Here is a 144,179-nt window from a genome sequence, read left to right on the forward strand (position 1 = left end):
TGCATGTTCTCCAAGGTGCCAGCTCTCCTATCTCGTGAGTGCCAACACGGTGATTGCCCAACAGTGTTTTACAGAAGTGATATTACTGATATTCTGAATGTACACGAATGAGAGAGTTTGTGGTACCAGCTCCCTTACATCTGTTTCTTTCATCCACATGAAATTGTCTACTATACTGTAATATGTATTTAAGTGCTGGTTGCCTCAGCTCCGAGAACTGTACCTGTCATTTTCGATGCTTCAGTGTCAGCTCCTCATAAAATATCATATTGTGTTTGCTCCTTTTCTTTGCGTGAGCCAGGTGATGTTGCACTGAAGTTATTGTCCTGCATTGTGAAGCTGCAGGCACATCTATCTCGGGAACATGTCTTCATGATTTACACAATGAAAAGAAAGGGATTTTGGTTTCTCAAATCTCCTGATTCATGCCCTGCCTAATAAGGTTCTTGTTTGCCTAGAATTGCTCTGGTTTATGTGATGCTGAAATTGCAATGAAACGAGGAGTAAAACAGCTTAAATTTGGGATAAAACATCAACATAGGTATTTACTTCTAGTTTGTTTTCAAGGTACAGAATTAAAGACCTACAAAATAGTATCACCTGATGTGTGGACAGAAACAAAATTGAAAATACATACACCTGACATTCAAGGTATGTAAATCTGGCTCCTAGCTGTCAGGTCTTCAGGTGTGAGAGGGAATAGGTGCTCAGAAGGATAAATATGGACTAAACCAGCAATTTTGAAATGCCTTCTTCTCAAAGTCAGGCAGGAGGCGGGGATCTAAGCTGAGCAAGCAGAAGAGGCAGGTTCTCTGGGGAGAGCATGAAGGAGAGAGCAAAATTCCCACCAGAGCCTCTTTGTTTCTGTTGCCAGTAGTTATCGCTCACCTGAAAAAGGTAAAAGACCAAAGCACCTTTTCTCCTAATCCAAAAGCCTACATGAAAAGACAGTCAAGCTCTACCACCCTGGAAACGAAGCGGTAAGAAGGGCTTGTCCAGGACAGGCATTGCAATGGCCAGGATCACTCTTATTTCTGTTCTCATCCTCTGGGCAGCCACACAACAGGGAAGGGGGAATGAAATTACAGGTGAGTGTTGCAAACCTGGTCAGAGGATCATAGCTGTTATGTGGGATGGCTCAGTTTGGATATGGGATATCTCTTTATTTGAAATAAAACAGCCAAGGTGTCCAGTCTCCGTAGAACTGGCAATGTCTCAGTGGCCTTTAAAGAATCCTCTGCTGGTAATTAAACAAAGAAAATCTGACAAAGCCAAAATACAACCTTTGTCTCCAACTCCTCATCCCCACGCAAAAGCCGTGTCATTTCCTTTGTGCCAGAAATGAATGAGTAGGATTGTTGCTTAGTGTTCAGTAATGTGCAAATTTTAATGAAAATTCTGTTTAAAATTATCTTCTTGAGGAAATTATGTAGTAATGTACCTGGCAAATTCCTAGAGATGCATAAAATGAAACTGTAGAAGGCAGCTTTTGTCTATGGTATGGGCTGCAATTCGGAAAACCCAAACCAAATTGCTAGATTGTAACTGCTAAATTAAAACCTAATTTGTTCTTAATTTCTGGATTTTTTTATTTAGATGTGATTTTTGGCTGCTTTTTGTTGCATTTTTTACTTAAGTGGTTTTGCAAGTCTCAGTTAAAATACAAACCATATTTCTTTAAGCCTTGCAGACTTTTCTGTTGTTCTGTCAAAATCACAGCTGAAAAAGAGGTTTCTATAGGTTGAGGATCAGCAGGACCCCCATTCCAGTGTCATTTAAAATCAGTGATGTTGACATTAAGTAGAACTTGGAATACCCAGAAAAATTGAGCCCTTAATCCATTTTTCTTCATGTCTTGGAGCCTCTACCTTTTAAAACTGAATTATGAACCTGTTCCAAAAGACTGCTTTTAAGGTTAAGCCAAGACAAGAAAGTGGCTTGTCTTTGGCTCTAGCTGTTCTCCAGTGAGATTTTATAGATCCAGCTCACAGTGGCTTTCCTGGCACTCGAGCAGTGAGGTTTCCAGAACTGCAGCTAAGTGTGGCATAAATTCTATCAAGCATTTTTTATTGCTATTTTTTTGACCATGCTCTCAGTTCTGATCCGGGTTTGACCTTCAGTTACAAGCAGCCTGCTCCCATGCAGACTTTTCTTTCAGCCCTTCCTCTCAGTATTTGTTTCTATTAATAAAGTATTTGCTTTAATTGTTTGTGCTGTTGCTTGACATAAAATTTATACTTTTCCTGATAGTGCTGAAAGCTGGTGGTTGCTAATTAAAAAGTCCAGAGATGATAGGTGTAATGTAGCACTACTAGTGTCAGGTGACTGCTTTGCAAATGACTTCAGCTTTGTGTTGCTGGAAACAACAGCCAGTGCATTTTAATTCCATCTGATAGTGCCATAATCCCGTAGATGGGGGTAATGAGAACAGAAAGACAATTTGCTAAAGAGCCCAAATTGATCTAAGCCACATTGCTCAGCAGGGAACTGCTGTCAGCAAATTGAACTCTCTGAGTGTCAAAGCTTGTTTTAAAGTGTATGAAAATGATGGAGGACGGTAAGGTTGATGGTGCTGCACCTTTCCTTGTCACCTTCTGTCTAACCTCTTCTTTTTGGACCACCATAGCCATATCTCAAACATTCTCTTTTGGCTTTGGCAGCCTCATTCTATACCCAGTATCAGTGTTCCAAGTATGAAATGCAATTTCATATCTGCTCTGACAGCTGTAGCTTCTAATTATAAACTGTGTCTAATTCTACGCCATTTTATTCTCAGTTTCATACCTGTATTTATGTTGCACATTGCTATAGAGCTTAAGCCAGCTCAGCTGACACTGGAATTTTTAACTTTCCAGTACTATGTCCTTGCTGCAGCCTCAGCTCTGTATGGATAACATGAATCCTCAGTGCTCTCCTTGCTCGGTTGTTCTCTTCCAATGCCTGCTTTGCTCTAGCCATGCTAATACATGAGCTCTGGGGAAATGGAGGGATCATAGCAATGAAGAACCATGCTGAACTGTTCTACTTTTCCTGCCCTACCCTCCTTTAACAGAATTTTATACTATAACAGTATTATTTCTTAATACAATTGTTTATTTTTCTGATTTTCATAGGACAAAATTTGACCTGCTCCTCCCGCCTTCCCTGATCACTAACAGATGCTTGTGCAGTTCCTCTAGGTAAAGGCTAAATCCAGAATGATTTAGGCATTCTTTCCATTCCACTTCGAGTATTTAGTAATTTTGGTCTCAAACTGATGTAAAAAAAAAAAAAAAACCCAACCAAAAAACACTCGAAACAAGATTTTTTTCTTTTCTTCCCATGCCTACATGCCTAGAAGCATTTGCTGGGATAGGTATTCTTGGAGCACTATTAACATGTGGCAAGGGAATGCTTTACAAAATGCAATGACAGCTACCTGTTTCTTTTAAGGCACTTGTGCCAGATGTGAAGTGGTAATTGATTTAATGCGTTGGATTAAAAGCAGCCCTTGATCTCTGATTCCTGCTCCAGAACCCACTTTTGTTCTCTTTTCCCCTCTCCCAGAGGGATGTGCTAACCAGGGAGGGAGGCCACATTACTTTCGCTGTCTCACTTCACCTTCAGTTCCTTCCTGCACTGTCACTTATGAGCCACGGTTGGATATGGGCTTTCAGACTTCCAACCTGGCCATTGGGGTCCTCTCCTGGGTCGGGCAGGGTGTGGGTTTCCGCCCCTCAGCTTGAGACAGGCTGGGTGCCTTTCTTCCTGCCGGTCATGACCATCTCCTTTCACTCTGTTCTTAAGGACAAAGAACAGCCCTGGTGCTTTTTAGGGACGTGAAGACCTTTCAGCTGCTGTCTCTGGAGTTAGCGTCAGGGACCAGACACAGAGATGCCATGCTTGAGGCTGGGAGGAGGAAGAAGCAGGGAGTGGGATTTCCAAATATGCTCTTATTCTCAGTATTTTCCTGCTGAGCTGCTGTAAGCAGCAGCACAGGGCTCCCTGGAGCCTGCTGGGAGGTCTCTTGCTCTCACACGTGCTCTCTGTAGCACGCCCCGCCATCCAGCTCTGCCTTTTGCTGCCAGAGGAAGGCACAGATGCGTAAGGCAGAGCAGGGCTGGACTCCCAAGGGCACGATGCTCTCTCTGGGTCTGGTCAGATGCGAGTTACTCATGCTGGGGATGGTCTGTGGTTAGTCCCAGCCCACCCTCCTCCCTTTTGCAACTCCAAAGTGCCCTTGTCAACAGGCAAGTGCCTGTGCCTCTATTTGGGAATTGCACCAAGAAGATCCATTATTCTTCATAGCCTTTTGAACATCTAAAGCAGGGGATGTCTTTCAGGCTGTTCTTATTCAAGCTAGGATTAGGGTTAGAGGAAGACCACTTGGATAACTCAGTTCAGCCGGCTTGAGGGATGTATAGATACCTATGGTGTCTATATTAGATACCATATGGCATCTACAATAGATACCTATGGTATCTATTCCATGCTTTCTTTTGGACTGTCCTTGCACTACAAATGGATCATCCTGTTCAAAGCTTTTACCAGTCCTGCTCAAATTGTGCATATATCTTTTGTTTAGCTGGACAGCTAAACATGATAAAAGCATATGATTCCTGAAAACTTGACAATTTTTCTTTTATTTTTTTTTCTCCCTTGTATTGTTTTAACATGTTTCAACTTTTCATGCAGGAGAGAAGTTGTACAAATAAGAGAAGATGTAAATATTTGAATTGTATGCCCATTGTGTATGCTGCGTTAGCTTCAGTCTGTCTATTGACTGGCTCTGGTCCACTCAAAAATAACAGTCCTGATATACTTGAATCTCTGCAGCTAATTAATATTAATCCTTATTAAAGTTTCTTTTGCTTTGTCTAAAGGATGGTAGAGGCATTTTAATTCTATCCCATCTATTTCGCAAATGGGACTCAGCGAGACTCAGTCCCTCTGGCTTCTATAGCATCTCATTAGGAGACAGCCTGATGTTTGTGACATGATCGTAGGTTGCTTACTTCTAATTCTTAAATTCCATCTGGTTTTGTTTCTGTTGTTGTGGTTTGGTTTCTTTGTGTTGTGTTCTCTTTTATTGCTGCTCCTGCTCAAGTATTTCATTTTTAAGTAAAGCATGCCTTGGACGACACAGTCTAGGGTGAGGCATCCCTGCCCATGGCAGGGGGTTGGAACTTGATGATCTTAAGGTCCTTTCCAACCCTAACTATTCTATGATTCTATGTAACAAATTCACTCCTTATCACGACTGGTTTCAGAACTTGAGAAGCTGAGTCCCATTCCGAGACCTGTGTGAAGTTATGTGGTTAATGAACTTAACAATGACTTGATTTATACTGAAGTCAGTGAACCACTGCAGCTCTTAAAGGGCCTGGTCTGATATGGTCTGCTACAAATGCAGATAGGCTGCATGGAAGCTCCAGGAATACCTTTTGTGTCAGGTGCCTGAAAGTCCTTCCCAGTGATGTATGCACCCAGTTTTAGCCTAGCAGGACAATGTCTGAAGGATGTTTTATTCCAGACATCTACCGTGACTCATCCGCCCATGAGTTCCTTGCCCTTTGTTCCCTTCATAGTCAGTGGAGAAAGATGAACACTTCGGCAGCATGAGCCTGGAGTGGACATCTAAAGTACTTGGATGACTCTGCCCTGAAAGTGCCTATTCTGCTCTACCTTTAATTTCTATTAATGTATATTAATTTCCTTTGTACTTGAGTTAAATTGCCCTTTTTCTGCTTTACACCTGAAGACACTGAGAGCTCTTTGAATTTTCTGCTGATCTGCATCCTTTTATGACTGAAGTGATGCCTATGACAAGCAGTCACTACTAATTCTTTCTTCCATCCATTTTCTGAAGTGATGTTCTTCCTAACATCAGCCTTACTGGAAATCATTCATCTGTGTAGACTCTGTCACTGCTTTATCATAACAGTATTTTTAACTAGATACTGCAGGGAACTTACACTCTGGGGTAACAAGTTAGTGCTGACCCCTTTCTTCCTGTCTTTTTTTTTTGCTCCCTAGAAAAAGGCCTTTCTTTGCTAGGATACCATCTGTGTAACTATAGCCTGACCAGAAATGTGGTTAAAATGGTTGCTTACCGAAAGTCCTATGAGAAAAGCACTTCCTGTGGAGGATGGATACCGTGGATGGTGTGTCCCCGGACATACTATAAAACGCAGTATCATACTGTTGAAGTCCCTGAAACCATCGCTCTTACAGATTGCTGTGAAGGATATGAACAAGTTGGACTCTACTGCTCTTTGGGTAAGTTTTAGTCAGATTCAGAGTTGAAATAAATGATGGAAGAGGATTCACCTGAACTGAGAGACTTAAAGACTTAATTCAGTTCTGGACAATAAGTTCCTGTCCACTGAAGTGATTGAGTCTGCAAAAATCTGCAGTAAACTTGGTCCTACATGGTAAAGAGTAGACATGAAAGACTAATGCTCCTAATTCTTGTTCTTTGCCACCCCTAGCCACAAATCCACTGAAGTTCCAGGTAAGCATGAAGAAGAGAGCTACTTGCTACCCCTACAAGAGCTCACTACTTGTCCCGGTTCATGCCAATATCTGTGGCCAAGTGCAGTAACTCATGCAGCCTTACCGGGTGCTGTGCCTGCTCTGGGTGTGCTTGCATTTACAACTGGAGCTTTACTCTCAAAAGTAATTCAGGATGCACTTAGGATAACATCTCCTTTGTTTTTGGGCAGGGTCAGTTCTCAGGATGCAAATCCAATTTTGGTATTAATGTAAAACAACCTGTGGCCTCATGGCAAGCTACTACCAACTGCTTTCTAATTAACACTCCATTAAGGCTCATTTTCTCAGGGCTTCCAAGGGCTATGTTGGAGGTCTGGAAACTGATGAAAGTTTTGGTGGATCTGATTAACTAACTTCTGAGTTTTAACAAGATTCTACTCAGGAAGACTTAATCATCCTTGACTCAACTCAAGATGGAAGCTTTTTCTCCTTCCCACATCAGGGCTACCAGTTGTCAATAAGAAATTACCAGTTTTAGCAGAACTTGAGATGTAGATGGAAGGGATTCCTTGCGGAAAATGACCTTTTTTTTTTTTTTTTCCTTTTCCAAATGGATAAAGCCACATGCTTTTAAGCTGAACAGGAATTTCGGGTTAGCTAGGCCAAGATTGGACTGTTCCAGCATCCCAAAAAGTTCTGCAGGACATAATTTTGTCTCCTATTTTTGGTATGACATTGCATTTTCTCCATTTCCCCTTTTCAAGTTATGGTTCTGGTACTCATAGTCACATCACTGTAACAGGAGATTGAAAATGAAAGGTCCTATTGCAGCCCTGGCCCTTGCTTTGGGTCATAAGACTTTTGTGGCTCAGATCTGTGGGAATGTCCCTGAACCCACTACTGCATCAGATCATATAACGTGACATGAGAGGGTATGAGCCATATGTCTTGTCATGGGATCTGTCCAGAACAATGTGTTCATCCTACTTTTAAGTTGTTTCAGAGCACTGGAAAATGAATCTCCAAAGAACTTTTGCCGGGCATTTTTTCAAGTTACTGTAGAATATTGTGTCCCACAGGAAAATGCTTATAACAGAAAGATGGGAAGACAGAAGCGGTCATTGTACTTTATTTGTTATTAAAATGATTTGCTAGAGAAAAGAAATGAAAGCATAATTAGATACACATCATTGTTAACGTATTGTATCCAGCCAAATAACTGTGTCATCTAAATGCTGAAGAGTCACTAGCTAGTTACGGTTGTCTCTATTTTCACATGAAACTCTATGAGCTATCATGATTTTCGAGGTGTTTCAGAGCCTCTGAAAAACAAGACCATCTTCTTGGGTGGAAAAAAAAAGGCATCCTGGCAACACTTAAAGTATTTTTTCCCAGTATAATTCTATGCCTTTTAAAAGCATCTGCATGGATATTTTAGGCTTGATAGTGGTTGATGAGCTTGTTTCATCTAACATTAACAAATCTGTACGTCTGTAAAGCTTAGCTGCAGCATTTCTGCTCTGCCCTTGCCACATTGTTGTTGGGCATTCTGGGCAGACTTGTCTATGAAATACTGTGGTCACCTTGACTGCTTTTCCTGTCAAAGTTAATTTGGGAATATTTTAAACCATAGAAGCATTTGTATGGATTCTATGTGATTTCTGTGTTTACGTTATTCCGGTATCTTCGCTTTTCAGGGCATTAGTCATAAATTCTATGAATGGTAATGCACTGTCTAGACACAGTCTTAAATAAATGATGAGAAGAAAAACTGGCACTGCTGAAATCACTGCACGGCATGCTGTTGAACTACTGTTATTTTCTCTTGACGTTATCCGTTCTGGCATGCTCTCTATCCTGCTAGGAGTGGAAAGGTTTCCATGACCTCTCACAGCAACCTGCTCCTGGCTGCTCCCCACCTTTTCTTCCTAGAAGGAAACATTTACTCCTGCCTGGTATATGGCAGGCCCCACTTTTCTTATTTCTTTACTGTTGGGAAAAAATATCTAGGTCATTAGTCCAGTTACTCTGGTAGTTCTTGCTATTTGCCTGTCAATCCGTTAGAATAGTATTACACATGCACACAAACAACTTTTTAAAATAAAAATTGAACAGAAGTATATAAAGTTAGGAAGTACTAGAATTAATTTTAAAGGTAGAATTAAATAGGACAACCTTTGTTTCCTCTCCTTGTGCCTATGCATGCAGATTAGTAAACTCTTTTAATTAACTGATCTGGCACTGTGTTGCTTGTTTATCATGTCTTTAGGTGAACCTTGGGGCGATTCACATACAGCAATTTGTCCTCACAAAGGCTGTGGGAAGGGAGAGAGGTTCTCTGTCTTTCACAGCTGGGCAACTACCTGCAGAGAAACTGAGACCAAACAATTTCGTGTGCCCACGTTCAGACACCTATGGTGTGGTTTTAATTTTTTATTAAATTTATTTTGATTTCCATTTTCAGAGTGCTTAGTGCTGCCTTTAACAACTTGTATGGTTGGAGTGCAGACCCTCATGTCCATGGTGACTGTGAGCAGTCGTCCAACTGCTAGGCAGGTCCCAGGGCTGCAGGTCAGTTCCTGGACCTGTGAAGCCCATGGCTCTGACAGGTTGTTATGAGTTTGTTGTACAAAAGTTTCCCAGCATTTTGCAGGATTTTTTATTAGGCAGAGATAGGGTCCAGTTCTCCAGGCTAGTTTCCAGCTGCTTGAATGAATGGTATGGTTACTTCTGGTGACTGATTTGCTGCCCACCTTCCACCTTACTGCAGAAGATGAAAATAGAAAGCTTCCTTATCTGCCGTCCAACCCTGCTTGGTCCCCAGCTAGAGTAAAAGAGTGCATCAGCATGCAATGAAGGCTGGGCTTTAAGCACATATATACAAAATACCTTGAAATAAGAAGGCCCAGACAACTTGTATCCTGGAGTTTCATGACTTCAGAGTACTTGATTTGCAATGTTAAGGCCATGCGTTAAACACAGTATGCTTTGTGTGCATAACTTCCTATGTTTTTCAGGAAAACAACTGTAAAGTAAAAACCCATTTCATTTTAGGTGCCCAAGTAACTTCTCAGAGGGGCTGGGACCTTTTGGAGCCTGCGTGCAGATGTTCTCATGCTGAGTCTCACCAGAGCAATGGGGAGCTGTGGCACAGCTGTCCCCCCTGCTTGGGCAGTGGTGTCACCAGGGACATGAGACCAGCACTGCAGCATCAGCCTGGGGTGGGAAGGTGCCAGAATTCACCCAGCAGCAGATGTCTCTGGCTGCCCTGCAGTTTGGGTCCCTTGTGTCCCGCAGCAGCTGCAGGAGTGGGATTACGGGTGTCTCTGCCTATGGGGTCTGCTTATGGGCGTCCTGCCAAGGAATTGTCTTGTCCTTTTTTGAGCCCACTGAAGCTGTCTGTCTCCACATGCCTTGTGCCAACAAATTGCAGAAGTTCACTCCCATTTGGGTAAAGAAGTGTGTACTTTCACCCATTTTATTACTGTGGGCTATGGTGGATATCAGATTCACTTTCACCTTTCATCCCTGCCTTTGGGATTTTGTAAATCTCAATCACATCCCCTTCAGCCTTCCCCTCTACACAGCAAAAAGTCCCAGCCTTTTTAGTAATCTTTCCTTGCAAGTTATCTGCTTCACTCAGTTACTCACCTCATGCCTCTCATGACTTCATTAACCCCACGGGTTCAGGGGTTAACGCAGTCATCCATTAGCCCCCTGAGTTCTATCCGAGCTGCAGGCTCACCATGGGTTCCTGCCTGCTCTCCACTGATTGCCAATGTGAGCACCAACTGGGGAGAGCACATGGCATGGTTATACTAGCAGGATGAACCCACCGGAGGTGGCAGTGGCTAGATTTCATTAAATTTCCTCTGAGCATGTGCAGACTGTTTTTGTGCTTCTAAGACTGTGTTCCCCCAATGTCCAACAGCTGTGTCCTTGCTGAATTTCAGGCCATGGCTCCTGAATATGTCCTAGTGAATGATATGGCTTTTCATAGGGAAGAGTGTTAAATATTTGTCAGATGCTGGCACAGCACATCCAGGCGCTGCCCTCCATCCCAATTAACCCCTGGACAGGCAATCAGGATGGAAAACATCGAACTGAGCCGGTTAAGTCTAGCAGTGCTCAGAGACCCTGTAAACAGGGTCATATGTTGAAAACTACCAGTCTGCCTTTTTAACAGGCTTTACCAGGAGCCCTTTCTCTAACCTCACGGATTTGTCTCCACCTTCTGATGCCTGAGATGAGTGCAGGGTGTTGGTCCCAGGCTCTGCTGCACCCTCTGGATGAAACCTGTCCCTTCCAGGTGCAAGGAGAAAGAGGAAGGGGGTTACGGCTCAGCTAATGGTGTTCCTCAGCATCTATTTCCTGGGATATCCACCCGTCCTGCGGTCACAGCATACCCGGTGGCTTCCGTGCAGGCAGGCTGGTAACTGACCTTTCATTGCTAAGCACTGGGTGCTACATTTCTGCTTATGTACATTTATGCAGTTAACAGAGGAGAAAAGCTTGTACTTTATCCAACTGACAGAGGAGCTGGCTGGCTTGTTTTCCAGTGCTGGCACTGTTGCTTGGTAGGTGACTGTCCCAAATGTGATTGAAGTGGAGAGCATAAATTGAATTTCAAAGTGCATCTGGCACAATTAGGCAGAAATGTGATGTGAATCTGTTTCCGCTGATGCGAAAATGATGACCTTTTGATTTTAGACAAATGGCTAGTGTGGCACTCAGCCAGGATTCAATAGTGTTTTCTGAGATTGCATGTGACTCATTAAACCTTTTACACTGCAGTTAAACATGCCAAAAAAAAAAAAAAAGACCTAGGTGGAAAAAAGCTGCTTTGAACCTCAAACCTGCTTGAACTGCACCAGAACCTCAGAGCCAGAGGAATTTATATGTTTCGGCCCAGCTTACCAAGATCCACCTGGTTTGAATAGTAAGGAGCACTGGTGATGTACTAATACAGCAAAATGCCTTGGCGTTCATGTCTGTGCAAGCTCCCAGTGTGAGAGGCTGCTTAGCCTCCCTGCTCAGGAGGCTGGGATGCAGCAATCGCATGAGACTGGGAGTGTGTCAGAGACTCATCTAAGGGCAACTGAGGCCATATCACACCTTATTGTGTCTTTAGAAATCAGGAAGAGGCTTTCTAGTAGTAGAACCTGTTTGGGGGAACAATCCATAATGTCAGCAATCCATAATGTCAGCCCCAGAGCCAGAAGCAAAGTTTTCTGGTCCATGCTGGGAGGCAGAATAGGACTGCTGGGGCTTGCTGGACCCAGAAGTAACTTGAGTAAGGTTGCATGGGTTTGATTTTCCCCCATCCTCCTACTGCAAACCCAGGCCTCTGATTCAAAATGATTTTTGGTGGCAGAGTTGGTCATGGGGAAGGTTAAGGAGGGCAATTATTTACATTTTCATTTTTCTCCTGGCTGACTTTATTTGCCCAGTTCAAGAGTTTGTAGGACCAAAAATCTGTAGGCACAAAATAAATGGAAAAGAGAAATCTTTTAGGTGGATTGGAAAGGCCAGAGCTGAGCATTGCTTGGAGCTATGTTTAAGAGTGTGGGTGAAAGTAATGTTTGTAGAGCTTGGAAATATTTTCTCTTTTCCTGTGGAGAAGAGTATGTGCTGCCATTGAACCAGGACCACTGCCTGCCCTTGGCTTGGGAAACAGCAACCTTCTGCCATAGCTGCCCTCTCCACAAGGCTGTCCAGTGTGGGCTATTGACATCCCGGGGTGGCTGGCTGATACAGAGCAAGTGCTGCCAGGCTGCAGACCTCAAGCTCAGTTCTGCTCTCCTGGCCCTCTGTGTAACCCAGTCAAGTGCACCTGAGAACAGCATTGTGTTTCCACTCTCATTTTCGATTACTACAACTAATGGTTAACTTTGCTGCAGGAAAAGATTAAATGAAAACTACTGATTTCTAGCTCAGACATTGCCTGTTTCCTTTGCTCATTATATATTATTTGTATTAGTCATAGCTGACATCGGGTGCATTTTCTGTTTTGCAGTGCTTCTACTGTCATCACATTTAGAAACATTCTCTCTCGCTCTTCCCTGCCCACCCCCCATCTATCCATCATTATCAATGGAAAATTATAAATTCAAAATTTATGGAACAGAAATTTCATGATCAAGAGAGAAACCTGAGAACATTCACACTCTTGAAATGAAATAATGGTATTTTAGGCTGCTATTTTCTCCCCATGAAAACCTCAGAACAGACGCACTTCTAAAATGAGGGGGAGGTGTTTGATATAAATTCAATTGCACAGTTTTATGGAAACATTTTTCTGTATTTTTGTTCTCATAAATGTTTTCGTTACTTAGCACTCAATAGATCCAGTGTATTTGCCTCAAGACCTGGTGCTTGCCCAATGGAGAATATGGAAACATCTGATTATCCTTGCACTTTCGATACTGAATGTCCAGGGCTTAAAAAATGCTGCAACTCTTCCAAAGGAGCAGGCTGTGTGGATCCAGTGCCAGAGGGTATGTTACTGATAAATTCAAGACTGCTCCTAATAGAAATATGTGTAAGTTTTCCTTCTGAGGGTGCGAGTGGGCAGGAAAACTGTTACCATAGCTCTCCATAAAACAAATACAGGAAGCTGCTTCGGATCAATTCCAGGATGTTCAGCTTCAGTACTTGCACCCATGAGCACTGAATGGTGTGTGGGTGCTCAGGGTCCAGAGGACCTTCCCTGGCTTCTTCTCCTTCATTGGCACTGCTGCTTGCAGCATATGGCAGACAAGGCCGTAGATGATGGCTGTGCGTGGGCTCTTCATATTTGCCAAGTTAAAGCTTGCTTTGGTTTCCTAGAGCCCTCCTATAGCTCTGTCGCTTTCTATAGCATCAGACCCCAGATGACTTGGCTGTTTTCATTTGTACGCTTCAGGAAGAACATTCTGGTACAACGTGACAGTGCTTGTGAAAATGGATTTTAATGAATTAATCATAGTGGATTCCCATCTTCTGAATCATTCACGCCTTTTGCACTCCATGGTATGTACAAACATAAACGCTCCCCTGTGTTGCTTGTTTCATCCACATTTCTGTCACTCAGTAACCACCACTTGCTTCATAGTCCTCTGTGCCGGGCAAAACCTTGCCAGCTAGTCGCTCCTGCTTTGTTCTGCCAGATCAGGGGTATTTTGCCCTAATTTATTCCTGATTACTGAATGTCAGCTGCACCCTCAAGCAGCTAAAATAACATTGATTTATCAGCTTATTTAGGAAATTTTTCAGGTCTCTTCCAAGGGCAATTTAGAGACATTCTGAAACACAGGGGTTTTCCCTGCCTACGTGATGCTTGCTCCGGCTCTGGCTCAGTTCGGTTTTCGGTCTATGACCGACTGGCTCTGGATTTCAAGACATGCAAAGCATGATTTGACCAAGGGAGTTTTGAGTTAAACCTTTCAAGAGACAAATCTGATCTATGGCACTGGGACCTACAGGGCGGGTGGTATCAGCAGTGCCAGAAGTTCTGCTGTGAAAACCCAGGATTACAGCAGGGGAGTGTGTCTGGGTCAGTGGTGTTTCATCGTTATTCTTGCCACAGAAGCAAGCCTGAGGGAGATGACAAGGTGCTGCTTTTGACCTACAACCAAGCTCATGTGCATGGATTAGCAGTGGCCATGACAGCAATGCTTGCAGGGCCATGCAACAGCAGCATAGCATGTATTTCCCTACCCTTGACATGACAGATAGGAAGAGTCCGAGGCAATCAAGAAAAAACACAGCCCTTACAGAGGTGTGAGAAAAGAACGAGATACTGAAGGGTTTGTGTCCTTGTTTTCCAGATTACTGGTGCATTAGAGCCCTTGAATGCATCCGTGCACCATATTCAGAGTAACCATGCAGAAGTATATGCTGGGACAGTGGCCTCCCAGGTTCTCATTGGACTGCATCAACCAGCTCCGCTCATGCAGGTTTCTTCTTCCTTGAAGGACATCGTGAAGCGCACGTATGAAGTGATTGATACAGAAGTACAAGGTTATTTATTATAATCCTGTGATGGAGGGGAACTTTTTTAGGGCATTTCATCCCTCTTCACTTGGGGTTTCATCTATATGACTCTCCATTTACTTTCAAATATAGTACAGCAGATGTTGTAAACTTTGTAAATATGGCCCTAACCTTTCCATTGTAGGAAGGAGAAGCTTGTAGTTAATAATTACTTTGGAGAAAATATTTGAAGGGGAATATTCCTGATTCCTCAATTAAATTTATTTTCTCCTAACAGCATCTTCAGAGGAAAAAGCAAAGATGCCCGTATTTGTAGCACAATCATTAGCTGTATTAAACAGGCTCTTAAAAAAAGTGTTTTCTTGGGAAGCAGATATACTCTGTTTTTAGGGATGTTTAGGAAGTTGTATTTATAGTCTGTTAATTACTGTGGCATATTATTACTTACTTTTTAAATGTTAGGTAAATAATTTAAATATATTCAGTTTAAATTATTTTAATCTACTTACTACTATGTAGTTATCTGGACATTTTCACTCCTGAAATACATCAATAAGCACCATTGTCATCACTTCTTATTCTGTGTTTACTTTGGAAAACTCAGCCCAACTTTCAGAGAAATCACTCTTTCAGGGAAGGGCAGCATTCTAATTTCATTGCTCCCATATACATCCAGAATTGCTTCAGCAGAGTTACTGCGGATTTACTCTGAATTTATCATATCCAGACCCTGGTGTACACACGTTGTAGATCAGTCTTGATGCTGCTATCAATATTTGTGCAAGGTGTGTTCCTCTTCTTAGATGTCAATGAATGTTCCTATGCTGAATTCAATGCTTGTCCTGAGAAGAACACCTGCGTAAATCTGGAGGGTTATTACAGCTGTGAACCTCAGCATGGACATGCAGATGTCATTCCTCACCAGCCAAGCGGAAGAAGGGAAGGTAAGAAACATAGGTCTCACCTTGGGAAATACCGAGAATGTTTCTGCAGGACTTTGTGGTCTATCTCAGGCATCACCTGCCAGGCAAAGATTTCTGGAGCATAAAGTGCCCCTTCTCCCCCTGTTGGGAGTAAATGCCACATCAGCCAGCTGTTAGCTATTCCTGATTGAAATGCAGTGTATTTGTTTCACGGTTTCTTGCTGTTTCTCTATCTCACTCTCAGCTGTCCTCACCCACCTGCCAACATCTGATCTCACCCACCTGCCAAAACCTCTAGTTTCAGACCCAGTTGTGAGTACAACTCCTCAGCTTCCTGGGAAAATACAATCAATGACACTATTTGTCCACAAAGTCTCCTTCCGATTTTGACTGTGTGACTGCAGCCAGGACTCAATGGTATAATCCTACCCTGTGCTGCTGCATTGTCACTGAGTCCTCTGTTGGAGGCAGACAGTTTGGCAATGGGTGAAATAATACTTTGCAGTACCAGTTCAGCAAAATATAGAGGCACGTGCTTAGATCCCACAGACATCAATGGGCCTGGTAATAGGCTTTAAGTTAATGAGATAAATAAGTGCTTGCAGATCCAATGCCTTAGTTAGAAAATAATTTTACAATCCTCTAATCTCAAAAATAAGATAATGTATTACTTTATGCTTTCGTGATACGATAATACGTTTATTTTAATTTCTATTTCTATTACATCTATTGCTGCTTTTCAGCTGCAGAAAGCATGAATGGTATTATTTTGTATTTGCTTTGTTAGGAATATTGTAACTCTTTGATAATGCTATTTTCTCCTAGGCATGACAGCATCTACTCCAAATTCAGCGTTAGAACCTGTTAACACCAGCAGTAGCTCTGCTCCTGTAAGCGATTCGAGGCCCTCGTCCATAACTAACCAATCTACAGATACTGGGTGCTGTAAGTAACCTTGAATTTGCATGAATATTGTCTTGCTCTTAATTCAGCCACTATTTGATCCTATGTTCCTGGGACTGGTTGAGTTACAGAGGGGTGTTCACAGAAGCTGGTAATAGTTTTGGAGTGAATCTCTACCTACGGAAATGGAGAGAGGCTTCCCCAATGGGACGTTCAGATCAAGGGCTGTGGTGCTGTGAATTGACTGCTGGAGAAGCCCCACTGTTATTCCCATGGCTACTGAAGGGAACTGGCCTTCTGGAAGTGGAGATGGATGCACTGGGCTTCTTGAGCTATCTATGCCTGGTGAGCCATTCAAATGCAGGTCCCACCACAGCACTTGTACCAGATAATCCTCCAGCACAAGAAGCATGCCAGTGAGGGCTGTGTGGGGCCAGCATCACTCACTCACTCATCCTGGACCCTGTCACTGCATATCCCAGGCTTGTCCTGGAACATGGTCTGGGAGGATCTGCTACCAACCAACCACAGGAGCTCCCACTAGCCACAGCCAGCAGGATGCGGGCCTCTTGCTTTTGAGTCTGTGAAGATGTTGGTGGGGGACATGAGTCAGGGAGGTTGGCTACAGCTGTGCTACACTGGAGTTAGCCTTTGTGAATACTCTTCCTGCTATACATTATACCTGTCTGAAGGACTGATGGGAATAAACCCCTGTAGATTTGTCTTTATATGGGCGACTTCAGCCCTTTCAGGCAAGCGTTATCACAAACCTTTCGTACAACACCCTGTTCTTCTTATGGGTGGAAATAGCTGTAAGTAGTTATTTTCCTAATTCAGAGAGACAGGCTGGATATTCTTGATCTTCATCCACAACTTCTGATCTAAGCTGAAGCTAGAGGAATTAAACTGAAGTCTCTCTAGTACTGGGGCAGTATGGCTTTGGGGGTGGTTGGCAGCCACCTGCCTCAGAGTCATGGAAACAACTGTGTTCTATTGAAACAATTGAAGAAAACAAACTTTTTTCTCAGGTTAATCATTAGCATGAAAGAATTGAGGTTGTGCAGCAGCATGCCATGGTCTCTAGGTTAGTGTGGGGGATGATGTTCATCTCGCCTGACCCCAGCTGTCTACAGGACACGTGTAGAGTCTGGGCTCTCTCTCTGGTTAGTAGAGACGGACTGGATCTGCTGGAGGGCAACTAATCCTACACAATTTAGGCACCACCTCCTCCTTCAAGGGGAGGAATCATCTCTGAAGGGTCGTGTCTTTTCCCATTGACATGACAGTGATTGCGCTGGACTAGAGTAGCATAAATAGGTGAAATGCTGCCTGCTGCTCTGTCCCCAGCCTCTATAAGCTCGGAGCTGTGGGGTTTCTCCAGGCATAAATCAAGGCAGCCTTTGCCTGAAGAGGTGCATTTTTATGATTAAAGTGACAAGAAACAAAGAAGGTGTCAATTTTTGTAGAGTACACAGATTCACTATTCCAAACTTATCCCTGTTGCTTGAACCTGTAGCTCTCTGGCTGATTGTCAGTGTTACTAGAGATCCAATACAAATACTTACAGTAAAAGGAAATAAAAAGAGTAAGCACCAAATTAATCACTCCAGTGGGATGGTTTATGAATGAACGGACCTGATAGTGTGAGAGGAGAAGGTTCTGTCCCAATGTAATGTAAAGAGGAGCTTCCCCTATTGATTATCGAAGAGCTTTTCTGTAATGGATTTACAATAGGACAATACTTTAAAGATTAAATGTTCATTTTTCTTGATGACTCTTCTTGGGACTGCAATAGATCCCTCTACAGTTAGAAACCACCGAGTCTTCAGCGTTAACAGCAGCGGTTTTGAAATGTCCTGGCATATCACTTCTACTCTGAACCATACTTTCCAAGTTCAAGTGTTCAAGGGCAAAGAGATTGTACAGAACCTGAAGACAGAGGAAATGAAAATGGATGTGTCTCAACTGGAAGCAGGTGTGATGTATTCAGTAGAGATCAGCTATGAAACCTGTGGCAAAACCAGCATCTCTCGTCAAAATGTTAAAACAGGTAAAAATAGCCACTTTAAAATACACACACATTCTCTCTTCCCTTCTCCCCCCTCCATTCACTTGCAGCTCAGCAATGATCCATTGGGTCCTCCTTGAACTCCATTTCCCACCTTCCCACCTCCTTCAGCACTTTTTGTGTCCTCTACCTTAGTATTTGTGCAACCTGGACTGCCAGGCAGCAGAGCTCTGGCCTTAGTTGATAAAGCAGTGCTGGAGCTGGTTTAGGCTATTACAGATATCAGACTAAGCCAGAACGCTTTCGTGTGTTTGTGCCTGACACTGCATTCTGTTGCACCCACCTCCCACCAAGCCCTGGTTTTGCCAGTTGATGGCTGTGGCCAGTGAGAAATCCAGTCAACTGGTTTCTCAAGGGCTCAGCTGAGCTAACAAGAGTGCCTAGAGGAAGGCCAGATTCAGCTGAATATTTGTGAGTGACCAGGATTAAAGGGAATAACAAGGGCTGTGTAAGAAAGCTTGCAGAATACCTGGATAATTTTGTTCAATTAGCTCATGCTTCTAGCAACCTGAGATCCTAGTGTGTTGATCAAACATACTTTTGCTTTTCCTTTATCCTTAAATTATTTCCTAAGCCTTCATGGAAATAAAGAAATAAACCTCTCCCCATTGTCTTCCAGAAGCAGGCAGTGAGCTGTTTAATACTGGCCACAGTGAGAATGCTGCTGTTTATATTTATCCATAAAAGCCTTCCCTTTGATCAGATTAAGGGTGACTCCAGCTTGGGTCAGAAGGAAATTACGCCCTTTCTAAAGGGAAAGTAGGAGGTCTAGTGGTTATGGAAACAGGGGAGTGAACTTCAGGGTATGAAGTTGGAGCCCTTGAGAAAAATAGTAGCTATTAAAATAAAAGTTTTGCAAAGATCAGTTCAAAGAGTAACAGCCTGAGATTGTTTTTATAGGTTAAAGTAGCTATAGATTCCTTGGCTCGTGGTTTTGGTTCATGTGCTCTGTATGCTATCTGTCAGGGCTCACCAGACAGAGAGGTGGCATGCACTGTTTTTGTTGTTATTTTCGGTTGAAGAATGTATTCACTATATCCATACTACCGAGATCAGGAAAAAAAAAAAAATATTGTGACTGGTGGTCCAGCGATGAGCTCAGAGGCAATTCAACCCTGGATGTAACTCAAACGCAGGAGTTATGTAGGGTCAGGACCACGAGGGTGTATGTATACCCAGTTCTCACGCAGTTCTAATTGGGCACCTAAATATCTTTATAGACCTAATGTAAGTGCATCTCCTCAATGCACTTCTAAATAAGAAGCTTGTAGTAGAATATTTGCTTTATTTCCTTAGTTTAATACCAAACTCTCTCAATCTTCTCCTCACCTTCTCCCTCCATCATCTGAGATTTTGGTCTGTTTGCTCAGTTTTGACTGAATCCTTTCATCTTCTGCTTTGTCACTATGATTTTTAATATTATGTCCTACAGAGGCCAAGATGTTTGGTGTTACTCTGAGGATTCTCAACTACAACTTCACTGATGATTTCAAGAATTCCAGCAGCTCAGCATACGAAGAATTTACAAGACTGCTGCTTACGGAGGTAATGCTAAAATATCTGTGGGTAATATATATAAATGTTTATATATATATGTATATACTTTAAATTTGGAATTTATTTAATGTAATAGAGAATTTTATGCCTGGCTGAAATACCCCTTGAAACTGTCACTGTTTCCTGTGAACTTTCTTTATAATTAAATCAAAATTCAGCTGACTAGACAGATCAAACCCTTGGCCTTATTAGCAATAGAGCCAATGAGAATTTTCCCCTACTGAGGAGTAAAACAATTAAAAATGCAGGCATGCAACAGGGACCCTTTCCTTGGATCTATAGTTTGGCAATAAACACACACTAAATTGACTTGAGGCTTTTTAATAGATTATTGAAATTACATTGTTGGCATTCATTTCAGCGCTGTCCTCTGAAGTGTCTGACTGCTCTTAAGAGTCTGTCTTTTTTTAGGAAAAGTGACCGAATCAGGTTTTCTTCTCCAGCCCCACTCATTGCATGCACTCATGTAGCCACTGTCTATGCTCAGGTGTAGTCAGCTAACAAAACTTGAGTCATGAGGCCTATTAGCAGCCCTCAGCTTCCAAAATGGGGGGACATTTCAGACGCAGTAGTCTCTAGTTCTGCTGTAAGAACAGGGCCCATAGAGAGGAATTGGGATCTCCGTCCAAAACAAGACTTTCCTAAACCAAAGGGTGACTCATAAACATTTGTGAATATAAATCTGAGGCAAAAAACCTTTCAAAGGCAGCAGAGACATTTGCTCATGAGAAATTGCAAGTTGAACTTCCTTACATGGCTTTTTTTCCCATCCATAGCTGCAGATTGTTCACTTTTGTTGTGCAGGAGGATTTTTGTGAGTTAATCTTCTCTTAGACTAACAAAGACCTAATTGTCATCATGGGGTAGGGAAGGAAAAGGAGCTTTACCCATCTGTGTTGCTTTTTGCCTCCTGTCTCACTTCCTTTCTTCTCTCTTTTTCTTGCTTCCCTACCCTGATGTCAGCTTAGACCGGTTAAACATCTTGATTGGAGTAATTTTTAGAGCAAGCTGTGACTGAATGGGAGCAAAGCTGTGCTGATTAATGACTCTGCACTGTGTGCTCAAAGGCATGCTTTGAGGTGTATATAGGAACAAAAGGCTCAAGCAAAGAGATGCCTTCTAGAGATGGAAGGTAAAACTGCCAGCTCCTGCACAGCTCAAATGTTGACAGCAGTATGCCAGCTTTAATCTTCAAAGTAACCATTTGGTCAACTGATGTGTCTACTTACTGGTTTGGTAATCGACCATGATGTAATTGTGATATTGCCTTGAAGCTGGGCTGTATCAAAGACATTTTCTTGAAGTTATACCCTCCATTTTTCTCATCTATCATCCTGAGATTTCTTTATAATTGGACTCAGCTGCAAGCTGGACTTGGACTGGTGAGTTTCAAACACTCCCTGAGAGCTAAAGCTATGCCCATACTGGTAAATGAAACATTTCTTGAACCATTGCCTGGCACTAACACCATCCGGCACAAACCAGACTCCCAGAGTCTGGTGCAGAGTGCAGAGCTGAATGTATAGGAGGCTTGGGACAAAAAGCTTACATGACATACAGATCTAACATCAAGGGTCTGATGCATGCAGACTTACTAGGCCAATTCAGCTGTGATGCTGGTAAGCAGGGGCAGAAGGTATTCTGCTCCCTTGAGCCAGAATTAGATTTGGTTTGTAAGAAAGACCAGTGGTCAGATGGGTACCATTTCCAAGGGTACCTAGGTGCACCAAGGAGAGCCACACTTCTCTGTGCCTCAGTAATCTCTAAAAAGTAAGATTTCTGGAACTCTTTGACTTTTTCTTTTTACAATATTTTCCATGTTGTGCATATATAAATCTTTGAAATGGTACCACCGTAGTTCAGTTTCAAAAGGAGCTATTCCTTTTGAGTTCCTAATCACTGATGTGTCTCTCCCTTTGCTCAGGTTGAAAATTCATTTCCACCCAACATTTCTGCTTTATACAAATCTGGGAAGCTGAAAATGCAGGTGGAATCTCTGCAAGCTGGAAGCATCATTGTGAGGCTCAGAATCACTGTGCAGGATCCCGAGTTTCCAGTTGATGCCTCCACATTTGCCCCAGTGTTTTCTTACCTGCACAATGGCTCAGTGCTTTTGGTGGATCAGCAAAACACTGCAGTAGAAGGTAATTACTTATTTCTTTTTACAAGAAAACAGGGTCCATATTTTGATGGTGCACAGTATCACCAGCATTCTTCATGAAAAGTACTTTGTAGGGAGATAAAGTACATGGTTTGTTGGAAGGAAAACCATGATGTGAGAACTCCTCTGTGGGCTTTTATCCATAAGCTCAGAAGGGGTTGGAAGAAGCAACATTGGCTGTCTCTAGGTACCTGCAGGCACTGCTGTCCTCCACTGTGTTTAAGGAGGAGTGGAGCTTTTGGTTTCCTTATTATTTTTCCTCCTTTTCCTCTTTGTGAGCAGTTGGAAGTTTGCCATATCTTTCTTGCACTGAACTGCAGATAGGATTACTGTGGAATATTTGTAGCCTTTACACACACATGGCCTCTAGACAGTTTTGTGCTTCAGAGCTGTGGGGCTGTATTTGGGCTGGGGTTTAAGAAATCTAACATCTTCATTATAGAAATCCAGCCAGAGAAATTCCCAGATGTCCTCTCAGTGAATAGGACTAAAGAAACATGCAAGGAATTTATGTCAAATGAGGCCTTTGTTTGATCTTTGGTAATCACCATTTTTATCTTCAAAGAGCTAAGTTCTGGCTTCAGGTTTCCAGCTGTCAGAGCCAGCCAGAGTTCAGAACGTTGCCAAAGCCAACAGAATGGGTTATTCTTCTGCCCCAGTGTATTGAGCCCCTAAAAGCTTGTTTACTGTGCTCAGGGAAAACTCCCTTTGGAGTTGTAGAACATATGGAGGTAAAGGAGAACAGGACAGGAAAAAGCCCAGAAAAGACAAATTGCGCTTGAAGCCTACAAATATCACAGTGGTGGTGGATACTGAATTGCAAGATCTTGATGTGTGCCAAAATGTTATTGATCCTGGGCCCAAAAGAGTGGTGAGGGAGAAGGCAATAGCTCTGGACTGTTACTTTGATTGCAGAAAACCATATGGGTTCCAGTAGCACCACTCTTAGCGAGGAGCTCAGCCAACTCCTCCTTATGGGGGAGAGAAAAGGGGACTATTTCTTGGCTCTACCGAAACAGGCGTTTTTTTGGTAGAAAATAAAGGAAAGGAGTGAGGCACATGAAGAAGAGTTTTGTATAATGGGATGTTTTACTTCCCGATCCCTGAGAGTCCTGGGACGTGCTCTTTGATAGTAAGCCCCCACAGATCTTCTTGCAGCAGTGGAGCAATGCCACCTGGATCCTCGGTGGAGCCTGGCCACCAAAAGGCTATGTGTTTGGTTTAGTGGCAGTGGCAGAGCAGTGAATTCGACTTTGAAACAGCAAGCATGAGAAGTCAGACGGGATAGCATAACTGAAGGGAGTGGAGCAATTGCATCTTTCTTTGAAGACCCATAAATTATGAAGTTTACTGCCATGGCGAATAGAGACACCAAAATGTCTGTCTATTATGTGAGGCATGGTAGGAAAAGAAAAACAGACGTGTGCTGAGTCAGGCCCAAGATCCATCTAGCATAGTATGATGTCCTCAGTAGCACCCAGGAGCCAAATCCTGGAGAAATTGAAATAAGAACAATACAGCAAGTGTAGATGATGCTTCTCACTAATACTCTCTTAACCACCAGCTGTTTTCTGCTCCAGGACTCACTGAATCCAGGGTGATTTCTTTGGGTTTCTCCCTCTTGGGATCTCCATGAAGTCATGCAAATCTTCACTATCTGCAACATCATTAGTCAAGGAATTTCACAGATTTTTACCCATTGTATTTACCTCTTAAAGATATAATGGGTAATCAGAGCAAGTGACAGTAAGCACTGAGAAAAGAACATAACTCTTTTGGCCTGATGCATGACTGAATGTGGCCATCAGAGGTGAAGGAATTTGCTTAAAAAGCCATGCTAAGTGATGAGATAGGAAACCCTCAGAGACAGTGGAGCCAGTGAACACAAATTATCTGGCAATCAGCACAGGAGCATCTCTCCGATGGTGTTTGAGGGGTCACAATTACTTCATAGCATAGTAAGGCATTAATGAGAGCATTTTCATTGCTGGTGCTTTAGACAATCCTGCATACTTCTGTATTCCCTCTAAGTGGCTTAGGCTGTAACATAATAGGCAGATACTGGCCATAGGCACAAGAAATTGTCTAATGGAAATAATCGTGGATGCAACATTTATCTAATGAAGAAGAAAAGAGAAAGAATGGAAATATTAGCTGAAGGAAGTAAAAGGGGAAGGCTGTCAGCAAGCAGAAAGATGAATGCATGTATGTGCATGCGCAAACCTACTCTGTGCTTTCTGTTTCTAGACTGGGACTTTTCTTTGTTTCAGAGAAATAATCAGTCATTAATCTTCACATGTTTGCAGAACAAGCACTTACAATAATGCATTGTTCAAAACAATTTTCTTGCCTCTGATCAAAATTATTTGTTCGAAGACACAGTTTTCAGTCCAGTTTTCTGCTCTCCCTTGCTCACAGCCCTGGGGCTGTCAAGGTGAGTGCACACAGGGAGGGCTCACATGGGATTCACTGAGATTATTCGTTTCCAAAGCATTTTCTTGGCCTTTGCATGTTTGCTGGAACAGGATGTGAATGGTAATAAAAGACACCACATCTAAATCCCTCAAGAGTGAAGAGACTCAGCAATAAAATACATCTCTATGAGAAGAAGCATCTCTAACTGATTCAGAGCAGCTGAAATTAGACAAAAGGGACACCCTTAGAGCATATTCATACATTGATGAACCAGGATCTCTTTTCTAAGACTACCAGAAAGAGGTCACAGTTTTACAGTATTATCTTTGACAAGAAATCTTCTATAAAAAGCATTTTGCCCTTAGCATTTCTTCTGTTGTGAACTGAAGAGTGCTTCTTGTGGGAGTTACTTGTATTTACCTTTATTTGAGGCAGAAGATTATTTGGATTATGTCTGTATTTAATATTCTATCTACTGGTAGCTAGTGGTAGCAGTTCTATTCATTACCTGATGTATCTGGAGGTATTGAATGCAGAACTTGGTATAATACATGGTTTTGATATAGCTATAGTACAAACCTACAATTTTTTTTTCACTTCAAATATGTGTTTACTTAAAAAAAAATAATTTGAAAGTCTTTACCTGGAGAAAATATTTTTCAGAGTACAAAGACAAAGGTTGATTTTTATGTGAGAGAATAACAACACAGACAGTGTTCTGCATCACTCAGAGCTTGGCTGTCAGGTAAGTGACAAAAAAGGAAAAACACATTCATAAATTCTAAAACTGAAGAAAGGACTACCTCAGGATTATTTCTAGCTTAATGCAGCCAGAAGGGGGGCTATCTGACCAGTGTTCTGGTTTTGGTCTTACAGACTGGGATGAATGTGCTTCTAGTGTGGAGAATGACTGCTCTGTGTTTGCAAAGTGTATCAATTTGATGGGCTCATACATGTGCAGATGCAAGACAGCCATGGATACCAATCCATCCCGACCTGGAAGAAACTGTGAGGGTGAGCAAAAGACTGGCATGTAGTTTCCCTTTGCTGTGAAAGGTTAGAATTTTTTTACCTCTACTTTTATTGCAACTGTATATAGCACACAATGTGTATACAGATGCACCTTTGCAGACTCTGGCTGAAGGCCTATATATGACCTGCCTCCGAACCTTATATGTATCTTCAGGTGAAATCTTTCTGAGATCCTCCTTTGATTAGCCTGCTAACTGACTGCTGAGGAACATAAGGCGTACCTTTTCCTCTTTTGGTATGTTTGTGGCTGATTTCCTCCCACTGTAATGATCCATGGCCTGCCAACAAGAAAAGACCCAGGAATCAAATCTGCTTCTTTGTGTAGGCACAAACCAGGTTCAACATCATAAAAATCACATATGCCACAATGTGTTAACTAAATATCCAAGAACCATTCCTGTAATGCTATTATACATGGCTGAGTGGTCTCAGCCCCATTTTCAGGCCAGACCCTAGTGTGTCGTCATCTTGTTTGAGGTCCTATTTCAATGTGTGTTTGCTGTGTTGCAGGTGGGGTTGTGGACCCTCTCACTGAAACAGTGGCTCCTGAAATAAGAAACAACACAGAGTTTGCTCCTGAAGAAGTAAGCTCTGCAGACCCTGTTTCCCCTGCCACCACAGATACGGTGGCTGCTATACGCTCTGAGGCGAGCACTGCAGTACAACTCCCTCCTGCGCTGCCCCTGGGTGATGAGCAAGCACCCCATGGTCATTCTCCCACCAGTGCTCCTCCAACCCCTTGGAAAAAAGGCCTGACACCACAGATGGACTTCAGCAGGGACAACAGCCCCACAGCCACAGGGGCCACAGTCAGCAAGGAACTAGATATAAGCACAGAGCAGCAGGCAGCTGTAAGTCCATCACAGCAAAGCTCTGTGGCAGAGGCTTCCCCTGGTGCATCGCAGCAGGTGGCTGCTCTCACAAATGCACCTATGGGCACAGTTGGGCAAGAGAAAATCAGTTCGTCATTGCTGGTGTTTCCAAATCAAACAGCTACAACCAGAAGTCACACAGCTTTTGATGTGCCTCAAGCCAACTCTCAAGGTGGCCCCAGTGTCGCTCTGCTGGCCATAGGGGATGCCAGTGTTCCCACTGCCAACACTACTATCAGAGCACATGTAGAGATGGGAAGAGAGAACAGCTCTTGGCCCGAAAAATACTCTGAAGCCCTGGGGTCACCAGCTTTGCCAGGCACCTCTCCAGCTCCCAGCCCAGCGCCAGTTCCAGCCATGGACCGCAGTGAGTATGCGTTTGGCAAGGGCTTGCATGCATAATAATCTGGCTGCATGAAAAGCAAAGCCTCACCCAGGGTCATGAAAGATACACAGCTGGAATAGACCAGGATAAAGGTGTCTGAAACTAGTTTTTCTATGCAAAAATTATTTTCTTGTGTGAATCAGCACTTTTTTTCCTAAATCAGCATATCAAAATAATTCCTCTTTCTGGTAATCTAGCAGTCAGTTTTATAAATTTTTACTCTCAAAATAATATTTATTTGGTTTTAATTCTCAAAGCAGATGAAGCAAATAATACAGTGCACTGAATGTAGCTCATTGAAACGTATGCTGCTTGTACTTTTGCCACACATCTTGGTTTCTCCTGCATACTCTGGCACCAGGGTGCTGCAGCAGCGGCTGCCTATAGACTTACCTTTGAGACCCAGGAAGGCAAAGGACCTGCCTTTCCGTTCCTCTTAGTGGAAGATGGATTAGGCAGAGCCCTGCAAATCCCCTGTAGGGCAGGAGTTGCGTGGAAACCTGAGAGACACTTTTTGAAGAGCTATAATTGAGAGTAACTAGGTTGGCGGGAGGGCTTAATCTGTTTGGGTTTGTGCAGATATATTATGGCTAATCAGGGATTTTTCTGTTGATTGGAGCTGAATCGTATTTCAAGATTAGAGTCAGATTTGGTCTTCAAATTACGGTTTAGTTTGGGGTAGGCTTGTTGCTGTCTCTGCCCGTCACTAAATGTGCTTTTTCTTTAATGTGTTAGTGATACCTATTTCTTCAGGTATCTTTAGGTCAAGTGATACCTGCTTATCTTTATTCTGCTTCTCATGCCATCCACATCTCTCCAATCCCAAAATGCACTCCCCTCTGCTCCTTCCTCTTCCCCTTCCCTCCTCCTCCTCCTGGGATCTCCACTCCTCCAGCCCCACTTCTGCTTCTCCCTCATTTCCTTCTTCCTGGGAAACCTCTTTTTCAGCCGTATAAGTCCAGATCTGCTGCTTCTCCAGGCTCTCTTGTACCACCAGTTCTGGGCACCAGTACCAGAGTGTCTACTTCTCCAGTCCTGCTAAGCTCTGGGCAGCCATGCTGATGCTCCTGTTCAGCTTCTGTCTTCTATCTTCTTCATGCAGTATGCTTTGCTCTACCTGGCATGGGTGAGACCTGGGCATAGAGCTGGGAAAATAACTGATTTGGAACCTTAATGGCCAAACGGAGGAAGTGAACAATTTTAAACCAAACAACATATGCACCTGAATTGAAAAGCTCCCTTTACTGCTTTGCTTTGTGCCCCACTGCCCTCTTTCAATGGAGGGAAGAATAAAAAAAATTGTTATTGTGGGTCTTTTTGTGTCTGGAAAAAAAATTAAAGAATTCTACACAAAAAAGTTCAGTTTGTAAAAACTTGTTTTCTTTCCCTGATGAATCAAATATTCAGCCAAGTGCTGGGAGAGAAGCTTGTGGAGGCATTATGCCTGGGGAATGACAGAAAGAGCCACCATAGTGGTATCTCACTAGCCTGGCGCAGGAAATTCAGGGGGAAAAAGATCCATGTTTAGTGAAGTTTAATATATAGCTCCTCCTTGTGGCAACATTTCTGACTTGGAGAGTCAACCTCAGCCAACTCTTCGTAGTCTGTCATCTCTTTTAAAAACTGTTGGGGTTTTTTTGGTTTGAAAATTGTTCAGAATATTTTCCCCTCTCACCATCAGATAAATGAATGTGGTTTATCTCCTAAATACCTATGTTCACATAACAGGACAAGCCATAGCAAAAAGCAAGCCCAAATCCTTTGGTCTGATCCATGGTGGTGATGAAGGCTCCTTTGGGATCAGAAGTATGCTGGGATAAAGGAAGCCTGCTTTGGCACCTTGCTTTAAGCAGGCACAACCTTGTTGGGGTTTATCCTATCTCACAGTAGCTGTCTAAAATGTAGATGTCTAATCTCAGGCAGCTGCCTAGCCTTCCTCTGAGGTTGGAGGGAAGACCTTGGTGCTGCAATAATTTACACTCAGGAGAGACTGGTGTTGCCCTGTTGCATGTAGAGGCAGCTGCGAAGGCTAGCTGAGTCTAGGAGAACAATTCAGGTGCTTGAACATAGACATAGAGCAACATTTCAGATGCCTCAGAGGTTCTAAGATAAAGCTGGCAGATATAAGACCTACGGGATGCCAGTGCCCTTCCTGAGAGCCATATGGGGGTCAGAGAGGGCAGACTAAGGTGCTGAATGACTACGTTTAGGCATTTGGGATTTTGGCTACATTTCAGAGGGATGGCCTTCTGCTGTTATGAATTGATGCATACCCCGTGTGGCCAGGCATGCCAGTGACTGTCACACACTTGTCCATTCACTACAGCCCATAAAACATGTATTTTAATTGTCTTTTTCTTACTTTGCAGCTGTCCAGAAGCTTAGTGGCACAGTACGGATAACAAATGTGAAATACTCTCCGGGCTTTAGCAATAAAAGCAGTGAGGAATACCAAACCTTTGCACAGCTCTTTGTTGATGAGGTAAGTACCTAAGAAGGATGTGTCCTGTTACCCATGTCAGTGAAACCACATGTATCATCTTTTTCCTGTGAAGCCTGTATGCCACATCTGCAAGGTCTGAGTTCCCCTGGCTGCCTGAGCCTGCAGGATGCGCATGCATCTGTGTTTAAGAGTGAGATCAGGATTTGGGGGTTCTCTTGTACCTCCATTTCCTCTGCTTCTCAAACTTGGTTATACTGGCTTATTGATTTCCTCCAGGGGTGTGGTGAAAAGTTAATGGATGCTTGCAAAGTGCTCTGATATCCTTGCCCTGCACAGCAGTATATTAGTGAACGGTATGATTGTTTTGCCATCTTACGTTAAAGCTGACATTTCTTATAATCATCCTTGTTTTTGCAGCCCTGAACCTGGAAAGGGAGTGGTTTCTTGATAAGTCACCTCTGCCCTCGCTTCTAGTTAGAGCACAGGATATCAAAGCACTTAGTGATATCAGCTATGCCTATAATGCTCTCATAATTCCCAGGCATTGCCTTTGACAGTATCACTCTCCTAATTTCTTACCGAATTTATCAGAAGTTTGTTCCTGCTGGTGTTTACTCAAACACACCTGTGCTTGGAGCACTGCAGTTTATGCTGGGCTGCTTTATTGCCTTCCTTATCTCCCCTGTCTGTGTTTTTAGAGGCTTTTGGTAACTGTGATGATAAATCTGTTGCTGACAACCATGTGAATTCTCAAACCCTGCAAAGGCCTCCCAGACTCTCACCATGTGTGGAGTTACAACCCGGCACTGAAATACAGCTGCCTGCAGTGGGGTGCACTGGCAGCAGCATGCATTCGGGCAGAGGTCAGGCCAGCAATGGGTTAGAGACAACTGCAAGGAGGGAAAAGCATGATCTCTTTATCTGTACATGACATTTTCTTGGATATCAAACAAGTTTCCCATGTGTTAGTGGAGCACAGCTTTCTCAGAGTTGTTTAGGCCTCAAGCTGTCACATCAGAAAAACAGTCACAAAATGAGAGTGACATGATTAGCAAAGTGAAAAGGGAGTAATTCTCCACTGACCTCACTCTTCATTCAGCATCACTCTCTGCCCGGGGCTATTTTGGAATAGCATAGTATTAAAACTGACTCAAATGAATTTATTTTCTTCATTCACTAAGATAACTTCACCCAGAAAATCACCAATACAAATATATTTGGGAAATTTGTAAAATCATTGCACAAAGGAACTAAAGTAAGTTTTGTGTCAGTTTTGCTCAGTTCTCTTTAGGCAGAAAATGATCCCTTTTAATTATAAGGAACTAGCTCCTTTTTCCAGCATACTGGTTTTGTTGATCAGCTGGTGAGATATGTTAGTGTTGATTCCGTCTACCTCTGAGCCACTGTATATAGGTTATAGCTGCATGGCCACTGTATATGGCAAAACATGTTGCTAGTGTTTTATTACAAATGTGTTTCTAGATGCCAAAGAAAGGGAAGTTTAGGAAAACAGAAAGATCTGGATTTCTTCTTTTCAAGTTATAAGGACCAGAAATTGGTCCCTTACGGTAAGAGAGGAAAGTTTCATGGGCTTTAAAAGTACTATCAGGTTCCACTTAAACAGACTTTGCCAGAAATATTTTTTTTTTACCTCTGTGGAGTCACAATCTACAAGTCAGGATTTATAAAACCTAATGTGTATAATGTTCTTTAGCATGGAGCTACCCCAGGACTTAAGTGCCATGTGGTTAAATTGGCAGCACAGCAAATGGAAATACCACCCTTCAAATAATACGTAGATGAGAATGAGGTAAAAACTTCATGTGACAACTTGCACTGTCATAATCCAGGCTTGTTTCACCATCCTCTTTGCAATGCATCTGAAAAACAACATAGCTAAGGGCGAGAGAGTATTTTATTCCTCTTGGATTTTACTCAGCCTGTCTTTTGCAATGGCCAAGAAGAATATCATGGCATCTAGGGCTTGTTCTCAAGAAAATGAATGAGGAAAGCAAAAGATTTGAATTGAAAATGCACTCACTGAGGTGCATTAAATACCTGAGTGGAAAAGTTGTTTTGAATGTGGGTGTCTTAAACTTAACTGCTTCATAATATCTCAGCTAATGATATCCTTGGCTGCAGCGATCACAATGTCCTGGAGTTTGGAGTTTGGGATCTAGCTGAGCACGCTGAAGGCTAGTACTAAGACAGAGGTTTCAGACTTTAGAAGCTTGCTCAGAGCTCAGTTCCGAGGGATTCCGTGAGAAGCTTCCATGGGGGCTAAAGGAGCTAGCGAGTGTTGGGAGATTTTCAAGAATGCTCTCCTAGAAGCACAGGAACAATTCACCCTCTTTAAAGGTAAGGGAGGTGGGCAGAGCAGGAGACCCTCTTGGCTTAACTGCAACCTTCTGAGTCTGCTCCAAACCCAAAGAGAAGCATACCAGAGATGGAAAAGTGGATGAATATCCATCGAGAACTACAAGGGCATTACCAGGGTGTTCAGAGATGCAGTTAGAAAAGCAGAAGCTCAGCTCAAAATAAAATCGGCCAGAGATGTCAAAAACTACAAGAAAGCAGAAGCAGAAGGAAAATACTGGGTCACTGTTAAGCAGGAGAGGTGAATTAGTCACCAACAATGCTAGAAAGGTGGAAGTTCTCAACACTTTTGGTGCCTCTATCTTTACCAGCACTGTTGGGCCCCAGGTCTTGGGAACAAAACCCCAGGTTGGTGTAAACGCAGACCCACCATCAGTGAAGGAAGTGTTGGTATGTGAACTGTTACAGGAGCTTGACCCCTACAAATCAATGGGCCCTGACAATATCCACCCAAGGGTGTTAAGAGAGCTGGCGTATGCCATTGAGAGACTGCTCTCCATAATCTTTGAGAAGCCATTGAGATGAGGGGATGACCCAGAAGACTGGAAGACAGCTAACAACACCCCTACCTACAAGAAGAGCCTAAAGGAGGATCCAGGAAATTATTGACCCATCAGTCTTACTTCAGTCCCTGGGAAGGTTATGGAGCGAATCCTCCTGGAGGCTATCAGAAGTCACACGAAGCACATGATTGGGAGAAGCCAGCATGGATTCATCAGGGGCAAATTGTGCTTGGCAAAACTGGTCTCCTTCTGTGATAAAGTAGCCTGCACGGTTGATGTGGGACAAGCAGTGGACATTGTCTGCCTAGATTTCTCCGAGGCTTTTGATGTGGTTTCTCACACCCGACTCCTAGAGAAGCTGACATGTTACGGTCTAGGTCGTGGGTGAGGAAATGGCTGACAGGCTGCACCAGAAGGTGGTGGTGAATAGTTCCTTTTCAAACTGGCAGCCTGTCATTAGTGGGGTCCCCCAGGGATCGATATTGGGCTCAGCACTGTTTAGTATCTTCATAAGTGATCTGGAAGATGGGATCAAGTGTACCCTGACCAACTTTGCAAGTGATACCAAACTGAATGGGAAAGTGGGCACTTTGGAAGGTCACCCTGCAGGATGACCTGGATAGGCCAGAAGAGTGGGCTAATAAGAACCTTATGAAGTTCAACAAATTAAAATGTACGGTCTTGCACTTGGAAAGACATAATCCAAGAGTACAGCACAGGCTGGGATGTGGGGAGGTGGGGAGCAGCTCTGTGGAAAGAGACCTGAGGGTTCTGGTGGACAACAAGCCCAATATGAGTGAACAGTGTGCAGCTGCAGCAAAGAAAGCCAACAGAAGGCTGGGTCAAATCAACAGTAGAGATAAAGATGTCATCATTCCATTCTAATCAGCACTTGTCAGGCCACTCCTGGAATGCTGTGTTCAGTTTTGGTCCCTGCTATACAAGAAAGATGTGGGCAGGCTGGAAAGGATCCAGAGAAGGTCCACAAAGATGATCAGAGGACTGGGAAAACTGTTGCATGAGGAAAGGCTGGGAGAAGTGGGTCTGTTCACCCTTGAGAAGAGAAGGCTCATCACCATGTTCCAGTGTTTAAAAGATGACTAAAACGAAGGAGTCACATGGAAAAGATAAGTGTAATGGACACTCCCTTTCCTCAATGATGGTGTTAATTTTGCTCATGTTCTCTCCCTTTCTTGCGGCGGCTCTGCTGGCATACTGATTTCTCCTGCTCTGGCATTACTCATGTTTCTTTTCTGTGCTCCAGAAATTGTAGATACAATGATGGATCCCGAGGTAATTTGTCTAGTAAGAAAACCTCATACTCAAGGGTATTATACATTGAATATTTCCTTCTAAAAAGTTAATTCTTTCTTTTCGTTTTTTCTAGTCCCACTTCATCTACCGTTATTTTGATAATCGAGGGTGTGGTAACTGTGAAATCATGTAGCCTGCTGGATAAAGGGTTTTGTAGTGTCACCTAGTGGCTAAATACAAATATCGTCAATGTCCCCTGACGCTTCTCAAGCTCTGAGACCCGCTTTGTGAGAAATAATATGAAGAAGGACAGAAACAAAACAAACAAACAAACAAGACAAAAAAAATCCCAATCCCCCAAGCCTTAGGTAAAAAAAAGCACCAATAAAATAAAATCTTCAGGATAGACGAGAAAGGAGTACTGGTCAATTCAGGGATGGGCTAAGAGGGTGTGACAGGTCTGTGTATTTAATGTCCAGATGTTCAGACAAAAACTATGAAAGATGAAAACTTACATACATGTTCCTGCATTGCTGAGTTGGTGCTAGATACAGATGCTAAGAATCTCACAGGTAACCACACTCTTTACAGGTAAACAAAAAATTGGTTTTTTTCTGTTGTGAACATGTTTAATATTTCTAGTACAAACTACTTACAACATTTCATTTTCTGTCAGATTTTAAAGCTTGATGACTCAGCATGCTTTGGCAGGGTGCATTTATTACTACATGATATATGCCATATTCTTTTGTACCACAGATGTATGTAAATTCTCCATGTGTCATTTTAGCTGCCAAAGGCATTTGCAAAGCCATGCACGAGAAACCCATTATTGATAATCCATGTCCTCTAAAGCTGAATTAACATTAGCCTCGTGTTTTGTCTGGGGTTGGTCCTATGAGGTGTTGCTGTCTGACCTGTGTCTGCTCCTCCCATAGCTGGTGGCCGGGCCTGGAGATCATAGAATCATAGAATCATAGAATCATAGAATAATAAGGGTTAGAAAGGACCTTAAGATCATCTAGTTCCAGCCCCCCTGCCATGGGCAGGGACACCTTGCACTAAACCATGTGGTCCAAGGCTCTGTCCAACCTGGAAAGGGAATGGTACTGGAAATGCACATACTGTTGTATGTCCCCCCCAGGGCTCCTGCATAAGTCCAGGTGCCCTACCCTATGGACTGCTCTGCTGTGGGAGGAGGAACAGATGTTCCCATGGGTGGCTGCCCTCCAAAGGTACCCAGCCTTGGAGGGTGGACAGGGAAGAGGTTGAACATACAGCTCCAGTCTTTTATCTCTTTAAGGGGTGTTGGTGCCTCCATCTGAGCTGGATGGTGGAGAGGCTGAGCAGCCCAGCTGATGCAAAGCCTCACACTGGGCTGTGTTTTCCCATCCTACAGAAAGCAGACCATCCTGCTTTCCATTGTGGTAAAGGAGGTGGCTTCTGGGGCTATCAGGACTAAGATACGGTGTCCTTTGAAAAAGGTGGCATTTTCTTTCTTAGGCAAGTAGTGACGTCCAAGATTACTGTGTACCGACTGTGAATGTTTATTTTATCGATTTCTCTAGATCGACCTAAGTTCAGCTGTGATTTGGTGCTGCAATACTTTGAGAGTGACTGTTCCTATTCAGAATAGTGCACAGCCATCTCCTAGCCTCAAGGAGGACTGTGAGTCAGGGCTGTGTGCCCTGACAACAGACAGAATTTGCAGAAATAATATGATACGCCTTAGGGAAGACCTTAATGAAATATTTCTGAAATCAGGTTGAAGACTTGGCTCTGGTGAGAAATCACCTGTGAAGAAAGGCTTGAGGTTGATCTGCTCTAAGCTGTAACATACCTGAGCTGAGGGAGCCCTTTGAGACATATATGCAGTGTGGAGTGTCAGGAGGTATCTATCTCCACTTCCATCAGCACTCCTCCTTGTATTGAGTTGCCCTCTCTTCCTGAAAGCACTTTGAGAGGCAGAACATGGGAGCTTCCCTGCAGTCTCTTCTCTCCCTTTCTGTTACCAGAGGCAGGGAACTGTGTCAAATGACAGACAAGGTATCTTAATCTTAATTAGCTATTTAATCTTAATTAGCTTATTTAGTATTCATAGTAAAACATATACCATACCCTTCAGCTGCTGTGGAGTGGAAATATTATAAAGCAAAAGGTCAATTTACTGCTGCTTCCCTCTAGAGTATGAAGCAAAATTGTAATGCATAGTGCTCTCTTCTAGGCAGTGTACAAAGCCTAAAATGTAATTGCTTCTATCTGTCCATCTCCACCCACACTTTGTTTTTCTTGCAGGTACATAAATCTCTGCCCCCTAAAGTTCTTCAGCAGATGGATGCTGGTCTGATTAAAGTGTTGATAACGGGTATTACTAATGGGAGCACAGTGGTAAGTTTCAATTTACTGATTGCAGAAGATGTGGATATCTACTACATCATCACCACTTTTCGTGATGCCTTTGAACACAGCTCCTATTTCACAGTTGACAGGAGCAGTCTCTCCATAAATGGTAAGGGGCAGCTTGTATCCCAATAGTTCTTCAGAACTAGAAACATGATAAAGCCTGTTATTAATCTGTACTTTTGAGGTGAAAGTATGTGTAAAACAGATGGATGAAAAGCCATTCTCTCTCCTTACATTGCTCCTGCTTATCCATCCAATAAGCTTTTTTTTCAGAGGATGTTGAAAGATGAAATAAGAAGTGAGCTACTCCTAATCCAAAAGGACAAAATCAACTGCTCTTTTTTGTCTACAGCTAGCATTAGTTTTACAGAGAAGAAGATAAGGAGATGTTAGAAACAGTGGTCACAGACTGAGGGGTTTATAAGCTACCAGAGGAAATAGGTCCCTGTACACAGACATAACTAGCTCTGTTTAAAATAATTTGGAAACACATTACCCTCTGCTTTGCATTGATAATTTTGTGTGAGATAAAATCCCCAAGAAACAAATACACAAACATGTGAATTCTTCTGCAGTGGGAGTATGTGTTTTCCTCACACATCAGAACTTCATCTGAAAGTCCACACTTTACCAAAACCAGCACAATGGCTGATTGTACAGCTTCTTTTCCTTTATGTCAGTAACCAGAAACTTTGGTTTCCTGACTAACTGCTGTTGAATCCCATTTCACAAGTTGATGTGGCATCTCTAAAAAAAATACCAAATTCTGTATCTATATACATTTGTCCAAAGGATGTTATTGTAAGGTATTGACTAGAATCTCACACACGATGACTTTAGAAACACGTATATGGTCTGCCCTGTACATTCTCTTTGCCTGTTATCCTCACAGCTTCGAATCTGGAAAGTTACATATCCTGTGAATTATTAAGATCATGACTACATTGTGCTAGTGCTTTGTAGAGGGCCTGTACCCCTCGAACCTGTGCTAAAACAAATGGTTTTTTTCAGGGACAGGTCCACATAAAGCAGCTGGTTAGTGCTGCTTTCTGAGTCCCACCTATGGTGGTACATCCTTATTTGCACAGTTACAATTAAACCTTGGGAAGAGAAAGGAAAGTAAAATGTATTTTTACCGTCAAAAGTGAAAATTTTGGCCAGATAAAAATTAAGAAAGCAACTGGACTGCAACTCGGACCAGTCACACAACCTTCTTCCTTCACTCATGCTGATCATTTACTAACTATCTCCTTCAGAGTCTGAAATGGGGAAGGCAGCTGAGGAAGCCCCTGGGTTTAGAAGCATCCCCTTGGGCTGTTGATCAGTTTAGGAGGATACAAGCTCTTCAACAGGGTACCTGTGTTTCAGTGAGTATCTGCTGAGCGTCACTGGTAGCACAGCTCCTGCAGGATTTTGTCAGTGTCCTGCAATTAGCCCTTTAGGCTGTGCTTCTAGTATTCCACCTTTTCTAAACCCAGCAGCTGCCTGACATGTACAGTAGAGTATCACGGGTGTAATCTCACCATGATATCATGATAGGACTTGGCTCCAGTTTCAGAGCCATCACATTTTCATTTATACACTCTTCACCTTTGCCTTTTGCTTACATATACCCAACAGATTATGATGAGTGTGAGAGTGAAGAAGATGACTGCTCCCCAGATGCCTTGTGCCATAACACAGTTGGGTTTTACCAGTGCAGCTGCAACGAAGGATTTGCTGATGTGCACCCAGAAAAGCCTGGAAGAAGCTGTGAAGGCAAAAAAAATATTTAATTATCTAATGGCTAACTGAACACTGAGCAATCTGATCTTTCCTGGGTCATGGTCATACTTGCCACAGGTCTTGAAATTTTGCCAGGGCTTAATTTGGTTTGTTGTTTTTAGATGGATCCTAATGGGAAAAGTCTTGCAGTGGACTTCTAAGTATTTCTCACTGAAATACGCTGTCATGAGAGTTTACTATATTAATATTTAATGTTGCCTTTATAAGGTTCTTTTAACAGTTCTCTTTTCTCATATTTGCTATTAAAATTAGACAGGATTGTCAAAATTGTTAGTTATTTCCATTAGCAGGAGCAGAGGGGACAGCAGAAATAACAGTGAAGGTAACAGAAAGCACTAGGTACATGGTTTGACCTCTGTGTGGCAGCAGGGATGAAATGTTGGTGTTACAGACTACTTTTTTGTACGTGCCAATTCATCTAGCTTCTTTTTTTCCTTAGATAGCTGACGTATGATGGGTCTTTAAGCACCTAAATGCTTTTTGACTTCTTCAGTAATCTATGTTTGCTTTCATAACCGCAGTGATAATCTTCTCTTTGGCTGAAGTCACAATGATTTGTCAACTGATGCCAACCTTTGCTCAGTTTTGTTTAACCAAGGTATTTAGCATTATGCTAATGAGCTTTTGGGAAATTCAGCTCTGCAAGAGCTCACACTTCTTTTTCTTCCTCATACACTCAAATCAGCAACTTTTTAATTTGGGGTGTTTCCAAAAGCAGGGGAGTTCCAGGAGGATATCTATAGATGTACAGATTTTATATGTTGCTTGGGAAATAGGTGATATTTGTATGTATAACTCGTTAAAATTATTTAAGAGAAAATTTTGTGTGATGAGACACATCCTTTATGCTTCACTGCAAATTGAGTTTATTATCTTGGTGCTTTCTAAGTCAGTGGTGGATGAATACTTAGGTTGTTTCTACCACCGAAGAGCCATAGGGTAACCCCAGAGCCTGTGCTGGATATCAGGTGTTCAACATACTCCTTGATCTCAATCTGTGCTTCCCATTTTGTCTGCTTGCTTTCTTCCTGAAACCATTAAAGATAGCTGCTAACATGTTTTTTCAACTCCCCATTGTGTCTCTCAGGACATGTACGTGCAGTGTGGGCCTGCTGCATGAAGTTTGTCCTGCTTTTCCCCCAGAATGGATTTTCCAAAGCACCCAGAGTCAGATCTTTGGATACCAACTGATTACAAATGGGGCCAGGTTTTTTAACAAACTGCTCCTGTTTGTGCCCCACATCCAAAAGTGTGCAGTCTCCTACAGTACTAGGCAAAAACACATGAACATTTGCTTAGCAGCTTACAGTTGGGGATCTCTTGCAAGCGCTGATCTTCCAAAAGCTGTGTATACATGTTTTACTTGAACACGCTAATTACCACAGCTCTCAGGAAATAAAGCACTTTAGCTTTACTCACAGGCACTTTATGTATCTCTTGGGCTCTTTCTTAAAATAAAAGCCACAGCTCTGGCAGTAAGTAGAGAGGGTTAAAAAACCAAAAGAAGCTAGTTTGCTGCCAGCAACTGAGTTTCCTTCTAAGAGCTTGTTTTTACCTTATGAAATCATTCTGAACCTGTAAATTACAACAGAACCTTTGTTTTTGGCACTCTTCAGCATTTCCTATCAGCCTGAAGGCAACCGCAATGGATGAGAAACCTGTGCACAAGACAGTTTTACCTGTGACATCTTTGCAAACTTCAGCTCATGCTCCTTCCCCTGCTTCATTGGACCTTACTACTGAGCATAAAGGTCTGGAGGACACCACGTTCTCCAGTGTGGTGCTGCCTCTTCTCACCACGGATCCTCTGTCAACTCCTGATGTTTCTCCTCAAGCATCTCCTTTATCCCTTGTTAAACCTGCCCAGGAGGTTTCCATTAAAGATGCAGTGGAAGTGTTTTGTGAAATCGAGAAGATCATCCTTGCCATCCAGAAGAGATTTTTACAGCAGCAATCTATTCCCGAAACCTCCTTGTACCTGGGGGAGCCTCGCTGCAACGTGAGCATCAGCAATGGCACTCACGTTGTGCTGCAGGCAGGCTGGAGCGACTGTGGCACTGAAGTTGAGACTGTAAGTCCCCTGAGTTAGTGAATGTGGAGAAGCCCCAGAGCACTTTTTTCCTCAGTTTGAGGAAGGGTATGCAAGGGCAATGGCAGATCCTTAGCTATGTGCTACAGTCTATTGGTTGCTGAAATGTTGGACTAAGAAATTTCTTTGGAGAAAGAAACCCTCTCCCCATGATGGAAAATTACCTCTTTGGGACTGAGGTCAAGCAAGCAAGAGAAGGGGGAAGAAAAAGACCAGGCAGCAAAACTCAAGGGCCTCTCCAAACTGAGAGTCACTTCCCATGTCTCTCTGGGTTCCCTTTGTAGCTGTCAGAAGCTTCGCTTTTCTTAAAAGTAATTTCATCATTGCATTTACACAATTATTCCAATTGCTACCAGTAGTGGGGACAAAAAGTGATGGCTGTCTCTTTGGATCCCAAATGAAAGGCTGTGCTCAGGTCACACCAAAGTACAGAAATTCCCTTGTGGAGCAATAGTCATTGCAGACTGAGAAAGAGGAGGAAGGCTGGTGGATTTTCATTGTCTCACTGTACAGCAACTAAGATACTGAGGTTTAATCTGTTTGATTTTTGCAGCTAGGAGAATGGATAATGCCTAAGCACTTGAAGCTGGTAAGCCTGTAGCTCTGCTATATCCTTGGAAACACTGATGTTCACAGGTTGCGCTTTCTTCTTTCTGTGTTGCAGAACATGACTAATACCGTAGTGAAAACCATCCTTCGGAATGATGGTTCTGCTCAGGGAGTAATCCACCACTTAAAAGTTGCCAGCCCCATTCATTGTGTGTTTCAAAATGATCTCTTGACTTCCTCTGGATACACTGCAGAAGGGTAAGTAACAACTCTGTCTGCTTTGAAATGCTGTTGTGTGGCCGAGAGCTGCTGCAGTGGAAAAATCCCCAGGGACCTTAGCTGTGTCCAGTGACAGTGCTTGCTATGCTAAGTAGTCTGCCATCCTGTGAGTCCTGTGCTCAGGAGATCCTTTCTATGTGTTTCTCTCCTGCTCCTTCTAATGTGTCAATAAATCCAACTGTCAACAAGCTGAGCTGTTGTCTGGCTAAACCATAGATGAAAATGTACTTTTGGGAGCTACTGGCGCAGGTTCATGAGTCAGAATTCCCAACCTCTCCTTGCCTTCCTGGGCAATCACATGTAGCAATAACAGTATTTTTCTGCTTTTGGAACAAAACAGTGATGTATCTTTTCAACTGATGTAGGCATGCAGACTGCTATGTGGGTTTGAGGATGGCAATTTTTAACTCCTACAAATCCTTATTTGATCAACTTGGAAAAAAGGGAAGACATGTAATGCAAGTACTTTTTTACAGAAGGCCCCATCTTCAAGTGAGATGGAATCAAATCTGCTGTTCACAGAAAGTCAAGCCCATTCTCACAGAAAGGGTGGCAGCACAAGCTTTGCTCTGATGGTGAATGTCTCGCTTCATACAAGTGCACCTCTTCTCTCTTGCCTAGCACCATGCTTATGCTATCATTACCAAATCCACCTTCTGCTTTATAACCCTGTCCAAACATTGTATTTTCCTTTCTATGCCCCCACTAAGTCTTTGTCAGGGCCCTTCTCTCTGAGCTGTATCACTCTCTCATGTCCCTCCCTTACTGTTCAGATTTGTCCCTTCTGATTTTTTTCCCCTTCTGCACTAAGCTTTTTCTGTCCTTATTTTGAACTTTAAGAGAGTTCATAGTCTTGTTTCCCTTCTGCTCCACTTATGTACTTATGTATCTCTCTCTGCTTTATTTGTATTGCCAAGACATTCCACTGTTAGGGTTTTCACACTCGTGTTCCCATGCTCCCTATCTTTCCAATTAAAAACTTGATGCATTTGCACCCTTTCCTCCTGAACAGCATCCTAACATCCTGGACTGCAGATCACTACTCACTACTTAAATGTGCAAGAGGTGGAGAAATGGGCACTGATTCATGACTTATAGAAACAAGCAGTCAAATCTGTGGTCTTTAAAGGAGGTTTGTTGGTGTTTCAGACTTTACACGATCTTTGAGGATCTGCATGGATCTGGACACTTCAGAACAGAAATGCAGTTGTTTATTGGAAACTCCCCGATACCAAAAAACTTCAGCATCTCTGCCAGTGATGATGTACTGATTGAAGTGGGAATCCAGAGAGCAGACAGTAAACTCAAGGTGGTCCTCACTGACTGCTGGGCGACTCCAACTAATAATTCAGTGGATCCCCTCTCATTTGTTTTTATCAGCAACAGGTACAACAATGCCACTCACAAATAGCATGTGCCATACCTCAGATCCAATGGTGCTGTGTAGTAATGTGTTATGTTTTAAATGCCTTTACACGTGTTTTCATCATTCATATACACAGTCCCTTACCATTTGGACTGGTCAGACCTTTGAACAAGAAATGTAGGTATGAAAAGAAAACATTTTCAAAGGGTAATGTGGTTGGTTGAGTTTGATTGTCTTCCCCATAGTTTTCTGAAGGAGCTGTAATTTTGACCTGAAGAAATAGGTGGCTTTGGTAGTCAGTAGTGAAAGAGCATTAAAATGTGTGCTTCATCTGTTCCTCTGTGGTTCAGCTTTACCAAGGACTTAGGTGCCTCTTGTCAATCAACACATAGGTTAGTTGATTCCTATGTGTTGTGACTCACACACGATATTAATGCAGCCTCTGGTAAAAGAGGAGGTTTGTCCTGTCTGGATCCGTGATCTCACTCCAGTGTCGTATTCCTTAGGCTCACCTGCCACCTTGAAAATCCAGGATAGTTCTTTTGCTTAGTAACTAAAGCTATTCCTTTTAATATGTTCTTTCAATTTGTGTTTGGTGAAGCCAAATTCAAATCTTTTTGTCACTCTTTCCCTTCTTTTCCAACTCGCCTATTCTATTTGGTTACTGTGAGAATAAAGCTGCAAATAGCCCCTTATCATTCCTACACTGCTGGAGAGTTGCTTCATGGTAGGCCTGGCTGTGACTTTCTAAAAGAGCCTTGCAACCTGAGTCCTGTGTTGTAACCACAACATGCTTTCTATAGCCCTAGCTGCGATGTATGTTTTTTTCTCTTCCTTCTCAGCTGTCCCATCCCAAATACATACACCACACTGCTAGAGAATGGGAATTCAAGCAAAGCACAGTTTAAGATGAAAATTTTTTCTTTTGTCAACAATTCCGTTGTTTACTTACACTGCAAAATTCGTATTTGTATGGAGAGACCAGGAAGCACCTGCAGGACGGTAAGTGTTTTGCTCAGATACTATTCTTCTCTGACATGCCATATGCAGTCCTTCTATGGAATTGAAGGAGTCGTGTTTTCAAACATAGTTTAAAATAGCTCTTGAAGTTTTCCTTCATTTTCTGCTGAAAGCAGATAGGGGTGGGAAAGAACTACAACCATATGGACACGTCCATCTTTCTGCCTGTTCCTCATCCTTGTAGTTAAAAGCATGGAGCTTGCACAGAAGTGGGCAAACTGAAGTTGGGGGGCCTGAGAACTGAACCTTTCACCTCTGCATATGGGTGGCTAGAAGGCAGTGGAGTCACAAGGAGATAGGCTATTCAGAAATGTCTCAGCTCAGATGGACATGTCACAAAAAACCAAGCACCCATATTGGCAGCGTCAGCAGGCAAGTCTGAGTAAATTTCTTTGGGATGTTTTTCTGTCCTTTTTTTTTTACCTAGACATTTGTTTCTCCAGGTGAGAGTTTAGGTGCCAGGAAAGGAAACTTGGTGGTGTTAAGTTTCTAGGGCTGTGACTCTAACAGTTTATTATGGCTTTTGAAAAGCCTATTGCTTTTTAAAGCACTAAATCAAGCAGTGTTCTGATAGAACTTCAGTTTCTAAATATCTGTACTCCAAAGCATTGAGTTGTTTCTTTTTACTTCTAAGTAAGTGATACACATTGCTTCATCCAAAAATGCGCTGCTACCATAGAAATAAGAAAAAAATAGATTTTGACGATGGCTTTATTTTTTTCTTCATAGTAGACATGCAGGAATTCTCCTCTCCCTCTTTCTGGCTCTTTTTCTATCATTGAGGATGTTTTCATTAGTGCTTTGGTGTTCCTCCATTGTTTAACACTTTCCTCTAGCTCTAAATAACTCAGTTGAAGCCCATTATAAAGCAAATGATCTCTTCCTAAAAGATTAAAAATGGCTAACAGAAGATTCTCATTTCCTTTCTCAAAGTATAAAGCTTCCTCCATATTAAAAAAGCCCCAACAAACTAGAGGGAGGAAACACGACTGACAGATTGAAAGATGGCTCCAGTTTTCACAGCTGAATTTGCACTGTAAAGATCAGTGCTTCAGCAACCCCCTATACCCTCCTTTGAAGGAGGTGGTGCACTCCCCAAGTTCTCTGTGTGTCCTGCACAGCTGAGGAGGGACATGGTGGTGGTGGGTGCAAGGCAGGGAAATAAGAGGGATGGACATGACAGGGACTGTGTGGGCTCGTATGGCTTCTGTAAGGAATCAGTTGCTTTGCTAGGAGTCTCTGGGTTTGCTGTTATAGCAGGCTTTAGCTGTATGGATTAGAGTTTAGGAACATGGTTAACGGAAGAACTGACTTTGATCTGAATTACAGGGGTCTGTGACGGGGTATTTCTGCTAGCCCCAGATGAGGTTTGGTTGAGACTGATGTCTGCAGTAAACAGGGCACAGCAGAGTTAATCAGTGAGGCCCTTTTTTCATATATTTTATATTATTCATATATATATAGATGAGATATATTTTTCTTTTTCCTCTGCAAAATTTACCCCCTATGAAAAGTTAGTGAATTCAGTAACTTAGATTGAGATTGAAAAGTTATGCGGCGAAGACAGGTACTAGGCACATGCACACAGGATGACAATGGCTTTTACAAAGAAGGGAGGGGGAGCTGCAGGAGGAGCAAAGGCCAAGGAAAAGTGGAGCAAGAACAAAGTATATTTGGAAATAATGTGAGATGGCTGGGAAAGTGCCCAGGGTCTGGGATGTGACCCTCTGATCTGTCTGCTACTCTGGAAAATACTGACTTGCTTCAGGGCAGATTTGTATCAGCATTTTGCCCACAAAACTGAGACTTGAATCTTGCATATTATTTCTTCTTACCCAGTCTTTTTATTCCTTGTTTCACTGGCAGGAGAGAGGAAGGTACTCTAGTCTAGAGTAGAAAAAAAAAATGGACAGACCGGGGAGCAATGTGGTAAGAAATGAGTAAGAAACAAGACTTTGAATGGGAAGATGAGTGATGTGCCACTTCCATGCATATGTTTGGTGGAACATGGCTGCTCCATGGCCACATGGAACTAAAAAATCATTGATGTCAAGTAGCTATGTAGTTGTATTCTCTAATAGATCTGCCTAGCTGGAAAAGCTATTTGAGGGTAGGCAAAAGTCATAGCTACATGAGTGTTTTTCTGGGGGCTGATGCAGCTAAGGCACTGTTGCTGGTAGTGGACTGTAGAGGTTTTTCAGTGTAATCAGGCTGGTAATGCTGGTGAGATATTCTTGTGTAGATAAGCTGGTAAAGACAGCCTTGCCCTTCCCTGCTTTATTTTGCTGATTTTAGTATGGTACTTCAGTTTCTCTGTTTTTATGTGCACTTCCAGGAGAGCCACAGTATCTTTTGAATAACCTCAAAAGGCTACAGTTCCCCTCAGAGACATTTAGGTGACAGCTTAAGGCAAAGAGGTAGCAAACAAGCTGAATAGTGCTGCCATGGAAGTGTGGAGAAGATGAGCGTTCTGTGCATTCTACAAATACTGCTCATACAAAGCTAAAGCAGCTAATCCCCAACATTTCACAGGGCAGGGCTTTCAAACTAGTAGTTCCCAGATTAGTAGTTTACACGTCACTGAAGAGTCGTGCATTACTTCAAAATGATAGGTAGGATATAAGGAAGAAGTTCTTTACTATGAGGATGGTGAGGCACTGGAACAGGCTGCCCAAGGAAGCTGTGGCTGCCACATCCCTGGCAGTGTTCAAGGCCAGGTTGGACGGGGCTTTAAGCAATCTGGTCTGGTGGAAGGTGTCCCTGCCCGTGGCAGGGCGATTTGAACTAGGTGATCTTAAAGGTCCCTTCTAACCCAAACCATTCTATGATTCTATGACACACAGCTTGGTAAGGGCTGAAAGTTGCTGCTGCTGTTGCTGGTCCTGGTTGTAGTATCTGCTGTGCCTGCCACAGACAGTAGAAACACCCAAACAAAGATGTTTGCAAAGCCCCACATATAGAAATAGTGAGACGTTTATTCTCCCATAAGATTTCTTTAAACCAAACAGGAAGTTAATTGAAAAGAAAGAGACTCTCTGTGTGAAATGCCTGTTCACAGCAGTGTTTTCCAGTGTGTCTAATTACAGATTTGATACTGATGTTTCCTTATTGCCATTTCTTTTGAACTTCCATTTGGTGCTTATTTCAGTTTAACAAAGTATAACATTAAGAAACAAAAAACCCAATGAGTGAGAATAGCCCTGGGTTTTCACATACTCATCCAAAGGCTTTTTATTTTTAATTAGGAAGCCATATTGTTAGAGTTTGAATTGATTGTTTCAGAGATGCCGTGCAGTTCGATTCATGAAGACTGGTGAAACCATTGCTACGCACAGAACATCCTGGGGACCCCTATGTAAATCAGCTGGTGAGTTATGAATAGATGCTTACAAAAAGTGGACATGAGTAACTATCACTTCAAGATTCTTTTTGACTGGCAGAAGAACCTGAAGACCTGTGATGTAAGGTTTCCATTCCCCCCTCCATGTTTTTCTGTGGAGCAGGCATTCTTACTGAAGCCATGTGGCAGTGTGGAAAAGCATGTGCCCTCCTTGATGAAGTGACTCTCAGATTGCCAATGGAATGTAGGAAAGGATAAAGTGCTTCGTGTAGCTATTTGCACAGGGTAGCAAGTACAACAGGCACAAAATCAAACTTGCAAACTGTGAAAGCAGCTGGAATCTTTTAGATTGCAACCAGTTTTTCAAGTGTTTACACTGTTGTTAGACAGCAATAATATTGAGCTTTGAAGTCCAAAATCAGAGGAGATAAAGAGATTGTATTGTTGTGTTTCCTTGGATTCCCTGGCATTGACTTCATTGCTACCATGAGAGAAAGTGGCAGAGCACAGCTGAATCACAGCACCTTGGTTAATCTGGTGGAGTGGTACAATACGGGTTAAAAGAGAGTGAAAACATTGCTTGTCTGTGTACATAGAGTAGACATACTTATACACATACTCTTGCACTCTTGTGAGACCCCACTGTGAGTACTGTGTGCAATTCTGGTGTCCTCAGTGTAAGAAGGACATGGAGCTGTTGGAGCAAATCCAGAGGAGGGCCACGAGGATGATCAGGGGCTTGAGCACCTCCCATTCGAAGACAGGGTGAGAGAGTTGGGGCTGTTCAGCCTGGAGAAGAGAAGCTGCGTGGTGACCTCTTAGCATCTATGATTATTAAAAACCATTTCATTTGCTTTATGCTCATCTGTAACACTTCTTTAAACACAGTACTCCAAGTGGGATCTCACAAGAGTAGAGTAGACATGTCTACACACATACTCTTGCACACTTCTAATTCATTCTTGTAAATGCTTGATACACCTACAAAAACACATATTTGTCTGCATACATTTTCAGGGCAGCATTTATTTAGCCAAGCACTTGTGCAGTGCCTGAGGTGCACAGAAGACAAATGCTAATGCATAGTTGCCTGTAATTAGAGACAAGATTTTTGGCCAAAGGGTACTGTTGGCAGCCACAAAGGTATGCAATAGTGGTATCCAAGCTACATAACATTCAGGGCATTATTCCAAGACAAGCCAAAGCAGTATTGCATAGAATATTAGTGGTTAATAATAATAATGAATGGGAGCAGGATTAAGATGGGAAAATGCTTCACTTCTAGGGTCATTCTGAAAGAAAGGCAGCATTTTGAAGTCATCAGTGCTGACCCTTTAATTCTTATTTTAACCAAAAATTAGAGAGGTAAAACTGAAAGACACATCACACTCCTGTTTGCAAGGACTCTACACTTGCATGTAAAAAGAGAACTTGGACTGTGGCTCACAGACCTTTCCATGAGAATCACTCTCCCCAAAAGGCTGATTTACTTCTGTATCAACAGCTCTGTGCTTCAACATGCATGTTGGTTAATTTGTGGGCAAGACTTCTTCCTTACCTAGGAAAAGATTTAGGAATTTCAAACCTTTTTCTTTCAACTCTTGATTTTTTTTTTTTAGGATCTGATTTGAAGAGAGAGAAGGAGGCTGGCATGGGAGTTGGATACATCATCCTCATTGCCTTTGCTGTGTTTGGCGTTGTGCTGGGAGTTGTGAGCCTTATCATCTTCGTGTACCAGCGAAAGATGGGAAGATACAACTTCAGAATCAAGTCTGACAACTTCAGCTACCAAGTGTTCTATGATTAGTGATTTCCAGATTACCAGATGTAAGTACTGAATTCTGATCAGTTACTTTTTTTTTGGGTTTTTTTAGCTGTTTATCTCTTCCTGAAATGGTTAAATACTTGCAGATGAGCATCCTCTGTTTACAGGTATTTGAACCTCCTGTCCTGTTTGCTGGGGATGGAGGTCATAGAAATAAGAATGAAATTCCTACTATTTTTGCCTGTTTTCAAATACTGCAGACTCCAGAGGAGGAAGACAGCCTTCTCTTCTTTGTCTTCCTTCATGGCTTCAGTCTCAGAGCACATGGTACACCACTTTAGAAGTACACCAATAACCCTTTCCACAAAAAGCGTATCACTTTTGATTTTGGATCATAGATTAGTATGACAAAGAAGAGAAACTTTACCACGTTCTTTATAAATCTGCTTCAGAAGTTATCCCTTTGTGCAAAAGCTTGGGTTTAATTTTTCTTTTTTTTTTTAAGGGGTGTTTTTCAAGAAAATCATGGGATTTCAGACATAAAGAGCTTGAAATATTGTTAGTTGATGAGCAGTACTTACAAGGCCTGCAGAGAGTCTGGAAAGACAGCTCTGAGGAGTGTTGACCACTATGTTCTGCCTCTGCAACTTAGGAATGTAATGCTTTTCCAGAATACCACAGGTTTCAGCACTTTTTCCTTAAAACAAGTATGTTCTAGCTGCTCACCACCATTTGTATGTTTGCCCCTTTAAAAGGAGGAGAGAGAGGTGAGAAAGCTGGCTTGCTGAAAAAGAACACCTAACATTGCTTCAGAACTCAATGATGGGAACAGGCTTATTTGACATATTTATCAGAGTTTCACAGTAACTCTTTCCTGATGAAGGCTTCATACATGACAATGCAGCTTCCATGACCACAGAAAGTTTACTAAACTCATCATGATGGTATTTATAGATAATCTAGTTCACTTCACAAAGTCCAATGACTCTTAATACATATCACAGAGAAAGGTTAGGGAAGACTGTACTCCAGTTATCAGCTCCTAAAATCTTGCATAATCACTATTAGCTCTATTTTCACTAGTCTTACATTACAAAGACCATCCTCTGTAGTCATCTATGGGCAGCTCTTAGGAAGTCATTATAAGTGAGGGTGATGCTCTGACTGCTTCCCAAAGGCTGGGCAGGGCTGCCTGTCAGGATCCCAAAGGGCAAGTACCCAGGGCTCCTTGGTGCAATGCCATCGGCTGTGCAGTTCCATCAGTGACATAGGTCCCACTAAAGAACCATATCTAGTGGAAAGAGCATATGTAGGTCTATTAAATTAAAACCTATATATGAAGCCTTTGAGTCTCTTGGCTGAGAGAAGAATAGCTTGTCTTCATTCATCCCTTTGAAATATTCGTGAGTGGTCATGGGTGATTGCAATATTTGACAGCAATGGAAATTCTGTAGTTGTGCAATAATGTTGTAGCATAAAGGATATTGTCAGGCTCAGAACGTTATACATTATGTTGGAGTCTCAGCTAAGGGCTCCTTTTAGATGCTGGAACTACTCAGCTCTTCTTTCCTATGTATTTACTTTACATGGAAGGTAGTCCATTACCTTTTTCAATCGTGATTAGTTTGCTTTATATTTTTTCTAGTTGGATCATGTTTCATCACATGAAGAACTGAAGCTTGTCTTGATTCAGCATTTGGCTTTCATCACTCTTCACAATGGTGGTCATGACTATTTGCAACACTGACTCGTCCAAACCAATGTTGCATATAAAAAGCTTCAATCCTTCCTCTTATTTACTTATTTATTTATTAATCTGGCTCTTCGCTGGTGTCCTGAAAACTACTTGTGCCTGCAGCTCCAGGCTGAAGTGAATTTTGGCATTTTTTGTATGGATAAAATTGAAGAGAAAAAGAAAGACTTAACGGTTCTCTATTCAAGTTCCAATATTTGGGTCTCCCACTGTGCAATGTTACCATGTGCCCATCTTAGCATCAAGTGTGCCATTACTATTGGCAAGCTGCATGTTTCTATAAATATTCCAGGAAGAAAATCAGATTTCCTTTACAGTTTGTAATTCACTATTTACTTAAGGTGAGGTTGAAACTTTGAGCAACAGCTTCAAACGCTGAAGACTTAATTGTGCAACACCTTAAGCATACAGAAGCTGGAGAACAAGTATTGGATTTTCCACAAATAAAGAAAAGGCACAACGAATCTGGGGCTTAACCTACTCAGAGTGTTCTTCAGCGTGAGTTTTGAGATTTGAGAGTAAATTCCTTTATTAACAAAGACTCAGTGAAAAAAAAAAGAAAAAAGAAACTATTTTTGTTACTGGCAGCCCCATTTTTCCAGATAAGTCAATTGGTACCTGCATATTCTGTTTACTTAGACCACAATGGCTGTGCAGTCAAACCACAGTGTGCTGCTCACCTAAGTGAGAGCACTCTAATTGCAACAGAATAGTTAAAAATTTGAGCTGAATTTTGCCTAGCTGCAAGACCCTACTATTAGTGCAGCAGCACAGATTCAGTTTATATGCTCCACTGGATACAACAACAGTCTGCTCAGCTGGATAAACTGGAACAAAAATATTTTCCACACAGTAAGCATCTCCTGCAGGGCTCTCTCCTGAAGCACTGCTCTTCACTCTGTTGCCCCAAACCTCCACCTCAGTGAACGTGTTAGAAGACGGAGAGTAAAGCAGTGTGGTAACTTGTCCCCACCACCCCTTGGTTTTGACTGCTGCATGCACTCCTCCTACGCAGTGATAGAGTCTGCTGTGTCTGGGTCACATGTAAACCAGTAGTTTCCAGTGAACAAGCTAATTCCTCTTTAAGTTCAATGGACACCATTATAAATAAATCTAAGTGGAAGCTGGTCATTAACTTGAATTCACAAATACAGTTAGTAGCCATATCTTTTAGATACTGGTTTGTTTTTTGTGGGGTTTTTTGGGTTTTGGGTTTTTTTTTTTTTTACAGAATAGCATTAGAAAGCTGCTTTTTCTACACCCCACTCCAGCCCTCCTCTGGTCCTATTTCTTTAAAGTATTGAGATTACTGGGTAAAGGACTTTTACATTTTGCAAAAGGTTGTCCTGATTTATCTTAGGTTATATAGATACCTATTAAATACTTCAATAAATTTCAGAATAATCATTTGCATTCTGATTTTGATTCAAGTGAATCTACAAGGAGTAAAAATCTTTGAGCTGTCTTTTCCTTGATGAAATACCAGTTACCAGATCCTGATCTAAAAAAAGTTCCATTTGGTTGCAATTCGTTAGTAAAACTGCAAATTATCTTTGCAATCTCAGAGTGTGATGAACATAACCATTAGCTTTTTATTATGTAGGTCTCTTACCTTTTGCTCAAATTGCTTTCAAATATATAATGTGTTTGCCTTCTGAATACAGTGAAAGGAGAAGCTATTTTACTATAAATATTTTTCTAGTTTTTAGTACTTACAGTCCTGAACTGCTTGAAGGTGACAGGTTTAGAGATTTGCCTATTGATTTCAGTGGAGCTATCCCATTTACAAAAGCTGAGCCCTCGTCTTCAGGATGAAATGCAGAACAGTAGCTTGTACTTGATACCCTGCATGCTCAGCAGAAACTGCTGTTGAGACTATCTGAGTCTGTTTAGCAGAGTTTTGGTGTCTTAATAAAAGCATTCTTGTAACATTGTTGACTTTTGTACTCGTATATTTTCCTTTTATGATTTAGTCACAAGTATTATGACATGCATTGTGTGGATGTGGCAGCTTTTGAAGAACTGTTCAAGTAACAGTATAGTGTTCAAACATCACTCAAAACACAATACATGACCTTATCCAAACACCAACAGAGTGCACTTGCCAGTCCCTTCTGAACATTTTATAGCCATCGACTGTGGTGCTCCAGTCATGATGTTCATTCTACCACACTTCAGTGACAGTGACTAGATCGTAGCTTGCTACCTGCACAGTTGTTTCCAGCTCCTCGTGTTTGTTATCCGTGCTGTGTGCATTGCTATAAATGCACATAAGTTGGGCTATTGACCATGTCACCCTTTTTAGAGTTACACACCCTCATTCCTTTGAGGCATTTCAAAGGTGTTTCCTGACAAGGAGGAAACATATGAGGTGCATTAGGATCCCTCTGTCTCTACTGTTTCACCCCATCTGCTGCTCAGACAAGTTTTGATTGCTTTGGAGGTCTTATGGCTTGACTGCTGTGGTCAGCTCCCCATATTGCTGATCAGGCAATTTCGCCAGACCAGTCATTCTGAGATCAAGGAGAAATCTTCTAGAGGAGCACAATGATCAACCCCATTTCCAGTCTGGTGTTGCATTCCTTTTGTTCTGTTAAGGAAGCACTGGATCTAGATAATAATTCAAGACAATGAATAAAAAATGTGGAGAAATGAAGATTTAGTTTTGACCTCGTACACTGTTTCCTAAGAAACACTTTAGATCAGTGGTATGCATGCTTAATGTCCCTATTGTTCACCAAGAACACAACACTGTTGACACCTGATGTAAAAGACATATCATTAGTCCTTTCTCTCATATCATAATGTTGCCAAACTCTGGTCCCAGGAGGACTGGGAAAAAGCTGATATAACTGGAAAATTTCCTTGTCCATTAAAATATATAGGAGCTGACTTTTTAACGCCTGTCTGGAAAGTTTTCTTGTAGGCTGCGGAAGGAAACAGGTTAAAGGAACTGAAAATATTTAGCTGCAATTAATCTAAAAACATGATGTTGGCTACAGTCTGGTAGAAAGCCGAAAGCACAGAGCCACCTAACGGCTTCTTTGACTTGCTCCATAACATCTACACTGCCTGGGGGTCTGTCCTACAGTGCTTGTGGCAAATCTACAAATGAGTATTTTCCTCTCTGTAGAAGAACTACTGTTCTTCAAGACATCTCTCTATTGTTTTTCAGATTTCTCTTCTTTCCTTGCTATCTTCTGATCCTCACAGGCCAACTGTGGACAGTACTTCACTATGGAGTTTTCAGGGAACCTCTGCCTGTTTCTTCAACTGACCTCTCTCTGGTTGTGTGGACACCTGCCACCTTGTGCTAAAGAAGCTTTTGGGTGCATAGTCTGGATGTGACACTGTCTGCCAGGGGGTAACACAGGGGACTTGTCAATGCAATGCCTTTCCACATGCAGCAAATTCCCTTGAAAGTGGGAAAATTCCCACAGCATATTCCTGGGGCAGCATATTTCTCCCAGGCTATCTGTCCTTTCCTCCACCTTCTGTAGGCTTCCTTTTTGTGTTTGAGTTTGTCCAGGAGCTCTTTGTTTATCCACACAGGCCTCCTGGCACTTTTGCCTGACTTACTCTTTGTCAGGATACATCGCTCCTGAGCTTGGAAGAGGTTATCCTTGACTATTAACCGACCTTCTTGGGCCCCTCTTCCTTCCAGGGCTTTATTGCATGGTGCTTGACCAAGCAGACCCCTGATGAGACCAAAGTCCACTCTCTTGAAGTCCAGGGTAGTGAGCTTGCTGCGCACCTTCCTAGGCACCCTAAGAATCTCAAACTCCACCATTGCATGGTCACTGCAGCCAAGGCTGCCCTTGAACTTCACATTCCTCACCATATGAATGGCGCTGGTGCTTTGCTGGGGAATTGAAAGCAGTAAAAGCTAAAATGCACTATACAAAGACATGGTATGAATACCGGTTGTCAATGGGAAGATACAACATTTGTGATTACAACAAAGGAATGCAGTAAGTCAGTAGCATGGGCTATTTCAGGTGTTCCTTTCTCTGATGTGTATGGCTTTACTCCATGAAAATATCAATATTAGTTCAAGAAACAATTTTTGGGGAACGTGTTAGAAATAACAAACCTGGAAGTTACTAAACATATGTCTTCCCAGGGAGGCCATGAAGTCTCCAGTGGTCTGTATTAGGGAGTACCTAATTGTCTCATAAGAGAAGACCAGAATAGAGGACATCCAGGATATAAGGCAAGAACCACAGTCTGGACATCCCTGCATATTGACTTTGGCTTTCATAGAAGTCAGGTGAGAGTTAGATGTCATTTCAGGAGAGAGACTAAACTTTACAAGGTGGTGCTTCTCATACATCTGTAAGACAACAGACATGCCTTCCTCCTGTTTGAGGATGAGATGTCACAGCTGCAGCCAAACAAGTGAAAAGGAGGAGAACAAGTGAAAGGGTAGTCAAATAAATGCTGAGAAACCCAGGAAATTGCCAGCAGTATCTAGTATCTCCTGAGCTGATTTTTAAAAGGACTGCAAAATGTAGCCTCAAGCAACCTATCAGCTGAAAATCTTTCTGGGACATGAACAAAACACATACAGAAGCCAACAGCATCTTGCTCAACTGTTAGTCCTGACTTATGTCTCACTGCCATAGACAAGAGCTGTGGCATTTGGTTTGGTTCTGTGCTCTGCAAAAGCTGTTGTGTAAAAATTAAAGTTGGATTCAGTAAACATCCCATTCAGTAAACATCCCATTCATGTATTTTCCTATTCTTTGCCGAGTAACGCAGTGGACAACATAATATTCTCGCTGAGCAGGTATGATACAGTGCACAATTAGATATGCTAGACGAAGATTAAGAAAGGTGTTCATACATAACACCCAGTAATCAGTCTCTCAAAGTTGGCACTACAACAAACACAACACCCTTCTATCTCCATGTACTAGTAATAGCCACATTTGTTCAAAATATTGCTGATCCAGCCTTTCAAATTGCCAGATGCCAAAGGCAGCTACTAAATAGGAACATTGTTTGTGGCTGGCATTTTATGTCAAAGCTCTAGACAGTACAAGAGGCAAAGCCAGACATTTCCTGAGTGTATCTGAAGAGTTCAATTATTACTGAATATAAGCAATGAATAACCCACACCATCAACAGTGCTATTAGCTGCCAGCACATTTCCAAGGATATAGTGATATTGTTTGCTGAAAAGATTTTACCTAAATGAAAGTTCTACCCAAATGTTTCTGCCAGAAAGGCAGTCTCTTCTTGGAATTCAGAGTCACCTTCACAATTTCTTGGTGATTTTGGATAAAATTGTGTTAGCCTGTTGAGAATATTGTTATCCCATAACCTACTGCACCATGCCTGATCCATTTCCAAATATCAGTGAAAGTAGCTCCATAATGCCAACAAACTTGGAGTTCCATAACATTCCTCAATGCTTATAGCAAGCTTTCCTATTTTCCCCTTGGATTTTCTCAAAGGATCCATCCGGGTGAGGAAAGAGTAAAATCTACCTGGACTTGTGCAAGGCACTTGACACTGTCCCACACGACATCCTTGTCTCTAAACTGGGGAGACATGGATTTGTTGGATGGTCCACTCAGTGGATAAGGAATTGGCTGGATGGTTGCACTCAAAGAGTTATGGTCAATGGCTCAATGTCCAAGTGAAGACCAGTGATGAGTGGCACTCCTCAGGGGTCGGTGTTGGGACTGGTACTGTTTAACATCTTTGTAGTAACATGGACAGTGGGATTGAGTGCACCCTCAGTAAGTTTGCTGATGAGACAAAGCTGTGTGGTGCAGTCAACCTGCTGGAGGGAAGGGATGCCATCCAGAGGGACCTTGACATGCCTGAGAGGTGGGCCGATGCCAACCTTATGAAGTTCAACAAGGCCAAGTACAAGGTCCCACACCTGGATCAGGACAATCATCAGTATCAAATACAGGCTGGGCAGAGACTGGATTGAGAGCAGCCCTTGGAAAAAAGACTTGGGAGTGTGGGTTGATGAGAAGCTCAACATGACCCAGCAGCCAATTGTACTTGTAAAGAGAAGTGTGGCCATCAGGTCAAGCAAGGTGATTCTCATCCTGTACTACACTCTCCTGAGACACCACCTTGAGTTCTGCATTCAGCTCTGGGGCCCACAACATAAGAAGAACATGGACCTGTTGGAGCGAGTCCAGAGGAGGGACATGAAGATGATCAGAGGGCTGGAGCACCTCTCCTACGGAAACAGGCTGAGGGAGTTGGGCTTGTTCAGCCTGGAGAAGAGAAGGCTTTGGAGAGACCTGATTGCAGCCTTGCAGTAACTAAAGGGGACCTACAAGAAAGCTGGAGAAGGACTTTTTACAAGGGCATATAGGGACAAGAGGTAATGACTTTAAACTGGAAGAGGGTAGGTTTAGATTAGATATAAGGAAGAAATTCTTTACTATGAGGGTGGTGAGACACTGGAACAGGCTGCTCAAAGAAGTAGTGTCTGCCCCATCCCTGGCAGTGTTCAAGGCCAGGTTGGATGGGGCTTTGAGCAACCTGGTCAAGTGGAAGGCGTCCCTACCTACGGCAGGGGGTTGGAACTGGATGAGCTTTAAGGTCCCTTCCAACCCAAACCATTCTGTGAGTCTATAATTAGCAAGATAAATCTTTTCAGCTGAAGAAAGGCTGGTGTGGAAAGCATGTAAATTTCCTCTTCAGATCAGCAGAAGTATAAACAAGCCCTAAAGCTCATCTCTTACGTTTAGTTCGTGCCCAATTATGTACCAATGCAAAGTCAGTTGCCTCCTTTTCTTCCTTCTTTTCATAATTACAAAATGAAGGTGTGAAAACTGTACTACACATGCTAAGATAAGCCAGCAATGACTTACGCATGAAGGAAGCTCTTTTATCATGTTATTTTCTTGTTGCGTGATTTTGCACTGACACATTTTCCTTCCCAGCAGAAGGTGGAAGCTGTTTGGTATCTGAAATGAAAGTATTGTTTCATTCTCACTGCAGAATGAAACACTGTAGTGAGAATTTTCAAGTGATTTGGCACATTATTCCTGTTAATTCACTAAGCAGAGGATATATAACTAGCTGTTCAAAGTAATTTAAAACCATGTCCCAAATATATTGATTAATGCGTGTTTTAATTTTATTTCCTGGCTATATGGATGGTGTATAAATGAAGTAAGACAAATATCAGAACATTTAATACTAAGAAAAGCGGACCTTTGTTGGAGAAGTTTAACTTCCCATTTCTAAGTGAGTCACTTTTTGCATTGCACTTAACAATCACCAAGGCTGAGTATGGAAGAATTCTTGTACTTGTGAGAAAGCTGGACACCTACTAAAAGCTCTGTCTGCTAGATACATGTATACATATTAGAAAGGGACTATCTACTCTGTATTTGTATGGCCTGGAAAAATAGGACACACTTTTAATGAGGTGTTCGCTAATTAATCCTAAAACACACTGAGGAAGACAGACTGTCAAAACCAGTGCTAATTGCCAAGACTCTCTCGGTAATTGCTGACAGGGAAAGTGTGAGTGTTCCCACAAGCTGTATGTTAACTCAGATCCCAGGAAATGCTTAGCCCCTACGTACATGTTCCTACATTACTGAGTTGGTGCTAGATATAGACGCTAAGAATCCCACAGGTAACCATGCTCTTTACAGGTAAACAAAAATAGGTTTTTTTCTGTTGTGAACATGTTGAATATTTCTAATACAAACTACTTAAGGTATTATATTTTCTGGCAGTTCTTAAAGCTTAATGACTTAGCGTGTCTTGGCAGGGTACATTTATTACCACATGATATATGCCATATTCTTTTGTACCGCAGATGCATGTAAATTCTCTATGTGTGATTTTAGCTGTCAAAAGCATTTGCAGAGCCACACGCAAAAAACTCATTATTGATAATCCATGTGTGATACAGAGGTCACACACAAAACATGTAAAAAGTTTTTTCCCTAGCTGCCTGATCTGTAAGTACCTCTTCAGTCTGCGCAAATGGTTCTGACATCAGGAAGGAATTTTCTCACTCATTCCTCTCTACCTTTCTCAACCTCTCCTTGAAAATAGCAACAGATATCATAATTTAGTTCTTCAAGTTTGTTGCTGCTTGCTGTGTAGTTTCATCTGATAAATACACAATACCTATTACAGCTTTCTCTTTTTTTGTCTTGTGGTGAATGGCACATTCTATACACTGCTATACAGATCAAAGGACATATCACTACTTTAGAGAACTGGATTCTGAGTAATTTCTACACTTCTTCAAATGGGAATACTTTCCGTAATACAAATCCAGTTCTATAGCTTTAAGTCACTCAAATAACTCTTCTCTTACTGTAGCTAGTTGCACAATTTGAGCATTTATGGTCAAATAGATTGAAATCAAAGAGGAAATGCAGCTCGATGTAGCACGCAGTATGACCCTAGGTACAAGTATGACCTTAGGAAGAAGCCCAAATTTTGGAGGGCAGGGATAGTGTGAGCCTTCCTTCACATAGCTTTGCCTCTGCTGTACGCTTGAATGTATTTACTGCTCATCTGTCCATGACCTCTCTGGAAAGCATCCCATGGCCTAAAGAGGGTTTGAGGCCTGATGCAATGTATGCAGTGTTTTCGCTCTTCTGCATTGACAGATGAGGATGCATGTTCCCATATTTATATGCAATAAAACTTTTATTTGTCACTGTTCTTCAGAGATGACAAAATGACACATTTCTACTTCTCTGTTGATAACCATCTGCAAAGCTGTTAACTGTCTACTTCTACCATCAAAGGGAGTTTCCCCACGTTAGGGGAATGAGCCAAGGAAGGGTATGAGTGAGACAACATCCAGATTAGGTGTGTCAATAGTTCTGTCCCACACCTGTTCATTTTTTTCCAGTTTTGACCAGCTAGAAGGTGAGCAGGAACTTTCTTAATTAAAACTGGAATGCATTTCCAGTTATACCTTTTTGAGGTAACTTGCTGTGTGATTGTATCACTGTTTAAAACTGCTTTTTCATGCCTAATTCAAAGCTCTCCCTTTTTCCCTCTTTCCCCTTCCCTTGGGGTGGACAGATTCCTCTTCACCTCCAGCCAACAATAGTTTGGCTGAAAATACTTTGAAAATCTAGAATACTGAGCTTCTGGCAAGGCTGGAGTGTAGCAGATAAATTCACTACAGCAGACAAATGAACCCATCCATAGTGGCAAGAAACTATAGTTTAGGTGGTAAATCTCACCAGAACTCTCCATCGTCGTGTTCTCTTATCCAGGAACTCTAACTTCCCCCCCTGCTCGTTCCTGAATTGACAGCAGAATTAATAACTATTAATTTCAAGTGACATGGTGAAATAGGGTTTGGGAAAGTTTTGTTTCCCAGTGCAATTACACAGGAAACGAGGAAAATGAGAAGCCTGCCTATAGACACAGACAGATAATTGACCTGTAAAGAATAAATTTGTAATGTAGACAGGAACAAAAATAGGCACAGATTAAGCAGTGCCAGTGTGGATTGCGTTATCTGTTTTAACACACCAAAACAAATAGGCAGTTTCTGAACAAATAAAAAAGAAATATGGACACATATTTATAAGCTTGGTTCGTGCATGTACTGACTGATCCAGAAAAAACAGGCAATTTTTTTCTGAGTCAAACCTAATCTTTGTTCTGTTGACATCTTTTCTTATAGGCTCTTTGTCTGTGTAGGTATGACTTCCATTCCGATGTCAGTCACAGGTAAACATGGGGGTGCAAGAGGGAAGGAAGGGGAAATGGATGTCATAAAATGTGTCCAGCTGGAGAGTAATGGTGTCTGGGAAACAGTAGAGGCCACATAGTTGTTTCTGAATAGCAATCTCCAATTTCCCAGAACTTTTGATGGTCCTAGTGAAGACACCCACTAAGGCTTCTCTGAACACAAAAATGCCCTTTTTCTATGTACTAGTAATGTATTTGTACTGCAGTAATGAAAGCAGAAGACACCTGTCCAGGATGCACTCAAACTAGAATTAGTGAGCTGTATGGGAAAGGGCAGAAGTTATTCCAGTTTAAGGCACATTCACGTTCATTTAACCACACTTGCACTACATTCTCAGGTAGTGTAGTCCTGGTCCCCTCCTTCTTCCCTCGTGTATACCTTGCGCCAATGAAGTGCAGTCAGCCACAACATAACACCATAGTAATAGACGATGGGAAAAGCCCTCAACAATCACGCTGTCAAGCTGTGCCATGAGGCACTTAGACATGTCTTAGCCCCAAGAGCAAGGAGAAAAAATGTACTGAAATAAAACCAAGCACAGATCAGCAATAAGATCAGAACTGGCACCTACATTTTTTTTTTTTTCTCCTTAAATGAATGCAGGTTCTGACATTTGTAAGTTAATTTTATAGACTTGACATTAACTTTCAGGTCGTGTTGCTTATTTGGACAGCCCCTATAGTGAACGTTGGAGGCAGGTTTACAAAAATACTTCCACTCAGCCAAAAAATCCTGCAGTTAACAAAGAAACCTATAAAGAACTATACTTTAAGAGTACTTGTATTTCTTTAAATACCCTGGGCATGTACTTTCTGTCACATTTGTATATAAATCCTTCCCTGTAAATTCTTTTCACATGCTGTTTGAGTCACCAACAGGACAAGCGGAGGTGAGAAGGCAGCTTTCACCTCACTTAGCACTTCACAGTGAGGTGTGCACTCAGGATTATACAATGAAGGAGAGGCTCCTTCCTTGGCTTGTCTACGCACTCCCTTTCACCTAACCCACCAGTGTAAATTTTGACCACCATTGCTACTTAGGAGAGCTGAACAGCTTGCTGCGAGATGAATCCAGAATCATCTGGTTTGTGCAGCCAGTTTTCACTACTTGAAACTGAGCTCACTGTTCCTTTCGTGTCTTCAGCAGTAACTAGAAGAAAAGGTTGACAGAAATGCTAAGCGTTTTTAATATTCTGTGTTACAGTAGAGCAGGGAGGCCAGATTGGCTGTGAAGTCACTGTGTTTGGTGCTGACCTCTGTAGGACATGACTGTCCCTTCTCCAAAGACATTTCAGTGTAAAAAGTAACAGTAGAAGAAATAAACAGTATGAGAAATACCCAGTCGCTGATCTAAACAAGATTTGTGTTTGTTTGTAAGCCACACAGTAATATGTCTCCCATACAATAACATGTGTCACATCATAGACAAGGAAGTTACTTATCAACAGTTAGTGTTCTTTGTGGTTTATATTTCATGTGTGCATATATTTATTTATTTCCTATGTACTCGTATACTGTAAGGATACATATCCCATAAAGACCTTAGCACTGAAGATTTTTCATTTCAGTAATTTCCAGGCCCACCTCCAGAAAAGCTGCTTCATGAAAAAAACCCCACAAAACAAACCCAAAACCCAAGAGTGGCTCTCTGAAAGTTGGGAGCTCTCACTTTAATCCCACCTTACCACTACCCTTTGCTGAGAGTGAACCAACACTTCTTCCTGCACAGGGGCAGAGCTCACATACTGCTGGCTTTGTTATGGTATCATCTGTTGTAATCTGATAATGGGAGTCTAGGGGCTTGTCTCTACCCATATCTGATCAGTTAGAAATTGTGGGGTCTCAAGTGAAATTTGTATGCTAGTCAATGTCCTGCAAAGAATTTTGTGTCCACTCCTTGTGTAGCAGCCAAGGTTCATACCAGGAATAACTGGAATGCCAGCCTCATCTTACATAAAATGCCTGAGAGAGACAGATTCTAGAGCATACTGTAAAATGATTTCTGTATTGTCAGTCACTTTATGAAGTCACAAACTTGCATTCAGTGGAATGGCTGGTTTCACACCGTAACTATAACACATACATCATAAAGAAGTGGTATGGCTTTTTTCTCAAAAAAACAAATGGGATTTTCTTAACACAGCAGTATACAGTATTATTCTTAAAGCTTCCCTATTCCTGTTCACCTACCACACAGTAAGAATTTCTACCTACAGCTCTCCTCAGTTTGCATTCCTATTGTAAATAAACAGGATACGTATCCTCACATTGTTTAATATCACTTCCATTTTTTTAGCTTTTATGTTTTCTTCAAGGAAATAGGAGGTTTTCCAAGTGATTGAAAACCAGTTCTTCACCTCTTGTAGTGACAATTGCTCTGATGCACTCATTCACTTGAAAGCCATCCTTAGCAGAAGTGGACAGATTTCTAGCATCTATAGTAATGGTGTTCATAGTCTTCAGGAACTCTTTTGTGTAAGTACTTTGAGCAAGGTATCTAACACCACTTAGTTTCTTTGTTAATAAAATCAGTGAAATGGCGCTTAGAGAAAACCTTGGGCAAGATGCATTATGAAATGTAGCCAAATTGTATTTGTAAAACGTGCTGAAAAGTTCTAATGGCAGGTGCTGTAGAGATGCAAACTTTAAGGTTGTGGTTCACAATCCTTAGGCATTGAAGTCAAATGACTTTGCCAATGTCAGCACTGGCTTGGAAGACTTTGAGTTTGCTCTGCTAATTGTTAATATTTTTAATGATTTTAATATTGTTTAATTTGCTAGCGATCATAGACAGTCTTGTTATCCTGTGCACTCTACACTTAAAATGTTTTCCTGACATCTCTGTGTTGTCAAACTGTAATCCATTAGTAGTCTGTTGATTGTAAACATGTGCTTGTGGTCTTTCCTCCATACTTACTAACTCAGTGCCTCACTAAGCTGTGATCTTCATTAACAACGTCTTGCTGTGCAGGTTATCTAAATCCCTGAAGTGGCTATGGCATTATCAGTAAACTGGTAGGACTTTTTAAAGTCATAGTAATAACGGTGAGTACAGGGCATTCAGTATTTCTGCTGAACTACCAATGTTTCAAAAAGCAGCAAAATGCTTAAATACTTGAGGGATACAAGAGGAGGTCTGTAGCCATAATTAGATTCAAACACACAATCTGCAGAAAAGTTTCAGGCATTGCGTCTGTTGTTTGGTTTGTACTTTCTCAGTCTTATTTCCTTTTCAGGGCTCCCATAGGAATTTGAAGATTTTTTCTTCTTTTTTTTTTTTTAAGAATTTATGCTTTAGAGAAGGATTAATAGCTTAATTTGCTTAGAATAAGATCCCTTTGTTTCTGGGAATATCCTTGCTAGATAAAGATTCCAGCTTATTATACGTGTGTTTTGAAAGCTGAGGACAGATGGGCTTGTGGAGAATGTCTCCGAAGTCAGAAGGTAGGCTAGAAATGTATTAAATTAATATCCCTTTGGAGAGCAAATCGGGCCAAATTAAAGAAAGTGAGGAAAGAAAAGAGTGTTCTAAAGAACTGAGACAAAGGAATAACAGCAGGGAATGAATCTTAGTCATTGATCTCCCTCTGGAGTCTACAGAGGAAGACAGTAATAAGGAAACAGAGCCTTCCATTATAGTAAATCTTGAAGCAGAACAAACCAAGAATATGATCCCATACGCCATCCATTAATTCTGGCAGTCTGCTGAAGAGTAATTTGCATTCCAGCTAAGCCCTTGCTGGTGCCATATCTGACTTGCAAAACAGGTCCTCACAAATAATATTGAAAAAGGCATGGATAGCTGAAGCCTAGCTGCCGTTGCCTTGCAGATATATTAAACTAGAAAAAGGAGCTTGATGGCTTTGAGTTGCCCCAGAGCGATACCACAGACAAATCAAAAGTCATTCCTTAACTTACATCATCCTTCATGAACTTATGCAGAGCACTAAAAAATTTGCTATCCTGGTTGGGACAGTAGCAAGCCAAAGCTGTTTAAACTATCTGTACCCTATTCACAAACATTGCAGACTTCTTGTTCCCACACCTGTGTTGCATAGGGTTATTTTTTATGTAGCTCTAGAGTACAAAAAGGGATTGTGCTGCCGTGACAGGTACATTGAGCAGTCATTACAGGTAATTATTATTTTTTTTTTCTCAAAATCCACGAAGCTTGGGGCTGTTATTTCATAGAGAGTGAAAAAGCAGCTGGAAGCATTCAATAATCCACATACTCATGGAATTAACTTTCTTACTTACTGTAGTAATTGGCATTGACATTCTATACTGAGGATAGGCAGAAGGGTGGGACAGTCGTATATTAATATACATGTGCACGCCCTCAAGGTAATGCATGTTTGTATAATTATATGAATTATTATCTCATTTTTGTATATGCTCACTCCTTTGAAAATGTTCACTGTGTTGTTGTTTACCTGATCTATGTCTTCATTACTTTATATAAGACGGAAAGAGCAAGACTTTCTCTGGAATGATTCTATATAAGGGCTATCTGTCTAGAAAAGCAGTCTGTAGCTAGTGAGCAAAAGTAATAATTATTCATGAAAGACAAATTAAACCAGTGAAAAAAATTTGAACTAACAACCTGTGGGTTCCTCTACATTCTGGACTAGTGAGAAATACACCATCAGTCACACAACCTGAATGTCCAGCAGGGAGCAGCTCCATTGCCTTGTGTTATTTGTGCAGGGAGTCCCAACCCAGACTGTAAGAACTCAACTGAATTCCAAGGGTGTTCACACAGGGAATATTTATCTGCTACACACAGTTGGTTAAGCCAAAGGAATAGAATGAATTATGTTAAAGGTATAGAATGAATTATTGGAAATAAATTGCTTATTTAACACCGCAACTAATTAATGTTTAGTATTTAGTCCTCAGTCAAAAGACATCTCCACATACCCTTAGCATGAGGATGTTTTATTCATGGTGGTGTCATCTTCTGATTCTGGTCCTGAAATCTTCCAAGTCTTGCACATGTCAGTGAGATAACGGAAAAGGAACGATCAGTGCCTTTCCCTGCAAAAATCATAGAAAAACTTCCACAAATGTTCTCTCTGAACAAAAAGAGATCCCCAATGAGCAATAAGACACAAGCTTAGAAACTATACGTGTTCATACATGGAAGTACTAGTCTGAGCAACGATCTGTTTTTTTAAAGAAAACCAATTTAAATAGCCCATATAAAGAAAGTAGATCTTCTTTTTGCAGATAGAGGGTGGGACAGTATGTCAAGGGTTTCAAAAGATGGTTGTAACAGACCTGGAAAATGAGCTAATTTCACAGATTGCACAGCACAGAATGAAGTCAAGAAAAGTTGTTAATGAAGTCACAGAAGCAGCATAGTCTCATTAGTATAGTGCTACCTTTTTTTTTTCAGGATTAATTATCTGTAGTGAAACATTGAGATTACTAGAGTTTTTCTGATTCTGGTTCTAGAGCCACCTTGGCTGGCCCTATCTCAATGATCTCTCCATGGAGTGCTGCCAGGCGAGATAGACATAGTCTCTGATGATGCTGTGCTTTTGGTTTTGTGCTCTGCCTAAGTGCAGAACACACCTCCCCTCTCCAAGAAGTCATACCTCTTCTTCTGCACAGAAAGCTTCTCTCTATTTTCTGCAATTCTTATTTCCAGAGTAGGCATTTTGACGAATCCATGAGATGCCTGTTTGGAAGCCACAGAGTTTCCAAGTTGGATTGTGAACTCTGGTTATCGGTTTGTTTCAGCTACATCTTTGACTCTTTGGTGTCAAAGATATAGCTCATCTGTGGTATTTGCTATTGTTCTTGCATTTTGCTCTTGATTTCTCTCCTGTTTGCTCTTTCCAGGATAATCCAGTGCAAGTCTGGGAAGGAAAATGTAGTTTTCACTTCATAAGAGCTAGTTAAAGCACTTTCATTAGCCCTGCAGCTCTCTACTCCGCACCTTGCCTCATTAGCCCTCCACAAAAGGAACTCTGCTTTGCCAACTTTAAACAAAATAGTTCCTAGGAAAACATTTTTCTTTCATTGCAAGCCCGGCACTTCTTGTTTGATGACATTTGAAGGGTTTTTAAGCTACAAGCTGTCATAGAAACATAGGTCTTCAGCATTCCTAGTTCTTCTACCCCAAATTTTCAATTACTATAATGCAGCAAAAGCATCTCAACGTGAACTTCAAAGTTCCCCAAATCTAGGAGGCAAACAGAGGCACCTCTTGTCCTTGTTTGCTTCCTTTTTGTTCTTTTGTTACTTTTCTTTTCAAGCCAAGGTAACGATTTTTCTTAAACTGATGGAGCTGAGTTTTGGATAGTTAGGTATGGGGAGGTGGAAATCAAAAGGGTTCAAGACTCTTGAATTATTTCTCTGAGTGAGTGTTTTCTTGTTTGTTTCTTTCTTTGATGGGTTTTTTTTTTTCTTTAATTATTATTTATTTATTTGATTTTGTAGTCAGGGAGCCACAAAGTTGTTTTAGCCACCTGGGAGTGTCCTTCCCCTTCCCTCCCTCCATATTGCATGAAGCCCCAAATGGCCAAGATGCATGCAATATGCTGCTTTTAATGGGTCTCTGTTTTCACAAATCATGCCTTAGAATTCTTTCACCATTTGCATAATATGGACATGGGCTGTGCATAAAGCCCACTATGATTCATTGTCAAGGAGTATTGACCGATCATTTCAGAAAAGGTAACATGGTTTATGCTCTGAGGGGGCATAAATTACTTTGTTTTCTGTAGTTCCTCCACACACAAGCAGGAAGACTCCAGAGACAGCCTTATCTTCGGTGGAGAATAGGCGAGCCTTAGTGAGTAGGAACCTTCTAAAGGCAGCTGGAAGTCCTGTGTAGCACAAGGGAAAATTTCCTTCCTTTTTATCAGCTGGATTGTTCAGGGGCCTTCCAGTTAGAAATTTTTTATCTTAGTCATGCTGTGAGTAAATAAATGCCTCCAGCCCTCAGTTTGTCCATGTAGAAGAGTGGTCTCACAACACATAGCTCACATTGTGTGCTGAAAAGGAAGTAGCTTCTCGAAGTTCTCAGGATATATTTTCATGATATCTATATTGAGGGAATTACATGGTTCCTATATTCCATGAAATTCCCCCTTGTTTACAGATTTCCTGGTAAGGTGAGGAATAGGAATACTCCTGAACCTCCCTCTGATTGCTTTCCCACCAAACGTAAAAAGTCGAGGAGGAAATCCAGATTGTTTCAACCAGGTCTTCAGTATGAGTGATGTGGGAGCAAGTATTCTGTTGGAACATGGTGTGCTGTTCAGATCTCTGGTCAAGACAGTTTATGCTCTTTGAATGCCTAGAGCTAATACCATCTAATTTTCTTATATCTGATTAACTTTCAATGCTTCTCAGCATTTTGGTCATTGCTTCTCATGTTTTTGCTCTGGAACACCTTAAAGCCTCATGGCAAATAAATTTTGAGTGCACATTTAAACCCATGCGCATTGAATGGTTTTGGACTTCTAGGACCAGTAGAAAATACATATCATACCTGTGCTATTTGGAATCACACTGAATTAGAAATGCATGAATCAGTTGCAAATAGGCAAAGTTGTTGAAAAATCCCGCATTCTCTCTGACTCTGAAATGGCAAAATGAGAAGTTAGTTCTGGAAGCTGAGCAAGGAAAAACCTCATTTCCATTCATGATCAACGAGAAAGCAAACATAAAATAGAAACCTTCTTAGGTTGACTGTCCTGAGTTTATATGTAATAGGCTGACATTAGAATAAACCTAGTGATTTACACTGAATAATGTAGCTTTACACAGTTCAGGTAGGATGAACTCTCTGAAATGAGGTTCACACATTAAGTAATTGAAAAAACTCAGTGATAGGGCACTTCTTACACAAGTGAAGTTATAAATGGTACAGAATGTCAGCTGGAAATGTCACCGACCCTTAGCTAGTATTAAAAAAATAATAAACTATCTCTCTAGCAAAAACCTCTAGTGGCTGTAGAACACAGGAGAGTTTGAATTCTTGTGGCTGCACTTTGTGACAGTGCAGGTACATCCTGCTTCTAACAAAAGCTGTTTCATTTACAGCCATTACTGTATGGGAACGGGTTGATTACAGAGCTCCTTTTGTGTTAGTCTACAAAGATGGTGGAACAGATTTTGGTTTTTAGCAATGACAGTTATGTGGCCTCAAAGACATTCTTATCCACGTGGAAAGTACAATTCCTACCTAAACCCCCCTTTTTCTTTCACTCCCAATACCCACAGAGCAATACACATCCTCACTGACAGTACTGATCTGGTTTCGGAGGTACTTGGATATGTTAGTTTGGTGCTACAACATGATAAAAGAAGTTAAAACCAGTATTATCGTCTTCCCCTAAACTGTGACTTCTGCAGGAAATTCCATCTTTGACTAATAAATGGGCAAGTGAGAGTCTGGAAGTGTTTGGTGATGGCTGGCAGAAGGGAGCATTAGAAAATGGAGTACCTCAAAGTAGGTTGTTTGTCTTTCAGCTGTGAAATAACTAGCATTTCTCCCCAATATTTGCTGTTTGTGATTCAAGTTGGCTGAGGGGCTTGGATGCCCACAAGAGTTTTGTTTTTCTCCCCATTTTATTCTTTGACTTAATAAAAGATACTGCATTTGCCAATTAGGCTGCCCTATGTTTTTCTTTTAGCTAAGAAGCTAAAGAAGCTAAAAAGCTAAGGCCTTAGTAAACATAAGCTTTTAACAACATATTCTTAAGCAGATGGACATTAATATCTTAAGGGTGGGGTTTTTTTTTCAATGTGAAGTCCAGAATCTTTGAGCAACCCAAAATGCCAAGGTTTTAACAAGTGAAGTACATGGCATTTCAATCTTGTTATTTCCTTGCATATCTTTATCTCCTGCCTCTAGGCGTAACATGAGTTTCCTCACAAGCTTTGAAAGATACATGTAAGAAGTTGAGTTTTATAGGTTGGTAAGATCAGTCAAAAGGCATTTAAAAATTTTGGAACGGTCATGAGTTTCATACTGGGAACTCTCATATCTTTAAGGCATGTGGTAAAACCTGTTCTGCATTTGCCAGAAAGCAAATTTGATGGGAAAATATGTGGCATAATGGAAAATTTATGCTTTTGAGGCATAAATTGTCACAGGTATAAAAACAGAAAGTGTGGAATCGAGGCTGCCTAACAGAGAAGCTTACCTGAACCTCAGTTGTAGTGACAGGCTGTAATGAAACAACCAGACACCCTGCTGTGTCTATTCCCCTGAAAAAAGAAGTTTGGTTTGGTTGGGGTTTTTTAAAGTTAATATGTCATTTGCTGTATGTTAGTAAAAATGAGCTTACGCTAATAAATCTGAACTTGGTTTGTTCTTTTGATTCATGAGGGACTTATTTCATACAAGTGCCATTGTAGACTGAAAAAACCAGTGGTGCTTCTTCTAAGGTGGTTAAAACCTGACTTAGTAGATTTTGCAGCCAATTTTCTATGGCTGTCATTTCATAGAAGATGATCTTGGTTAAGAAATGTAGGGAGTGGCATATCCTGCCTTTTCCTTGACAGGGACAGAAGGCTACAGTTTGCAAGAGCATTGATGCTCATACAGTGTTCACAGATGAGTAGGACCTGAAGAGGTCATGGGAGGAGATTAGGTCCAAATACTACCCTCATGTGTAGAATGGTACCACCATAAGTGCCCAAGCTGAGTATGAGTTGAAGACTGGTGTTAGGCTGATGGGAATCCAGGAGAGAGAGGATCATGAAGACATTGGCCTCCTCTGTAAAAGAAAGATGGGATTTCCAATTATTTATGCAAGAGGAAATAGCTCATATGTGTTCATTAAGCATTTCAGTTAAATGATTGCTAAGAAAACATCTGACTGTGCCAGGAGTTCCTACGTCAAACGAGGCACAAAACTGAAAGCCACTACCTCTCACCAGAGAACAACAATCCTCTTTCTCCTGTTCATTTCAAGGACTGTTTGCTTTCATCTTACTTCCCTATCGAAGTGAAACCAATTTTAGAAACATAGCTGTTGGAGAAAAATCTAGAGTTTATGCAGTTACAGATGTGCCAGGTCCTGGCATATCTGTAAAAAACTTGAAAAAAGTTCAGATAAATAATGATTTTCCTTCTTCAGGACTTACTCTGCTCCACTCCACCCCACTCCACTCCAGACAGGGAGAGCAGGAAATCTGAATACATCCACTGCTCTTGGTGTGCTAGCACTGGTAGCATCTTCCAGAGAGGCAGGTATTAACTCCCGGTGTGCTGCAGAGTAAGAGGGAACTGTTTCCCTTTGCAAAGCACCACAAGTGCTCTGCCTGTCCAGCAGCATTCCTCCGCACAAAGTGTGGCTGGAAAAAATCTCACTGAAAATGATTTAATGAAGGCTTTCATCAGCATAAACCTCAAGGAGGAAAGGGTACTAAAAATATGACATAATGTAAATGTTTAAGTCATTGATGAGCCCACGGGCACACAAAGGCCTGGGATCTCTGTAATGATTTGTCTTTGAAGAGAAGGAAGGTGGGTGTGGTATCATTGGGGTAAAGTTGCCACCCAAAGCAGGTGGCCAGCAGTGACTGTCCATATCAAATGCCTATAGTTAGGAAAAGCTTACTTGCTAAAGAAAATGTGGGTAAACTCAGCTAAGAATGAGAGGCCTGGTTATCCAGTATTTTCCACATAGTTCAAAAAGGTGAAGTAGTAGAGGTTTACAACCACTCCAGCCTCTTTATAATACTGGAGAACCAAAAGCTGATGTCTGCTTGGTGCACTTCTAGTAATTTGCCATTCTAATACAGTTAAAATACAAGTTATAACTGAATACTTCAACATTTACTCTTAAATAATTAAAAATACAGGAAAATGTAAGGGCAAGACTTTCAGACTCAAGGCTCCTTAGTTCTGTGTCTTAGTCATGCATTGCCCAGGTCCAAGGTTGTTAAAATATTCTGTTTATTGAATATCCTGAACAAAAAGATGTTCAGGTATGATGCACTGCCCACTGAATTTTGTCTTTCCTTTTGACTCAGTAGCCTTTGGATCACACTCAGACTTCGTTCTATCACAGAAAAGAAAGCATATACCAACAGAAAACTTCAAAATTTATTATAGTACAGCTCAGGTGTGAGAATTTCATTACATTGACACTGTTCTCACTTGTGTGAGGATTAGCTGAGGCTGAGACGTAACAATGCAGCCTCACCCCTGTTTAAATTACTGAAGTCTTCAACTCAAAATGTCAGTTTCACAAACGGAGAGAGCACAGCAAGGAGGTGAAAACTCAAGATGGGGAATTGGAATTACCTTTGGCATTTCATTTTCTCTTTTTTTCTCTGTAAGTTAAAATGTATTTGATTATTTACCATTGCTATATATTTAAAGAATGTCCTTGAGATACACTGGAAATGATAATCTGGGGGTGGGGGGCTGGAGGGCTAAAAATCAATATAAAATGCAATAGTATGCAATATTTACTGTTGGGTTCTTTAAAATTTCTCTTGAATGTGTAGAATTTCAGCAGCTATCTTAGTATGCATATAAAGCCATAAGTAGATAAAAGAATGAGAACAAAGTATTTGGAAAACTGTCATCTAAAAGATTAAATATGCAGTGTCTGACCAGATTTTATGACTTTTTTTAGCCTAAAGATTAGCTATGAGGCCAGTAAATTATCTATTTTGCCTATTTTTCTCCCTTGAGAGACTCTTTAGGAAAAGACTCATAAGAAAGCATATATCAATTATGTATTAATTGTTCTGTGTTCTCACTGTACTGCAAAGAGTTTTTTAAATAACACCAAGAAATTCAGAGGATTGCATTATTTCGTTCTTCCTGTCTAGTTTCATGTCATTCGATGTAGATGAGTATAAGTTTCTTGTGTGATGAGTACTTGCTGTTAATAATCCAAAGGATATAAGCACAGGGCCCTAGAATTCAAGCTGTATTGGGATGCAGAAAATATGAAAACATGTCACTCTGTAGGAAGAGTTTTGCAAAATACCTCATGTTACATTACAGGCTTTTATGTACACACTAAATTATATGGAAATACCACTTTGGTTTTACAGGTAAGTAAAACCAAAAGAAGTTAATTAATATGGTTCTTAAGAGCTTGATAGAGATACTCCAGTATACCCTCTCCAAGAATCATTTAAGTTTTCTGCATCCAAAAGCAAAGACACAGGATAATAACTAAGTGTTTTTAAGGAGTAATATTAACATGAGACTGAAGGCTGTGTTTGGTTTTAGTAGGAGCAAAACCACTCCTCAAAACTGAGGTTATATTACTTGACCAAATAACTGAAACGAGCCCAAATTAGCCTGAGTATTCGATCACATGAAAAAAAGGATTTTATTTTCCCTCTAAAGAAATTTCAGGAGTGTCAGAAATGTTGTTGTCTTCATACTTGCAAACTAAAGTAGTTAAGATTTACTCAGAGATACAGGTCAACATAGGAGAGTAATGAATTTTCTCCCAGGATTATTATGATATAAGACACCAACATAAAGGTATGCAAAGTGTCCTGAGTTCAGCTGTAAAAATCTTTATTTCCTGCCTAACAACCAGTACATAAGACAGACAAAATTGCCTTCAAAATAAATAGAAAAAATATACACAAAAAGCTGAGGAGAAAATGATGCCAAAAAAATGCATTCTATTCATTATTAATTTTCCTTCTTTATTCTAAAGACATTTTAGTTTACAGAGATGATAGAATCATATAATCATTTAGGTTGGAAAGGACTTTTAATATAACCAAGTCCAACTATTCATACAGCACTGCCAAGATGACAACTAAACTATGTACCTAACTGTACAAGACATCATATTTAGACAAAAAACAGAACATAAAAAACCAAAGACTAGGTAGAAAGCAATAGGAAAGCATAAAATAGGGTAACTTATAACTGTAAACTGACAGACAAACATTATCACCATAAAATCAGTAAGGTAAAAGATACTTAAATCCATGCAAATGAAAAAGGAAGAAAGCACAGGAATTTCAAGTTGGCTATGGAATATTGAAGAAAGAATGTAGATGTAGATGAAAATGAAGAAAGAAAAGAGAAAGTAAGATGATAAAGAAAAATGAAATCATCACAGAGGAACAAATTAACATTTGGTACAGTATTAAAGTACAATTACATGGCAAATATCCACAACTCACATTTATAAAATTGTACCAGGTACAAAGAATGTAGCGGCATTGAAGGAAACAACAAGCACACAGACTGCAACTCCTGAGAAGCACATAGATGGGTCTATGAGCGCAGTACAAGGCAGCAAAACTGGCATGGATGCACTAAGCTCAACTACCAATAAGACTGATCCCAACACCAAGACAACCAGTTCCCTCCCTGTCACATCATTGGCGATGCCCTCTACACCACTGATGATAGGAGGAGAAGGGAGGATGAAGCCTGCTACTCCCTTCCCAACACCTAGTCCCAGCGTCACTGACACCGGCATGGACACAGCAAGTGGCACTGCTGCCTCCCTGTCCCTCATGCCCACCTCAGCAGCAACGAGCCATTCCTCCTCCTCCTCCTCCCTGATCGCTTCACAGCTGCCACTACCACTCCACAGCAAAGCAGCACCAGCGGCAACACTGAGGAAAGCTCAGATGTCACATCCCACCCATCCACATCACTTGTGTCATCTGCTCCCTCCTCAGCTCCTGGTGTTATGGGCATTGGGTCAGCCACTGTGTCAACAAATGCCCTGACACACAGTCCAGCTCCCAGCGCGCCCAGCTCCATGCCATCAGCTTCCACCTCCAGCATGTCCCCTGCCACAGCGACCACCAAGGCCAGCCTTTCGTTCGCGCTGACTGGCAACGTATTGATGCAGGCAGCACAGCTCACCTCCACACCCCTCACACAGGGGCAGACTGCGACAGAAGGAGAGGCCACTTCATCTTCCCCAGGGAGCCCCTTGGCTGCCCTGGCCACCACCTCTGCTGCTAGCCGGGTCACGGCTCCTTCCGCAAAGGCAAAACTCCCATCATGAATCCTGAGAGCAGCCAACTGCTGATCCCAACACCAAGATGACCCATTCCCTCCCTGCCACATCATTGGTGACCCCCTCCATGACATCAATATCTTCTAATCCTTCCTTTACTGGAACTTGTTGTGAGTGTTTTAGTGCACTATACTGTTAATTATATATGTTATATATAACACATATATAACATATATTATATATGTGGTTTTAAGAATTCAATATAATTTTCATTTATTCTATCTATTTTCCTTTGTAATTTTTGACTTTTTCAGTATGTCATTTGAGTTGGGATTTTGTTCCAGGAATATGAATTGTTGCCTCTACATATATTTTTTATACTCTTCAGCTCCAATCTGGAATTGTATTCAAAATGCAGATCTTGTCATTATGCATTATGTTGTGCTACAGAGGTAAAATGCTCTGTAATTTTGTTGTATAGGTAATCTATGTTGCTGGGAACTTTAATTGATTTTTAATTTCATTTCAAAATTCTCTTTTATGAAAAATTAGAGGCAGTTCCTTCCTTGGTATATTCTGTGAAATTTATTTGGTGCTAACTCACCAAACTGGTGCTAACTCAGTTCTTGTTTATTTCAATCTCTGGATATAATTTCAGAATGGGAAACCTGAGAGAACCACCAAAAATACGTAATTTGTGTTTGGAGCCATCAAATAATGTACATCTATAGAGCAAACAGTTTATTTCTGATTTTGTGGGAGAATCGGGGGAAAGGCTGAAACAAGCCCTTCAAAAACTTACAAAAAATGGTATTAGTTTAATTTGTATTTTGCTTCAATATGAAATGTGTAGAATTGCAGAAGTGAACTGAACCGTTCTCAGCTGTATGAAACTTTTCACTTTGCAGTGCCAGTGTCCATCAAAGTTCAGAATGTGACTGGAGATGCAATACAATTCAGCTGGACTGGTGGCAGGAAAGGCAGCCTCTACACCATCTCCCTCAAGGATGGAAATTGGGAGATAAATAAAATGGCTACACAAGAGACAAAAACTGTGTTTGAACATTTACTTCCTGGTCACAAATACACAGTATCTGTGGCAGTATTATCTTGTGCTGAGGATAGTTGGACTTCAGTTAGTGTCCGAACAGGTATTTCCACAATCATCCTGTCATTTCTTTTTAATGAATATACACTCAGAATATCTTTTTGCAATATGATTTGGATTTAATTTCATGGAATATTATTCCTGTAAATCATCTTTATTTATCTGACTCATCCTGTTACTTGGGTAGGGCTATTTGCATTAAGCAGGAGTTTGTAAGAGTAAGTGCTTATTCTGTAAAATTTATGACCATGCTCTATTTTTGAACCAGATAATTCTGTACAGAATTCAGGATATTTTGGCTGTAAATTTAACAGGAAATATTCTGCTAATAGTTGTGGTAATAATTTTGGTGAAGTTTAGGTTGTACATGCTTTTGTGAATGCAGGCGGTCCTTAACTGTCATTGTCATCTTTCTAATTTCATCCTAGGATATAGACATAAAGACAGGCTGTTTAAATGTTATTTTCTCTTCAATGCTTTTGCTGCCAGGTTAGAGAAGGCATTTTTATTATTAATCCCCAAATGCACAACTTTCAGTGAATGTCATCCCAGTGCTGCATCTCCAGCCTTAGCTTCAACTAATTCTTTCTGGAAGACATCTCAATTCTCACCTGTATTAATGGCACCTTCTAACTTTGTGCCATCAACAATTTTATGAGCAAACACATGCAATTGCTGGCAAGGTCTGTAATGGAAATGTTGATCAAGTTCTACACCAGGACTGATTCTCAAGGAACACCACAAGTAATATCCCACTAACGCAAGGTTTCTTCTTTTAAAGCTGCCATCTCCCCATTAGCCAATTTTTTTAGACAAACCTTTTTCCACTAAAAATTCACCACTTGGCACTGTATAGTATTGTTTTCCAATCTCTTCCTATTGGAAGACATCTGAAAGTCAGCTTGTCAAAGGAAGCTACTAGGTTATTTTGGCATGATCCTCTTTTGGTAAAACTGTATTGCACTGTATCATACTTGGTCAGTGGTCGAGAAAATGTTCATGATTTCTTTTAATATCCTTTGAAAGATCTAACTTGCCTTTTAGCAATTGTGACTTACTTTCAGCATTTCTTGTCCCCTAAAATATAACTGTCTTTTTTTGTAACCCTTTCTTTTAGTTCTTTAGTGAATTGTCTGACCATTCTCAAAATCCTGCTAGGGCAATTATTCCAGCAGTTAAACATAGGGTTCCTTCTTATGGACTTACCCTCTATCTTAGGCTTTAGGACCACAGAAGCAGGGAATTCTCATCATTATTTCTATTAAAATCTTTCAATATCTCAGTCCACTGGTTTTCACTTATTAGTTTCCATATTTAAAAAAAAACAACCCACAAACTTTTGTTTTCTTTTGCAATCTGGAGCCACCTGCCCTACAAGAAAACTGTTTGCAAGCCAATTAAAAAGAGCGATAAAGACCAAGTCACCTGGATTTTATGTGGAGTTAAAGATTATGCTCAACCCTGTGAGGAGAAGTAGTGCTTCATCCAGTGAGCTAATAATGTAAAAACTGCAGTACCACTTTTTACTAATGTTTTGAACCATTATAAATAATTCAGATTAGCCAGTCCAGACAAGCGTACTGAGGTTTTGAGACTCCATGATGCATATTGTTTTCAAATGAAATTTCAGGTGGCTTTTACTTCTGAAAAGTCTACGTAGTTTAGTTGTACAAGCATGTAACAGTAGCACCTGTATCTTTAACTCCCATAAGAAGTTAGAGTTCTCATCGTTATTTGAGTAAAGTTCTCAAATACCACCTACCCACCCATCACCTGCCTCTCTTTTGACACGCTCCATTTTTATAATCTGCAGTTCTAAGTTCTCCGGGGCAAAAAGAACTGCTGCTTAAGTGATTCCTTGGCCATGATTAAATGCTTTCTCCTATTTAATCATTTTCTTACCAGCAACAATCACACATGCACAGAGGCAATTATCTTGATTTTTAAATTTATTTTACAGATCTGGTTTCCTGTTTCAACAGAACTGAGTTTTGCTTACCACAAAATACTGCCTGTCCTGACTTAAAATGTATTCTATGCTCACCTAAGTTTTACAGAATTTTAAAATTCCTTTATTCATAACTATGGGATGTTATTTCACAATATAATATCTTTCATGAGTATTTTGCCATCAGCTTTATTATGTCAATTCACATAGCACCTGAAGTTCACAGTTTTTTGGTAAGGAAGCTGCCTTCATCAAACTTCAGTGTCAGCTTCCAGCTCTATTTTTAGTCTGGACTTTTCTATGTAAAGCATATTTCTTTTGGCTTAGGGCTTATCCACCTAGTCAAGAGGATTTAAACATACTCAGTGCCTTTGAAAATGTAATAAATCCATCTTGTTTCTGCTGAAATCAATGGGAGAGTGGCTGTTGAATTAGGGAGATGCATCCTGAGTGATGTAGGAATGACTAACAGGTTGTGAGGATTGTGATGGCTGACAATTGAAGAAGAGATTCAATTCTGGAGGTTCAGAAACCAGTACATTAGATACACATGATACACTTCCTTATTATCTGATTAGTTTCTGTTTTTATCAAATGGTATTAGAAACACGCAATATAATAAAGTCCAAAAAGCAATTGTGGAGTGACATTGTGAGATGCACCTAATTATTTAACTTTTTATTTTTTCCAGATTACCAAGCATTTGCCTGCAGTGTTTTGTTAAAAAGCCAGACATTTAATCATACACTTTTTGACTCTGATAGTGAAGGTTACAAAAAAATGTCTGAAAGTATCAAAACAGAAGTAAGTTGTTGCAATCTTCTTTGTCATCATGAATGAACTAAGAAAAGTTTTGTGATTAGCAACATAGTCTCCTAGATTCATTGTTAAATCAAGATTGTGACAGGAGAAAAATATAATGCCTCAGGAGAAAAAGATAATCCCTCTTTGATAAAACAGTATAGGAAGCACAACAACTGTCTTGACTGAAGGACAGAAAACCTGTTGTCCAATGAGGGGTATTTTCTCTAACTCATTCTCAAATGTAGGATATTTGGTGAAAGGCGCTTTGAAATCATCTTTTTATAAGCACTAGGAACACCCCATTTTATTTATTTTCTTCCACTTCACTAAAAACATGCCTTTGGAGATGGAAAAAGAATAGTACTCAAAAATAACATTTCAACACATACTTGGAAATATGGGACCTTTACAAGTGTGTCCTGTTAGTCCAGATCACTGTCAATTTGCTTCCTGGTAGCAGTTGCAAGACTGGAGAAAGTTTTGAAGGTTTCATATCGGGGAGGAACTGAGGAGGGGAAGTGGAAGCTTAAAGACCCTGGGTGATCCTAGTAAAGCTGACATGCAGAGGCAGCGGTCTGCCACTTAGCTGTCTATAGCAGGATGCTAAAGAAAAGGACTAATAATTTACACACCTCTCAGGAATCCTGATGTATATAAGCCTGTTGGAAAGGTAAAACTACTGTAAGATTGGGGTAGACTGCTTTTAAATAACTGGCATAGAAAATTATTTTCTAGCCTGTCATACCTTTTAGCTAAGAATCTCCACAGATTTCATAAGCAGTAATTAATTTGTTCTCACAACACAAAGTCAGAGGCAACCTTATCTTTTGACTGCTAGCATCTCCATTTCATGGTGATTTAAATTTATTTTAGTAAATTTAAAAGGCTTCCTCTAACCTGACTAAATGCAACAGGAATCCTTTTATTGTGTTTTAGTAAGATTTCACTCGGGTCTTATGCACCATGTCAGCATGACTTTTATTACACTTTTTATCAAATGGCTAAACGAAATAGAGGCTGTACTAACATCACTGAAAATTATGGTGAATGCTCCATCCCTGGCAGTGTTCAAGGCCAGGTTGGGCAGAGCCTTGGGCGACATGGTCTAGTGTGAGGTGTCACTGGCCATGGCAGGGGGGTTGAAACTAGGTGATCTTTAAGGTCCTTTCCAACTCTAACCATTCTATGATTCTATGATTCTAAAATGTAGTTAATTTCTGTGTTGGATTTTAATGCGAACTTAATGCGACATATAATTTGGGGTGGGGGTTTATCCCACAGAGAAAGATGAAGGTAGACAACTCAGCAGTGACTCAGAAACAAGGTTCATTACCATCCATGAAACACAGTAATCTTTCAGACTTCTCAGGTGAAATATCACATTTATCCACAGCAAGAATATACCTTTTTCTTAGTGGGCTGAATCAAACACCTAATTTTCTGTAAAGATTAGTCAGAAATGTTTCAACCAGTCTCATGTAGTTAGAAGGGAGGACTGCTTGTTCTTGCCCTATATCCACATGCAGCACTAGGCAAGACGGTACTTTTGGAGACATCAGTGTAAACCTGAAATCATTCCAATTGGTATAATGGGATTATACTTAGTTTATGCTAGAATGACTGAGAGACAAATCACACCCTTGTCTCTCTTTGCATAGTTATTGTGTAATGTCATGATTTTGATGATCTGGTGACAAAGCATTTTATCTGTTCTAAACCTCTGACATCAAGTTTTGTGCTGTTAGTGTGTGCATGACCATGCCTGAAGTTTAGTTGCACATGTTGAAAAAGCTAGGGGACGCTGAAGGTATCTTTAGAAATGTTAGATGCACTTTTTACATTTCAAATTTTGGACAGCCAGGGTCCCGCATGGGTTTGCAGCCTGTGGAGGAGGATTGCTGGTTTCAGTGCATTATTCATTGATAACGAAGTAAACAGATTACTGCTTTGAAAGTCAAACTTGGATTTCATATTTTCAATCACAGAGCATGCGTTGTTCCAGAATCCTTCTTTAGTAATTTTTTTAGTGGTATAAATAAAAATTACTGTCATTGTTCATTTATTTGTTATTCTGAAGTGATTACCCTGAGAGAATGATAAAAATGGAAAAAATGAATCTCCTGCTGTGTGTATGCTGATGTGTGCATCCTGCTCTGCCTCAGTTGACTGACATATGGAAAAAATATTGATTTCAATTTACACGGGTTGTTAGAGAAATGCTCATTAAACTGAAAGATGACCACTTCGATATCATTATGCTTGGATTCAGACCTAGGAGAGTGATTGCTTATTTTACTTCTCTATTGCAAAACCAAGAGTCCATCGGTGTGAATGTTATGCAGGCACACTTAAGTCAAATACTGAAGAGCAAGTTTGGTGACCAAACTGAAGTAACTGCACAATGTAAGTGGTGTTGAAACAGCTTTTCTGCGATGGTGTGGAGATTAAAGGGTCGTATGTCCTGCTTTTCACAAAAGATGATAAATTAGTTTCTTTCTTTTAAGAGATTCAAGTATTTCAGATGACCTATTTAAACAGTCACAGAATAGATAGTATAGATGTCATGTAGATTATGGAGCTGTTTAAAAGAGCCACTACATAATCAGTTCCAGGCTTAAAGGATGAGTGGGTTCTCTTCACATAGCAGGAGAGCTAGGTGAGCTTCTTGTTGCAGCGTGTATCACCTTTGTACCCTCCACGCTGATCTTAAATGATTGGCTTTCAGTGGAGAAGGGGGTGAGGAGGCTTCTCCTGCAATACTTCCCTCTGGATAGAGATGTGGTGGAAGGGTTCACCTCTTCCGCTGGACAACCCTCAAAAACCTCTGGCCCCTGCTTCCCTGGCCAGAGGTAGTGTGGACTTGGCAACACAAAGTACTGCAGAGATGCAGAGAGGCTGATAGGGAAAGTAGAAACTGTGCAGGATATTAATCCAAAATACAGTATCTGTCATGCTCATGGTAGTGGTAATATGCTTATTGCCTTGAGCTCCTGTGAGCTGGGAGCTTTTCATGCAACACAAATGCTCCTTCTGCTCCAGTTAACACCCTCTCTTCATAAAACGCTGGCTAGCACTATAATTTTGTCTTGTGCCTTTCCACCATTACTACATGCATCTTTACCACAGAGATGAGGTGTGCTCACATGTGCTACAGGCCTTTCATTGCCTTTATCTGGCAATCAGAAAGCTTTCTGGTTTTGGCTTATCAGTTTAGAGACTGGTTTCAGTGGACTGTCTTGTGGAGCAAGACACAGGCAGGTGTGAGTACAGCTGGCAGATTAGGTCCTGATTAATTTCACAAAGTTTCCTGTGCAAGCATAAGGAGGACTGTGAGGGTTAAATTATGTACAGCTCCATTTCACGGCTCTTTTTCACACTTTGGAGTGACTCTTTGTTGAGGTACAGACTGGAGTTCTCTCCTCACAGAACCTTCTGGATACTTTCCACCAAGCAAATCCTCAGAGCTGATGATTATGGATGTCACCACTAGATCACAAGGATGTTCATAGAGAGAGGGGTCCATAAAATTTCCAAGTTATCAAATCTTTACTACATACAGAAATATTTTTAATATTATTCAAAAGTTCCAAAGGTGCCAAACAGTAAAATGCAGCTGCCACTTAGGGCTCCAGGCTTTCTTACGCCTACTAGTCTCCAGCTAACATTTCTAAAATGTGTTTTAAATTTCCAGCTTTGTCTGCTCAGTCATCAACTGGAAAAAGTTCCACCTGGAAAGTGGCAGTGATTGTCCTTGGAGTTTTACTTGGAGTTGCATTAGTACTGATTTTTCTGGTAACACTCCTTTACATTTATATAAAGAAAAGATCGGGTGAATATTAGGTTGAACCCAAAGGACTCCTGGGAAATTTTGTCTACAAGCACTTATAATATAAAAGTGATCAGTTTCATTTACATATTTTGGGTAAAGGGGAAAATTAATATATTTGTCTTAAATTCTATGTTAATTGTATATGTTAACTTCAGATAACCCTACTCTCTCCTTCCCAATGTCCATCACCAAATTCCTGAGCTCCTAACAGCCTTTAATGAATGAATCACCCTTTCAACATTGCCCTCAGGTATGGAGCGGGGAATTTTCCCCATTGTACATGTGATAGAGTCAGGGACAGAGAAACATCTGTTCGGACTATCAACTATAAGTATTGCAATGATTCCTAGCCATTGGGTGTAAATAGTGACATAATCCAAACTACTCAATACTCTCATATTTAGATGACACAGCAAAGGGAGCAACTGATCTTAGTACCTATAGCAAGTCATCTCAGCTCACACAGCTGAGCCCACAGTCATTCTGTGGCTTTATGCACTTGGGTGATTCACCTCACCTGAGATTTTTATCACATATGAGGATGCCTCTTTCCAGTGGCTGCAGAATGAGTCCAGGGTAATTAGTGTTCTAGCATATGCAGGTTGGTTAGGAGTCTTTAAAGGAAGAGTGATAGAGCTGGGCTATGTGGACTTGCTGTAGGAGTTTCTAGAAGAGCAGGAGTTTGATCTGGAGGATTCTTAATTCAAGGTTAGTTTCTTTAGTTGTTGGGCTATGAGGAAACAATTGCTTTTATGTGAAAAATGTATAGTATGTTAAATACATGTGTATGTTAATAGGAAATCAGTATTTGCACAGCCTTAACATGTTACTAGATGGGGGAAGGGAGAAAAAAGTTAATTTGGGCCAAAGTATTTTGTTAATCTATTTTTACCTGGCAAAAATGGTTGGTTGGGTGAGGGTGTGTCATACAGTGCCATTTTGCCTTGCTCTTGATGATCCCAAAGTAGAGTCCACTAAAAGCAGCCTGAAGGATCTGTGGCATTTGACCAGATGTTATGATTTCAGGCACTGGAAAGAAATTACTTTTATCTTTTTTCACCCCTCTTAGCTGCAATCCTGGTAAGGTTACAGTCTGTTTCTTCTGTGATGTATTTTTTTTCTGCTTGGAATATGTTGAACAAATGATAAAGGGCAGTATATTGCTGTGCATATTTGCAATAGAATTTATGTATTTCATCTCAAACCAGTTTATGTCTGTGTATTTTGTCTGTATGCCTATGCTCAGCATTCATGTTGAGGCACTAAATATCCTGTAATGTTGAGGCTCTGGATTATACCTCCTGAACAGTTCAGGCCCTTTGTGGATTACATTATGGTTAGTTGGCAAGGGTCAGAGTAAGGAGGCATCTAGAAATGTAGCATGCTGTGGGATGCAGCAGATAAAGGACCTCAGCAGGAGTAGCGGTGTACAAGCAATTCTTCTGTCCTCTGGGTCCAGTCAGTGTTAATTTTTTTATACCTCCTTTCCTGCATACAGTATGGCTCCTGTAGGAACCTTGCTGAGAACTCTAATTAAGCAGAAGGGTGAAGCCATCTTATGAGCTAGCCTTACTGCAGAAAGGTTGATTTAGTTCAGACTGTATCATCACTCTGATGAGGGAAGTCACATCCAGCCTTGCTCCTCTGTCCTTAGCAGCAGTGTCACTGTGAGGCCAATGGGCTGTGCTGGTTGAGAAGGGATGGCTGTGTGAGTACCTGGGGTGTCTTTGCACACAAAGTTGTGTTGGTGGTTTACATTCCTGTCTAGAATATTGTTTCTTTTTTTGCGGGGACCTATGAAATGGGGTCTTGCATGACTTGTTCTTGCTTTCCTTCCATGTAGCATCAGCTTGGCTGTCCCTTTGCTCAGGTCTGGGGTATGGAGTCACAGCCCACCTCACTGATGGAAAGTCAGTGTGATTAGTATTCATTAAACTTACTCTATGTGGGTTTCAAATATAGCCAGCTCTGGTGCTATATTCACTGAGCAGTCACTTGACAATACTTTCCGTCAGTAAACACAAGTTCTCCAATGAGCTATCGTTGAAAATATAAATGAGCTCTCTTGCTTCTGTTATTACCATTTTCTTTCTCCTTTTTTTTTTTTTTCTTTTCTCTTCCTGGGGGGGTGGGGGAGAGAGGTCTACTTTGAGTAGCAAACTCTCACTGTTAGTAAACCTTTCTGGTGTTCTTTCAAATATTGTTGAAATAAAGACCATGTACAGCTGGCTTATACTGTGGAATCCTGGGACTTGTTTATGCAAAATATATTTAAACTCTCTGAAGCAAAGTTGTATTTTAAATGATTTTCCCCAAAAGTCTTTCTACAAATAAAATCTCTATTTTAAAATTTTTGCATCCCAAAGGCATCTGCTGTTCTGTCATGTAACTCGAAGCCTCTTCTACCTGCAGGAGGGGAGGGTGGCCAGTACTATCAACGATGGAGCTAACCTTGGTCCAAGATATGATTATATAGAGATATGATCTCTCTGAGCTAAATTAAACAAGAGAAGCCAGATCTAATGGATGTAGCCTTATTTTTTCCCCTACTCCAATAAAAATCCCCCTCCCCCCACACTGTGGTGCCTAGACTCTGAGAACTCTCTAAAAATGAGAGCAGGAGTAGCCAGATCTCCCCTTTTCACAGGATATTGCTTTCTCACTTCCAAGAAGCATTCAGACAGGCTTGTAGACACTCCCTGCTCTGAGAGATGCAGACACAGCAAGTGGGACAGGGAAATAAATCAGTCTGCTGGTAGGATACTCAATGGTATCTAGGTAGCTGGCTCCTGTTGATATCAGTGGGATTTAAGCAGCCCTTTCATCTTTGTGGGTCAGGATCTATACGACTAAGAAAAGGCACTTTGCTTGTTTCAGATGCTCTTTTCTTCCCCCCGACTGACATTATTACCCAGAAAAACTTAAGCTGCTCTGGCATCAAGAGACAGGGATGCACCAGTTTCTGAACAGCAGAAGAGCTCCCACAGTCTGGTTTCCTAGGAGCTGACTTATTGCATGCTCTGTACCCCACCATTGCAGTAATGCACCTTCTCATCAATCTCATCCTATGGTGGGTGGTATTAGTCTGTGCTGTTCAAGTTTTTAGCTAGCTTCTAAGTACTGGTCACTTAAGCTACTGTTCCCTTCATGCATGTTGTGATCAAGGCCAAGGTCTTAGGAAATACTGTGTTCTGTTCTTACTGAAAGCCATAGCAATCTGCCAGCTGACTTCCTGGTGAGATTGAGGCCCCAGCCAGCCAGTCTCTGGCTTCTGTCATGTCATGGGGTGGGCCTGGAACTGATGAGATGAGACTCGAGTCTTTTGCGGAGTTTTAAATCGTTTCCCTTTTCCACAACTTATAATTCCAGTTGCTGTAAATAACCAAAAGCTTTGTTCCAGCTTCATAAGTAAGTTATGAGACATGATGAGAATGACGGTACTATGAAACCAGGACCATAATCAGCTGCTGCACAGCATTCCCATGGGCATAGGCAGTTTGGAACTGGACCTAGTCATGCCATGGAAGAGCAGGTTGTGCAGTCACCATCTTCTATCCCATTGGGATTGTGTGGGCTATGCTAGGAATTTCCCTTAGCGCCCTTGTCATTGTAGACTTGTGATGGAGAATGGGAACTACACTTTCTTTAAAGGGGGGGAGTAAAGCAATAGGACATGCTCTCAGATTGAACAAGAGAGGCCTGGGAAACACCAGGAGTTTCATCTCTCTCCTACTTACCTCCAGCCTGTGAGCCAGGTGCCAGAGGAACAGAAGGAACTGGCTGATAAATACAGGGAAGCCACCGGACCAGAATTTCCCTCTGCTGGATTTACCATGTGCTGAAATAGACACTGAAGTGAGACACTAAAGCATTTAAAGACAGTCAAATTAGACAAAACAGCAACAAGAGGAGTCAAAGCTGCAGATGATCTGAGCCAATAGCACAGCAATATGCCTTACCCAAGACTTCAGGATATCCTAATTATATATATTGACCAATAAACTAAGGAGTACATGCATGCACTCAGCATGGCCTGGAAAAATGACCTGCAGGGTTTGGGTCTGGGTAGGACCTTAGCAGCTAGCGCTAGGAAGCATGCACAAGCTGCACTGACATCAGCCAGCCAGCCCTTCAGGCCCACATTACCTGCATGTGATGTCGCCTGGCTTGACTAGGGACTGCAGCTCATCATTATGACTGACTCAGTAATAAAAGAACTGTTGACATCTGCTTTAAAGCATAAGAGTGTGGAAATAATCTGGTGATAGAAATATTACCATTGGTAATCTAAGCAGACCTGTGTCATTTTTACTTATCTTTATGAGAACTGGGTTGTCCCTGGACATTGCATTCTGGGGATCCAAATCAATGACATACCTGTTTATCTACTATTAACTGGATCAAGCTTGTGGATCTGCCTGCTGGAAACCTGGTTTCCACTTCATGAGAAGAGTCATACAGCACTGCTGCTGAAAAAGGGTTGGGTTTAAACATTTTTGCTATACAGATATGCCATCTACCAATTGTTTCTAGTGTTAACTGGTTCTTTTAAGGACTCAGTTTCCAAACATTTAAGAAATTTAGGGCTGTGCTCAACTTGTGGTTAGAAAGTTTGCATTGAGACACTGGGATTTGGCCTGCTCACATCCACTTGGCTGTTTCATGGCCTCAGTTAAAAGTTTGCCCTGAGCAGCTGAAGCATGTTTGTACTGTAGATCACATCTCTCTTCAATTACTCTTGCTGCCGGGAGGACACTTGATCTTCCATGGTCAAATATATGTGAAATTGTGCTAGAAACCGTAGCAATAATCAATATTTTAATTCAGAGAAACACAAGCTTTTGTTAATGATGTTGTAAATGCCATGTTCTAAGCTCACTTAGAGCTTAGAACTGTGATCCTGTGTTGGTGGTGTTTAACCCCAGCCAGCATCTAAGCCCCACACAGCCGCTCGCTCGCTCTCCCCTTGTGAGATGGGCAAGAGAGTCTGAAGAGTAGAAGTGAGAACACTCCTGGGTTGAGATAAAGACAGTTTAATAGGTAAAGCAAAAGCTGCACATGCAGGCAAAGCAAAACAAGGAATTCATTCACCGCATCCCATGGGCAGGCAGGTGTTCAGCCATCTCCAGGGGAGCAGGGCTCCATCACATGTAATGGTTACTTGGGAAGACAAACACCCTCACTCTGGCCATCTTCCTTCTTCTGCCCACAGCTTTACATGCTGAGCGTGACCCCATATGATATGGGATATCCCTTGGGTCAGTTGGGGTCAGCTGTCCTGGCTGTGTCACCTCCCAACAAATTGTGCATCCCCAGCCCTTGTTGGTGGGGTGGTGTGAGGAGCAGAAAAGGCCTTGGCTCTGTGTAAGCAACTGCTCAGCAGCAACTAAAACATCCCTGTGTTATCAACACCTTTTCCAGCTCAAATCTAAAACATGGCCCGTACCAGCTGCTATGGGGAAAATTACCACAGCCAAAACCAGCACATCTGGCAGCAACACTAGTGCAGGTTAGGCAGGGTTATAAGCAACTCAGGATGCTTTTAGCAAGACCTGGTCCTGCTAAGGGTTCGGATCATTGCCTACACGACCACTCAAATCACTGAAAAGAAGATCACCTCACTTCTGCAGGTCTGTGCTATACCAGTTCGGTTCGAATTGTTGCAGTAAGCACAGCTGTGCGATCTGACGGCAGATGTGCAGTCAAGGAAAAAAAATCTAGAGTTAATTAGAAAAGGGTGTGTGTGTGTGTGGGCAGGCTTCAAAGCTGCTTTAGTGGTAATTATTCCCTCTCCTACACGGCCAACTTCATAAATAAAGGGTTTTTTAATGATGAGACTGCATGAATATAACACTACATCCGAGCTTCCAAAATGTTGTTAAAACCTTGATTAGACAGGCATGGAAAATATACATTCATGAAGGTATCAGATCAAGATGCTGCTGCACTGTGCAGAAGTAGCCACCAGATGGCGCTCACAGTACCCGTATCAGCTGCTCCAGCCTCTCTTTGCACTAAATATTCACTAATTCAAGAATTTTTGGCTGGCTGTCGAACAGGGCAGCCTGGAAACTCACTTCACTTTCAATGGCCTTTGCAATGCTAAAGTACACTCCATTCCTATCTCAAAGGCATCCAAGTATCTTCTTTTCCAGCACGTAAGATGGCATAAGAGTTGGGAAATGAATAAATTTCATCACTCTGAAGAGATGACATGGAGCAAAGAGGTGCTGGACAGGCAGCAGGAGCTTCTGCTGCCTGCAGGTCACCCTGGCGTGCCCTGGCTGCAGACTCTGTCACAGGCATGAAGAGTCATGCAGCTCTCTAGTTACATACGCAGTTAAGCTCACGGAATTACTGACGAATTACAGTCAAAAAAAGGAAGGGATAAAGGTGTCTGTGGGAATCCTGGAGTGATCCTACCTGTCTCTTTGAGAGACGATATATCAGCTTAAAGCATAGCCCTGAACTCTGTGAAAACACTTGAAGAAAAAGGTTTTGTTTCCTCCATGCATTCCTCTTCATTCCAAGGCCAGGTTGGATGGGGCTTTGAGCAATCTGGTCTAGTGGAAGGTGTCCCTGCCCATGCCAGGGGGGTTGTAACTGGATGAGCTTTACGGCCCCTTCCAACCCAAACCATTCTATGATTCTGTTTGCTTTTGTATGTTCTGGGTTGTTGCAAGGTGAAGTGAGCACAACAGCAATGCATGAAGCCAGTGCAGCAGTCGGGGGTCAAGGAGCAGTCACTTGCAGCTTGAGGCATGGGACTGATGCATTTGGACTTTTCCACTGCTGTTGTGGCAATGCAAATCACTAACTTGTTGTGACTGTGGTCTGGTATTGATAGGAGCTTCTAAACTTCTATTTATCTGATTGCAACAACAAACATCCTATTCTTCTGATTAAAAGGTTAATTGTACATCAAGTGCATTCAAAATCCTAATTTGATGTCTCTTCTCACATTCGGATGGCTTGTGCAGCTTATGGACTCTTCATCTCTTCAGCTACTTCTTGTGGAGATTCTTATATTGGATTCACAGAATCAGTAACTTAAGTAAATTAGTATTAAAGAAAGACGAATTTTTATGAGCATGGTCAAATTATCTGTAAAAAACATCCTATCAATCAAAAATGTAATTAAATATTAGGTCTCAGCTAATTAAAAAATGTCATATTCCAACTGTCATTTTCCTTAACTATCACTAAGGTGATTTCACATGTCTCTTGTCTCACATTCCTCTTGTCTAAGGAAATGGACAGCTGCAGAGTGCCAGCTAGCAGTGAGCTTGCTTCCTCTTGAGTATCACATACAAGAGGCTGAACATTGCGCCATTTGGGTTTAAATCCTAATTAGTGTTGAAGGAAAAGATCCTTTTCCTTCACTTCTGCTGAACAGTGTCTAAATCTGTGACTGGTACTCACTGAAGTCATGCTTGAATAAGGAAATAAGAATGCATGATCGGTAATACATGGCAACAGGAGGCTATCTGCTTGCCTCAGGCTTGTCACTGCTGTGTCACTCAGTCTATAGGGCAAGCAATGCGCTATAACCCTATAGCAATGTGCTAGCAAACAGCTCTACAGGGCCAAAGGGATGGGTAGTATAATCTCTCATCCCTCCTTTCTGTCCTTCCAGAAGAAGTGGACTCAGGAAGAGTAGCTCACCCCTGGCCAGGGGTGGGGACTGGGGCTGCCACGTAGCAGGGCTGTCTGGGAGGACGGAGCCCTCCCTGCAGGAACCACAGCTTTGACCCTTCCCAGAGATGCAGCTGTATTTGCTGTGTGATGATGTGACAGGGATGAGGCCATTTGTCTTGCCTTGGACTGGCGTCTGTTGTCAACCGAGAAAAATGAGCACCTTCAGGACATGATTCATCTGCCCTGTTTTAGGTGTCTACTTCAGATGAGATGAAATTACCCAGAAATGTCTGTTTCTCTCCACTGAAGGCAACCTAGAGCAACATTGATTCATCAACACCTACACTGTAAGACAGCTGTAGGTGCTCAGAAGAAACCTCCCTCCAGAACTTTCAAGCCTTGGAAGAAGGTACCAACTTCGTCCATCATGCCAACACCTAGTCAGGTGGGTCAGCAGATCTTCGGCCTTATAGGCTTGGGCAGGGCATTATATTGGGTCATGGAGAAAAGGCAGCAATTTTTGCAAGCATGGGGAGTTCAGCAGCAGCAGCACCTAACTGGGAGCCTGTGTCTCTGCAGGCACACAGCTGGCACAAGGTTTTTTTCCCTCTTTTTCAGGATTTTGTCAGTAATGGCCCATAAGGTTTACTTACTGCAGTGACCTTCAAGACTGGTGTCTTTCCTCCCCTCTTCGGTTCAAGTATAACCAGGATGGAGGTCTCAATAACAAGACTGTGGCCTTGGAGGAAGACATCCGTCATGTCTTTCCACCCCGTATCCCTCTCAGCAGACTGCATCTTGACCCCAACATACTCATGTTAGAGAACATGTACAGCAGTGGCACCAGTGCACTATTGCACAAGCAATAGTCTCCATTGCAGTGCTGCTGCCTCCAACCCGATACATCCTGCGTGTAGAGCTGCAGCCAGATCACGTCTATCAGCAAAGACTGGGCAACCCAGGACCTAACAAAGGTACGTGTGCGTGTAGGTTATGTAGGAGGAGTACGGAAGACAGAAAAAAAAAAAGGATTAATGCAAAGACAGCTGAAAATTCCTTTAATTCTAATTCATCAGTGCATACTGGTAGAGCTAAGGAAACTAGTTAAGGAGAGTTGTGACTGCTTCACTCCTTCACAACAGATCACTGCCCAGCCTTGCAAACTCACTGTGCCACTGCATGGGTCCTCAGAGCAGTGAGAAAGCAGGGATGTGTTATTAGTGTGCAAGCCTGTTCTGACTCTTGCTGCTAGCAACCTGCCTTGGACAAGCAATCAGGCAGCAGCAGATGTCTCATCCAGTAGCGTGATAGAAAGCAGATACACTCCTCCTCCTCTTCTTTTATATTTTGTATGGTCTCTAAGCCTTGTGGTTGGCCTGTGTCTAATAATGAGTGTGGTCACACTGCTCTGTGAACAATTTCTTCGATTCTAGCAAAAAGTGCTGAAAAACTTCGTTAGAAGAGAGTGAGTTTGAAGTTTTTGCCACGCTTGAAAACTCCATTTTCCCTGAGTTGTTCAGTCTCATGCTAGCAACTGGCTTCTGCTTTACTACAGTTCTGTATTTGCTGGGTTGTCCTTAAAGCCTTTTGCAACACGATGGTGCAAATGTGTGCAAGGTATATCTACAGTTCACTTACAGGAAAATATGGTCTAGGCTGTCACTGCCAAAAAAAACCTAGCAAAGGAAGCTCTCAGGTCACTGTAAAGGATAATCTGATTTCATTCTGCTTGTGCAATGTCAGAAGTGATTGATATCTTAAATATGAGGAAATGGAGTTTCCTGCTTTGTCCTACAGCTTGTATTGCAATTGTCTCTGTCTCATTCTCTTTTATCAAATAATCTCTCCATGGGTAACTGGGGACAGTCTCCCTTTCATTCTCAACTTTGCAAATGCAGATTGTAATTATTTCGTGATGACTTTAATTAGCCTGTCTTTCATTAAGGTTATAAGCACCGTGTTACGTGATTTATTTTTTTAGTCGACTACTCGGCTTTTAAAAGAGCTGGGGGAGTTAGGGGGCTTAAAAGAGAGGGAAATGGCTATTCATTTCTGGAACTACCTCTGACACAGACTCAAGAGCACACAACTAGATGTCATTTTTTCAGACCAAAAGCATTAGACTGGAAAACTGCCAAAGCCAAAAGGCTCTGCAGGATCCCACTTGTTTTCCTGTCAGCTTGCTCAGACTCTGGCTGGGGAAGCTGCAATCCACTGCACCATGACTTCCCTGAAGGCTCCTTCTTTCCCTAACTCTCGTCTCCTCTTCACCTTCCTTTCCCAACAAAAATTGAGAAGGCTGCTACAAAACAGAAAGTCTATCTTGAATAAAATGACTCTGAGGCATAGCCATCCACTGTAGGGTTACTTTGTCATGCCATAGAATCATCAAATCACAGAATGGTTTGGGTTGGAGGGTACCTTAAAGATCATCTAGTTCCAAGCCCCTGCCATGGGCAGGGACACCTTCCACTTGACCAGGTTGCTCAAAGTCCTGTCCATCCTGGCCTTGAACACTGCCAGGGATGGGGCAGACACAACTTCTCTGGGCAACCTGTGCCAGTGCCTCACCACCCTCACAGGGAAGAATTTTTTCCTAATATGTAACCTAATCTCCCCTCTTTCAGCTTAAAGCCATTCCCCCTTGTCCTGTCACTACATGCCCTTGTAGAAAGTCATTCTTTTTGAGATGTAAAAGTCTCTAATGTCCCTCAGGTCCTTCCTCTTCTATGAAGAAAAGTTATCTGAGCTGAGTTTGAGGAATTGCTGCGTTAGTTTGGGATGCCCAGGTACGTGGTCTTGCCCTTAACGACACAGCCTGCTTCCACTGAACATATGTTATAGCAGAAGCATATGCATGCATAGTTGCAAGGAGCTTCTCACCAGGGCTGCTCTACATCTGGAAACTCCAGCTGTCCACAGTGCATGTACAGATGACATGGAAAGTATATCTGAATGGTTCAAAATAGTAAAAGGAAACAAAGGGGTGTTAGTGTCCATGCACTACACTGAGAGTACTTTGGTGGAAATGAAAGCAGAAAGACTTTAACATGGGAGATTATGCTGTATTCTGCAGCTGTCAGTAGTGAACCAACATTGGAATGTTTAAAAGTACTGATTTGGTACACATTTAACAACATTATGCCCAATGTAGAATAGCTAGGTACTTTCTGTCTCACTGGACTGGAAGCCAGTGGTTGCTGAGGAACCACTGATGCCAGTCTGCCTGTTTACAAGTAAGTCAACAACAGAAGAGTCCCAGTAGTGCTCTGCATATGGGACAGATCCACTGTAAACCTGACACGACTCATAGAACTGCAGAAAATAGCAGAGTAATTTAATAAAATTTGGGAAGGAGCTACATGGTGTAAATCAATGAAGACAAGTATGTTTCAGGCCCTTAGGATGGAAGATAATGCTACATAGCACTTGCTGGCACTAAACTGCTAAATCATTGGCCTGGATAGTTTACAGTTGTGATTCCTAAAAATATCTCTACAGAGAACCTTGACCACATTGAATAAAATTTGGAGTCCTGGGGAAATGTCATTATTCCTAAAAATGCTGCACCAGAATCAGAAAAGGCTGGAGCAAAGGCTGGATTAGCTTGAGGTCTGTGACACCAGGTCACGGCACAATAACAGACTGGCTTTAACAATGAACTGTAATATCAAACAAGATGCACAATGCCCTGCACTGAGAAGACTGTCCTTTTCTGTAAGGAGGTACAAGCCTGATTTATGAAGATATATGCATGCTCACACGTGACAGAGCTACATTCTTGTGAGGTTTGACTTAGAGTCCTATAACAATCTGTCCAATACCATAAAATAAGGTAAATAGTTTAGCAACTGGTAAACTAACATACCTCAAAGCAGTTATCGCTGGGGAAGATTCTAATGGGCATGTTTTGATTAAGATTGCACTGGAGATAGTGTTAGGCCTGAAGTGATTAAATATTTGCATTGGTGATTCAGCAGTAAATATAACTCCTCCACTGATTAAGGTGTGTGACATGCAGAATGGTAAACAAAGAGGCTAGAACTGTTGCATGTAATGATCTTGACTTCTTGATAAGCTTGACTCACTTAAGTGAAATGTATTTAAGTAGTCAACTGCACAGATACACTTTTAAGAGTAAAGAATGAAGGTCATGCCTACAGAATAGGATGTTGTATTCCAGCAGAAGCGGACTCAGAACAGGACGTGGCAACTGAAAGATAAGCAAACCAGCATGAGCTCTCACAGTTTCGCTGTGCCCAAGAAAGGTTAATGAGATGTTTGGGTTAACAGCGCATAAGCAGGGCAGAAGTAAGGTAATGTGAATTCTGAACATGGCATTAGTGGGGTCAACACTGGAATGCTACATCAAGTTTTGGCATCAACTGCTCTATGGAGGGGCTGAAAAGGTATAAAAAAGACCCAAAAATGGTTAGGTGGCAGCTGCCTTACAGAGAGCCTTAAAGGGTTCAGTGTGTGTAGCTTATCAAAAAGACTTGATAAAACTTGATTATTATGCCTAAGTACCTACCTTCCTGGGACCAGGGGACAGAAAAGTACCAAATTGTAAAGGGCTTTTTAACCTGGTTAATTACACACGTAAATAAATAGTTGAAAAGTGGAGTAGACATGTAAATACTCTACAAATTATTTTACAGCAAATGAAAAACTGGTGGAATAAACTATCAAAGATTTGGTATCTTCAAATGAAGCTAGAGTACCTGCACAGAAGAGAGCAGAACATTACTGACTCCCTGAGCCTGTAATGGAGTCTGACCAAAGGACCGGTGGCATATGAGTGACCAGACTAGCAGATATGGCCTGTTAGTCTGACATGTATCAGCCTATCAATGGCCAAATATGTATGAATTAAGACAGGCTCATTATGAAAGGCTTTCATGTCAGGCCTGCAGACTGACTACAGAAGTCAGGCACTACTGAATGCTATGGCTGTGAGGTTTGTGATGGTGCCAGATTATTTGCAGGGTTCCCAGTGCACCACTCTCAAGCCTCTATGAGCTGTGCCAGGGACTCCAAGGAGCTCATCTCTCTAAGCTGACAGACTGTCACTCTGATAACCATGACAAATTTGTATGTAGTTCAGGGCCTGCAATTTGGTTCCCTCATGGGTAATGACAGCTCTGACTCCTCAGGAGCCTTCCGGTGACCAGACACCTTTTGCAGAGTGCATTGCACTCATTTCTTTTTTCTAGATGTACTTTTGGACAAAAGCATTGCCAAGTACATGTAACAAGCAAACAAGCATGCACTAAGCTTACGAGCTCCTGCTACACTCCTTTCTGCACATAATCCTGGTAGTTGGATGATACAAGTGTGTCATTGCTTTTTGCGCTCTCAGTCTCATGTGGGCTACTGGAAGGAGGGAGTGGGACAACTTTTCCAATGCCTTGTTAGTAACTATACAGTTTTGAGGTGGTTTGTAGCTTTCTTTCCCTGAGCTAAAGCGGAACATGCAACTTCTCTATGGGACTGAGACTAAAATGCTTGTTTTGTTGCCTAGGAATCATGGTCATTATCTCCCAGGAATTTCAGTGCTGCATGAAATAATGTAATACAGCTGCAGGGAGCACCAAAGGAGCTTCATGTCACTCATAAAATGAACTCGAGATGTGCCAGATGGCATGGCCATGTGGAATAATTGGGGTTTCTCTGCTGAGTCTCACATCTCTCAGAAAGAGTCTAAAATCCCACATCTTCTGCACTTCTGCAGCCAGTCAGGTACAAAACCACCTGAGGCGGACAGGATTGAGAAAAGGGCTGATTTTCCTTCTGATGTGGATAGTTACAGTGTTTTTCTGGCAGGCACAATAACTGCTCTCCCTAACCTGGAGCAGGGGGCTTTATTCAGTCTCTCGTCCTTTATAGAAGAGCTGTATATCCTGGGGTGATACTCTGGACTTCATGAAGCTGTTCCACTCCACAAAGAAACCGTGAAGAGGGGGCATTCACAACCTTCCCCAGCTGCTGTAGTTGCTTTTTCAAAGCAGAACAACTGCAGGGGGAAAGACACTCAACGCTTTCCCCACAGAACATTTCAGCTAAACCGCAGCTGAAACTGTTCGGAAATAGGTTGGTGTTTTGCTCTTGAATTTCTTGCCTTTGGATCTCAAAAAAGGGACATTTGAGTACCCAGACATAAAAACACTGACAAAATCTCATGGAAAATAAACAGGTGAGACCTCTTGTGTTATTCCTGGAAATGTTACTTGAAAACAAAAGTGGCATAAGAACACAGCTTAGGTGGTCTCCGCCTCTGTAACACTGGCCACAGCTATTCCAAGTTAGGTGTCTTGAGCCCTCCCTAGTTGATAGGGAAGCCAAGATGGATCCAGAATCCATCCCAAATCAAGGTAAATATTCAAGGAAAGAGTAAATTTTCTTTTGAGTATGCCCATTTCTTTCCACTGACTGAAAGAGAGTCTGCATGACTAGCTTTGATACCAATTTTTTAGGCAGCTAAAATTAGAGATGAATCCCACCCATTATACAGAGTATATCTAACCTGAAAGGAATGACTGATTATGTTCTTCAATATTAAAGAGATCCGAAGGCAGATCTGTTTAAACTGACTGATCACATTCTGCTCAAATAGCATTACGTGAATATTTCCAGTTTAGGAAGGGATATATTAGTGTCATGTACAAGAAGACATGACAAAATTGAGAGGGGTTATAACTGTTGTTCCAACAAATATGGAAGGGGAGCAACAGGAAGGGAGAAGAAAAATGTGATCTAAATCAGGGATTTACTGTATTTTAGTAAGATGCTTCTTCAGATTTCCAGTCCACTGCCAAAAATACTGGAATATACTTTTTAGTTGGAGACTGGGTGCAAAGCTGCTAATAACTTCCTAGTAGTAAATAAAAGTGATTTATTTGATGTATCACCTGAAAGTCATATATATGCTGATGTCTTACAAGTCCTAACACATGGGAACCTGAACACAGAATAGTATTTCTTTAGTTAAAATAATTATCTTCCAGTAAAATACTTATTTTCTTCGCCTCGATGCTTTCCTTTCCTGTGTCCTTTCTTTTTAAAGCACAATGCAGGCTCACGGCTGCCAGTTGCCAGAACTCAGCCTTTCTCAGAATCAGACCATAAATTTTTTTTCAACTTCATCTTTAGGCTCTTCAAACCTTCCAACATCCTTTCTGCTCTTACTTCACTAAACCTATGGAAATAATTGGGGTAGAGCTCGAGAAGAGAGAAATTATACTTCAGAAACCATCCAAAACAGTGTATATTTTCAAATGGCAAAGTGACACTCCATCTGGGGTAAACTGTTGTTGCTGGGGCTTTATTTAGGTCAAAAATTGTCTGAGTGTTTCACAGTGGGATGTGTTTCTTTGTGTTCTCTGCTCCTTTGACTTTTTAGGTAGATTTAGAAGCACAATTCTGAAATGAAAACCCCAAATGTTTTTCTTTGATAAACAATTTTTTCTAAGAACAGGACATTATTGTCAAAAGCTCCTTAAATCTTTTCCACAGAATTCCTTCAACTCTGCCCAGACCAGCTTAAATTAATGGGAAGTTGCAAACAGTTAAAGCCAAGGTTTTGTTGTGTTTGTTTTGCTTTGCTTTGCTTTGCTTTTTTATGAACACTCCATCTAAAACATTTTGCCTTTGATAGTGAAGACTTTTTCTCATCTGCCTCTTCAACACTACTCAGTCGAACTTTTCCTACATGTTGTATCTCAGCAGTTAAGCCCATGCTGGCCTCTGCATTTCCCCAGGCTATACTGCTTCAATGAACTAGTTCTTGTACAGAGGCACCAGAGCTATCAGTACTGCACTAAAATGCCTCCCCTGGCTGTGCTGTAAATCTGCTGTCCCCTGCCACTGATGAGTTTTCACTTTACCCTGCCCTTCCCCAGTGCATTTCTGCTTGCAATGGATGTCCTTTTTCTTTCCTGTGGGCTGCATCAGTCTACTGCCTGTAATGCTTACCCTGCTGTAAAGCTTGGAAGCTACTACTATTTCCTATTCTATTTTAGGAGTCAGAGTTTTGTCCCTGCCTGCTTGTCCTCACCTTCATTTGCAGTTTCTCACTATTTTTTTTTTTTTTTTTTTTTTTTTGTCCTGGATTTTTTAAATGTGGCTTTATATCTCTTTTTTTTTTAATTATTATTCTTTTTCTTTTTTTTCTTTTTGTTTTCCCCCCCCACAGAGTTGTGTTCTTGATCTTTTTGTCTGCAGGGACCAGGGGATCACTGGTAAAGTTAATGGAAGAGTTAATGAGGGAATGTAGGAATGCAGGAGATTGCTATTTTTATCATGCTTCGTCTTATGTAATCACTTTTTGCCTGTGTGGTAACAAAATAGATACCAAACAGAACTTGGTTTCTGAGAAACCTGTTTTATGTCTCAGTTTTTCACAAGCAGCTCCCTTAGATACTGATACTGCGGCCACCCTGGAAAAGTAAGTCCTCAGGATCTGATCATCTAGTCTTGCTCAGGAAAAACTCTCATGGAAGGTGACAGGAGCAGTACTTGAGGCTGCAGGGTCGAGCCATCACTTGTCTTTGTATCATGCCCAGTGTCTGCACCTCTGCGACACTTCATACAGTGAAAGGTAGTTTTCACGTACACTGTTAAAAGAAGTATGGCAAATACATGGTTGAGCCCATGCTGCTCCAGCCATGACACTGATAGAGAAGCTGACACTTTATTCATCAAGGGCATACAATATCGCATGAACTTGGAGCAATGCTCCTCCTTGCACACTGCTGGGCTGTGAACGAGGGGCAGTTAACATGACTGAGCTGGTGACATGGGTGAGCCCCAGTGGGCAGCACGAGCAGCCCTGCAGCTGCCAGCCAGCGAATGGCTTCCTGTGAAGGACTGGGCTGCAAAAGGCACAGTTCAGCCTTTAGCACTGTAAGCTGCTTACAGACAGAGCTAAAACTTTTGTTTGTGCAGCAGATTTCAATACCATGCGTTTGGGTTTTGTTACAGCCTTTATGTTGTTTTCCTTACTTCTTCCTGAGCCTTTAAGAAGTTAAAACAGAGGATAATAAGCATTGTGCTGGATCGGTATCATGCATTCACTAAGATCAGGGTATCTCTTGCTCTCAGTATCTTGTTCCATCTCACAGTTAAAATAAATGATGTCTTTAAGCAGTTTCTTTTACTTTGTAAATGCCTTAAACATATACAGCTATATAGGATGAGGGGAAATGGCTTTGAAGTGAAAGAGGGGAGATTTAGATTAGATATTAGGAAGAAATTCTTCACTTATGAGTGTGGTGAAACACTGGAACAGGTTATCCAGGAAAGCTGTGGCTGCCCCAACCTTGGAAATGTTTAAAGACATGTTGGACAGGGCCTTGAGCAACCTGGTCTAGTGGGAGGTGTCCCTGCCCATGACAGGAGGGTGGAACTAGGTGATCTTTAATGTCCCTTCCAACCCAAAACATTCTGTTGATTCTATTTCACAGCCTTTTTCAGGTCCTGTAGGGAGATAATGCAGCCTTCTCAATGTTTCTAAGGGAAAATAAATGAGACAAGCTTGAATAAATTTTAGATGCTACTGACACATGCTCCAAATCAAGTTAAATAAAACCCTGGACCCTCACTGGAAGACTGCTTCATAATTTCTCTTTACTTCTAACATAAAAAGAGAACTATGTTTCAAATTTCTTCTCAAACACAGATCAAGCCTTCAGTGAGTACTTCGGTATGGACTCATCTGTGTTTGGTCTGGTGTTACAGAACAGGTAGGCATTTCTTCCTCAATAAATTAGTTATTATTAAGTTGATAATTTTCTGCAACATATACAGACTGAATCCAAGGTCCTGAGAATGGCTGGGAGATGGATGCTCAAAGAAGAGACAAAACCAGCTGTAGGCTGGGAGAGTATCAGGATGACACCTGATATAAGCCAGCCCTGAGCGTAAGCTCTTCTTTGAGCATCCATTTCCCGCCCATTCTTAGGAGGGAGGGTACTGTGGGACATGGACTCTCACCTGACCCAGCACAGATGTTCTGTGTGGCAGTGCCCTCCCTGCAGTGCTGTGCCTCCTGCAGTAAACACCCCTCCACAGCTCAGCAAGGATAAAACACTTAACTACCTTCCAGGGGCTTTGTGAAGATTACCTCTGTGTGTGTACAATGCTACATGAGCACCAAACATTATGGCAAACCCCCTGGTTAGCAGAGATTATGAACTCACGCGTAGAACGTTTGGTAGACACTTGGAATCCAGTTCTCGGACCCCTGCTATAATTTATCCCCTCTTCCTGCTGCTTCCTGAGGAATAGAGAGGGAGCATCAGCACACACCAAAAACTGGCCCAGCAGGTACGTAACTTCTCAGGCACTTCAGACAATTGATGGCTCTTCCAGTATTTGGCTTCTTGGTGAACTGGTTGGGCAGAGTTTCCTGCCGCTGGGTAGCGTGGCTCATGATTCTAACTCACAACCTCATCATGGATCTAGATTCAAGTCAGCAGCGCCAACACAGCCCAAACAGCAGGTGAGCACCGCCCATTGCACTTTATAAACGAGTATGTGGTTTAGGCTATGTCTTTGCAGGACCTTGCTGAAATGCAGGTGTTTGATTTGAGAGGAAAATGAATGAACATGGAAACTCAGTGAGAACCTTCCTTCTCCCCATTTCTAAACCCCAACAGCTTGCTCGCTTATAAATCAATGGCACGCAAGTCGCACTTCCAGAAGAGCCATCTCCTTCTCATGCGGGCAGGATGGCACAAGACAACATTCGATGGCGCCTCGACCCCCCGTTTCCTCGGGGAATGTCACCGCGCATCCCCTCCGAGAGGCCATGAGGAAGCCGGGCCGGGAGCTGTGCCGGTTACGGGTGTGGAGGCAACGCCCGCAGCCCTCCCCAGCGGTGTCCCGGCGAGCGATCTCCGCCCGCATCCCCTTGGGAAGCGTTTGCCGCCTGTTTCGGCAGAGGGACGGCTCCTGCCCCCCGCGGAGGGGCGCCCCTGCGGGCTGGGACTCCGGCACCGCCTCGCCGGCTGTCCCCAGCCCCGCAGGAGGGTCCGGGGGGCGGGCAGCCCCGGGCGGAGGCGGCCCCAGCGCGGGGGGAAGCCGCTCCCTCCCTGCCCGCCTGCCTCCCGCAGCCACTCCGGGCGGAGAGGCGGCATTCGAGGGCTCGGCGCGGCGCCGGCGGAGCTGGAGCTGCCGCCAGCAGCCGGGCGGGCAGCGGGGCACATGGCATGTCTGATGGCGGCTTTCTCCTTGGGCACCGCTTTGGTAAGGCGCGCCCTGACCTCCCTGCCTCGCTCCGCGGGGTGCTGCGCGCCCGGGGCGGGCGAGGTGCGGAGCTGGGGGGACACGGAGCGAGGGCTCCGCGGGCGCTGTCCCTCTGTCCCTAAGGGAAAATCGGGGCCGGTCGGTAGTCCCGGGGCTGCGTCCCACCAAGGGGTGCGGGGCGAGGCGCAGCCCCCGATCGGCGGCGGGGAATGTGAGGGGACAGCGGCGCTTGACCGCTAGTTACCTCAGTGCTGTCGCTAAGACGGGGGGATTAGCGGCTGCTCCGAGCATGCTCCTTGCGCCGCTGCGCCCCGTCGTTTTCAAAACAGATTTGCGGAGGGACCGTAACCTTTGCATAACACCCAGGGCGGCATGAGGCGGGCAGGCGGCTGGGCAAGGAGCGGGCAGAGCCGGCGGGACCGTCCTGCCGCTGCGGGGGGGGGGGGGGGGGGGTCCAGCTCCTTAGCGGCAGAATAAAACTACAGGGGAAATAAACCTGTACGAAAGCGTCTGAGATGTGAACGTAGTCTTTGAGAACATAGCGCTCTTCATGTCTGCTGCGCGGGGGGGTTGAAGTGGGTACCAGTTTGAAGTCCGTGGCTGTGCACACACACGGTATGTCAGCGGAGAAGTGAAGGGTTTGTTGGTGTTAGCCGGTGTGGGAAGGGAGTTGGGGTGTGCTTGAGGAGTTAGTTACACAGGGCTCGGGTAAGTCTGGGGCTGTCGTATCTGTGGGGGTTGCCCACCTCTTCACAAACAAGGATGATCCTGCGACTGGGAGCCGCTTCTGCCACCCCAGGCCCTGGGGGGGGATCCTCACCCCTGGCAGGTGGTCGCTGGAGAAGGCAGGCTTGTGACCAAGGGCTGGCAGGACTGTGTCACTGAAAACAGGCATTTCAATCCACTGAGTGATTGAAATGGTTTGTTTAATGTGCCCAGAATAAAAGTCTCTGGCTTCATACTGCCTGATGAGTAAGTAGGCAGACAAGGACCTTGTCCAGAGGATATTTCTGTTTGAATTGATTTGAACTGGAGAAACTCCGACTGTCACCTGAACGCTCAAGGTGACCTGCTCACTGGGAGTTGTTTTTTTGGATATTCCCTTTGATGTGTGAAGTGGTTGCTCTGAACCAAACAGCTTATGAGTGCCAAAGTAAGCCTTGAAGACATTCAGGAAAGAATACTGCTAATTCACCTTCACTTATTTTTTAGGGAAGAGGGAGGTTCCTCTACTTTAATTGTTTAGTTCTAAGATGTTTTACATTACTCTTGTTATGTTCAAATTACATACCATTACAGTCAACTGTAAGAAATTGGGAGTAAGTGTTACTGGATACCTGACCTTTAAGTAAGTCGAGGGCATGATTAAAATCTCTTGAGAAAATGAAGTAAGCAGAGCTGATCTTAACATCCAGAACTTGGGGCTTGCGCATGAAGAACAAGAAGACACTAGCTATGTAGTGGTTATGTAGGACTACTTTTAAAATATTTTCCATCAGTGGTTATGTAGGACTTTTTTTATATATATTTTTCATTTGCATTCATGTCAAGTGACTGATCTGAGCAGCACTGTTTTTACAGCATAAATGGGAAGAACAGTAACCCTGACAGAGAGGATGAAACTGGCACAGAGAAAAGGGGGCAATGTGACTTCTCTGTTGCATTGGAGGATAAGTAGGGGGAGACGGTGGCATGACCAACAGCTCTCTGTTTGGGGGTGTTCCAATACTGATGCCTTGAAAAGTAGTGCAGCACATAGGATTTCCAAGAGATACCTTTGAGGACATGTAGATTGTTAGGCAGATGTGACAGCATGGAAAGTTTAGCACAAAAGCCAGCTAAAGAAGTCTTCTCCTATACAGATCTACATTAAAAATACTAAGATTTTCTAACAGACATCTGTGCAGATGTTAGGCCCTGCTTAGGAAATACTCCAAACAACAGATGACAACGAACAGCCTAGCTCTTCAAAATTGTGTTTAGCTGAAGAAAATTAATTATTGTTTTACTTTTGGCTTTATACACAGCCTCTTGGTACTGGTGCAAAGTGCCTATGCAGGTGAAAGTAATGGAAGAAGTTCAAATTTTGTGTACATAATAAAAAAGAAGAGAAGGGCAAGGGGCAGGCCATCATTATGGTCAGGAGAGGAAGGGAAAGAGGTTCAGTCCAAAAAATGCCAAGTGGAATTACACTGAATGCTACAGTGGGCAAAGCATAGTAAGAAGTATGGCTGTAAGCGTAGAGCATTGACCTTACAATGTCAACAGTGCAAGTACTTTAGCAAGGTTTAATATGTTTATGTAGCTGATAAGATTTCCATTAGGAATCACTGTCAAGCAAGGAAAGTGCGCAAGGATTTTGGGTGGAAAGCACTGTGCTTTCCTAACAGACCTCTAGGAGAGAAGTACTGTTGCAGGTTGCAAAGTCTCCAGAACTATCAGTGCAAGACCAAATAAGGCACAAAATAGTACATTTTAAATTCACAGAAATACCGCTTGTGCAGCTTCACATTTATGGAATTATATGCCAATCCAGAGGAATAACAGCTCTTAGACTTTTTGAGTGGTCGTGTTTTGAAATGTTTGCACAAATAATTGTTTGGCAGCTCCCTTCCCTGTTCAGCTCTGTCCCAGTACAACCTCTGGAATCAGAGTAACTAGAACCAAATTCTTTTGAGTGCATGAGAAACCAAATACAATGGGGACTGAACTTATAAGTGTATTAATCTGGTGCAAGAGCTACTCTGTTCTGATGATACTAATGTGCTGCGTATATACCCTTTGAGGAGTAGCTGGTGCTAAAGGATCTGCCCTTTGTGTGCTGCCGAATGCAAGAGCTCTTTTACCTCTTCTGTTAAGACACTGGCAGAACAAACAAAATATTGGGGTTTTTCCCCCTTTCACCTTTCAGCACATTACTGTGCTGGATTCTTGTGTTATTTAAGTAATAATTCTTCTAATGCAGAAGGTTTGGAAGCATGTTCCTAAGCAAAAGTCTGTGAATTTTGTCCATTCTCCAACTTCTTCCTTCTAGAACGGCAGCAATTCTGCTTGTACCATGGCCGAGCCAAAGTCAGTGTGTGTTTCGGTGGATGAAGTGGTCTCCAATGGCACAGATAACCAAGACATTCGACTGATGAATGGACATTTAAAAAAAGTGGACAGTACTCTGACAGAAGCTCATCGTTTCTCCTACCTACCCCGCAGACCAGCTGTGAATATTGAGTTTAAAGAACTGTCATACTCTATCCAAGAAGGGCCATGGTGGAGGAAGAAAGGTGAGGAAAACTTAATGTTTTGGGTAACATACAAACATTATTGCCCATGTGGGTGGGCGTGCTAGGTGGAATGAAGTCTGTTGTAGAGCAAGTAGAGGAAACATTTTCAGAGTTGCTTTTTGCTTGGCTTCTTGTCACTGCTTCCAGGTGACAGCGGGGAACTTTCCGGGAGCCTGATGCAGTGGGGTGTGTGGCCCCTTGCACTCAAAGAAACTGTAGATGCAATAGTTCATGCAACTGCTTATTTTTGCCTCCCAATTCTAAAGTATCTGAAGTAATTACAGTGTTGCTGTGCTGCCAAGTATCTGTCCTGTGATCTTGTATGTCTACAATTTATTGTTGACGGTGGAGTATGCAGTAGTTTAAAGATGGGGGTGGGGGGAAAGGGGATGCTTTTTTACTTTTGCAATTGGCTGTTTTGTGAAATGGTTATTTTTTCAATACTATTTCAGAACAGACAGCATCACAGAATTTCAGAAGGCATTTGAAACCAGGGTAAAAATTATTCTGTTAAGGTGCTGTGTTTGGAAATAAATGCTGTGAGCTATAGGAATGTCAGACCATGCCTATCTCTTGGTGTTCTCTGGTGGGTCTCTCTAAGCTTACCATTTCTTTAACTGATGAAAGCACTGGCTATTGCTAGGAATGAATCCTAGCATATTCTGTAATAGCTAGGAATGAATCCTAGAATTTAGTCAAGGACTAGGATGCTCTTTTGCTAGCTACTTTGCTAATAATACACCGCAAAGAGTTCACAGTCTACAACACAGGCACATTAAATGGATGCATCTCAAGGAAGGGAAGTGTTACCACTTTCCTTTCACAATCCAGTTGCACTTACAGCTGGCTCTGAGACAGTTCTTCTGGTGCTGATTTACTGATGGGAATAAGGCAGGTATATTCAGCTCTCTTTATGTGCTCTTGGTCTATTCCAGTTCTGAAAGGTGGGTGTAAGGTGGCTCTGTCCTTTTTCATCTGCTTTGTATGCATCCTTTTATACCTTCATCTGCCTTGTGTAGCCATGTGTTTCCTAGAGAGTTTTTGTTTTGTGTGTGTGACTAGTCATCTCCAAAATGAAAACTAGGTTGTGCAGTAAATTCCTGGTAGCACAAAGAAGTAAGCCCAAGAGAAAATACTGAAATCTTAAGGAGAATTTTGTGTACTAAATGATGTAACTGCTTTTCCTTGAGGAATTCTCTCTTAGTAATGTAAGTTGGTATGGTTGTGTGCTTTAGTTCTTTTTAAGAGATAAGCCCCGGCCAGTATGCTGCTTACCTGAGCCATACTTGATACCTGCACTTGCTCTGAATCTATAAATCCACTGGTTTAAAGGTTCCACTTGAAATTGTTTCACAAAGTACACTGCTGCTGTCTGGAAATTGTGTAATTATCACAACATCAAGCCTTGAACAGTCTAAAAATGCGTGGTATGAAAAACACTGGAGCTATGGCCATGGAAGTGCTGCTGTATGTGGACAGCCTGTGCTTACAATTATTCATTTGTTGAAGGATGTGCTGACTTGAGGCTTTAATGGCTTTTTTTTCAACATCAAAAATATCTGCCTTATTTTAATTATTGATTAAAATTGTATGTAGCCATCCTGTCCATAGGTGAACAACTTATTTTTGCAGCAACTTTTGTACATTCAAGATTATTTTTTATCTTGCAGAACAAACTCAAGTGATGAAATTTTTTTTCCCCAAGACATGGAACCAGGCTAAAGTGTCTCATGTAAGATTTAAAACCTTGAGTTTTCTAACTGGATCTCTTTCTCATTGGCCTGAAATGATTGAGGGGTTCTATGCCAAAAACCTCAGTCCACATTTGCTGAAATGCCTGAGTGACATGGCTTGAACAAAATGGCACATTCTGGCAAAATGTTCTGCTGCTGAAAAAGACCCACTGAGGTATGGCTATGATTGTGTCACTACACTTAGGTTTGAAAGAGGAGATTAAGCTTTTCTGGACATCTGTGAGCAGGAGTTCATATTCTTTTCTCCTTACCTGGTCTTGTACCATATGTCTTTCCTCAGCCTGCGAAGGACAGCCTCTGAGTGGCTGTGAGGCATGCTGCCTGCCAGCAGGTCTTGGCACTCTTTTGCTAGCCAAGGATCTAGAACAGACTTGGGAGGTGTACAGCTGATGCCAAGCTGACTGAGCCAAAGTGTATTCTCACTGCAGGCAAGAGAAACCACATCTTGTGCCGCCTTTGGAGGATGTGGCAAGTTGTTATCCTCAACATCAGTGAGAGCACAGTGCAAATAACGTATTCAGCTTTGGGCCCTCCAGATCAACAGAGGTGTTGGGAAGCTGGAAAGTGTCTGTCAGAGGGGTTAAAAATTGGTCAGGAAGCCTACAAAGAGAAGCTGAGGAAGCTGGGCTTGTTTGGTTTAGTGAAGGGGAAGCTGGGGGATGATGTCATTTTGGCATACCACTGACTAGAGGGCAGCTCAGTGGAGCTGAACTCCTGTCAGTAGCGCCAGATGATACATAACAAGAGCCAGTTCAAACATTAAAGTTTGGGTGGCTTATGGTAGTTCTTAGGAGATACCTCTTCACCCCGATGTTGGTACAGCGCTGACAAAGATCACCCAGAGATGGTGTGCTTTCCCCATGCGAGAGGGGTGTAGAAGATTTGGCTGGGCAGAGCCACAGCTGACTGGATCTGGTGTTGGTGGTCATCTTGCTTTTAGTAGAAGGCTGGACTAGGTGACCTCCAGAGGTCTCTTCCATCTATGATTCAATGAATTCAATATGCTAGTCAGACTGTAAATACCTTCCAGAAACAAACTTTCCTCCCAGCCATGTTCCCTGCTCCAGGGACTGACACAATACATTGGTTTTAATAGAAAAGGATTTCCATCAGAGAAATACAAAACCAAGTTTCCTGAATGGTCTCAAATGAAAGTAATGACCAAACTATGAGATTCCTTGAATTGTTTTCGTTGTTCTGCAAGTAGAATTGTTTGTCTGTAATTTGGGATGGGCTTGTAGATGAATGCCTCACATGTAAAACTGTTTTGAATGTCTCTTACTCGTTTCTCCTCCAGTGGGAAACTGTGATTTTGCAGTGGGTTTTAATCTACCTCTGCGCGACAGAAGGGCAGTATTGTGCCTCCAAACACTGGTGGTTGTTGTAGCTCTACGCTCCTTGTGGATTTCCCGTCTTAGAAGGATCTCTCATTGCTGTGACATGAAATATTTAAAATCAGGTTTTTTTATAAGAATAGCAGAAAGCATACTCCTGAAAGCGCAAAGTCCAGTGTAGGAAATACAACTGATTTTTAAAAAGCAATAAACTTGTATGCACAAGCTGAAAATAAAAAGGGAGGTGTCTCTCAGTTCACATGGTTCCTGGGTGCTGGTTGTGGCAATAAGCAATAAGGGATGCTGTTACGAAAATGTGTCTTTTAAATGAATGGTGTTTCTATTCTGAAGCGGAGCTTGGAAAAAAGTTCTGCTATTTCTACATCATCCTCCGTGACTGTAATGAATTAGTTAAAACTTTTTATGAGTGTTGGATCACAAAAGGAGAAGTATAGTTTCCTTGCAAAGACAATTTGTGCCAGCACGTTGGGGAGGAATTCAACTAAAAAGCAAAAAAGAAATGTACTCCCTTCAGTAAAAATGGTATTGCAAAGTAATGTTAAGGTTAGGCTCTAAATTAACAAAAGGAGGAATAATTAGTAATGCTGCCATTGTGTTCTGTACTTAGTTTTGTTGTTCAGTGACACTCATAGAATGGGACATCATTTACGTTTTATTAAAAGCACAAAGAAATGTGAATTTGCACTGCTTGTCAACAACAAAGAAGCTAAATAAGCCACAGTAGACTTCAAATTAGAATTTTTATTGATTTATGTCTCAGCCTTAAAATGCCGAATTTATGTATTAAATCTCATTTTCTCTTCAAAAATAAGGAAGGGCATTTTCATTTTCAGATTTAAATGATAAATGCTGTTCTATTCATTTTAATGAGGTTTCATCAGGTTTATAGCAAAGATTGGTATGACTCTGGACCTGATTCACTCATAATGTAATTCCTCTTGAAGTCAGTGGTATTAACAGGGAAGGAATCTGGCAGGTGAGTCCTTGATCAGAGCAGCTGTATATGACCCATTTCATTCAGCAGGAGTTCTTACCAATACAGATATTTGGAAGAGGTTACAGAGGTAAAAGTTTTACAAGATCTCAGATGACTTTTCCCCAGAGAGCTTTTATGGAATCAGTCAACTAGTAGAATCAACCATTTATTCAGTTTTGAGGGAAAGAGATTGATAAGTGATTTGATCCAGAGATCTTGGGAGTTTAAGGGTCTCCTAGGACTGGAAAAGTGTCTCAGTCTTTGAATCTAGCCTATCTTCAGGCATGTCCCAGGGGTCTCCTGTGGGTCAGCAAGGTTCAAGGTTTGCTTAAGAAAGCTGCAGGACTCCTGGAGTAGAGACACTGATCAAGATCCAGATCCAGACAAACTGGTAAAGCCAGAAAAACAAAACTTCAGCACACATAGAGCCGCTTACTCCGAAAATACCTTCTCCTTTCTTTTAGGACGTGGGAGCCAGCTGGCTTGGAGGGGAAGAGAGAGTCCTGTGTTAGATCCAGTGTGGGCTGCTTAAGTGTGGAAAAACAAGATCTGCAGAGCTTCAGAACAAAATGTGGCCAAAGTTTCACTGCCTTGTCACAAAGCCATTTATCTAAGGGTCGAGAAAGGGATCTGAAAGTGGATATTATCTGGGCTTCTGAACTGTTTGTTTAAGCTGCAGTTTGAAATGCAAACCACAGAAAGATATATAGATACATAAGTTTTTATGCTAGGACTGTCTGAAAACTGTTTGCAAAAGATTTTGGGGAAAAGTCAGTGCCTTAGGATTCTGCCATTTCTGTTAAAAGCACCATAGAGTAGTCTCAATAGAATGAGTGCTTTGGGGATAAAATTAGGGATAGTCCCAAATAGGAATAGAGCATGACAAGTTCTTTGGAGCCTTCTCTCTTGGTCAAACTCATTTAGCTTTACTTTGAAAAGATAGATACATTTTGTATACTCACCAGAGGATGTTTGTTCTATTGTTTCTAGGTGGTTTTGCTATAATGTAGGATGGAAAAGGAAATACTTAACTTGAGTGCATCCAGGAAGAAAGTAATAATAAACTGGCTTTCAAAACTCCACAACTCAGGGATTTGGTTTTTTTTTTCTCATACTTTTCAGTATTCATGGTTAATTAGGCAACATTTTAGTTGGAAATTTCTCCATTGTTATTTTTAGTACCGTAATGACTCATTTGTGCTGCACTCGGAGAGTGTAAGTTCTGTTAGGATTTGGTCTGTAGTAACCTCTGAGGGAATGGGCTCCAGACGGACAAAATGCAGCCGGGGTTTTTTTTTGACGTGGTTTAGTAGCAATGCAGAAATGCATGCTCAGCAGAAAATGTGTTATTTCTGTTACTTTGGGTTTGTTCTAATGGCTCAGACCATGTGGAAACAGTCAGCCAGAGAGGTGCTGTCTTCTCTGTCAAGGTTGTTGCTTCATAGCTTTGAGATTCAGCACATTAAACAGCAGGAGTGGAAGGAGAGGAAGGAAGGACCATGCTTATTCTGGATGGCTTTATGTCTGATGGTGAAACATGGAGCCTTTGGCAGGTTGCTTGATATTCATGAAATGCGAAAAGTGGCTGTCACAGTCCGAGATAGTGTCATCATAACAGCTAGATGCCTACATTTCAGCTAGGAGGTCTGTATATTATGTTAATACTGGTTCCTGCATAAGATGGAAACTTAACCCCCTGTCAAATCATCAGCAGAGATTTAAACAGGCTGGGTTTTGCAGATTTGCTTCGGTGCTCTGTTACAAATTAGTTCTGGTACGCGCACTTGGACAGACCTGTTTCTTTTACTTAGGCTTTTTTTACTGCATCCTTTCTGTGACTTCATTTAAAAGATTCCACCCCTCCCCCCTCCGAGATACCCGAAGACCCAATTGAAAAAGGGGAGGGGGCGGGGGGCCGGGATGGGAGGATTTGCCCTAAATTATTTGCTAATCCGTGCTGGAGGAGTCGGAAAAAGCCTGTCCTCATGCCCAGCAGGTGCACTGCGGTAGAGGTGCCGCATGCACGGTCTGGGTCTCTCCCGGCGCGGTTACTGGCGGGCAATGCACTGCAGTAACCCGGTGGTGATGCTCTCAACGTGCTGCCTGGGCCCTGGTTGGCTGATCCACGCGCTGTTGCTAAGATGGGAGGAAAAGATGCAGAACAGTAAAGAGCAAAACCCACTTCCCGAGAGAGGGTTTGGGTTGGGGTGGTTTTTTTCTGCCTTTTCTCTGACAGATGGGTTGTATTGTTTGACTGCTTTGTCTGAGAGTGTGTTTTCATCTTGGAGAGCAGGATGTATGCAAATTAAGATCTATATGTTAGAAAGAATAAACAAGCTGGTTGAAATGAACTGCAGTACTAATAAAAAGTAATTCTGTGGATTCATTTTCGGTGACTTAAAATGTTTCACTTTCATTAATTTTACTAACATGATTTTTAGCAAGAAGATTGCTAAATGCATGTTTCAACCTTGTTAAAATCCATGCAGTTTTTCTTTTAACACTTAAGCTTTCTCAAGATGGTAGAAATATCCTGAGTAGTCACTGTTACTGGAATTGTTAATAAAACAGTGTTTTATTAAGTGATACATAACTCTTACTAGTGACTTCTTGCATGGGTTGTATAAAATAGAGGTTACTGGGGCCAAGTCTTGGTCAGCCCCTTTCTCTGATCCTTCTACTGTTTCCCAGCTGAGTATGACCTTACTTCAGCATTACTTATTTTCCTCCATGCAGAATCCATTGTTACTCTTGTGGGTTTGTTTTTATGGGGTTTTTTTGTACCTGGAGCTTTTTTTTTTGGAAATGTGTCTGAGTTTGATTCCAGGAATTCAGGTCACTGAGACTTCATGTGAGTAGATCATATTCTTCTTCTTTTTGCTTTTTAGTTTATTAAAACTAAACAATACAATGACCTGTTTTTCATTCTAGCTAATGTTTTAATACTAGTTGCCATTGGGAAAACTTTTGGCTGAGGAAGGAAGTTTTAGAGCTGTACCAATCAAAACATTTCAGAATTTATGTGCCAGGGAAATGGTGATGGCAGTGGTGATGATGACTTGTCAAGAGTTTGAGCTGTGGTCTCTGCTGTTTCCATCTCACAGTAAGCATGTGGGATGGCTGTAACTCACCTTGACAGCCCTCCACTACAGCTTCCTGTGCACTGAGTGGGATTAGATGACATGCTTTGCTGTCCTCTGCCCATACACAGTCATGTCTTGCTTGAGGTGTTGAGGAGCTGGAGACAGCATGTACCATTGTATGGGTGTACTTTTTCATATTTCAAAGTAGCATTCAGTCCATGGTCTGAAGATGTCTGAAGTCTGAAGGAAGCTGAGGCAAGAGTCATTTTGCAGTTGAAGGCTTCAGCCATCAAATGGTTGATCAGATGGCTGATCAGTAAAAGGAAAGAGAAATCACAAAAGCAACCATGAACAGAAGCTAGCTCGAGTAAAAATGCTGTTAGAGTCCATTTTTACTTGTGCATTTACATGCCATTTTGGAAAGTGCCTTCTGGAAGCCTGGGTGTCTAAGCTTACCTGCTTACTAAGGCAGGTCTTTTGTTTACGGGGGATTTAATGTCTCAGAGTTCAGCTGCGTATTCTCTAAAAAAATTGCTTCACGCTTCCCTGTAGCATTGTTCTTGTAGGTAAACTGTCTGGCTTTGGGAAGTTAGAGTTCACGGAACATGATACTACTCAAAATGTGGTAGACCCTCCCAAGGAGTATTCAGCTGCATTATAATTCACAACTGTACTCATTAAACTGGTGGCTACGCTTGTCCTCTATTAGAAAACAGTGTTTGGTCTTACTATTAAAATCGCCATCTCAAGACTTAATTGTGAACACACAAGGAGAATCCCAGCAAAATTCACATGGTAATTTAGCACATTGGAATGAACTGATTTGGATTTATAATTAAAGCATTGCAAACTGAAGGGCAGGTGTTCAGTCTCAAGATGAATGTCCCTGAGACAAAACCTAAATGAAGTAGCCAAAAAGGCCATGCCTTATCCCAGAACCTCTGCAACTTACACACTTTTGAAGTGTGTAAGGATATATGGCTAACATAGGACTGAGGTTTTGACAAAAATAAGCTGGAAGTTTAGGTCAGCTTGCCATTGTACGAAGTTAGAGAAGGTCCACCTGGCCCGATGTCCCTTCTTTGACAGCAGGTAGAGCTGAATGCTTGGGGAAGAGTTCCAGTGCAAGCAAGTGTGTAGTAGTGTTTCCCTGGGTTCTTGCAGCTTGCAGGTCTGATGTTTCCTGAACTAGGTGTAGTATTTTTGTGTTTACTAGCTCTTGATGGATTTTTCTATTGTAAAACCATTAATTTGCTCTCTGAACCTAAGTGAGCTTTTACTGGTCACGCTGTTACCTTGCTATTTTACCTCCTTTTTCAAACCATTCAGGAGTAAGGTGGACAGAGCACAGCCCAGTAAAGATTCCCTGAGACTCAGGGGTAAGCTTTCTTTACTGATTGACCACCAAGTCCTGCTCTTTTGTTTCCTGTTGATTTATCTGCTTTCTCATTTATTTGAGAACTGGCCATCTAGCTTCTTGTCAGATTAATTTATTTAAGAACTTTAATAGCAGACCTTGTTGAAACATGACATTCATGTAAGATGATGAAATGGCCCTCTTTTTTTTAGGTATTACTTCCAAAAGGCATCACATGCAATTTATATTAAGAAATCTTGTACCAGAGACTTCTGTACAAGATCTGTCCTTTTTCTCTATGAAAAGCATTGGAACAGTAGCAGGCTGAGGCGTTAGGGGTTCCCATTACCTGACCACTGTGCCGGCTTTGAAGCTAGCAATTTTTGTTTGCTACTATTGGTACAGAGGACAGCCAAACCACCATCCCTTACTTAGACTGTACCATGTGGAAAATTTAGTTATCTAGTATGAAGGTAATTTACAAGCACAGTTTTAGTGCCTAGGACTGGCAGAGTCCTCCTCATCAAGCACAAGACCAAGGTGTAGCAGGCATCTTCTTGATCTCAAAGCCTGTGTTAATTAGGAAATGGAAAGACTGAGGGTCCCCAAATTCGTTCAAACATAGTCACTTTTCCACCAACTTTCAAATACATGAGAAGAATATATGATAAAATATGTATGGAAGAATTACTTCCCTTTAAAACAAGCATTTAACTTGTTGATCCCTGAAACAACATGTTAAGTATGATGGAAAAGGGTCATAGAAGGCCAAGTGATTTTGATTGTTTTTGGTAACTAAATCTCAATAGCTTCCTAGAAGTAGATGTTCATATATATGTTTAATCTATTCCTGAAATAATTATCAGGAGGCCTGTTGAAATATCCCATCGGTGATGATTCAGATATTAGAAAATGCTCCCTTGTGAATTATGTGCTTTAGTGTAGAAGTTTGAGTTTAATTTGGCCTTTGGATACTTCGTCTGTAAGAAAAGAAGATTTTAGAATGAATAGCTGATACAGAATGCAAGTGGTAGTATAAAATACAGGAGGACTTTTGCTGTGTAATTATCTCTGGAATGAGGACAAAATAGTTCTGTCTAGGAAATTATGTGGCTGGAAACGCATGCTGCAGAATGTCTTGAGTCATGCTGGGGGAACCTTTGTAACTGCATTTCCCAGTTGGACTTTCATGTTGCTGTTAGGCTTGTATTCTCATTTACAGTTCATTTAGACTTTGCTGATTTCAGGGGGAGAAACAGGTGCACTCTGAAGACTTAATTCTCTTCAAAGGGGATACAGATGAAGCCATCCAAATTCTTATCAGGAAGAAGTATGTGGAATTATATAGTAGTCAAACTGAGTTAACTGCTGCTTTGTTTGTTCGTTTTTTGTTACGTATCTGTTCCAAAGAAAAATAACAGCAGAGACCTTGGCTTTACAAGATAATTTACCATCTGCCTCTCATCTAGTATCTACAGCCTACATCTTTTGTGTAAGAATCATACTTCTTCCTGCTTTGCATGTTTAGAATAATAACAAATGTTGTTTATAATTGCAGTACATCTGCTACAGGAGAGAGGAGAAGGTGGAACGTGCAGTGGTCAGGTTCTTGGGTAACTGAGAATAAGACCTGTGCTCTGTCTCTTGCAGGCAAGAGAAAGGAATTTCAGATGAAGTGATGCACCTAGTTAATATGAAATTTGAAGAACAAAAATCTAAAGTTTTCAATACTCTTTTTAAGCAATAAAGTTAAATTCTGGCCTGTTGCATCTGTTCTCTGCTTGTGGAAGCAGTCATGTGGATGAGGCTGCACTGACAGAACATAGCTAGTGTAATTTTTTCAGTCATGATTCAGTTAGTACCTCAAATGTTTCAGAAATAAAACACTGTAATAGCACCAGCATGGCAGGGCTAAAATTGGTAAATGAGTACACAGTTAAAAGGTAGGGGATCAAAGGTAAAGTAGTTGCTATTAGAGGAAGGTCAGGGTTTATTTCTGGGTCAAAAAACCATGAACTTCAGCCAGCTTATTAAATATGAATACTGAGGTCCAGCTGTCTACAATAACTATTTGAGGCTCATAAAGCTGAATGGTGTGGGTGGCTGTCTGGGATGGAGTTCCTTTTCCTTCTCCACTCAGAAAGGTGAAGGTCATATGCTGCCACCAGTGAAATGTCAGAGTCAGAAAGGCAAGTTAAAAAGTGGAGGGGTGCATGTGTGCACATCTGGCCATGAAAAGTTACTCTCTTGGGTTTTGGTTTTGACCCCGAGTCTTGGAGAATTACTTAAAGGAGAGTTTGCCCCAGAGGAGCAAATTGACAGTAAATATTAAGCATGCATATGCTGGATCAGAGACCTTTCTGAAAACCAGTTGGGTCAGATCTGTTTTGTAATCACAACTGCAAGTTCTTCACAACGAGAAGTTTGCAAGAGCATCTAATTCTCGTGATTGTAAAACAAGACTGTTGGCAGTAGCCGAATCTGGTGGTGCTTTGGGACCCGAGAGGATTCCTCCAGCCCCAGCCCAATTAGTATGTGGCAGCCTTGTTCTGTATTTACAGGTCCAGCTGGTAACAAGGCAGGGCACATATTTCCAATAGGCACACGCACATGTCCATACATGCAGTGCACTCAGCCAGCCGTATAGACCAGCACAAGGACAAGAAGTACATTTAGAGCATCCACCTAAACACAGACAAGACAGCACTTGTACAAACCTGACTGCCACTGTTGGCTCTCTGCCATTCCTCTCCGCTGGCTGCTTGTTGGTTGCACACGCACACAGGGCAGGTCTCTGGATAGTTTTAGGCAGTCTGTTAATCCAGTCACTGGCCCAGACTCTGGTCTTCTCCATTTGTTGGTACCTGGACCTGCAAGCCCTCAGGTTTGCAATCTCTCACTCCAGTAGCTGACATGCAAACTTCTGCTACTCACTGGTGAAACCATCATGATACTTGCTAGCATTTGTGCACATGGGCTCATAATAGAGTCTGTTCACATGCATCTGGCCCCTGTCATCTGCTTTTCCATCTGTTTTTTCAGGCTTGTTCCTCCTCAGTTCTTGATCCCTTTCACTGCCTTTGACAGTTCCCCTAAACATCCTGTCATAAGTATTTTTCACCCTCCCTAATTCCCATAGCTAGGCATGGCTGGTTTTACACCATCCCAAATTTCTGTTCCCCCTGCATGACATTGTAAGTCTATTCTCCAGCCAGGCCAGTGTCCCCTTTCTCTTGCACGGGATTCCAAGGAGTTTCCCTATTGGTGCATCTTTGTGGGCTTTCCTTCAGGAACAGCGATCCTGTCCTTTTCCTTTGAGCATCTTCAGACTGGCTAATTCAGGAGTCTGCGAATGCTGGGTACGTTAGTAGGGTTGGTGCTCTGAGCCTCCACTCGGTCTCTATGCTCAGTGTAACTGGCCTTCTGTTTTGTAACTGAGCAAAGACCATTTTTAGACCTTCTTGGCTGATCTGATTTTTCTAAGCTTTCTATTTAAAAATAAATTAAATCGGCTGGCTGGCCAGTCATTTGTTTAAGCCCATGGAAAGTTTCCCGGTGATGTAAATCATCATGGAAGTGGAACTCACACCAGCACGTTATTACGTGTGAAAGTTTCAGGAAGTTGTGAGTAACTGCAAACAGGGAATCAAGTTGCTGCCACTTGTGATTTATTAATCAGGTTCTGCTGTTCTAAAGGCTGAATTATGACTATGTGTGCAAGCTGCTATATCAGAAGAGTCAGAGGAGGTTGACAGATATTCCTGAAGAAGGTTGGCTACTTGATTTCTTGTCTGGGAAAAAGATAATGTAAACCTCAAGGAGAAATACATTACCTGAAGTAGTCACAAGTCCATGAATCGTGGGATTACTGTAAGACTAGGTGTTCATAGAGAATGATTGTGTCTCATCCAGTAATAGTATGACACTTGGGGGCACCAAAAGAAAGATGAAGCTACAGAATATTCATAATAACACTTAACATATTTACTCTTTAGCCTCCAAACAGAAGTATTGGCATCAGTCTCCTGAATCCCATGTACTCTAAGTACGCCATGTACACACTGAAAAAAACAGACAAATAAAAATTAAACAGGCCTTCCCATACAGGGCATGGCTGAGGCATTTTAAACCCCAGCATTTGATTCTCGCTGATGGGTAGCAAAAATAAACTCCCCAAGCACAGCTGGTTAGGGCAAAAAGTGACACACATTGTGCAATAAAGAAAGCTTAACTTTGAAGCCAACCTACAACTCATCTCAGATGTTCATACTATACCACTTTAAAAGTACAGGGCCAACTGAACCTTGAAGTCACCGCAATGGCATAATAGGTAGACTTTACTCAAGGAACAGGTACTGACAGTCTGCCAGGAGTGTTGTTTTATGATTGAACGTTTTGGACCAAATTAATCCCTGATATAAATTAACCAAAATGAATAAAGCTTGCTGAAGGAAGAGTAATACCTAAAAGGCACTTTTTCACTTACTTATTAGTATGGTTTACTGCTAAAACTGCATTCTAAATAATGCAGAAGGTAATGCAATTCATGTGAAATGTCAGTGTTGAATGTCAACCAGTATGCTGTTTGGGCCAAACTAGACTTTTAACTACCAGGGTAATAAAGCAAAGGACATCTTTTTCCCTCTCCTTCCCATCACCCACAGTTTTAACTTAAGAAAACTTGTCCTGACTTCGATTGCAGCTCCTGTCCAGATACTCAGCATTACAAATGACAGAGTGCAAGGCATGTTTATATGGGGATGGAAATGTGTCAGCTGACAACATCCAACATAGGCATGTCTTAAAGCATTGGAAGCCCGCCTTTTAGAATGCAAAAAGTAATGTATTGCTTCTTACCAAGAATTGTAAATTTTGGGTTTAGTAATCTATGAGTATACTGTATGTGCATTGTCTTTACATATATAAAAATATGTTCAATATAATGTATAGATGCGTCTAATATATTTATATAGATATGTGTAAATATAAGCATGTGGGTGTATATATACATACTATCTCTGTTTTCATATATGTGTGTGTGTGTATATGCACATATGGTCAGACACTCAGGTGTATTTATTTATGTACAAAAACTGTGTATCACCATAACAGATATTTTGAAGATAACAATTTATAGAGGTGCCTATTCCTCCTCCTTTGTAGTGACACAATGATACAATTAAAGAAAAGCAGTAACAACCTGATGTTTTTTTAAATGAAAAGCAAGAGAATATCAGTTGCTTAGAAGTGGTTCAAGTCTGTTGCTACTGGATTAACAGCATAACAAGCTAAAATAGCAGGAAAAATGACTGTAAAATGGAAGCTGTTTTATCCACCTGAACGCCAGCAGTGTAAGGAATGGCATAAAGAAAAGACAGCATTTTGCTGGTGCTTTTCAATAGGGACTTACTGCATTACATAAGTTGAGTAATTTTCTGCTCTCAGTCATTTCTCTCGTAATCAGATTGCTTGTGCTTTGTTCTTGTTTTCTTTAGTTGTATGAAAGAATGGGTTGGAGCTCTTATGTGTATCAGCAGTGGGTCCAATTCATACGTGTTTGGGCAATTTTGCCTGTTTATAACTGCCGACATCATTGTCTGAATTTCCTTCTTTAATAGCTAAGCATTATTGCAACTCACTTTCCTGCTGGGTGTAAAGGAGAGTATGCTTACATGACAGTTAGATGTGTGCTACTTCTCTTTGTTTGAATAGTGGTTTGCTATTGACAGAAAACTCGAAGGAGTGCCTATCTTGGGGTGCAGAAAGAAAATACGAAGGTTTTATGCAAACTACTGGGAACATGTGCTTTGATTTGCAAGAGCCACTGAGACAGTGGTGCAAAGAACAGGAATATGGTACAGATGTTCGTCTGGCTGAGTTTCTTAGGGGGCTACAGATGTCCCTTGAGTGCATGGGGGAGGGCAAACAACAGCACCCAAGATTTGCAAATGGAGAGCGCTTCCCAGAAATAGCAACGTGCACACAGTGGGTGTCCATGTTCTTGTGGCTGCATTTGCCTTCCCTGAGCGCTTCTGATGTGGAGAAGAGAAAAGGCTGGTGAGGATATTGTCTGGTTGTGGTCAACCTTGAGAGGATCCGCTCTGTGTGCCCCTTACGCCTGACATATCTTGGTGGTGTGAGCAGCAAGTACTCCGTGGTGTCTTCTTCACAGGGATGAGGGGAATGGAAGAGGGTGGCAAGAGCTGGCATTGTTGTAATCATCTCTTTTGCTAGCCACACTGTCACTAACACACCTCAGGATTTGTGTGAATTGCCCAGTGTGTTTGAAAAGATTGTCTCTTCTGTCTCCCCTTCTCCAGCTCCCCTAATTATCCACGCTTGTAGCCATTCTGACACTAAAACACATAGGAAGAAGATGCTTCAAATGCTTCCAGGGTGTTTACAACTGTACACAGGGAAAGGAGATTGAAGATATAGTCGAGATTAACCTCTCCTTTTGTACTGCAGTATCATTATCTAATTAGATCAGAAGCGAAGCCCTGCGGCTTAGTCAGTATTAGAGCGTAGGCATCCATTTCAGGAGGAAGCCTTAAAGAAGAGCAATCTTCAGCCGTCCACCTACACCATTTTCTTTGCGGCTTTGGAAGATGGAAAAAGTGACAGATGTAAACCTCCCCAAAGGCAGTTGCATGTTCTCCTTATGTGCATGTTATCTTTAAAGAGACTCCTGCCTCCTGAACCACTGGCTCTTGGATGATCCCTGTTGGGATCCCTTGTTTTTGCTGTCCCTGGGCTGCTGGGGCAGAGACAGAACAGCTCTGCTGGAATTCAGTGGATCAGACCCTGAGGAGAGAATCTGCTGGTTTTGAATCACCCATGTGATTTTATTACCAGCACAGGTAGCCTTTATCAAGGAATTTGGGCTGTGATAAGCTGGGTGGAGAGGGAATGGGAGGGAGCGGAGAATTCTTCCCAGTTGTCAGAAAAGGTCCTTTACCTGAACAAGGACTCTTGTCACCCAATACTTAGTTGCTCTGCCTTACTGCAGAAAATGGCCAAGGAGATGTATATGGAGATGCGGCAGCTGGGGCTGTTGCTACACAATTCATAGGTCCCATTCTTGGAGTTTATATGCTTTGGGACTAATGCCTGATTTTCTGATTTTGGTTCTGCATCAGTTTCAAAATTACTTTCTGGTTTAGGTTCAGCAAACATCCCTCTAGAAGAACATGTCTTGCGCAGTTTCCCCAAGCATTCTTCTAATATAACAGATGGAGGGATTTTTGTGGGCAAAGACAAACTGTGGGTTTGATTAAGTTTTGAATTTATGTGAAACTAATCCCAATGGTGTGACCTTGGCTTTACTGACATATAAGGGTCTTAGAGCAGTGTTTTGGGTTCCTGTGGGAAAACATATGGTAGCAAACTCTTTCATTGTATTGAGACAATGTATTGTCAGCAAATAAATGGAGAATGTGGGAGAGAAGAATGGAGTAGATCAGATTCTGTCCTTGCTCCAAGATTTTGATCTTAATATTTGATATCATGGGACCATGAGTCTGACCAGGGTATTTGGAGGCTACTGTGTAACAGTAATATCAACTGTAAGATACACAAGAAGTCGTACAAATATTATGAATACAGAAGTAGAAACTCATCTGTTGGGTGCTAGTAGAGCTTAAAAGCAGTTAAGTTTCACTTAGGTCTTCATTGGAAATGGTGACAGTTTTAACACATACATCCAGAAAATTAAGAAAAATGGTATTATATTGAAAATGTTGTGATCTAATGGCAGAGCAATGTTCTGTACTTGTGCCATTACCCAGATTGTTGCAGTCCCTGTCAGCATAATGTATTCTCACCTGTTGGCACAAAGACAAAAAAGACACCCGTGGTACGTTCACCCCTTGTACGTGATCATTGAAAGCATTTAGCCAACACTGAACTGAAAACTAACAACTGACTATTAGAGCTGTGTTTATTCTTCCATTTGTGCACAGGGTACAGCTGTCATTACTTTCCCTTGGTTTGTCACACACATTTAGAAAAAATGCATGAAAACGTTGCACTTGTGCATCTGCTGTATGGCACTGAGTGCACTGCCCATAGGCAGTCTGTAGCATGGAATGCTACAATTGCTTTATCACTGCGTGTAATGAACCTGCTTGTCTCACAGTGAGATTGTAAGTTATATTTAGGTATATCAGCGATTTTTAAAAACATGGATTGCATAAACCATTATACCTAATAGGTAGTAGACAACATTTTTCCTTGGACATCTCATAGCAGTGAGAGACAGGCTTAACAGTCACATTCACGTAAGTCCATGTAGATTTATACTGTGTAAGAGGCTGTGTCCACATTAGACAGCAACCTAGGCTTTCTTGATAGACAAAAGATTTCACTGACGATCAGTGGAGTGTATGTTACTATTCATTTAATCCAAAACTATTTGAACAAGCAACTCTCCACATTTACTAGGAGGAACAGCTGTAGTGGGGTGGCCCCAGCCAGCAGCTGAGCACCTAACACAGCCACAACTCCCTCAGTCCCCCTCACCAGAACAGGAGAAAGTCAGAAAAGCAAAAACTGAAAACTCATGGATCAAGATCAGGGCAGTTTAATAAGTGAAGCAAAGCTGTGTGCGCAAGCAAGCAAAATAAGTAGTTTATTCACTACTGCCCATTAGCAGGCAGCTGTTTAGCTGCTTTGTGAAAAGCATGTGGAAGGGTCACTGTAACCTCAAACATCCCCCCCTCCTCCCTGTTCCTCCAGCTTTTGTTGCTGAGCACAATGTCATATGGTATGGGATATCCCTTTGGTTAGCTGTCCTCGCTGTATTCCCTTCTAGCTTCATGTGCACACCAACCTACTCTAAAAAAAGAAAGCCTTGACTTTGTGCAATCACTGCCCAGCAATAGCCAAAACACGTTGTATTATCAGTCCTGTTCTAGTCGCAAATCCAAAGCGCAGCGCTATAGGGGCGGCTTTGAAGAAGAGGAACTCCATCCCGGGAGAGTAGAAAATAGTAGAAAACAAACTCCATCCCAGGCCCAGTAGAATAGCTCTCATGCAAATGTTAACATTGCAGATGTTTGCAGCTGGTTAAAATAAATCCCATAGAATCGCAGAATCATAGAATGGTTAGCGTTGGAAAGGACTTTAAGATTATCTAGTTCCACCTCCTGAGATTTGAGTTCTTGATATATCAGTATTCCTATGTAGAAGATTTCTACCTTCCAGTCTTGGAATCTTACAGTATTACTGTGTGTCTAGATTGTCACGAATCCTTGCTTTTGATCCCTTCACCTGTGTCAGCTACTGAGCTAGCATAAACCTAGGCTGCTCTATTGATTTTAGTGGCACCTTGTTGTTTTACAGGAACTGAGTCTGCGGAATGCCTGTTGTTTTTAGGATCAAAGCACTGGTTTTGAGGAGACATGGATATTGTTCTAACTGTGGTTCTTCATTATTTCATTTAAAGTGGCAGTATTTGCAAGTAAAAACATATAAACAGGCTGGACTCTCATTTCCTTTTTCTCTCCTGTGTGTACTGGTGTGTTAATAAATGACTTACAGAAGTATGACTTACAGTCATATAGAAGTCATACAGTAAGAGAATAAAGAAACCTCAAGACAAGTTAAGTTTAATTTTTCTGGTGATGTATTCAGCCAGCATTTTTTTTTTTAATGTCATTGTCAGCTTAGTTGGTGGTCAGGAAAAAATGGAAACATGTTATCTTGACTTTGGAAAACAGATGTATTTTGAAATATGGTTTACAGGGACATCTAATTATAAGGATGTGAGAAGACCAACACTGTTTATGTAAGTGTCTCTTACTAGATACATGAGTCTTCAGGCCATTAACATAGCTAATTTCTTTTGGTGGATTTCCAACATCCAGCTTAAGTCAGTCCGTAGCTTGCCTCTCTCCTTTTTATTGAACAGTTGAATAACCTAATTCTAAAGAAGGACAAAAAGTGTCAAAAGAAGTTACAGGTGTTACTGGGAGATAAATCAATGCAGAGATAAAGTGTAAGTGAAAAGACTATTAACACAGAGGGTCTCCTAATGAACCTATAATGAAAATCCCTCTGGAAATTTTTGATATCCTCATGTTATTAGAAAATGGTAGTGCATCAGAGTAGAAACATTGTTTCTTCACTATATTTTTCTGACTGTATTTTCATGGAGATTCGTTAGGTCGAGGACTTTCTAGTTAGGAAGAGAGAAAACACAATCAAGCTGATGATGAGGGTACTTGAAAATTTAAGAAATGCAAGTTGTAGTTCTTGATCTGACTTAGGGGCCTGTACTTGGTTCACCCTCATCTCAGTGTGTTCCATTGGTCCCTGGAATGACATGTTACTGGTTTGTAAAAAACACAGTCAAACAAAAAATCTGCCACCAAAACTCAAAATTAAGTTTTCTCTCTGCCTCAGAATAAGAACAAAATGGAAACTTGAAGTGGAAATCATGCATTCGTGAAATGAGTTATTGCTTCCCAGCTTGCTTTACTAATTTTTTTTTTTTTTTAATAGATAAGGTGGAAAAGACAGGATTTCGAAAAAGCTGGATGATTCTGATGCATGTCCTGAAATTGGAATTAAAGTTCATTAGCGTTTTTTTAAAACATCAAATAATTTTAATGTGTACATTTAAGTTTTTTTAGTATGTGAAATGAGTTAATCAATTTGATGATACTTATACTGCAATCTAAGTGCATCTGTCACATGATTCTTTCTAGTTTGTCTAGTTATCCTCTTGAAAACTCTCACCTTTACATGGGACATATTATTGATAAAACATTTAATTGCTTAGGATATGTGGTTAGCAGCAAGAGTCAAGCTTTGTTCATGCTACTCTATAAACTTCAGCTAATCCATAATATAAAAAGCTGGAGCTTTTTAAAACAGGTAGAAATTTAGTAGTTTATGGTAGTTCGATAGATGTACATCCCTGCAAGGCTGCCAACTTCTCCAAATCTGAATCGAGTGAAAAGCAGAAATCAGACTGCTGAAAGGCGCTCATTCTAACTCATTTTCATTCCAGAAGCAGCAGTGCCCTGTGCAGTGGGTTTTGTTTGTAACATATTCAGCACTGACATGCTACAGAAGATGATAATTACTTCAGTGATGTTTAGAGGATTTTATATTTAGTTTGCTGACAACGAAAAGTATTTTAATTTGGGCAACTTCATTAGTGTAAATATTCAAGACGAGAGATAAAAACACAGTTGTTCCAAGTAAGATGCGAGAACTGGAGGTAATCAAGGGTTTATTTCCGCACACACATCAGGTTTTCCTTTATTTTTACATTCAGTAACATAGGTTATCTCTGTTACTAGATTAGTGCTAGAATAAAGTAAACATATCATCCTGTGTTTCTATTTCATTAAATTTTTGAGAGTGTTGAGGATAAGTGGGCAGAATCAGTATGGCTATTTCTGAAGATAGAAGTCTGTTTGGCTGGCCACAGGGATGTCCGGCTGCCATAGGAGCTTCTTCAGCCTCAGGAGTTCTTCCGAACGTGACTCTGGTTCTCATTCACTGAGCTCTTCCTGTTTTGGAGGCCAGTTGCTGAAGTATCTATCTGTGTGTCTGATCCTGGGTGTGTATAGTGGAATTAAAGATTCAATGCACGAGTTCAAATTTTTTTAAAACACTTCTGATATTTGCCTCTGAACGTGTTTCAAAGGGTCCCAGGACACTGGCTCCAAGTGTTCCTCAGCCTGCTGGTGGGAAAGAATGGGATGGGAGCAGTGGGAATATGAGGAGGTGGAAGTGCAGAAATTTGCAGTGCAGAATTGGTTTGAGAGGATGGGAAGAGGCAGGAGAAGGATGTATAGAGGTTGTTCAGAAGGTCAGGTGGCCGAGGTGCTCATCAGTTCCCAGCTGTAACTCTAGAAAGCCCCAGGGCCTTCCTCTCTAGCCCTTACACAGGTAGATAGGAGAGAGCCAAAGTTTTACTTCAGCTTTTTTTCCTTCCTGCTTTCATGCTCTGTGTGCATGTGGGTGGGGAAGAGGCTGGGAGAAGGAAGAGAGAGAGCAACAGTCAGAAATGTAGTAACTCTGGGCATCACCATATGAGACCCAGAGTAGTCTTCTCTGAGGGAGGAAGGGTTTCTGCTTCCCTTGCTGCAGAATGACCCAGCTGGATCTGCACTTTGAAATGAAGGCAGATGGGGCAGTTCAATTCATAAAAGCTGCTTTGCTATTTCGGAGTATCTCCTACTTGAAAATTTTTTCAAAAGGAAAGGGATGTTGGGAAGGGTTCTGGTTTTATTTGTTTGTAAGACTGTGAATAATACTATTTGTACTTTGAGGTATAAAGGTACTGCAATTACAAGAAATTGCTTTCTGCCTGACTGGCATACGTAAACAGCTTTCATCTCTCAGTGTGTATGCATCAAGCTCGTGACTTCAGTTTGTCATTCAAGGGAATGTGTCAGCCTTTCTTTTTGGATTGTGTTGGCTCTTCTTTAGTCAGGAAAGACCTTTCAACAGAAACAAAGGCAATTAAAAAAAAAGGCAGTAAAAAGCAATTATCAAACAAGGATTAGGCTATGGATATTGCTTTGAAAAGATATTTCCACTAGATTCAGAAGAAGGACAGAGCTGTGCGTCATTCATACATGGGATTTTTCTTTTCATGTTTCCTAAGGGTTGAAGATAAATTAGGGTAGCTATTTTCTGTGCAGGCAAAGTAGAAGCTATGCCCCAGATCTCCAAATGCTTCAACATGTAAATACTGCTTCTGAAGCCATCAGGTCTTGCTGCAAGTACAGATTTATTTTCATTCATGTTTGAAGGTTACTTTCGTTCATTGACCCACTTAATTGTTGTTCTCTATCCTCAGTTGCGGGCATATGGCTCATGGGCATGCGTATGTAAGATGAACAGCTTTGACTCTCTCAGGCAGAAACATTCAACAGAGAAACTGATAAGAACCGAACCTTGCTGTGGACGTATCTGATGAATATTGGTAGGCAGGACCCGTATATAATGCTAATCATCTTGTAAAACTCAATAGAGGCTGTAACCTTGCTGTAGGACTGGGTAAAGGGAGCTATATAGAAAAGGTGAATACAAGGAAAGGCTCAGAGCAGCTGTTCCAGTGGGACTAGTGCTAACCCATATGTGGTGTTTCTTCAACAAGAAGGATGTCTAGTAGCTACCTGGGCCTGTTAGTGGTGTGATGGGTTACTTATGTGTTTCAGCTCTGCCTGCTCATAGCCGTAAAGAGTGTGGACCTAAAGGGGGCTGGCACAAAACCCATTCATCTCACAGTGTGGTGGTGAGGTATAATTGATAGTTGCAGGAGCAAGGAGGAGTACTCAGAATGCCACTGACTCCTGTTCTGCTCCTCTGTACTGCTGGAGAAATGCATGTTTCTTTTTACAAAAAATTCTGTAAATTCTGTGTCCACCTGCAAGCACTTCAGTCTCCTGTTACTTGGTGGTTCTCTGTACATAAAACACATCTTGTTTATAGAGAAACATTGCCTGGCCAGAGATGTGAAACAGCCAGACAAGGCAAGTCTATTAAACCTTCAAACTCGAAATTAGGGGATTGCAGAGCTTGCAGCCTAACACTGTCATATCTAATTAGTTATTCTGAAGAAAAGCAGTATTCAGATACTAAAGTAATGCGTGAGCAGCTTGCATAATAGAGAAGGAGCATGGTGCACCCAGCTCACAACTCTTATTTCAAAGTTTCGAAAGAGTGAAATCTTTACTGAGTCAGGGATTTTTTTTGTTTGACTGCACAATGTGGACTGTCAGAGACAATATCTTGTGTAAGTTCAACATCTAGTCCAGGGATCTGAAAGAGCAATGACATTAAAGGGATTTTTCAGATTCTTTATAACCTACAATTTATTTTAAGATTCTTTCTCTGCTAGAACTCAGTTCTCCATGTGGATTGCCATCTTCTCATCAATGCATTCTCTTTTATTATGCAACATGGCCTACAGTAACTAGGGATTTCATGTCATAAATCTTGGTTTGGGGGCTCATGATCTCTCTTTAGGCTCCAATTTGCTGTGTGTTTTACTGACTTGCCACAGAAGGCAAGTTAGTTGATACGTTTAGCACAAAGGAAGTGTGCTGGTAGAAGTCAAATCTTAGCACCCACACAAACAAAATTTAAAAACTGCTTTAAAGTTTGTTCTCAAACATTTAGCTTTTGATTAACATGTAGTCTTCCACAGCACATTTGAATTTCTCAGGCTTTGAGATATTCTGGTTAAGTTTGAACCAAGTGCTATCAATACAGTGCTATGTTCTTGAGCTAGTAGATACCTTGAAGCAGAAATCTGTAGAATTTTGAACTGTCCCCAGTTGTCAGCATGCAGAGTAAGTGCTAAATACTAATGATAAAGTAAAACACATCTGATACATTTGTACATCCTGAATACGGGCAGGATGCTCTTCTTGATATGTTCATAGGAAGTGCCTGAACATCTGCCAATCCAACTTGAAGATTTTGAGTGTGATTTGTGTGCTTAATTACTGTGATCATGCAAGCAAATGAGGGGCCATGATCAAATCGACATCTAAACAACTCAGAAAAGGTCTTGATATCCATTTTGTTTGTGACTGATCCTGAATTCAGCTATGATTTTGTTGGCAAAGGATGAGATTTATCACAGCATCTAGAGGTTTGGTGTCTAGTCAAGCTAATTTTCTTGAACTCTCACTATAGTTAAGAGAAAGATGCACTTCCAGAGGGTTATTTATGCCTTCCCAGAAGAGGAATGCAAAATAGGTACAATTAATAACCTGTTAGGTGTGCCTGTTTCTCTCTATTGGTAATTTATGGATTGATGGGTCCTAAACAATGAATTAGGTTAAGCATCAAACTTTTAGATATATAAAATTTGGTAGATGGAATGCTACAAGGCTTGCTGTGAGCATGGGCTAAGCTCTGCATCTGAGTTACAAATAATCCACCCCAATCACCAAGTGGGAAATCGGCTCTGGATCAAGAGCAATATGTTTAAGAAGGCCTGGTTGTGCGCTATATTAAGAAATGCAGTTTAGTCAACCACAAAGAAAGAGCTTTGCTGCCCAGGAGGATTTTTTTCTTTTTTCTTTTTTCTTTGTTTTTCAAAAAGCTTGAGAGACATATTTTTGGGTTGAGAGGAATGGATTCCTCATTTCTGAGTTGGAAAGGACTTAGAGGCAAAGAAACTTGATTTCGTTACTTCAGGCACTCACTTAGCTTTTGTGCCCTCTCTGTCCTGATGCTTTGGTGCCTGGCCTGCTGTTTTATAGACATTTACATAATGAAGGTCATTTCTCTGAGGCAAGGTACAAGAATGCATTACAATTTTAAATTCCCTTAATTGCTCTAAAGCAGGGCTCAGGGCTTAGACAATGGAAAATGCTGTTCTAGGATGTCTACGGCCTTGAGAGACATGTGAATAGAAATGTATGGATATGTGGATTCTAAAGCTAAAGTCGAAAAATGATTCATAAAAAGGTTTATTTACTTGTGATACACAAATCACGGTGGAAGCCGTGAGCCAATGACCTGTGAGATTACATATAGGTTTTATTTGGTAGACAGTTACCTGAAACATGTTTATTATTTCTAGTATGACTTTGCCCCCCAGCTTTTATAGAGGTACAGTTAATAGCAGAATTAGAAATATGGAAAACATCTCCATGACGATATGCCAATTTATGGAAACACTTTGGCTTTGAACTAACTTTGATTTAGGTGAAAAACTCAAGTATCTTCATCTAACGAATGGGAAGTGATTTAATTTTTGGTTTATACTAAAATAAAGCGAACAAGCAATCCAGTTTGGAATTAAATGGTTTGAATGGCCCAGCATGAATAGTGCGTAAGGGGTAATTTCATTTAACTGTAAGTCCTATTTGCGTTTCAGAATAGAAAATGTGTCTCAAGAGACGGATTCCTGGGTGGCACAAGCTGCTGGAAGGTCCCCAGCTGCTGAAGAGGCTGTCCCACCTCCCTACCCTCCTTGCGAACTGTGCCGTCTTGTCCTGGCAGTGACAGTCCTGCAGCCTATGCAGGTGGAAAGAAGCCCTCTTTGTTCTTAAATTCCCAGGAATGGTTTCCAGGTGGATGGGCTTGCTGTCCTCACTGATTGTGCAGGTGCACTTGAAAGCCGGCTCAGGGAAAGTGATGGGAATGTGTCCGGGGGAGAAAGGGCAGAAGGACACTGCTTCACTAGCAACATCATCTTCTATTGCTGCTTCTTAAACTGTATAAAAGAAAACTACTCTGAATAGTGCAGACCCACAAACTGGGACATGACCTTGCAACGGCTACTAGTCACTCTGTGAATCTCCCAGCATGTGTACAACTGTCATGTTTACATGCACAGACGGATGGCTGTCTGACTGATCAGTTGTAGAATGGAACTATAGATCATCAGGAATGAATTTACATGCACAATTACATTATGTGCAAAGAAAAGGAACCGATCTTTACAGGTGCAGATAGACTGTGGTCATGACTCTGCGCTCCGTAGCAGCACAATAATGCAAGATATTTACTGTGCCTGCCCTCAATGATCTGCAGCATCAGCCTACTGGTCTACCATAAATGCATGCTTCCATGCTTCTGGGGTTTGGGAAGGTGGTTACTCAGTGCAGGGGAGAAACAGAGGAAGTAAAGCATAAGGAGACCAAGAGAGACTCCATGGGATAGCGATATGGGGTAGCTGTCTCCAGGAACTTCACATAAATCTCTGTGCTGCCACTCCCTGCTTACCCCTGCCCCACAGGGTTAAAACTCTATTAGATGAAGCAGATAGATAGATTGGCATAGTCTCTACCAGTAAACATGTAGATGTTTTGCTATGACGGTGGCTTCTTCTCAGGAGTAAGAACAGGGGCTGAGATGAAGAAAAGTGAATAATACATTAAGAACAATCAGACAAGAGGATTTTTTGTTGGCATATTTAGATCTAGGTGTATGGAAAAGACTTTTTGCTGATGTAAAAATTATAAAGAAATACGTTTCCTAGCCAATGTTTTATTACATCTACAAATGTATCTAGTATAAATCTGGCCTTGGGCTGTTACGTCTGTGTGTGTGTTTCTGGTCTTGTGCTTCTCTGTAGAGTTTCTGCCAGCATTCCTCAGCTGTTCAGTTTTCTGATCTAAATCTGAAGAGTCTACAAATGAAATGTCTGCCAGATATGAGGACGTTTTCCATGTCTGGATGGACTTCTGCAAGCTTTCTCTCATCCATAAGAAGTCACTAACTTTCCCTTCAATATGATATATGACTGGGTTAGCCTGTTTTTCCCTTTCTTGCGGTTTTGTGCAGTAGGTAATCCAGGGAAAGGTCTTCAGTCATCGAGGTGTGGGTATGGTGGATCTCAGGGGCAGCAGCAAAGTCATGGATTTGCTAAGACCATCTTTCCATAATAGGACGACTCCCTGTTCCTGCCTCAAAGGGAAAGATGTGGATGTGACTTCTTGATTCCACTTTCTCTTATTCGGGTTTTGTGATGGAGAATTCCCTGGACTTTGGCATAGTGTTTTTGATTGAAATGCGAAGAAAATGAGATGATGAGCCTATAAATTTTAGAATAGGAAAATGGAGTTTCTTTAATGGAACAGGGTCAATATACAGGGCCAAGAAACTGCTGCAGTTTGTCATCATGATTTAATGAACAATTTGACTAATGGTACTGTAAAAGAACAAATTTGTGTATTGAAGTTTAGGTTGTTGTTTAAAAATTATGTTGCTTGTTGAAGGTATCAAAGTAACGCATATTAGTAACATAATACTTGCCAGAGGTGTCTTCTGTATATCCAGCTGGATGTTTCTAAGCAAGAATACATCACACCCCATCTAAAAAGGCACCACAAAAAGACATAGAAATATAGTCCTTGTATAATTTTTTTTAAATAAAGAAATGGTGCACTTCTCCTGGCTTCGGGTAGAGAGTGTAGAAACAGTAGGTTATGATGTCTTTGTTTTTGACATCTAAGTGTCAAATGTTGCTCATTTTCTGGCTCGGCTTTCAGTTGTTTATAGTTTTGCCAAACTTGAGCTGTTTGAGATGAAATGTCTTATGTTACCTCATTTGCTATAGTAAAACCTTTGAGCAATTTCAGGCCAGTGGTACTTGGAGGGTACTGACAGATATTTCCTGCCTTCAGAAGAGTTTGTGATAAAACAGTTCAGATATATGGGGAAGAGCAAATCCTGCTCTAATTGCAGTGAGCAGGGAAAGCCTATGGTGCTCACCTGGGACCCAAGACGGGTTCTTGCTGCCTATTGATGGATGCAGAATTAGGCTACACCACCTAGAAACTTCTAATAGTCTGTGTGACATTTCTCTGAGTAACAAATGAGTATATTACTTGCAGTGAATTGCAAATGAATGAAGCATTTTAGTCAGAAACCTAGAGACACTATTTACCTGAGGAAATTCACTGTAAGAGCAGGAGTGAGTTTTGGTTATGGGTTTTTTTTTGGTCCTGATTCAGTCACATTCTGAAGCATGCACTCCTACCCTAAGTATGAGGAAGGGGTGGCTTCTTTCCAGATTAATCATAATTTTTGTGAGAATCGTAAAACCAAATCTTCTCAGAAATCCTTGTAAAGTCCATGAGGAAGCAGATAAAACCATCAACACGTTTGCCCCTTGCTGAACACATTAGCAAAAACTTTGGTGATTTGAGCAATGAGAACTCTCCTAGCATCTTCATCAGACAAGAGGTCACCCTCTATCAACTCATTAAAGAAGGGTCTGCTGTGGGGTTTGTGCTGAAGCCAGGCAGTGAGGGAAATCCACCTCTTGGATGGGGGTCTGTTCAGGCTAGTCATGTGTTTCTGGCTGTGAATCCGGTCTAGTATCACAGTGCCTGGAGTTTGCTTTCCATGGGAAATTGTAACATGGGAGAACGAAACACATTCACTTTTCAGGAGAAGCAGTTGAACTCTGGAATATAATGTCAGGTGAAATTAAGACCAGAAAATTTTGCATCACTTGAATTTTCCATTTCAGCTTTGATTTCTTACTTTTCGTATTCTATATTTAGTGGGTTGGACTGAGAAAAATGCTGAGTGCTTATTCTGGTTGGTGATGGTGTATTAATGGCCTGTTGACAAATTTGTATTTCAGGTAGTTCCTGAAAACTGGTATTTGGATTTTCTTACGCCTCAGTCCCTAAATACATTTTTGAGTGTGAGGTCACAGTAACTCTGGGAGGGAACATTGGAAAACTGACAGGATCCAATCTATTTTGCATTAGAATTTAAAACAGGTTTTTGAGAAGTAGCTGAAAGTCACGATGCTAAGCTTGGTCTTGATATAAGCCCAGTCCAAAAGGAGACAGCCACTGTGGTGCTCAAACTGAACAGCCTGTAATATGCATTTGTTTTGGGGTGAGTTCGCTTTGAGGTTTAGCCTCTCATTAAAATCTAGGGTACCAAAGCTTACTGCATGGATCATGAACTGGTGGCCTAAGGAAAACGAGGTGGGCCAGGTAAAATGGGGTTGAAGGTGGTCAGAAATTCCTAATATACAGCAGATGGCTGTAAAACAGTCTCTGTACTGTAAGAATACAATCCCCTCCAAATGCATAATCTGTTTCTCGTGAAAGACATGTGGCCAATATAGAAGTTTTAGGTCAACTGATTCAGTTAAAGATTAGCCTCAATATTCTGAAAGAGAAGGTTGTAGTTACTTATGGACTTTAATTCCTTATAAAGTATTATACTGGGCACCACACTGCATCTACAGTGTCAAATCTTTTTGTGGGTTTGCTAAATTAACCTTTGTAATAGAAAGACTTCTTATGTGCTTCCAGTCAAAAGAAGAGATGGTTTTGAGTTTGTAGTAATGTAAAATGCCAGTGATTGGGATCCTGATCTTAAATTCCTAAGTTTTTTCTCTTTGTTCTGTATCACGTTCCTCTACTGTTTTGCAAATGAGTTGCAGAGATGTGTCTGGCTCTGATTTAACATTGTGTGTAGGATACTTAAAATTACACCAGAGGGGCAGAAACAAGTGCAGGTAATGAGGGGGAAGATACTGCAGTTGAAGGTAAACTGGCTATCATTTGCGAAATTATGTTTGGAAAAGTGACTTTAATGGGTGTAACGTTAAATCTCATATGTAGTGAGAGGAAAGGCTTCAGTTTTAGGTAATAGTATGCATGTTGGTATATGTTTTCAGACAATGAATATGTATTTTAGGTTGTACCTCTCTCAATATTCATGGCAATACACATTCTTTATGCTCCCCTATAAGTTTGAGCAATATTTACTATCCTGATGGTGAAACTCATAGAATCATAGAATCGTAAGGGTTGGAAAGGACCTTAAGATCATCTAGTTCCAACCCCCCTGCCATGGGCAGGGACACCTTGCCCTAAACCACGTGGTTCAAGGCTCTGTCCAACCTGGCCTTGAACACCGCCAGGGATGGAGCATCCACAACCTCCCTGGGCAACCCATTCCAGTGCTTCACCACCCTCACTGTAAAGAACTTCTTCCTTATATCTAGTCTAAACTTCCCCTGTTTAAGTTTGAACCCATTACCCCTTGTCCTACCACTACAGTCCCTAAGGAAGAGTCCCTCCCCAGCATCCTTGTAGACCCCCTTCAGATACTGGAAGGCTGCTATGAGGTCACCATGCAGCCTTCTCACTCACTATAAGCTGACTATTATGAAACTGACAAGAAGTCTTTTACCCTGGAAATCTGGGTCAGATTTCCATACAATACAAATTGTTGTAATGGAGTTGCCATGTGATGTTCTGTCATGTTGAACTGCTTTGTGGGGCAGACAGGGAACAGAGATGGACACCAGTGTGTACTTTACCTTGTGCACTACATATGGGACGTGGTGAAAGAAATCCTATCCCAGTGGAAGTTGATGGCAAGCCAATTTACCCAGCTTTTGACCAGTGTGAGAGTTTCCCAGCTGTACATAACTTGTGCGTGTGGTGGGTGCATCATACAGATAATTGGTGGTATAGTCTAGTGTTTGAGTCCCTTACAAATTTAATAGGCTTGGGAAGTAGCTGGTTCTCATTACACTTAAGGGATAGTATAAAGGACTTTGTCTCTGTAGATCACATTTATCATAGAATCATAGAATGGTTTGGGTTGGAAGGGACCTTAAAGATCATCTGGTTCTAACCCTGTGCCGTGGGCAGGGACACCTTCCACTGGTCCAGGTTGCTCAAAGCCCTGTCCAGCCTGGCCTCGAGAGGGATGGGGCAGCCATAGCTTCTCCAGGCAACCTGTTCCAGTGTCTCACCACCCTCATAGTAAAGACCTTTTTCCCAGCATCTAATCCAAATTTCCCACCTTGTCAGCCTAAAATCACTCTCCCTTGTCCTGTCACTACATGCCCCTGTAAAAGGTTCCTCTCCAGATTTCATAAATATTGTCCTGTTTGAAAGGTCTCATCTTTTCCTTGCACTTTTCGTTCAAATGCTGATTTGGGTGATGACATTGGCATGAGGGATAAGCTGTCATGGATTTCTCTCTTCAAAATAGCTATTCCTTTTGATAGATTGTCTTTGCTTTCGTTCTCAGGACTTGTGCCATTAACAGGCAATGTGAATACACTGCTGTTTTCATATCCATGATATCACATAGCTTCCAAACAAGTTGTTTTATTCAGTTCCAGGACAGGATTTTAGAGTGAAAAATGACTGTTTTAAAAAAAGGCACTCAAAAAACCTATTACTTTGATGGATTTGGTCAGTTAACTTTTTCTAAGACATTTGCTGTGAAAACTATAGGATCAGATATTTCTAGAGAGAGTTTTTGTGGCTACTGCTCTGCTCCTAGGCTGGGGAATGCTCAGAGAAGAGTATTTGCTGTGGATTTGGGAGGCTTCATGGCAGAATGACATTTATGGTTTTGGTGCAAGTTTGCTCGCTGTGGCATTGAAAGAGTGTGAACTGGGACTAAAGAAAAGAATAAAGAGTGATAAGCAAGGATGAAAGGAAAGCAAGAAATTGTGGAGTTGGGAAGAAAGAGAAATCAGAAGAAGATAATCCACCATTCATTTTCTAAGAGCTTGCAGACAATGTGATTTTTTTTGCAGCATTTCAATATCCAGATACAACCTATGCTAATGATAATCGCAGGACTGGGAGAGTTTTCATGTGGAATATAAATGCTGCCTGCATATGCAAAATGGATTGCCAGATACCAACACTGCATTGAAATAGATCTTCTACCCTTCTTTTTGGTTGTAATATAAGATTGGGTTTTGACACCTTACTTAGTTAACTTATTTATTATTAAAAGTTTTAACTAAAAGCACTGGTAATTAAAATAAAGTAAGCAAGCAAAAAAAAATAAAAGGGAAAGAGATCCTTAAGAATTTAAATGCCAGTCAGGGCTCTTTCCACCCTCCCCACAGTGTCCTTATGCCATAAAATGGGAATCATACAGGACAAGATGAAAGCAGCTGAGTTCAAATCTAGAATTCTCATTGGAGTCCAGTTTGCTTGCGCCTAGAGAAACAGGGAGTTTGGGGTTTAAATTAAGGTTTATTGACAAAGGTAATTTACTCGGGAATAAAGTGAGATATTTTAAGTTGGTTATTCTAGAACAGCTTTGACTGGGACGTTATTATTGTGACATGATCTTCTGAAGTGAATTAATCTAAATGAGAAAAAACCCTGCATGTTCTTAATCTGGAGTAAGTATTTCCCTAGGAATTATTTTTACGGACTTACGGTGATTTTGTGATCTTGTGTCTAGACAAGTCTTTACAGTTCCTCTGGTAAGAGAGTCCTTATGGTCCATCTGTATGTCTCTTTTTGCTGTGTTTCTTGTCATACCTCTTTTAGCAGGGAATGAAGAAAAGCATAGGGCTTTGCCATTGAGATCATGGCTATTACTCTCCAAGAAGTTGTTGTTTTGGTAAGAGGGCTGAATTTTGGCATTGAAACTGCAGTGATTGGAGGACAGCGTGCTCCAAGCCTGTGGAGTTAACGTTACCTGTGAAGTTTTAGGTATTTTAATGGAAATGCCAGCCCCCTAGTAAAATGCTCCAAGAAGACACTTACAAAATGGCAGCAAGGCTTCTTAGGCTTGTTAGAAAATTTTCCTGGAGTGAATCAAGACTGTGTGATCCTGTAATCTTAACATGACCCTTGTGTAGTAGGAGGAAGCTGCTGCTCCCACTCAGAATTTAGCTTTTGATAGTTATTGCAGTGTGTTGATCTTAGCATCAACCTCTCAGTAGGTATCTGCTAATGCCTGTTTATCATCCTTTTTTAGTGGAAATGAACTTTCATTGCTCCCCAAACATGATTGTGACGGGTTCAGCAAACTTTTCTTTCTTCTTTCAGGTTATAAGACCCTTTTGAAAGGAATTTCAGGGAAGTTCAGCAGTGGAGAACTTGTTGCAATTATGGGTCCTTCAGGAGCTGGGAAGTCAACGCTCATGAACATTCTGGCAGGATACAGGTCAGTAACAATGAAAATCCCAAGTAAGATAAGATCCGCTAGCCCGATGGCTCCTTAGAGAAGACAGTAGAAGAAATCTTACCCCAGTGTATGTCGAAAACAGGTATTTCACAGATTTTGAATTAGATTCTTACTGCTTATATTTTTATTTTTTGTCTTGTTCTGGTCACTTTGGACGTATCTGTTAACAAATCTGATCCAATGATAGGAAGCAATTTAAAGTCCAAAACACACACAAAAAAATTCTCCTTTCTAGCTATATAACAAATCTGACACAATGTTTTACATTTGTGCTATTTTTAAATCACATTTTATAAACACTTAAAGCGAGGCCTGTGGCAGCACAAGTGAAAGCAAGATTCACCCCTGTTTATCTTCTTGGTTCATTTTAGAGAGACGGGAATGAAAGGAGAAATTCTCATCAATGGACAGCCTCGTGACCTGCGCTCTTTTCGCAAAGTCTCCTGCTACATCATGCAAGATGACATGCTCCTTCCTCATCTGACTGTCCAGGAAGCTATGATGGTGAGCTTCGTTTCTTGCTCTAATTCATTCAGGTGGGAGAAAATGGAAAAATCTTTGTGTACTGTGCACGTGTTCTTACTCCTGGTAATGCCTTGAGCCATTATCTCTGTCTGATTGCACTCAATGAAAGTGCTTGGACTTTGATGGTGGCTTGAATTCCATTTCAGGCTCATCCTTCTAGGGGTTGTCTGAGCTTCTTTAGCTTTACCATTTTCAATTTGTGACCAGCAGTATGATTAGGAAGAAGATCTAAAGGTCTACTCCCTAGACCTTCTAGAGAATGGAACCTGAAATTCTGCACAGAATGAGCCTTTTTAGCATGGTGGATGAGTATCCTTGTCTCTCTCTTTCTCCCCATCTTCCATGTTCTGACTGCTATTTTGGCTTGAGCATGGTCTCTCTGTTACTTCTACTCCTTTGTGCCTTTTTTAAAATAAAGGTATTGTATAAAATCTCTCCTGGGTCTTCACAGGAAGCCAAGAGGAACAGGATAATCTCAAGACTTGCAGGGAACATAAATTCTTCTTACTGTTTTTCATGGCATCAAGAAGTTTACTAATTGCCAGCTTGACCAATCAGTCTAGAAATGCCTGCTGGTCAATTGGAGAAAACGAGGGAGTTTTTCTCAGAGGGTGTTATCAAAATATGGCTAAGCTTGCTCATACCGTATGCCAGCATCAGCTCACAAGTTTTAAGGCCAGAAAAAATCACAGTAGTTTTTATGTGACTAATTTTCTGCAAAGGCTCTTCTCTGTGAGGAAGTTTTTCTTCTCTTTTGTTTACTTGAACATTCTAGTCAAAATCCCATAGGACCACTTTTGTAGAATTGGTCCCAGATGATACTTGCTGTCTAAATTAATCAGTTAGGGTTCTGACAAAAATAATTACTTAACAGTTTAATTGTTTCTAATAAGGGTTAATTATAGTGTTTTGTGGAGCTGCATCTTAGGACAGCAGAAGACATCTTTCACAAGATTATTAATTTCTGTACTCATTTGTTCACATGCTGGAGAATGGCAGTTTGGTTATCCTTAGGATATGGATGAAGCACCAATAAATTGTGATTCTAGCATTGCCTGGGAAGTTAGTGGCTATGCAAAAGACATGATTCCCTCATTTGCCTCCCAAGCTCTTTGACTTGCAGAACGGCCTTTCTTTCTAATACGCTTTTTGTCACATGCTTGAGTGATTGCTTAAATTAGATTATACTCAGTTACCTAGTGCACAGGCATATGTGATGCTTGTGATTTGAACATTATAGTTCAGCTTAAACTTTCCTGACTGGGTTGAAAGAAGTTGTTTAAACAATACGTTGGGATGTTGTGCCTGAGACATCTGCTGTAACTGGTTGTTGAGCTTCAGACCAGTTAAAAATCAAATTCCATTGTATTGCATTGCAGGTATCTGCTCATCTGAAACTTCAAGAGAAAGATGAAGGCAGGAGAGAAATGGTATGTATAGTGTCCATCAAACTGAGAACTTCTGGGGCTGTCAAAGAGGTCCATGAAGTGAGATCTGTAAAACAGATATTTTTATCTAACATTGAATTGCAGTGGACTTGTAATGATAGAATAAATCATAATCTCGAATGTATTATTTTCCAAATTGGAACATTTGGCATTTCTTCAATCTCAGAGATTCTTAAAAATCAGAAAGAGCTCCAGAGAGGGAGACTTAAAAGAATCAATGTACCTTTGGTAGTTTAAGATTGCTTTGATTCTCTCAAATGTTTGGGTTTTTTTAAATAAGCTAACCACAGATTTATTTTTTTTTTTAATTGGAAAATGCGTTTGTTTAGAAACAGCTGTTAATTTTATTTGTACTTTGAAAGTCCTAATTCATTTACACTTTAACAAGCTAGGCCAAGCAAGTCAATTCACTTGTCCACTCTGTTACTGTAATTACAAAGAACTCTTTGAAGAAAAACCTTTGCTGTATGCCTTTATTCAACACATACTGGAAGGGCAGTAATTTTCTGGTTGGTGTTACTGGCCTGTGCTGGACTAGATCATTCATTTTATTGTTATAAATTGTAAGGTAAATGTTTACGATAGGTAAATTTTATGAATTTATGCATTTGTGTTATCACCATTGCAGATGCTTGTTTAAAATAGGGACAAGTGAAAAATCTTCCAGTGAACCATAGTTTATATTTCTAGTTGACCTAGCTTGTGCTGCTCATGTCCCATAGCATCCTTCCTAGAGATAAAGGGAAGGATGTCATTGGACACCTCTCTCTGAGGACAAGGATTAGTAGGGTTTGTTCTTTTTTCACTCCCTATCACTGAAAGCTCCTAGAAATGAAAATCAGGACAAATGAGGGTCAGGCCCTAGTTGGTCTAACCAGTTTTTTACCACGTCAGCCACCCTTTCTTGAGAACTCCCTCCATCCAAGCAACATTACTTCAAAAAATGACAGGCTCCTTTTCCTATACTTCAGTAAAGTATTAAATATCTGGGCTTTCTTTCTACCTTTTAAGTGGTAGAGTTTTTAATTGCATAAGCAAGGTAGCTTGGATTCACTCATTTTTATGTCCATGTTTTTACTGATGCCAAAGAGCTATTTTCTGCATACAGAGCTACCAGGCCAGATCTACAATCACTGAAACAGAAAAATTCATAGCAGCTGGGATTGTTCTTCTTTTGCTCCTAAGATCCTGGGACAAGCTGTGCCCTTCCTGAGGCTGTGCCTTGAGGAAATCCCAAACATCTGAGAGTCCGTGTGACAATTGAACTGGATCTGAGGAGAGTGAAAACACTTAAAATCAATGGCTGCATTTTAAAGAGCAGACTGTGAAGAACAGATGAGATAAGAGCAGGTCATTGCTCTATGGAAACCACTGGTTTTTGTTATACAGTTCTCCAGTCCCTTGTACATAGAGCCTAGAAGTTCTGTTGAAAGAATCTTCTTGGTTTCACGGTGTAATAACTTCTCACATGCTGCAGAGCCGTTTTGATATCTGTGCCATATCCAAGGGGTGATGCAGAAGAACTGATTTCCACTCATTTTCACAGACGGGGCTTCCTTACTGAGACAGGTCATGTAGGGCAAACAAGTAGAATTTGGGTCAAAATAGTAAATGGTAGACTGTTAAGCCCGACTGCATCTAATAAATCCTACATTAGATGGAAAAAGTCTTTGGTATATGGATTGTGAAACAAAGGTATGAGCTAGTTTACATACTCCATGAAATCGGTAAAGAGGCTTTTCTTTTGAGCTAACAAATTTAAATGATGCGTTGTTGTGTTTCCTCTAGGTAAAGGAAATATTGACAGCCCTTGGTTTGCTGACATGTGCCAATACGAGGACTGGGAGTCTTTCTGGAGGCCAGAGAAAGCGTCTTGCCATTGCTTTGGAGCTGGTGAACAATCCTCCTGTCATGTTTTTTGATGAACCAACCAGGTACTTCAAGGCCAAAAATTAAAGATAGGCAAATACTGCTATATATAGTAGAACAGTGCTGCAGAAAGGTTATTCACCTCTTAAGTCCTTGGAAAAGGCTCATTTTGTGTTGCCTGTAAGTACTGAATAATGCCACAAAAAATAATTTTATTTGGGTACTTAGTGCCTTGGGTCACTGCTTTAACTGCCAGACCATGGGACAGATAATTTTTAAGGGAGACACAAACTGAAAGAGGAAGGAAAAAGAGAGAGGAAAATATTTTCAGATTGTGACATGAGTTTTCTTTTTCTCAAGAAAAGATAGCTTGAATATAAGCATTTTAAAGTGTGACTTTTAATAATGAATGTAGCATATTTAGAATCAAAGTCTGTGATCAGTCTAGGAAAGGCTGGGAGCGCTATGAATATGTATCTATTCATTAAAGTCAGGAGCATTTAAATCTGCAGTCCTAAAATGTAGAAGTCCCTTAAGGCAGCTTTGAGAATAGTCTATTTTTCATTCTCAGGCATCCTTCCAACTTAATTAAAAGACTGATGGAGAAATACAAGCATAAGGTTGGCATATGATAAGATTAAACTGCCACAGAGAAAATTTATAAAAGGATAATAGTGAGAGGCAAAAGTAGCAAATACATGTGCTAGCTTTGAATGGTGCCTATGGACCTGTGGATAACAAACTTCTTTCTTTTTATTCAGTGGCTTGGATAGCGCATCGTGTTTTCAGGTTGTCTCTCTGATGAAGGCTTTAGCGCAGGGTGGCAGGTCCATCATCTGCACGATTCACCAGCCCAGTGCTAAACTGTTCGAGTTGTTCGACCAGGTATTATTCTCAAACTCTTTTTCTTTATATGTGGTTTAGGTAGGTTATGTTTTCAAGGCTACACTCTTCAGGTAAAATCATGGATAAGTCTAGTCTGTGGTTCCAAATCAAATGAATTAAATAAGAGCAAAATATACTTTTTGGTTATGTTTTTTTCTTTTTATCTGCCCATTTCCATTATTTACATGTAATGTTTGTAAAGAATCTGGCTGGTACGTTTCTCAAATTTTGATTATTGCGCTTGTGATTTTCACCCTTTCACCCACCAGTGCTCCTGGGCACAGGGATGTCAGTAAAGTAAATTAGATTAATTTGAGAGCAAGAGAGCTTTAGTGCCAATATCTGCAATGTTGCTAGTACACATTCTCATCATAGCTACACAGGTGTAGATTCAGAAGAGTTGATTCATGTGAGCTAGTAATAATTGAAGTGAAGTCAGTTGGAGATCTTTTCTCCAACCCAACAACAGAATGTGGACCATGTGTGTTTAGGTTAAATTTAAATTTACTTAAATCTTATTAGGAGACTTAAATCAGATCTGTGAGAGCTAAGAAAGGACCTACTACGCTACAGGTGAACAAGCTCTTGCAGATTGTCAGTGTGGCAAAGAGGTTTATTTAAAGTCAATAGTGTGGCTAAAAGTAAGAATGATCAAGCTATTCCCATTCTTGTGCTGTTTCTTCCATTCCTGCATTCACCAGCCTCATCTCCCAGCACAAAATATCCATAATGTGTGGAAATTAGATGTCTCAGCTCTACGCTTTCTTGCGTATTTTCAGCATGTGTCTGTCTGCAATTAGTCTGTTTCTGTGTTAATGTGCTTTAAGTCCTGAAGGGAATATTTGCAGAATTCAAACCTTAAGCATATAATTTCCCATTAGTTATAATTCTGTGCAAAGCTAGTTCTGAGTGGTGACAGATCTTCCCAAGGTCTTCTTCCCAGAGGGACAGGAAGAGGTCACCAGGTTAGTGGATTGTTGTCATACAGGTAGCAGGTTCAAATATTTAGATACTATTTCATGTTTTTTTATCTTTTTCTTCTTTCCTTTCTTTGCCTTGTTTTCCAGCTTTATGTTCTAAGTCAAGGTCAATGCATTTACCGCGGGAAGGTATTCAACCTTGTCCCTTACTTGAGAGATTTGGGTTTGAATTGCCCAACCTACCACAATCCAGCAGATTTTGGTAAGGACAATTTGAATAGTTTATTTAATTTATTTTGCATTTGATTAGCACCTTCAGGGTAATGGGGTCCGTGGTGTGTTTTATACTTTGGTACATATATATCTATGTGTATATATGTGTGTATAAATACATCCATGTATACATACATACATATACCAAAATTCAAAATAAAATTATTTCGTTTTTTTCTAAGTAATTCGAATGCCATCTAGTGGTAAAGTTTAGTCAGTATTTCTCTCTGGTGGAAGTCCAGGTCCAGGGAATGAAAGATAAAACATATTCTTAAGTATTCTTTACTAATTAATCTAAGTGGCTTTTCAAAGTGGCTCCAGTATTCTGTTGTGTTTTTTTTTAATCCTGAACAATACCGCTGTGGTATTGTGCAGCTAATAGCATTGAGGGTTTTTTCCATTGTTGTTTCTTAATTCCAAAGAAGCAGTAGGGACCACAAAAATAGGCTTTTGTCATTTTCTGTTACCAACACTATCCCATATTCATTGCCCTTCCCCTAAAATGGTTCATTTAACTTTCAGAATTAAAACTATCTGAAGATTTATAGAAAGATACGCTTAAATTATGTGTGTATGTATATGAATTTGCATCTGGCATTTTAGAGCCCGTTCTAGAAAAAACGGTTTATGTCAATGCTGCAGAATCAAGGGGATCTAATAATGAGTCAGTAGTGTAAACCGGTAACTTGCTTTCTGTTTTTCGTAGTTATGGAAGTAGCATCTGGTGAATATGGAGACCAGAATGGCCGGCTGGTAAGGGCAGTACGGGAGAGGATATGTGACACCGACTACAAGAGAGATGTTGGTGGTGAGAATGAGCTGAATCCCTTCCTGTGGCACAGGCCTTCTGAAGAGGTATTTTGTATATCACGACTAATGGGCATGGCTTGAAGCTGGGAGGTGGGGAAGAAAATTTAAACCCTCGGTCAATGGGGGAGATTTCTGGGCACACAAAGCTGATAGGAGTGTGAATGAAAACTAAGCAAGATACTGCAAAGAAAGAAGCTTATTCTTTTATGTGTTTCTGCAGGATTCCTCCTCCACAGAAGGCTGCCACAGCTTCTCTGCCAGCTGCCTAACCCAGTTCTGTATCCTCTTCAAAAGAACTTTTCTCACCATCATGAGGGATTCGGTAAGATTGCCTTTATAATTTTTGTAGACAAAAGGTCTATTCATTTGGTTTTGAGGTAGTATAATATATCTTAAAGGTCCTGTTCAACAGCCCATACATGAAGATCATCATAGGATTTCAAAGGAAAGAGGTTGATCTTTCAGTTTTGCTATTAACTGTACCATCTTCATTGTGAACAACCAGTCAAAAATAAATTGACATGTTCATGTGGGAGGGCTTTTGTAATCCAAAGTGAACATACAGCTTCACATTCTCCATGTTGCTCAACTAGCTTATGAGAGTGTCTCTGGTACACTTGGAGAAAATATCTCAGAGGTGTGCAAGCACTAACCATGGATCATATGATCCTCTCCTCATCTCCTTCAAGGGGAAACTGTAATTTATTTTCTGATGCATAGATTGAAGAACAGTGCTGGTTTTCATATTATTTTCTTTTCCTGATCAACTGTAAAGGCTTGCAGTTGTTCCAAATGTTTTTGGTTTTTTTTTTCCATACCCCTTGTAGGAATGCTGTATTGCAGAGAAGGCACAGGAGAATAATTTATGCCTGATTAAGTTAGTTTGGTCTAGACAAGCCTGAAATACCTTTTCTGCCTCTCTTCTGCTCTAGGAAGGTTATCTTTTAGTTAGAGAGAAAGTCTTGTTCTCCTGATGAATGAGGGCCAATGGCTCCATGACGTTGTCAGGAAGATTTCAGGTTGCAGCATTTGAAGTTTCTGCCTGAGTTGGCAGGAAGAAGTTTTCTGTACTCTAATAGCCATATGTCTAATTGACACTAGGAAGCTCATTACAGTAAGTTTTTCTTAGCTGAAGCCTAGTTTGCCAGAAGGTAATGAGCATTTCTATGTAAGCTCTTCTGGACATAAGTACTTCTTTTCTGCAATCTGTATATCTGATTTCAGTCATATTGCCATTGTTTTTTGAGCCTAGACTTTCTGATCAGGAATACTACTCTTTCCTTGCTTGTAGGTCCTGACGCACTTGCGTATCACCTCACACATTGGCATTGGACTGCTTATCGGCTTGCTCTACTTAGGCATTGGCAATGAAGCTAAGAAGGTCCTCAGCAACTCTGGCTTCCTCTTTTTTTCCATGTTGTTTCTTATGTTTGCTGCGCTGATGCCAACTGTCCTTACATGTGAGTACCTGACCTCTTATATTTCATTACAGATTGTCGAAACTATTGCTGGTCTGTCAAAGGCCTCAGAGTTCCAGTCCTACCATGGGACTGCAGCAGTGCAGGGTTAGCTAGGGATAAACTGTGTTATTGTGTGCAACAATACTGCATGCTGACAACCTAATTTACTAATTTGCGTTCTTTGTAGTTCCTCTTGAGATGGGAGTATTTCTTAGAGAGCATCTGAACTACTGGTACAGCCTGAAAGCCTACTATCTCGCCAAAACCATGGCCGATGTTCCTTTTCAGGTATACGCTCTACTCTTCAATAAAACAAGAACAATTTAAGTTTGTGGCAAGTCCACTTGCCAAAAAGATGAGTACAGTTACTTTATCCATCTGAATAGTGGAGAAACTGTCCATATGTATGTGCTGAAGCTTCAGGTACAAATCGGAAGCAACCTCACAAAAGCCTAGACCTGACCCAATATTTTTTCAATAAACAGATGACTATTTTTTCTTTTTTGCAGAAGGGGAATTGAAAAGGGCTATAAGCAAGTGGGATCTGTTTTCTAATGCCCAAATAGTAAGATAGATATCACAGTCTCTGGCAGATATATGTATTTTTTTCAGCCATTCCAGTCATGTAATGGAAAGTCTGAGAGCTGTGGATTTAGAACTCCCCACGTTGTTATTACTCATAGTAACAGCAAATGTTTGGCTTTAATAGACTAACTCCAAGGATATCTCCTTGCAGATCATGTTTCCTGTGGCTTACTGCAGTATTGTGTACTGGATGACTTCACAGCCATCTGATGCACTCCGATTTGTCCTCTTCGCAGCCTTGGGAACCATGACATCCCTGGTGGCTC

General features: G+C 41.4%; 2 protein-coding genes across 3 annotated transcripts in view; both read left to right on the plus strand.

Moving 5' to 3' along the window:
• Positions 1-6,026: 6,026 nt before the first annotated feature.
• UMODL1 (uromodulin like 1) lies at positions 6,027-49,688 on the plus strand. Its single transcript, XM_030477896.2, has 21 exons — positions 6,027-6,258; positions 12,810-12,971; positions 13,379-13,485; positions 14,283-14,475; positions 15,252-15,392; positions 16,197-16,316; positions 18,070-18,324; positions 19,775-19,887; positions 21,824-22,043; positions 25,352-25,489; positions 26,018-26,746; positions 29,134-29,246; positions 35,636-35,849; positions 37,364-37,501; positions 39,145-39,599; positions 40,282-40,424; positions 41,595-41,831; positions 42,654-42,813; positions 46,114-46,198; positions 47,791-47,998; positions 49,582-49,688. Exons 1-20 carry the CDS (start codon positions 6,081-6,083, stop codon positions 47,976-47,978), a joined length of 4,089 nt encoding a protein of 1,362 aa, XP_030333756.1. The 5' UTR covers positions 6,027-6,080; the 3' UTR covers positions 47,979-47,998; positions 49,582-49,688.
• A 49,933-nt stretch (positions 49,689-99,621) lies between these two features.
• ABCG1 (ATP binding cassette subfamily G member 1) overlaps positions 99,622-144,179 on the plus strand; it is a 54,662-nt gene continuing 10,104 nt past the window's right edge. Inside the window, exons 1-13 of one of the 2 annotated variants that reach the window (XM_030477897.1) lie at positions 99,622-99,914; positions 102,949-103,192; positions 135,000-135,117; positions 135,510-135,642; positions 137,043-137,093; positions 138,900-139,045; positions 139,742-139,865; positions 140,933-141,047; positions 141,765-141,913; positions 142,089-142,190; positions 143,160-143,328; positions 143,516-143,616; positions 144,065-144,179. The exon at positions 144,065-144,179 is cut by the window's right edge and continues 44 nt beyond it. In XM_030477897.1, coding sequence (XP_030333757.1) covers positions 99,873-99,914; positions 102,949-103,192; positions 135,000-135,117; positions 135,510-135,642; positions 137,043-137,093; positions 138,900-139,045; positions 139,742-139,865; positions 140,933-141,047; positions 141,765-141,913; positions 142,089-142,190; positions 143,160-143,328; positions 143,516-143,616; positions 144,065-144,179 — 1,609 coding nt within the window. In that variant the 5' untranslated portion in view covers positions 99,622-99,872. Of the gene's footprint in view, positions 99,915-100,450; positions 100,530-102,948; positions 103,193-134,999; positions 135,118-135,509; positions 135,643-137,042; positions 137,094-138,899; positions 139,046-139,741; positions 139,866-140,932; positions 141,048-141,764; positions 141,914-142,088; positions 142,191-143,159; positions 143,329-143,515; positions 143,617-144,064 lie in introns of those variants that run through there. The other variant, XM_030477898.1, reaches the window with a different exon arrangement.

This window comes from Strigops habroptila, chromosome 2 (genome assembly GCF_004027225.2).
Source record: "Strigops habroptila isolate Jane chromosome 2, bStrHab1.2.pri, whole genome shotgun sequence".
Classification (NCBI taxonomy): domain Eukaryota; kingdom Metazoa; phylum Chordata; class Aves; order Psittaciformes; family Psittacidae; genus Strigops; species Strigops habroptila.

Excerpts from the sequence above, each read along its gene's own strand:
- UMODL1 (XM_030477896.2), top strand. The coding sequence starts at position 6,081 with ATGGTTGCTTACCGAAAGTCCTATGAGAAAAGCACTTCCTGTGGAGGA. Across the intron at positions 15,393-16,196 it reads GCCAAGCGGAAGAAGGGAAG|GCATGACAGCATCTACTCCA; the intron begins GTAAGAAACATA and ends ATTTTCTCCTAG. Across the intron at positions 25,490-26,017 it reads ACCTGGAAGAAACTGTGAGG|GTGGGGTTGTGGACCCTCTC; the intron begins GTGAGCAAAAGA and ends GCTGTGTTGCAG.